Genomic DNA, 122779 nt, shown 5'->3' with positions numbered 1-122779 from the left:
TCCAATTACAGACCGAACATCAGTATCCTGGGCCATTCAGCTATTAAACAAAATTCGTTTTAACATCTGAACATATTTTGCCACAGAGACATTCACTATGAAAAAAGATCTTTCACCAGCACAAGCTTTGCAACCCCTTTACCGCAGCCTGGTGCGCGCCCAATATAAGTAACCAGGGCTTGGCCTTTTGACTATTTAGAATAACTCATTTGAAGGGAAAATTTGACATCAGACCGATACCATGGTATATAGATCACAAAACAGTGAAAGTCATTTGAATGTAGTTTCTTTAAGGAGGGGAAAGCTACCTATGCGCATTAAACAAAAATGTCTCTCAAACCAAACATAACACACCACACAAGTATCAAATTATCAAACCATTGTTCCAGTGTCGTAACAAAATTACAATTCATAAGGTCTTTAATCGATATGTTTCAGTGTTTTAATGACGATATCTTTTACCAATATGTCTTCTGATTTTCTGTACCCGTTCCTACAGTGTATACCCTGCATGGTTTTGATATAATTAAGCCAGTGTATATCTGGTATGGAGTGATGACGTTTTATACTTCTCTTGGGCATGTTATCATTACAAGTAAATTACCACGTTCTATACTTCTCTAGAGTTGTTGTATCGCTATCATTGAACGGTCACGTTCTATACTTCTCTGGAATCATAGTTTCTCTTCAGCTGAATGACGGTGTTTTATACTTCTCTAGGGTCATTTTATCCATATGATTGAATGACCATGTTCTGTTATATCTGGAGTCATTGTATCATGTCGGACTGCCTTCCAGAAACAGTTCAAGCCAAATATCGTGAATTTAGTCTATTGATCAGAACTCTTTTGAAGCTTTTTACAATAAATTGAATCCTTTCTACCTATATTTCCTTTCACAAACATTGTCAGACTTCATCACATGAAACTTCCTGCCAAATATCTTGATTCTATGTCTTTTGGCGAATCAGAAGCCGTTTGAGTGTTTCAACATATTTAACCTCTTTCGCAAACCATGACAAGCTCCATCCACACAACCTGCCAGTCAAATATCACGAGTCATGGCTCCAGACTGTTTGGTTAATCAAGAGTTGTTGGAATTACTATCGAATTTGAATCATGACCTTAAATATTGTTCAAGGTCATTCCTTTTCGCCTTTTATTTGGCTTCATTCCAGGAAACCGTCTGTTGTCTATCAGAAGCCCCGGTTGTTCAAAGATTGATAATCAATGGTTACTGAAAATTTCAAATAGGAAGCAAACGAAAATGGGAAATTTGTTAGCCTTCGGATCGAAAGATCGGTGAGGGGCATATTGTTTGTGTGCTGCCTGTCTGTTGTCAACTTCAATCTTGCCCATAACTTTTCACCGTAAGAGGTAGGGCTTTCATATTTGCCATGTGTACCTTGTGACAAGACTTTTCTAGTGATATCAAAATTTTTGACCATTTGACCTTGACAATGACCTTTGACCTATACTTGAAAGTTAGAAAAAAAAAAAAGAAAAAAACATTACCACAATGAAGACATATGTCTCACAAAGTGTGCATGCAGTTAGCACATGCCTTACACAGTACAGTCTTAATACCTTCAGAATTTGGTTGCGATCTGTGGCATAGTGTTCCATAAAAAAACCTAAACAACAATGTTATATGTAATTTGTTGAAACCCGTCAGACTGATATAGGCCTTTCAGTATTTCAGAGTATGTCGTTCAGCTTTAGATATTTGACACCTGTAACCTTGTATGTAGGTCAGTGTCAATTTCGCATACTTCATTTGATTTCTCGAAAGCAAGATTTCAGCCCCAATATCATATCTCTAAGTTTTTGTGTAAATGGTAAGGTTTTGAGATATTTGATCATTGTGACATTGAAAGGAACAATTCAGTTTTGACCAACTCCACTGCAGGAAGCTACCAGCCATGACTATATGCCTTTCTTTTCTCAGAGATTGTTTAAAAGTAAAGTTGATTGCGCCTCGGCACCTGGTCATCTGCCCGAAATCCGGCTGTCCTTTAGGTGAGTGGTTTAAATACCACCTTTATAGTCTAGTTTCCAATACAGCATTTGTTTGATCCTCTTTATTGAACTTCAAAAAGGACAAATAACAGTATGTATATAATATACAAAATAGAATCTAACATCGTCTTGTAAATTGAACTGAGTAAAAATAGAGATGAATACAATAATATTTCTTATGATCCAAGATCAAAGTATTGACAACCGCTTCAAAAAACGGCCTGGTCAATACGTAGATATTGACGTGTAAACTGTACGATTTTCACCTGTCTTATTGCTAATAGGTCTAAAGGTGACTCACGCTGAATGGAACCCTATATGACGTCACAAGTTCAACGACTAGTAGCAACCGATTGGGAGGGAATAAGCGAAATCGAGGACAGCGAATGTGTTCAATTATTTATTGAAAAAAACCAAAGGCCGCACGGCCTGTAGGTTCACATACATAATCATATACAATATACAAGTGGCAGAATGGAGGGTGGATACAATAACATACATAATTAAATTGACAATTTAGTGTTAACAATATTATCTACTGGAAACATTCACCATTTTGATCATCTAATACATCTACTATTTACGTATTTGTATCATTTCTTAAATCCATTGCTGACTTCAGAAATCTACATATATTGAGTTGTTGTTTATAGTTTTCCTCTGTTAGTAACTTAATAAGTTTGTACACCGATGGGTGATAATAAAAATATCTTTTTACATATTTTTCCTTAGATTAGAATATAAAGGACAGATTAACATGAAATGGTACTCATCTTCAATTTCTTGTAATTGTCAATACCTTGAACAAGAAATGGGGCACCAATTATAAACATTTATATTCGGAACAATAGTTATGATAGACATACGCATACAATATATGTCTACAAGAATTATTGTTATCAAAATCAAAATCTGTCTCTAGACTTAATGAAGGCCTGCACATATATGAAAATATTGGAATTAGGGTCTACGGTAAGATGGAGGTTTCCGAATAAAACATTCAAAGTACTGAAATTTTAGATGAAAATTTACCTTTAAGTGGTATAAAGATGACACTTTAAAAAGTAGTGTAAAAAAATTAGCAAGGATTACTACAAGTACCCGTAGCATAATTTTAAGTTACAAGTGAGTTTAGTGTGAGAGACGCGGGCATATTACGGACTAAGATGAAATATTTTCGTAATTATAGTTTCCATGAAAATATAAATGAATCGTGAGGTTTCGTTTTTTCTTCATATACATGCAATATATCCCAGTTATGATTTAGCATCTTGGTTTTAATTAAATCATCTCGGCCCACTTCCTAAGTCTACTGAGGTTTGAAATAGGTATATAGGTTAGTAATACTAAACACGCTTGTGTCACGTCACGTGCTGTCACGGCATTAGGCCCAATACATACACCTTGTGGTAGGTAAGGGGTAACCTGGCTTTGAAATTAGCCAGTGGAACGGTGTAAGTTATGCGTCTTTCGATTTTCCATTTACCAACAATGTCCGCATTCATCAATGTATCAGGACCAAGTTGAAGAAAAATATCAATGAATATAAAGCGCAAGTTTTTGTAGAGCTGATATACTTCCGGTACGCATGCTCCACATGTCAACATTACATGGTAGGTGCGTATACATGGGCTGTAGCACAGGCACTCGAGGCCAGGATATTATTTTTTAAACATTGATTTTTGTTTTAGCACTCATGACTGACGTTATTTAAACGAAATATCAGCAGAATTCAAGCCTTGTGTATTTTTAATGACCGTGGACCTCGGATTTGTCAACCGACACATAAACTTGAATTCTGCTGATATTTCGTTTAAATAACGTCAGTCATGAGTGCTAAAACAAAAATCAATGTTTAAAAAATAATATCCTGGCCTCGAGTGCCTGTGGGCTGTAGGTGTCAGCGAGTCCACGACTACCGAACTATCTTAATATGTTCCTTTCCCTATCAATCTTTCTTTCTCTTTCTCTCTTTGTTATTCCTGCTCTATGAAAACATGTTCTTTCACTTTAATTGAATTAAGATTTACATCATTGGCTAGTCATCTGTCTGTCGACACTCACACTTTTCTCTCCTTTCACTTTCACCCCCAACCCCCCTCCCCTATTTCTAGGTGCTACAGGACTGGCAGGGTGCCTTATTTTCACTTGTTGTTTATGTATAAATATCATGGAAGAAATTAAGATACTAACAGCTAACTGTCAGGGTTCGAGACAAGAGTAAACGTAGCGATGTTTTTTCGTATCTTAGAAATAAAAATTATAACATATACTGTATCCAGGATACTCATTTTACTGTGGAAATGCAAAATATCATACGGGCTGAATGGGGATATTCTTGTCATTTTAGTTCATTTAGATCAAATCCAACAGGGGTCGCAATTCTTATTAATAATAACTTTGAAATGAAGGTGAGGAATGAAAAGAAAGATACAGAAGGGAACTTTCTTGCATTAGACATGTTGATAGACGAAAAAGAGGTAACTTTAGTAACAATATATGGTCCTAATACAGATAGGCCACATTTTTATGATAATGTAGTAGATGTTATTAATGAGTTTAATAATGAATATTTTATTGTATGTGGTGATTTTAATTTGGTGTTGAATCCTGACCTAGACTATGATCAAAATTATAGACAGATAAATAATCCAAGGGCTAGGGATAAGATAATTGAATTAATGGAAGAACTTAACTTAGTAGACATTTATAGAGAACAACACCCAGAGAAAAGAAGATACACATGGAGAAGAACTAATCCTACAAAACAAGCTCGTCTTGATTTCATTTTAATATCATACTTTGGTGAGAAATATACAAAAATGTAGTATAGAAACTGGCTATCGTTCAGATCACTCCTCACCTTCAATATCTTTTAAGTTTAATGAGTTCAAAAAGGGAAAAGGTCTTTGGAAATTCAATAACTCATTACTGCATGACTCAGAGTATCTAGATTTAATTAATAAACTTATTTATAAAGTCAAATTACAGTATGCTCTTCCTGTCTACAATCCTGATTATCTTACTATAATTCCTGACAATGAAATTCAATTTCAAATTAATGATCAACTTTTTTTAGAAACATTATTATTGGAAATTAGGGGAAAAACAATTTCGTACTCATCTTATAAGAAAAAGCAACAAAACGTACATGAGAAGAATCTTATTGAAGAAATTAATTCTTTAGGGGCCTGTGACAATGTAGATATAAATCTAGTTGGAGAAAAAAAGAAAACATTAGAAACAATTAGGCAACATAAAATGAAGGGAAATATTATTCGTTCAAAAGCTAGATGGGTTGAAGAGGGGGAAAAACCTTCAAAATATTTTTTTAATTTAGAAAACAGAAATTTTACATCAAAAATTATTCCAATGATAGAAAAAGAAAATGGGGAAATTATTAGAAAACAGGAAGATATCTTAAATGAAGTAAAATATTTTAATGAAAATTTGTATTCCAGTAATAGTAATATCGAAGATGTTGATTTAGATGCATATGTAGATATCTATAACAATAATATTCCTAAACTAGATAGGGCAGAATCATTATCACTGGAGGGTAAAATTACTTTAGAAGAAGCCTCAAGTACTTTAAGAAATATGAAAAATAATAAAAGGCCTGGGTCAGATGGATTTACAGCAGAATTTTTAAAATGTTTTTGGGGGAAAGTATGTAATTTTGTAGTTAGATCTATTAATTATGGCTATTTGACTGGTAAATTATCTATAACTCAAAGACAGGGTATAATTACATGTCTACCAAAGGGAGATAAACCCAGGCAGTTTTTAAAGAATTGGAGGCCAATCTCCTTACTCAATATGATATACAAAAAAGCATTAGGTTCAATAGCAGGTAGAGTAAAAAGGGTTTTAGACAAATTAATTAATATGGATCAGACTGGTTTTATTGCTGGGAGGTATATAGGGGAAAATACAAGGATAATTTATGATATCATGCAGTATGCAGATGAAAATGAATTCCTGGTATGCTTTTAATTATTGATTTTGAAAACGCTTTTGATTCTGTTAGTTGGGACTTTATAAACACAGTGTTGCTTTTTTTTAATTTTGGAAATGATTTACGAAGGTGGATAAAGACTTTACATACTGATGCTATATCTTCTATTAATCAGGGAGGAAATCTCTCAAAGTTTTTCGAAATAAAGCGGGGTTGCCGTCAGGGTGACCCAATCGCGCCTTATATATTTATTCTATGTGTAGAGATACTTGCTATAAGATTTGGGATTAATAACAATATAAAAGGCATAAGTGTAGACAATGTTCCTATTTTACTATCTCAGTATGCAGATGATACTGCTATTATCTTAGATGGTACAAAAAGATCGATGAAAGAGTCTTTTTCGGAATTACATAGTTTTGCAAAAATTTCTGGATTAAAAGTAAATAAAACTAAAACACAAGTTATTTGGATTGGCAGTAAAAAGTACAGTAATGACACTTACTTTCCAGAGTGGAACTTGCAATGGGGAATTACAAAGTTTACAGTTTTGGGCATTGATTTTAACGTGGACCTGCACCAAATTCCAAAATTAAACTATGATAAAAAACTAGTAAAGTTTAAGGCATTAATTAGAATATGGAATAAAAGGATTTTAACACCAATAGGAAAAATACATATAATTAAGTCTCTTTTGATAACACAGCTTAATCATCTTTTTATCTCTTTACCAAACCCCGAGGACTGTTTTATCAGAAAACTTAATACTGAACTTCATAATTTTTTATGGAATGGTAAAACAGATAAAATAAAAAGAGACATTATTATCAAAAACTATTTTGAAGAGGGGCTCAAAATGTTACATTTACAATCTTTCATAGAATCCTTAAAACTAACTTGGATTCGAAGGTTATATACAACAGAAGGAAAATGGCAGATTTTTGTAAAAACATACGGAAATAGCTACACTATGGCTAACTGTGGTACTGACTATTTATCAAAATGTCAGAGAAACTGTAAAAACTTATTCTGGAAAGATGTGCTACTAAGTTGGGGCAAGCTAATTGAAAAGGATGTAAACTTTGGAAGCCAAAGTGGAACAAATATTCTTAAATCCCCAATTTGGTATAACATATCAATAAAAATACAAAACAAGAGTGTTTTTTTCAGGGAATGGTATAGAAAGGGGGTAATAATAGTTAATGACATAATAAAAGAAAAAAGAAATAAATTTTTCTACAATCATCAAGAGTTCATACAAAAATTTGGCATCCAAACAACTTTTCTTACATATCAAGGTATCATTAATCCTGTAAAAAAAAACTCATTTTACCTGAAGATATTACTAATTTGAATGTTGACTATCCATACATCCCGATGAATTTGGAAATTTTTCTAAGACATAAAAAAGGAACTAAAGATTTCTACCATGTTCTATGTCAGAATAATACAGTATCTACGGGTAGAAAGAAGTGGGAGCAAATGTTTGACTTTGATAATGATATATGGAAAAAAATCTATACCATTCCCTTTAAAATTAGTAAAAATACCAAACTACAATGGCTCCAATTTAGACTCAATCAGCATATTTTAACCACAAATTCTTATCTTTATAAAATTGGTCTTGTTGACAGCCCTTATTGTTATCACTGTAAAACTGATATTGAGACTATAATTCATGCGATATGGGAATGTCAAGAGGTACAAGCATTTTTAACTGACTTTGAAGCAGTGTTAGATCTATTATTAATTCCATTTGCTTTTAATAAAGAATCCTTCATATTTGGTTCCTTTGATAGGAAAACTATTGTTGACAATTTAGTCCTACTTATTATAAAACTTTACATCTATCAGGCAAGATGTCTGCAAACTGGTCTGTCACTTTCAGCTTTGAAGAATTTAATTAAAGATACATATAACACTCAAAAATACATTGCTACAAGATTATCTCACCAATTCTAAACAGGAATAGAGAAAATGGGAAAGACTACTTCAGACTCTGTAGTGAAATTTGAAATCATTTTTGGATTATTTTCTTTTTTAACTTTGTTAGCTGAATGTATCAAAAATGAAATAAAATAATAAAGCCCCGGTCAGATCCTACCGGCACCATACTCATCCTCTCCCTCCCTCTCCTTCTTCATCTCTCTTACTGCTACTTTGCTCATTTTTTCCCTTTTCTCTAAAAACGGTACACTATAACATAGCACTTACTTAAGTATCAATCTTAGCGTCAGGCTTTCATTTTTTACTCTATTTACATTCCTTTGTACCTAAATGAAAATGGCCATGTGTGAGCGGAATGTTTGATGTGTTATGTTTCATGTTCTTCGAAAAATAAAAAATCATAAAAAAAAAAAATGAAATGCGCAAGTGATCAGATGGGTTCATTGGAGCATTACATACATATGCGAGACTTCAACGGACAAAATTCCACAGTTTAGCTAATACATTAAACGTGTTAATTTCCTAAAACCACTGGAATGAGTAAGCATAAAAATAAAATTATCTTTCCATACTTCTAATTAATAAAACTATTGAAGACTCCTGTCGCATTCACAATGTTTCTGACTTTCATAATTGCAGATTAAAATTCACATGTTGCAGCTCATTTTGAATAGAATGCTGATGAATTTGATCCAATATATGTCTGTATTTGTAAAGAACTAAGGGGTTGGTGAACTTTTGTTTATTCAATGAATGTTTAATAGGTTGTCGGTTTGTGTTGTTTAAATTTCGGATTTGTCATAATTTGACCGAAGATCAATTGAATAATAAAAAAAAAAGTATATTAGTAGTCACTAGAATTGTGATCTTGGCATGTGTGTTCAGACACCTGCATACAGTACATCATTTGTCTAATCAAAAAGAGAAAACAAGAGGCCCAGAGGGCCTGTATCACTCACCTGGATCTTTATGACCAGCAGTACTATATCTGTGCATATGTTCCACAGTAAATGCTTAAAGCAATATGACAAATTACTCCACATGGGTTCTGTCCCTTAGTAAGCAGTCCCCTCATCTGTGCGATGTTGAATTGAGACTTTCTTATGATGTTTCCAGTTAAATATAATTGATAGCTTTCTTTTAAATCAAGGAAAGAAGATGGTCAAACAATATAGCAGAAAAACTCTTAGTTATAACTGGACGGATGACCAAAGACAGCAGAAGCTTACTTGCCCTTTAGATCATTGTTTACAAACACATATATAATATATTTGAGACTTGCACAATTAAATATAAAGACAGGGATAATTAAGGTATATGTAATTATAAACCATAATCCTAACTCCAAAACAATAATAAAACGTTTCATGCATATCATTTGTGATGTCACCATGGTCAGTTAAGCCCCGGTTACTGGAGATGTACTGATAACCGGTTACTGTAGGCCTATAAACACTGCATAGCAAATGGGATCAACTTAGAATTTCTTATCTATTTATGCTGTTATTATGAAGAATCTTAAATCTCTTGCTCTTGCAATTCTCTTTCCGATCATGTTTTAATGCTGTGAATAGAACATAAGTAATTGGCCAACATGTAGTTTTTCACATTACTTAGCTCAAGCCTCTCTGACCTCCAGGGGGCTTGGCCTAATCTATTTTTTGGAACAGTTTGACATCACTGTGAAAAGTCTTTATAATTTATTCCAAATTATGCCAAGAAAATTCCTAGCCAAATATATTCCTTTAATAAGTCATTGGGAGGTTCTACATATTTGTATATAAGCCTTTGTGAAACTTTTACTGGCACATATGATAGCCTTTGATCAATCAGAAGTTGTTAATGATTTTACCAAATTTAACCCCAGTGAATATTTTTATGGGTCAAGCTATTTTTTCACACACTATGTGGGCACTATAAAGGGAACCTTTTCGCCAAATAGTATGATTTTACGCATTTTGGTTAAGCAGAAGTTGTTTAAAGGTTTAGTGCATTAGACTGCTGTGACCTTGAGTATGGGTCAAGGTCATTTCTTGTCTTAAATATTATTGGGCATCATTGAGTACCCAGTTTGGCATAATATCACTATCCTAGATATTTGGTTGGTCAGAAAAAGTTGTTGAAAGGTTTTAGCACATTTGACATCTGTGACCTTGAATCTGTGTCAAAGTGATTTCTTTTTGCAAACTTTCTTGGGCTTGATAAAAGGAACATACTGGCCAAATATAATCATTCTAGGCTTTTCGGTATTTCAGAAGTAGTCGTATAAAGGTTTAAACACATTTGACCCCTGTGACCTTTAAGGTTGGTCAAGGTCATTTCTTTTTGCAAATGTTGTAGGAAAACATAAGAGGAACATAGTAGCCTAATATAATGATTCCAGGCCTTCCAGTATTTGGGGAGAAGTCCTTTAAAGGTTTTAACACATTTGACCTCTGTGACCTTGAATATGGGTCAAGGTCATTTCTTTTTGTAACTTTGTTGGGCTTCATCAAAGGAACCTTCCAGTCAAATATAATGATTCTAAGCCTTCCAGAATTTTGGAAGAAGTCTTTTAAAGGCTTTACCAATTTGACCTATGACCTGGAATATGGGACAAGGTCATTTCCATATGCAAACTTTGTAGGGCTTCATCAAAGGAACCTGTAAGCCAAATATAATTATTCTAGGCCTTCCGGTTTTTTGGAAGGCGTTTAAAGGTTTTAAGACATTTGACCTCTATGACCTTGAATATGGGTCAAGGTCACTTCTTTTCAAAAGCTTTGTCGGGCTTCATCAAAGGAACCTTCCAGTCAAATATGATAACTCTACGCCTTCCAGAATTTTGGAAGAAGTCTTTTAAAGGCTTTACCAATTTGACCTATGACCTGGAATATGGGACAAGGTCATTTCCATATGCAAACTTTGTAGGGCTTCATCAAAGGAACCTGTAAGCCAAATATAATTATTCTAGGCCTTCCGGTTTTTTGGAAGGCGTTTAAAGGTTTTAAGACATTTGACCTCTATGACCTTGAATATGGGTAAAGGTCATTTCTTTTCAAAAGCTTTGTCGGGCTTCATCAAAGGAACCTTCCAGTCAAATATGATAACTCTACGCCTTCCAGAATTTTGGAAGAAGTCTTTTAAAGGCTTTACCAATTTGGCCTGTGACCTGGAATATGGGACAAGGTCATTTCCATATGCAAACTTTGTAGGGCTTCATCAAAGGAACCTGTAAGCCAAATATAATGATTCTAGGCCTTCCGGTTTTTTGGAAGAAGGCGTTTAAAGGTTTTAAGACATTTGACCTCTATGACCTTGAATATGGGTCAAGGTCATTTCTTTTCAAAAGCTTTGTTGGGCTTCATCAAAGGAACATTTCACCCAAATATGATAACTCTACGCCTTTTGGTATTTCAGAAGTTGTTTAAATGAAAAGTTGACGGACGGACGACAGACGCCGCACTATGGCATAAAATCACTTGGCCCTTTGGGCCAGGTGAGCTAAAAAATATAATTGACACTGTAAAAAGTCATTTTTGTACATATGTAGCCCTTCAAATATAACCTACGGAAGTAAGTGTCAACTGAATATGTCACATAAGTAACTAAAAAGCTCACATATCAGATACACAATGGAAGCGTCCTGTTGTATTTCTATAGGGCCGTTTTGGCAGCGTTGAACTTGTGACGACACAGATGTGGCTATCCATATCAGATAGTCGCCGTCGAGTCAATTGTGTGAATTTCAGATAAATCACAATATTTCTGAAACAGACCTAGCTCCGACATTCGGACTTTTCTTGTATAATATTAAGTATCTTGTAGCTAAATAAAGCAAAATACTCAGTTTACACTCAAGTCTACCGAACTCTTCCTCTTCTGTAATTCTCTTCTGGATATTTCACCAGAAAGGAAACATTCTTGACCTTGCAGTAGATCATGGATCTAAATAAGTCTTGACGGTGGGAGGAGATATATACTAACCCATCACACAGGCTCACAGTCACTTAGTACAAAGTCTCCCAAAATATAATGCACATTTGTATTTGCAACATACAAAAGTTTCTCTGCAAAATGCTTTGTTCAGTATAAAACCTTCTGAAATACACATTCAGCAGACATTAATTCAGAGTTTATAATGGAATTTATCTATACTATATAAAGACAACCAGGAAAAGATATTCCGACAAAACATTTATTTTCAATGCACTGGGTTACCGTCAGGTGTTGATAAAGAGAAGAAAAAAAGGGAGTGTTAAGCCAAGAACATAAACAATTGAAGGACTAAATATGTGATGGTTACTATTTCTTTAAACCTTACTTACACTCAAATCGTCGTTCATACAATGTGTATGGCTTTTACAAGTTTAACAATTTTGAAAAGAAACAAGATTCTGTTCTCCATTTTGTATTTTGGATTCTTTTTTTTAACAGCAGTGTCCTATTTTTTTCTTTCTTTCAACTTATTTCTTTTTTCTTTTCCAGCTAGGCCAAAGAGAGGTGGAAAATGATCATGAAAACATAAAAAATCAAGGTGTAAATATTGTTGGTACAAGAGCATGCACAAATCCAGATAGCTGGATCTGAACAGGTACACACACATGGATATTTATAAACTGTCATATTTATGTGTGTAAAACACATATATTTTCACATGTAATATACGAAACATCAAAACATGGGGGATGATTTGTTTTTTCAAAAGCACATTAAAACAAAAATAATTAAAATCATTACACTATTACATTACGTTACAGCACTAGACCTCTAAATGTCTGCAATAGGCTTATGTTCTCAATGTCTCTTATGGAACCTGTTCTTGAAGCAGTTAAACCTCAATTGACCACTTCTTAAAAGATGGAGGAACAGCGGAATAAAGCACAACAGAAGAACATCAATATGTAAGGCCACAAATATTCAGATTTGATGGAGGAATATATTGGCATGGTAACTCCTATGTTAAGCACAAAATTAGGATTTTTTTGACTTCCTGTTTGTAAGCACTACTTAATTAACGTTAAAATTTTACATGAATTTATTTCTACCATCCTGTTACTGAACAGCTTGAAAAATGGAGCACTCAAGGAGCGTGGACTGGTTGTATGTACCTGTGTTACTAGATTACTGCTCGTCAACGCCAACTGATTTATGAACTTCAAATAACATTGGAGTATGTTACTCTTCTACTTCATCAAAGACTTGCTCTTGCCCGCGTAAATGTGTATTGTGGAAGAAAAATAGTAATATAAGAAGCATTCATCACACAGTGATAATGTAACATGTATTAGAAGTCCTAGCCCACTTGTGCAGTTTTCCAATAACATGATTACAATGTTCTGTCCAGTTTTTACATTAGGTCAGCGGGACGTAAGCAAGTGCAGACTGTCTGCAATATGCACATTTATGCCAAAGTGCATACACAACAGTTCAATGCTGATGTATTCCTACTGGGATAGGATTGGGTGAAATAAATACATTGTGTGGGATAAATAACATCCATCACTTGCGCAACACTTTGGGTTTGAAATACAATTGGACATCTGATGTTTTAAAATGTGATGAAAGAACAGAGCGATTAAGTCAAAATATAAATGTCCGAAAGAAATTGTGCATTAGAACCAGTATCTCGTACAGCACAAGAAACACTTTAAACGGTTGTCCAGATTGAGGCATAGAGGCAACAAGTCACATACCAATAAACATACAAATGAACCCGTTCAAATTTTGCAATGCTCTTTTAGTTTTATTTTACGGTGGTTTGATAGGACAGCTGACTAGAAACTGGGTCTGAAGCACTGACCTTACAAAACTGGCAAAAACTCGTGGTGCATACAGATTTGATGCAAATACCATCAATGCCACCAACATCATTTTCTCCTTGAAAGATCATCATATTCTCACAGAAAGTATCCTCCAAATCTGGAATTTCTATGTCTTGAAATGCAGGACAAAGTTTTGATCTGCTAAGAATGAGATAGGTATAGGATTTTTTAAAACATTTATACAATATCAAGCTACTTTTTTCAATTGTAATAACAAATTGAAACACTAACCAGAAATAACATTAGAATTACTTTTCAAAACTGTATGCACCCATATGTGATTATACAACGCTACAGCAATAGTATACATATAAATAGCCAATTTGATATACTTGAGATACATTCAACTAATTAATTATAAATCTGAGAGGTTGATAAGGAAATTACTACAGACAAAAAAATAAATCAATGCTATGGCAGAAATCCAGTGACTGGGTGTTCTGTAAAGTCAATCCTAAAACAGGAACATCTTAAGGTGTTGTTCATAAACCTGTTCACAGGTACTTCACCATTTTAGTTTGTACCATTGTTATGTATGTCACAGATTTTGCACAAGAAACCGCTTACATATTGAAGAGCTTCTGTTTTCCTATATTCGAATTGCTAAGTAGACCGTTTCAACAATAAAATTTTGATAATTATTCTTTCCTAAATCATTTCATTTCTGTCCAAAAACTTGCCAAATTGCTGATTCTTGTTTCATTTGATCATCAAAATATAAAATTACTGCTACCAAGATCTTGTAAACAAAAACTAAACACCAAGAACATCAATCAACCTAGATTACTGCCTTTATGTTGTTTTACGTAAGGAATAACACTTACATACACAAATAGAACAGTGCGAAAGGGGTTGTCATGACAATCCATGTGGTAGCATGGCAACAATGAAAAACGAAATAAGCGCCACACATACAGATCACATATATACTACATCCACTTGCACAGGTACATGGTACACGGTCCAAGAATGATATGGCTGCACATGCACTTTTATGTTGAGAGCCGCCCACTGGTTATGTATTAGCAACACTGATCTCGTGTCTGCTCTATTATATAGTATTTATCAACTAACATAGAAATAGCAGTATTTCATAATAATAATAACATGGTATTAAAACGAGGCAGTTATTCTTTGTTTTGTTTCAAGAAATCTTCCACAAGTCACATGCAAATCAAAAAAGTTGATGAATTTGATGTAAATATTGGCCATCCTTCCTTCATACTATGATGGCCGCATGTGAAATCCTGGCACAGCCTTTCCTCCAGATAACATATATCTAGTCTTTCATTCATACTAATGAATGACTGTCAGTTCACACAGGGATGACCAATCACTCGAGTCTTTGGCCTAAGCCACTCCATCAGTTGGCCGATTCCTCCACGTCTTGCTGATTGTCAGATGTCCACAACTGCAAGGAACACATTTTTAAAATGAATAATTCAGTGATGCTGAAAAAAGTTTCTCTATTCCATCAGGGCCGCAGAGCAGTCGAAACATGTCGACGAATTTGTCGAATAATAAAACTACAACAAGTGTTCCTGGATGTTGAGAACCCTTTATTTTTGACTTAAGTTGACCACATTGTAAGGAACTCTACAGAATACCTGTGGTATCCATTCAGGAACCTAGTCGCAATATGAGACAATGTGTTGGTTCTTCAATATTGTTTTCTCTATTCCTTATAGTATTGGAATGGGTGTATCACTGATTTATATCAGAGCACCTATAAATATAATCTATTACCAAAATTTTAATTCCCAGTTGGTTTAGACTGCAATAAGTTAACAACTTGCAAAAATAGCAAAATTATGTCAACACAATGTAAATCAACAAAATGCAATGACTTCGAATGTACTTGATCTGCTGATCAAGAATGCAAACTCAAATTTAAAATACTTCAGGTTTTTTCCATGAAATTTGGCAACCTTCAATTGTTCCCATTAACTGTTGACATCAAGAACACAAACAAATCTGGTAACAGTCAAGTTAAAATTACATGTCTGCTTGTATAAAATTACATTCAGCATATCTATCGTTAATAATGATTGGTTTGGCTGGTCACTGACCCTTGTAGACCTTGAACATGAGAGACCTCGAGGTGGAGGGCTAGTGAAAAAAGACAGACATCTCAACCACTCTGCCACTGTGGCTAGATTATTATTAATAAGCAGATACTTACTGTGAGATTATCTCGCAATAACTGCATTATCAATGTACTGTCTTTATAGGAATCCTCACTTAATGTGTCCAATTCAGCAATAGCTTCATCAAATGCCTGAAAAAAAATCAACAAATCAACAAATTTTTATGAAATGGAACTTTTTCAACTTCTAGAAATAAAGCAGAAAAGAAGTGGATCAACTTCTGAAACCAGTTTTCAAATCATATTCAAGACATTCAAGACCGATTCCACCATTTCACAAATGTGCTCCTTGACAGGCAATTTGGGAATTTAGGAATATGAGAGGAACTCATACTTCCACATTTCATTACAGCTTCAGGTAATTATGAGGTAACTATCATTACTTTTCTCAAAATGATCAGTTTGAAATAAAACTGGTAAGTGGAAGTAACTGAAAGGATAATCCAAACAAATGGCAAATTTCTTGTTGTTCTGTTGATCATTAAAGAAATGTTCTTAAATTCTAAAATATTGTTGCATCAAAAGATCTTTCCTGTGCCAGTTTAAATAAACAAAAAGATGGAAATGCCAGGTAAAAATCAGACCACCTTAATATATCACATTTTTGTGAAAACAACATAATTTAGAAGCACCATGTTCAATTAAAACCGTAGACACTGTGAGTAAACTGGAAAAAAGCCATTTGTTCCCATCTTAATTGATTTACAAAACATATAGATCTACATACTACATTAAATAGGTATTGAAATCACACAATATCACTTGATGCTAAATAAGGATTAAATCCAATAAGTCACCATTGCTATTTGCAGTTTATTGGTGTCGTGCAAACATGTGATGCAATCAATACCAATCATAAAAAATCTAAAGAGAATTTCTACAGGTTCAATATCATATAAATGGATCTGATGTCAAATTGAGGTAAAAATGCAAAAAAAACACCAAAAAAACCCAGACTTACTGGAAATATCCCTGCAAATCAATGTCATTTGTAGATTTATTTTAACATTTTCTACAACAGTTGCAATATATCTGATCATTCTTACCTTCTTAGCTGTTTTGCATGCCTCCTCTGGGTTACTATCAATTTCATAAAAAAACACTGAGTAATTCAGTGAGAGTCCTAGTCGAATTGGATGTGTTGGCTGCATGTAACCACACGCACTCTCAAAGGCCTTTTGATAGGCCAGTTTTGAATTTGTAACGATGTTTTCTGAAAACATTGTACAAAACATACACATATTAAAGATTTTTGAGTTTTATTTTAAACATATCTGTGACATTTAGTTTGTGATGCAGATAACAAAGTCCGACAGTGACCGAGCTTTTAGGTATCGATTACAATGTAATGTTCCAGATAAATTTACATAAGTATTTGTAATTATGATAAGGTCTTCATCTCATATGGGGAGCAAAACATGTACAACCAGTCAAATGAAATAGTTGGGAAAAAAAAGGAAACTTTGTGTGACAAGCAGTTTTATCATAAAACACAGCCTAACTGACAATTCTAACCAATTGTGGCACAAGAATCAAATTAACTAATGGTAAAGATTTATGATTCAAAATCCAATTTCTGTGAAAGAGTTTTCTTTCCTTACCTGTACAAAACTACTTATGGACCAGTTATTTTAGCAAATATTTTTTTTTTTTTGTTGATATATGTACTAATTCTGACCACTTTTCACTAGTCGCTCACCTTTTGTCGCTACACATCCTTGCTCATGAACCTCTGCTAGGTACCGGTAATAGTCTCCCTCCATTTTCAGGTAGAAAACATAACTTTCTGTCTTTTCGTCATCTTCTTTCTTATCCCTTTTACAGTCCTCTGATAGTGCAACCTTTTTTTCGCCATTTCCCTTTGAAGGTTCAACGTTAGGTATAAGTGTATCGTGGAGCAATTTCTAAGGAAGAGAAACAAAGAACACGGTGAACACATTTTAGTTCTGCACAGCAAAAGACTTCAAATTAGTAGTTTCTCAGTAGCAAAATTTGAAGAATACAGAGGGACAAGAGACTCCAGAGGGACCTTAGCTCCATCATGGTACAATGTTGTTCCTTTTATCAGTCTTGCCCATCCATCTGAAAGCCTAATGTAAAGGCCAACAGGAACCTGCACATTTTGAAAATTAGCAATCCTGATCTTTTCAAGATGCACTTGTGTTTTGCATATCATACTTTCAAAATCAAATATGGTTGTCCATTTTTCATTTTAGTTTTATCTGTCTGTTCCAAAGTCAAACAAAATTTCTGCTATAAGCGTGCGAACAGATTCCGGAACTCACCCTCACCCGACGAGCCCTTAATTTCCTCATATAATAAAAACACATATGCTAATTATATAATTACATTATTTATTCACTGTTGTAACAACAATACATCAAACATAACACAGTATATGGTAAAAGAGTTTATAAACATGGTTTAAAACAGGCCTTCTGCATCTCGACAGTTTGCTGTTGTGTTGCCAAAGCAGCAGAGTGAGAGTTCTCATCTGTAAAATTGAAAATAAAATTTAGAATAGAATTGGACATTTGCAGAGAGATACAGGATTACATTGAACCTTATTTTACACCATCAAAGTATTATACTTATTACAGTAACTTCCTAAGTAATATATCTCTTAAAAACACTTCAGAGATAATAAAGACATAATCGTTAAACTAAAAGATTGAGTTTCTAATTCATGTGCTAAGCAGGCTATAATGAGTAACTACATTGTACCATCCTCTAGGCATTTCTGAATTACTTAGTCTAAATTTACATAATTTTCTGTTCATAAATGATGAATAGTTGTATATACTGATCCTTTCTCATGCTTAACCAAGCACTCTTTCTTCATGATACTGCAGCCATCAGTGAAACTATTTCTAACTAATGCCTTAATACATATGTCACAAAACATGAGCTTTTGCTCTGGGTCATATTTTAGCCATGGCCTGCCAATTTTCCAACTATCTAGAAACTTTCTTGAACTACTGCCCCTGTTAGTAACCTGATCAGGACTATCATTTTCCTTTTCAATAGATGGTTTCTTAAAACCAAATGATGACAATCTGGGTACTTTCCCATCCCTCTCACTAAATGGGAGTTTACGTTTTCCCATTTCATCTAACGATCTATCTCAGTGAAGGGCCAAATCTGATGTGACCAAAATATGTACAAAAATATAAAACAAAATCGGCAACATAGTGTAAAAACAACGAAATTATATCTTGTGTTTCTTGCTATTTTGATTGTCGATCAAAAAGGTTAAGAAGCCCATTTCGGGCCCTTTCAAATACACTAGTTTACTAAGTTATGTCTGCAGAAATCACAAACTCGTGCCCAATTAACGACATTGACACACCTAATGATCAACCTATCGTAAGCCAATTCCCGATAAAACAACATCTTTCCTTCAGCTAACTTACCTTATTGTTCACGGCAGAGGCTATCTCGGACTGAGACAATGGAGACATCATTGGATAATTGACGATTTTCATTTCAGGCATGTTGCTGTTTAGACAGGTAAACGTTTCTGTCAAAACACAAAAGAGTTCTAATAGCTGACCTTGCCCCAGCTGCGCGAGTCAGTCAACCGTGACCGTGTAGTACACAACGATGTCGGAGCAAAATTTACCTGTGTCACTCGTTACAAATAAGTTAAACCCTGGTGATTTTTCTCTATACAGTCATCGGTGACTGGAAATGTCTGTAATCGGCATTTTCGACAATAGAAATTTGAAATCGCCAATCTCATTTCACTTTCGCCAATGGCGCCATTGGCGATCGCCAGCGCGAGCCCTGACCAATTACTCAAATAACTGGTATTTAGTTGAGTATATGTACATAATTGTCAGTGTTACCTTTGAATACATTAAATATTAAAATCTGATTCCTTTCAGTTCTCAAGTAAACCATTAAAAATGTCATGCTGATAGTGAACTCTGTGCTTTCAACACATCTACAATTACTGAAGGTAAATGATCTGAAATGTAATTAAATATATCAATAGAATATGAAAGTTGTTATCATGACTTTATCCAACGTAATCATGTTACTTGTTTACTAATTGATTTGTATGAAAAAAAATAGGAATATCTTTCTGTTGTTACATTAGTGTATTCTTTACATAGATTTGAATAAGCTAGTACAAAAGGATCACTACCAATGTTTAGCATACTGGAGGCAGTTAGGTCAAACTGACAAACAGACAACGGACACATCATGAAGAATGTAATAAAAACAAAATGTGTGATTAAGGTCACATTATGTAAAAATAATTACATTCGAGATATACATGTAGCCCAGCTAATATCTCCAGGGTGAATATGAACACACCCATTTTTTTTTGAGGAATGCATAATCAGCTGAAAGGTGTCAGTTCAATAAATGCAACATCACTGATCACTAATCGATTTTCAGTACTCTAAAACACATACAAATATGAAAGTGTGTGCAAAGTTAGCTTTTAACTGCTTCAATTATTACATTTATTCGTAAATATCATCATTTCACATCAACTCGTCGAAAATAAATCATACAAATATCCCTACACGGCGTGTCGTCACTGGTATACATCCGCGTGTACAACACGTCCGCGATCATCGAATAACTTACCAATACTTCATTGCAAATATCTATCAGCTCCTTGGTAATTCTCCCCTTATATTCCGAAACAATACAACTCTTGTCTGAACCATCTTTTTTCTTTTCGATACTACAGATAACCCTCCAACTGGATCGTCGACAACCCACGACATTTTTGTAGGCGACAGAAAGTAGATTCCTTTCCTCGTTCGAGAGGGGTATCTCTAATTCTACCCTCCTCTTCATCTCCGCCGCCATATCATCATACCGTTCAGACTGTTCTGCAAGCTTCGCTTTTGCAATGATTTCCTCTATTTCCGCACGGTGGACACCTGTTTCTGACGCAGACATTTTCGATATTTCTTCAGTGACCCTTCCTTCTGTTCATAAGCGGAAGCCTGTAATTCTGTTCTTCGGTGACATCATTTTCTCCATCCGCAGTGTAAAAACAGAATTTTCTTTTAAATCAACATATATACAAATTAGTAGGTTCCTAATATGTTATGTGTTATTTAGAAAAGCCAGTTGAAGCTATTTTATTACTGTGAGCGAAATTATTATTTTTTTACTCGAGAACTATATTTTTCCCGATATGCTCGCATACTGGAAGCGAGTTATTCGCCCTTGCTTTCCAGAATTTCGGGGATTCAATCTTCGAAACCAAGGAAGGCGTTTGACGTCACTGTTACCTAGCAACTGCACTGGCGCGATTGATTATTGAGAACAATGCAGAAATCATCTCGTTTGGTTTTTCAATAGTTAGTTATTGGAATATTGTGGGAATTTCACTAGAGTTTTATGACATTTTGTTATGACGAAAAAATAAACACAACTACCCATAACTCCTTGTCTTTCATAACTTCCGTTTAGGGGAACACACGTGTGGACTACATCACAGACGAAATGCCGAAGTCAAAGAGAGATAAAAAGAGTATGAGATATTTTGCAATCTTTCGAAAATCTAATTGACCCTAATTGTTTTCTAGATCTTTTCTTTCCTAATGTCATAAAATCTAACAGAACATTAGTCTCGCCTGTCCATGTAAATGCATTCTATAATATATAGAGATGAGAAGGATAGGGGATAAGAGAGATAGCTGTCTACAAAGTGTATAATGACGGACGAGGTTGGTAACGTTAGATGTACTGAATCCCCAATTACAGAGGATTTGCTCATCTGAATGACATTCTCTCACTGAGCTAAATTGCAAACGAAGTGATGTTGATGTATCTACTTTGACAGTCTAGCGTATGATTCTTTGAATTGTAAACAGATTTGACAACATGTATTTGTTTGCACGCAAATGTAGTTTATTACGCACATGTCACTTATTTTCAGTATGCAATTTTGTGTGGTTTGATTTGAAAAGCACCTTAATTATAGCTGTATGCCCCATTCCTTATATAGGACACTTCTGAGTTTCAGTGCATCCTGTTAAATCCAGGATGTTTCCACCATAGGTCTCATTTGATGCTGTTCACAGTGTTTTTTAGTCATTGGCAAGCTAACATTTACTGGATCCTCCACTTCTTATTCATAACGATACTTCATAAAGTGACATAAAATTATGAATTAATATGAGACAGGCCATACATGAAAAGATTCATCTGCCTGCTTTGATGTATTTCTTTTCTGTCCATTTCTTTTAAGCTAGCAATCATCACATGGTAGGCTTTTAAATTTGCTGTATGTGTTATTGCTTTTTCTTGAGAAGTACTAAATGGATCTTTCTCTCTATATATATATAGCTTTCCCTAAGATATATTTAGATATATATATAAGACAAGGACTAGTATGATTTGCATAAAAATCTTCAGGTCGTGTAACACTATATTGTACTGGCTTGGAAGTTGTTACTTCTTTATAATCTTCAAAGGAGCACATCAGTCTGTGGTTTGTGAATTTTTAGCTCACCTGGTCTTAAGGACTGGTAAGTTTACAGGGCTCTCACATCCCATTTTGGGACTGGGGCCCAAGGCCCTTAGAATTGGGAAAAATAACAGTGTTTTCCTAAGAATTGGGAAAACTTGGGGTCTAAATTGGGGAAAAAAGATACTATTCTGCATTGGGAATCGGCCCCAAATCTGGCAGATCGAGAGCCTTGGCTTATGCCATACTGCAACATCCATCGTCTGTCCTTCAATTTTTCTCCTTAAAATTGACACTAGTCATAAACAGCTTGAAGGATTTCAACCAAATTTGGTCAGAAGCATCTTGAGGGAAGGAAAACACATTTTGTATGAACAGTGTGTCTCAGCCCTGAGGGGCAAGGCCCAAGAAGGGAAAAAATTTGAAATCCTTCTTTTCCTGTTGTAATGATGTGGTCTGAAGCATTCTTAGATGAAGGGGAATATTGGAAATAAAGCAAGATGTTTAAAGTACTACTCCTCATGTAGGAATGATTGGGGAATCAATTTTGAATAAACTAAGGGTCTTGCCCCCAGGGGCGAATGGGGTCGGGCCTAATAGGGGAATAGAATGAATTGTGTAAAATCCTACTCCTGCGAAGGAATGGAAATCTGAAAAATTCTTGAGTGAATGACAATCAGTTTTGTATAAACAGTTAGTCTTGGACTCCTTGGGCAAGAGGGATGGGGCCTAATAGGGGAAATAATGCAAATTTTTCAAAATCTTACACTTTCTGCAGGAATGGTTGGATTTGCCCAAGTTCGTCTGAAGCATTCTTTGGTGAAGGGGAATCAATTTTCATAAATTGGGTCTTGACCATGGAATGGATGGGGCTCAATAGAGGAAACAGTGCAAATTCTATAAAATTTAACTCATTCTGTAGGAATGAATGAATTTTGCCCAAATATGGTCTGATGCATCCTTGAGTAAATTAAAGTCGTTTTTGTATAAATGTTGGGTCTAAGCCTCTTGGATTGGGAGGGGCAGGGCCCATTCTAGGCAAAATAGAGAAAAATCTTTAATGACAGGATTCATTATTGTCCCAATTAGGTTTGAAGCATGAATTGTTTGGTTGACCCTTTAAAGACTGAGGGATAGGGCCAAATGGTGAAATAGATATAGTGTGTAATGTTTGTTGTTGGGAATTTAGAATTCCTCTTCTTTTAGTTTGGATGAAGCAATTTCAGCTAAACACAGCCATGTGAGCAATATAGGCCCTATAGGCCTCTTGTTTTTGAGAAGCATTCAATAGGTCTTTCTCAAATTTTATATGTAGGTTTGCTGTGGTCTCTGGTTGTGCCTGTATTCATGGGACTGATGAGTAAAACAAATTATATACAGGCAGCTACCTTGGATTTGGCAACAAAAGATTGTTATCTCTATTTCTTAAGAAGTACCGCATAGATTGTTCTCCAATTTCCTGTGTAGGTTCCCCTGAGTTCCTAATTGTGCCCTTCTGATTTTGGGACTGAATAGAGAAACAAGGTGGATGACAGGTTATCATCTTGAATTTAGCTGTTACTTAATATTTTGGTTATTTCTTCTAAAGAATTTTCATCTTGATTTCTTCCAGTTTCTTTGACCCAGACAAGAAAGAAAGGATTAGAATTGAAACAGAAATTGATTGAAGAGGTGAGCAAAGTTATGTTGAAATATGTTTATTGTTCCATATGTTAAAAAGTCTATCCATATTTTTACATTTTTAACTTTTACAGATTATATTTTACAAACTTTACACAATTACTCCATGTTACTTCACAACAAACAATGTCTTCAACAGAACTGTAAAGACTGGTAGGTCTATTGTAGAAAGTTGCTCTATAAGCTAATTTTATTGGATTCAATTGTTTTTTAGGTCATCTGAGAGGAAGTCTCAAGTGACCTCTTGTGATCGCCTTTTGTCTGGCAGCGTCTGCCTTGCCTTGCAAACAATTCACATTTATAACGTCTGCTTAATAAGCAAAAGGCCCAGAGTGCTGATATTACCATGCTGGGATGAGGGGAAACTAAGTTTGTATAAAATAATGACCTTGACCCAAGGCCAGAGGGACCAAATGTATTGAAATCTTTAAACCACTTCTCTTCCATAACAAAAAGGTCGAAAGTGCTGATATTGGGTCTTTTTTATACTGGTTAGAAAGGCTACCAAGTTTTTTCATATTGTTGACCTTGAACCACTTTCAAGGTCACATGTATCAAATATGTCAAAATCTCTAAACAACTTCTCAATAATCAAAAGGCCCAGGATTATGATATTGTGCCAGAAGCATGCTGGGATGAAGGGCTATCATGGTAGTTTAAATGAATGACCTTGACCTTCATTCAAGGTCACATGGGTCAAATATACATATGCTAACCTACAACAACAGAGAGTGTTATCAGTGCTCTTAATTGAAAATTAAGCATTCAAACTTGGAAACAATAAATATGCATATATCAATTCTGTCCCAATGCATATATATCAGTTCTGTCCCAATGCATATATATCAGTTCTGTCCCAATGCATATATATCAGTTCTGTCCCAATGCATATATATCAGTTCTGTCCCAATGGTGGGACTGATGGACAGGTTCTAAAACTGTCCAAAAGTCTGAAGACCTCAGGTAACCATTAAGGCCAATGGACCTGTTTTTATTTTTTTTCTCTTCACAGATAAGAAGTTGTGCTGAAAAATATGCCAGAATTTTCACGTTTTCAGTGCATAATATGAGAAATGTACAGCTGAAAGAAGTTCGCAATGATTGGCAAAGTAGCAGGTAAGTCTGACTAGGCATGTATTTAAAGATAATAACAATGTGTTTAACATGTAGCAGAGACAGTAAAACAAATATTTGTGAAAAAAGATCACATTTTACCACCGCAAATTTCAAAACATAGTAGTTATCAATGTTGTGATTGATATAGATTTTAAAAAGCAAAAGCACAATAATTCAGCACCATTTTTAGATCTACTAAGAATAGATTTTAGTAATCTAATGCGAAACCCTTTTGTCTAGCATCATTTTGCATTTGTTGTGCGTCTGTAAACTTGTTTAGATGCTGCGAACCAGTATCTATAGGACAGACTGACAAATCAAACTGACTTTTCCTCCCAAAAAAAAAGCTACAATACCCATCTTCCGCCTATGTGAATAAACATGTTTTAACATTATATGATTTATACTATGAAATTTTTCATGCTGTCATATAAAATTACAATGAGATAAATGCAGGCTGTCAACTGATTCCTATATTCCTGTATTTTGGTTCAAAAACCTACATTTTGAAACACCTCCTATATTTTCCTTTTTTTATGCCCCCGCCATTTATGGCCAGGGGCATATAGCGTTGCCCATGTCCGTCCGTCCGTCGCGTCGCGTTGCGTCCCAAATCAGTATATACCACCTAACAACTTCATTCGGACCTTTCACTATTATTTCACATGGGGGGCGGGGGGGGGGGGGGGGGGGGGGGGGGGGGGGGGGGGGCGGGGGCATTGATGTCTTACAGACATTTTCTACTTTCATTTGAAAAAGATTTCTACATTTTTCAGGAAATTTGTCACCGATAAATGTAGAGATTGTAAATATTTCTATGATATGGCTTTTGTCTTCTTTATTTTACAAGTTAGAGAATTCTTAAGTCTGTATGGGCACCTTGCAAGGCAGTATAACAATATATTGGCCTTTTAGGTGCCCATTCAGATGATGATGATGAGCTATGCAGCAGCTCTCTGCCTGGATTGTGATGCTGTTGAAGTGAATGGTTACTTTAAGGTAGATTTTAACCATTAATTAATACAGAAACAGTAAGTGAAGGTAAGAATTTATAAGTATAATTGCCTTTGAATGAAATGATTTTTGGTTGGAAAACTCCTTTATTTTGCCTCCATACTAGTAAAAAAACTACTATATTCCTCCTATATTTTGAAGAAGACTTGGTTGACAGCCTGTAAATGAATAAAACGAGAAGTGTATAATCAGCCATGACAATGTTTTCTATCTACAAGTATTTCAGACTTTGTACGGTTTATAAGACTACATTTCTTTACCTATACTTCCTGTGGTGTAATAAACTTGAGTTTTCGTGTAATGATTGACAAGGAGAGGCTACTCGAAAAAAAATGAAATAATTTCAATGTTCATCCGCTTCTTGACATTTATGCGAAAATATCTTCATACATAAGTTATTAAATGCTCTCATTTGTTGGCAGTAAACTCAACATCCACCCTTTAATAAAACCGGTTTTTACTCTACCTCTCTGTTTACACTTTTCTTCTCTGTTAATTTTTTACTGTCACATGTTGACCTCAGGTACTGAAATAGACTAACCAAACCAGGGCTGAGTTGGGAAGAGTGCTTGAACACTTATTTTACTTTTGGTTCCCATTCCACAAAGCAACTGACTTGTCCACTCGTGATGCTTGATAACTGAGGGATGTGGGTACTTTTCTACCTCTGATAATAAAATCTCTTAAACAAATTGGTGGTAATCTGAATTCAAGCAGTCAACTGTGCAGCCAACTCTGCTGTGCAAGACAGTGTCAAAATAAATGTTGGTTCCTGAAAGGGTTTGCATGCTTCAATTTTTGCTCACCTTGCCAAGTGAGCTCATGGTATACCAAGGCGTTTGTCGTCCTTTCGTCCATCCCTCAACATTTTCATACAAATCACTGCTTGTCATAAACGACTTACAGGATTTTAACCAAATTTGGTCAGAAGCATCTCTAGGAAAAGTGGGAAAAAAATTGTATAAATGGTTGGTCTCAGCCCCAAGGAGCCTGCAGGGCGGTGCTCAAAAGGGGAAATTTTAAAATTCTACTCCTGTAGGAATGACTAGATTTTGCCCAATTTTGGTTTGAAACATTGTTGTGCAAGGGGGAATCAATTTTGTAGAATTGGTGGGTCTGGTCCATGTAGGATGGGAGAGGCAGGGTCCAATAGGGGAAATAGAGCAAATTCTTTAAAATCATACTTCTCCATTAGGAACGATTAGATATCACCTAAATTTGGTCACAAGTATTTTTAGGTGAAGGGGAACAAAATTTGTGTAAGGATTAGTTCTTACAGGGCTAGAAAAAAATATTTTCAGCTACTCGTCTGTCGGGCAAGTGAAACTTGAAATTCACTTGCCCAAATCCAATATTTATTTACCTGAAGAAAAATGGTAACAAAACAATTTAAGGAACACAAATTTTATTATCAATTTCTATATTAAATGTTTAAATTCAACACTTGCTTTTATTGTTTTACTCATGAGTTTACTTAAATCCAGTAAGCTTATGATATCTGCACTTCCAGCCTGTCGCATATTTAACTTGTTACAATGTTATTTTCACTAAAAGCTGTCAATAGACTGGTGGATCAATCAACACCTGGGCCAATTAATCAGTTCAGTTATCACTTGAAGGACCTAGAACTTCATCAATATCAATGGGATCTTTAGAGCTTCCTGCTACACTAACAACTAGTTCATCTACTCTTTTGATGACACTCTCATTCTCTTGGTGGGACACAACATGTCTAGTTGTTTTAGTAGTGCTGAGCCAGTTATCAATGCATGGATCTGGGTTGAAATCTTTCACTGACTGATCCATGTTTGTTACTGTCATTAAGTCAGTGAGATGATCTTGTGAGAGCTGTGATCTCGGCCTGGATTTTATGTTCTTCATGCTAGAAAACTTCTTTCATATTTGGCAGTGGAAGGTGACAAGGCAAACATGATATTTACAAGAAGAAGCACATTAGTGATTTCACTAGACTGAGATTCAAGGAGTCCAGAATACACTTCTACAGGCCTGTATGACTTCATTTTGGAGACTTTCAATTTCAAAGCCATCAACTCCCCTGGGATCTTAATTCTCTCCTCCTCTGCCAGACAGAATGAGAAATACTCCACTAAGTCCTGAATTTCTGAGTCACCCAAAGTAAACAGGAGATTCCTGTTGTTAGGTCATGCTCTGAAGGCAAACACTGACAAATAACTAAGAGGAGGTTCACCTAAGCATTTTAATCTTTCACCTATATAATCAATACATTTGTTAAAAAATTAAGAAAATGTTGCCTTAAAGTTCATTGGGCTTGTAGTGAGTGAAATTTCTTGTCTACTTGCTGACCCAGTTGTGAAGACATGCCTTTCATCATCAAAGTTTGAGGAGAATTTTAGAGTAAAATTTACCAGAAGATCTCTTCATCACTTTAAATTTTGCCAACTGCACCTCAAGTTTTTCACTCACTTGACTGACAAGAAGATCCTCAGCCTGAAACTGGACACTCACCTCTGAGAGCACCTCAGTCACATCCAGCATGAAGTACAAGAACCTAAGAAACTTATCAGACACAAATTCTTTTCCGACTCCCTTCACCTTTGTGACGTCATCTCCTTTACCCAGCCCTGCATGTTCCATGTGAAGTGAAATACTTGCCAAAGATTTCTCAATAGCCAAAAAAGCCCTGAACCTACTTCCTACCCACCTTGTCTTTTGTAAACCTGCTTGCGATATGGTTGCTTCATCTAAAATGTCTGAGATATCTTTCAAATCGTGCTGGCGCTTGGGGGAGTAATAATATAACTTAAAAATTTGTTGAACAGTGTCTAGAAATTGTGAAATATACTTCTTTGTTTTTGTAACATTCAATACCCCAAGTTCTAAGTTGTGGGTCACACAATAAATAGCTACGAGGGGATGATCAACAAATTCTTTTAGTTTTACTACAACTCCTCCTTTTCTACCTAACATCACAGATCACACACCCCATTTTGGGACTGGGGCCCAGGGCCCTTAGAAATGGGAAAAATAGTGGCGTTTTCCTTAGAATTGGGATAACTTCGGGTCTAAATTCGGAATAAAGATACTATTTTGCACTGGGAATGGGGCCGAATATCGGCCCCAAATCTGGCAGATCAAGAGCCCTGCAGATGCCCCATCAAAGTTACAACAAATCAACTTCTCTTTCAATTCCTCTTCAGTCATTCCAAGAGTATCAAATGCTGTCAAAATACCATGGAAAACACCTTCAGCTGTAGCAGATTTCAGAGACGCTATGTCAGTGAAAGCAGTCTCAGGATTGCCTTTCTCATTAACAAATCTCAAAAATACAGTCTCTTGTTCAGTCACTGAGGAGTCTGTGGAACCATCCGCAAAATCAAACAAAAACCTAGCATTTCTAACTTTCTCTTTCACTACATCTTTCTCTACTTCAGCAATAGCAGACACGAAATCTTTGGCACCTTTATCATTTCTATACTTTGCCCTACATCAACTCCTACCTTTTCTAGTAAGTCTGTCAACCCACAAAATTTTGTGAATGATAAATTTTCTTTGGCCAAATAAAATGATGATTGAACAAACTATGCAATCCGTTTCTTGACGTCTGGTCCAGTTTTTTCGTCAGTTTTGAAAATAATGTCGGTAAGGGGGCAGAACTTTCCTTATCTTTCTCTTTGTCCAATAGGAAATGGTCTTCACAAAATTTCTGTCTGTCAGATTTTTGATGATAATGAAGTATATCCTCCCTAAACTTACCACCAGACCCGGTCCCTATGAACTATTTTGAAGTATTGTCAGCAAGGTTTGGATATTTCCTCCAGTAGCTACAAAACATGACATCGTTTTCAGCATCATGAACAACCCAAGGATAAGATTTCAGTCATGAAGCATGAAATTTCCTAACACGCTTTCCTTCGTACTCAGCTTTGCATTTTTTTTATTGGATTTGTTTCAGAACTACTTGAATCTGATTGAGTTGTGTCTGCCTTGTCACCTTTTGCTGATTTTGGCGAAAAAAAGCTCTTCAAATTAGCCTGTTTTGACATATTTAATTCACTGTTAACGTGAGCGAGAACATCGACTTTTTGACAGTAACTACGTACACAAAACAACCTTGTTTACAACATTTGTGGTGACGTAATAGGTTTTTGCATAGTCTGGATCAGCCCGAGTCTTGACACGTGATGTGAACAAGGATGCTACATCTAGACGGGCGGACGAGTGGATTTCTCTAACCCTGTTCTCAGTTCCCAGGGGCCTTTAGGATTAGGGCCTGGATGGGGAACTTTTACAAGCTCTTTAAAATCTTACTCTTACTCCTCCTATATGAATAAATGGATAACGTCCAAATTTGGTCGGAAGTATTCTTGCTTGGATGTAGGGGAACAAAATTTGTGTAAGGATTGATTCTCAGTTCCCAGGGACCTTAGGGATGGAGCCCAAATGGGAAATTTTGCAAGTTCTTTATAAGCTTACTCTTCCATTAATGATAAATGGATATTGTCCAAATTTGGTCTGAAGTGTTCTTGGATGGAGTGAACTGGGTCCAGTCAGGGAAAGGTAAGTTTTGAAAAAGTCCTTCCATACAATGATATTGTCCAACTTTTGTTTGAAGCAATTTTGATGAAAAGTGAACCTGACCACAAGGGTAAGACCTAATAGGGAAATTATATTAGAAATTGTTTGTTATATCAAATTCTTCATTTTCTTCATGGCTGAATAGCTAAATTAGCAAAGTGATCGATGCAGGCCCCTAGGACCTCTTGTTTTATATTCTGAACACAATCAAGCCAAATATCTTACTTAAAAGAAAAGTATTGCATCAAAAGCAGATTTGATATATTTTAACTGTACAAACCGAAATATTTGTCCATATTTTCCTCCATAGGTATGCATGCTGATTCCAGATCAGTGCAAAAATAATAATTCATTTATCAACCGTAATATTGTGTTAGTAATTTTGTGGAATTTGTGTAAAAGAGGTTCAAATATCAATTCATAAACTACATCACAACACCATTGTATATATTTGATACTTCAGTGTGGTGTTCGAGCATTCAATTTGTACCATCACACTGGTGGCGTTTAACCACGGACTTAGAATAGGACTTGTCATAAATTGCCTTTGGATAAGATATATATTGTTACAATTTAGGTTGGTAAGTCCCAACAGTGAAAAAAAAACAGATGTGAGAAGTCCATGATGGAGGCAATACAACCTGTACTACTTTCAGCTGTTTCTGTTTCGTTATTATATTGTCCATCATATCTTCAAATCAGCTGCAACTCTTTGAGAAGTTTTGAATTGTTTGGAATTCTTACATTTCAGATGTCTGTCCCTGGTTGTACATTATGTATTTTGAGACTAAGTAAAAGATCATTTTGATATGGAATGCACTATTTTGTAAATACTGGCTAACAGACAGCATTTGCTATGATTTGTTTTACCCAGTATTTCTTTTAAATTTCTTGCATTGAGAATTACTGGATATATAATGATCAAGTTTCTGTGTGTTACACATTTTCCTTTGATCCCAAGATGTGTGTATTTGATTTTGAGACCTCTTTTGAAGAAAAGAAAAATTGCACAATTGTTGCAAATATCTGTTAATGATCTATTGTTTAGCTCACCTGGCATTGGCATAACACATCATCTGTCTCTGAACTTGTTCATCTTGAACATACCCTAGTCACTGTGATTTTTTGTGATAGCTTAAATCAACCAATGTTTCAACATTTTAATTACTTTTATATTTTCATTTAGACCTACCTACCTTCCTGAGCAAGCAAGAGCATCATAGGTTTAAGCTCAAGGCCTATTTCTGAAATTTTAGTCTCACACAAATTTTGTCATAAATGCAAGTTTACAGTGTCATCTGTCATGATGATACATGTGATATATAGAAAATACCTTTTCCTGGTAATTTCCACTTGGAGGATGGACTATTTTTACACTTCACAAATTTATATTCTAATAATTACTTGATTTACGCCTTTATTTCACTACACCATGCAAAACATCTATAAGAGCTCCCAGTACAATAACTTTATTTTCGACTTCTTCTGAAAAACCCTAAAAACCAATTTCAGTGAAACAATTGAGAAACCTTCCATGGGAAAGTGTAAACTAGAACTATAACGATAATGTCCCATTCACCAGGGGCCAAAAAGGGTCAGATTGACCCAAATTTCAAAAATCTTCTTCTCAATACCCAGAATATAGTAGAATCAAATACTCTTCATGGATTAAGTGTCTTTAAGTAAAACTCTTCTGTCCCTGTACAAATATAATTTCTCCCTTTCTCTTCTCTAAACTTAAATTTATGAAAATCTATAATTATGATACAATGCCTTTTACCATCATTTGGTCAGTAGTGAGTTCTCTTTTACTTGACATGCTTTATTTTCAGGTTTTTCTTTGGCAAAAACAAAGTTATGTCCCTTGCCCTGGGTAGGACCCCGGAAGATGAATGTAAAGATAACTTACACAAGCTTAGCAGTCAGCTACATGGACAGACAGGCTTACTCTTTACAAACAAGCCCAAAGATGAAGTCTTAGAGTAAGTCTTGGTTTATTCGTTTGGGACAATTTTTTTTTTCAAGTTTTAAATTTGGAGTCACATTAAAACATACAAAACAAATTAATTCACAGTATCTACCATTTTGTGATTTTACACATTTATAGTGATTCACATGTAAACATACCACACACATTTGATACATACATACACACATAAATATATGTATACACACAATAAACACATTCAGTATAGTAAATTATGCAAAAATATACATCATTTACATACTTGTATATCACAGAATCTAATATGTAGAGAAATGATAGTGAAGACAAAATAATAGAAAAATACTAGACATTGCTACCCTAGAGGAAAGGGGAGACGACTAGGGTAACGAGAAGAAGAGGATTGAAGATGCTGCTTTACCTGAGGAATGTCTAGGACAACTAGGTGAAAATGCTTAGATATCAAGTTAAATAGGTTTTTCCATCTACTCCACGAATTTCTAAATTTTTATTTCAAAAATTCAATTTTACTATTTATTATATACTTGTGTAAGTTTGGTTTTTTGTCACTTCATCATCAAAGTGGCACAAAATTACTTATTTTGATGTTGGCTTCCATAACAAAGTTTATAAGAAACCATGTTTAGCTCCATTTATTTTAGAAGTTATGACCTGAATTTGAGGTGAAAACTTGAATTTTTGGCAGATTTTTAGAAAAACTGTTTCAAAAGTAATCAAAGTGACTTTAAACTTAACTAGTTAAAGACCATTTATTTGACTTTTTTTAATAAGGGGTGCGGGGCTCTAAATACTGTACAAGCGCCAAACATAGGTTATAGCACCTTCTCAGTAAACTGTGAACATGTAAAGGAATCGTCAGTGTCAGATGTCTAGTTTGTATTTCTTTGAATGCTGAGAAACGGACAAGTCTTTGCTGACATTGTTGTGTCCTTTGGGCACTTTAATCTATTTGTTCTAGATGATTCCTCTCTTGTATGTTGTTCAGTGAGGTAGCCACTAGCTGCAACGAGGGGATCACTCCCCAAGATGACCCTGGCTGTTCTTGGATAAGTTGGGCGGGGTTCAAAAAAAGGTTCCAGGTTTAATCTGTTTCAGTGTTGCTGTTCTTCATCAACTAGCCCTTGGAATGAAAAATGACAACTCCTACTACATGGCTGTCAACATGCTGAAATCATGTCAATATTATGTTGTCACATTTAAGCATAAATCCAAGGGTAAATTGTACCTACCTGTCAGTGTTATTTAACCAATGTATTCATGTTGTATGCTGTTTTATTGGTTGTTGTTACCTTTCCTACATTTAGTACCAACTCTTCATTTCTCTCTAATTCCACAGTTATTTTGACAATTACCGACAAGCAGACTACGCTAGATCAGGAAATGTTGCGACACAGACTGTGTTCCTAGAACAGGGACCAATGCCAGAGTTTTCCCACTCTATGGAGCCTCAGTTACGGCAGCTGGGTCTGCCAACAAGTCTTCAGAGAGGTACCGTATTTATCAGTCAATTATGCCTGGTATTACTGTACAGTTTGTTAATTTTCAAGGGTTTGAATTGTTCACTGTAATAGAGTATAGAATCATATTGTAAAAAATTAATAACTTTAGAACAAAAATTAGGGGTAAAACCATTGATCGTTTGAAGAATTTGGGTAAAAAATTATGTGGTTTGCATTTGATACTGCAAAACTATAGTTTGTTTGTAAAATTTTGGTTGGAAAGAAATACATATATCTGCATTTGACGTTTGGTGAGACCATATTTCATTTGTAAAATTTCGATGAAAAAAATGTTGTTTGCATTTTAAGTTTGATAAAAGCATTGTTCGTTTGAAAAATTCTGTTGGAAAAATACAATATTTGCATGTGACTTTTGTTAAAAATGCAAAAATGAAAACCTCTAGTATGCCCATCTTGTCAACTGGTTTGTAAAATTCCAACTAAATCTATTCCATTGTCCTGTTAAGAAACCCAGCACTTGCCTTGGAGTCAGTTGTAATGAGCTGACTTCTGTTTGTAATACAGGACATATGTAGGGTAGTAAAGCCTTCGTACTGAACTTGACTTGATGGACTATGTAATCGGACTCAATAAAAATCAAGATTAAATGATAACTTGGACGGTGGAAACACACTTTCCCAAATGTGAATTTTACTTCTCTGGTCTCTTGTTTATTTAGAGAGGTATCATTATTTTATATCCAGAAATGTCTTAATTTCCAAGTAATTCATCGATATTTTGTGTTCCAATATTAAGACATGACAAAAAAACTTGTCATCAAATTTTACAAAAATACACATTTGAGGAATTCTGAACTTTAATGCGACCCATTACACAGTGTGATTTTCACAAAAATATATCGTCAAGAAATAAAATTTAGTATTGCAGTCTGTTCTGTTTTATATCAGTTGTACTGTAGCTTGGCTGTTTTTTGACAGGTACTGTCACACTTCTGCGTGAACACAAAGTCTGTGATAAAGACGATGTATTGACACCAGAACAAGCTAGAATATTGGTAAGTTCACCAGATTAGTTCAATTCTCAATAAGTTAAAAAAATTCACTACATTTGTCACACAATCCTGATAGTGTTCCTTTCATCCCTTCACACTTGTGATATTCTTGTGATCAATTTAGCTTGTGTATGTGCTCTTTTAGTACGAGACAGCTTTCTCAGTGTTTTTTAGCTGACTGTTGAAAAGTAAAGCTCATTTTAGAAATACAGTAAGACTCGTTTGTGTCGAACACGCTTGAATCAAAGACATCGGATAAGTTGAACGATTTTTCTGTTAAAATTTTTTCTCTTCTTTATCTTTTTAAATGAAACCTGGATAATTGGAACACTGTTGAGTCGAATAAAATTTTGTAGTCCATCCCTTAATAATACTAATAATAATATACAACATTTATATAGTGCCCTATATAATTTCACAAATTACTCTAAAGCACTTTACAGTGCATGTAAAATTTAGTCATGGTATCAATAATACATTATACATCTACATATATGTATGATATGCTGATCATTGTGTCCACATGATCACCAGAAAAACACCACATGTATGTACCTGTAGCAAAAATTACTAGTCTAAGAAAAAGCACACCTGAACAGATGGGTCTTAATACCCTTTTTGAAAGTGGCGAGTGTTGTTGATTTCCTGGTTTGTGATGTTTGGTTATTCCACATTGTGGCAGCAACCTTTCCAAAACATCGGTCACCATAAGTCACAGTACGCGACTCAGGCACACATAACAGGGACTCAGCCTCTAATCGTAATGAACGTGAAGGCTGGTGGGGAGTGACGATTTCCAGGAGCTGTTCCATCGAGTGCTTTGTAGGTGTGAATCAGAATCTTGTACTGTGATCTATGATGCACAGGTAACCAATGTAGGGAATGTAGCATGGGTGTAATGTGCTCACGTTTTCTAGTACTGGAAAACAGACGCGCAGCAGTGTTCTGGACTTTCTGCAGACGCCTAGTTGCCGAGTCAGAGATTCCATATAAAAGGGCGTTCCCATAGTCCAGGTTAGAAGTCACAAGTTAATGTAACAGTGTCTTGTATGCATCCATAGTGATGAACTGCCGAATACGTCCAATATTCCGAAGTTGGTAGTTACAGCTTTTTGCAATAGCATTCACCTGCTTTTCCGTGGTCATTGAACTGTCATAGTGTACGCCCATGTTTTTAACAACAGGAGCTGCCTTAATGGTTTTTGTACCAACTCTTAAGCTGGATATCATGTGTGTGTTGATGCTTTGGTGCAATAACAATGAGTTTCATCTTATCCTGGTTAAGCTTAAGCGTATTGGTGTTTATCCAGGCACTGATGTCTACCAGGCAGGCCTCCATGTTATGAGTGATGGTATCCCAGGTATGTTGGGGTCTGATAACCATATAGATCTTGTGTCGTCTACATAACAATGGTAAAGCAGGTTATGGTGACGACTGATCTCACCAATTGGTTTCAAGTATAGACAGTACTTGCAACATCCAAGCACTGACCCTTGTGGAACACCCAATCCAAAGATTTTATCATCAGATGTGGCTGATCCTATGGCCACACACTGTCATCTGTCACTCAGATAGGACTGGATCCAGGGTAAAGCATCCACAGTGACTCCAAAAGAGTAGGCCCAGCATGACAAGGACTGCTCTGCACTTGTTATCTAAGGCTGCAACAATGTCGTTGTGTACGCGAAGGATTGCTGTTTCACTGGAGTGTCATGTGAGGTAGGCTGACTGCAGGTTGTTGTGCAGACTGTTTGCCTGCAGATGCAGCTCTAAACGCTTGGAAACAATCTCCTCTAGTATCTTAGATAAGAATGGAAGATTTGATACGGAACGGTGGTTATTTAATTCCTCCTTGTTCAGCCTAGACCTCTTAATTAATGGTTTGACATTAGCCTTCTTGTTCCACAATGGTACCTTTGACTCGGCCAATGATTTGTTTATTATCGACGTAATCAACGGAAGCAATGCTTCAAGACATTGCTTCAGTAGACATGTGGGAAGCGGATCCAGCTCACAGGACTTAGATGGCGAGTTGGTAATAATCTTGCGCACCTCGTCCTCAGTTGTTGGTGTGAGCTGTGTCAATGCTTCGCCATCAGATGGTATATCAGCTGTCATTACAAGGTTATCACTGTTTACTAGACTGTTCACAGTACCAGTGTTCGTTCTGATAGTCATGATTTTCAAGAAATAATTACTGAACTTGTTAGATAAGATATTTTCAGATGAACAGTTTGGTAGGATTGTATCGCCATTCTGGCCCATAAGGTTTTTGGTGAGCCTGAAAAGTTGCTTATGGTCGGTACCACATTCTGCTATCTTATCTGGATAGTATTTCTTCTTTGCTTGAACAAGCAGCAACCTGACTAACCGACATTGATCCTTGTAGATCTGTTGGTGGATTCAGTTTCGTTCTGCGCCATTGTCTGTCTGCTTTTCCTCGCTTCTGTTTTGCCTTGCGCAATTCCTCTGTATACCAGGGAGCATTTGGTCTTTCAGTAATCACCTTGGTCTGCAGCGGTGCTAGTTTGTCTGTCAGGTCATTTATACCAAAATTGAATGCTTCGACAAGATCGTCTACCCCACCAGCAGTTGACTGTAGTGTGTGAGAGGATTCAATGTCTCTAATGAAATCTGGTACAGAAATTTCACGATATCTTCAGAAACTGACCTCCTTTCTAATACGACCTGGTTTACCACAACTGAGTGTGATCACCAGATGGGTTCCCCTAAGGCACAGGTCTAAGACAGATGGTTCTCCATAAATGATCAAGCTATTTTCTCTTGTGATGACCACATCGAGTGTATGGCCATGGACATGTGTAGCTTTAGTCACATGTTGCACTAAACCACGAGCGTCTTGTAGCTCAGAGAACTGATGAGAATCAGCGTTCATTGGGTCGTCTAGATGGAATTGAGATCACCTGTTATAATGATCTATTGTGGTAATACAACCTAATGGTCCTGTCCCCTCTTGTATAAAACATCTCAACTTGAGATTTCCTCAAGTCGAGATTTTCCTCAGCTGATATCTCCTCAAAAACGGCTTGTATAAAATTTTCTCAAGGAACAGGAGGAAGTCATTGGCTAGGATGTCCTGAAATTCCTTGAGGAATTTTCATATAAGATATTTTCAAGGAGATATCAGCTGAGGAAAATCTCGACTTGAGGAAATGTCAAGTTGAGATGTTTTATACAAGTGGGGCCTGATTGTTTTACCACTCTTCCAAAAACACAGCATTTCTGAAACGTTTCGTTTAGATGGAGGGAGCCTGGATATTATACACAATCTGATTTGTACATCACCAGCACGAATTTGAGCAACTGAGGTGCTCAAAGTGGGTGAAGACATCATCATGACTAGAAGCAAGTTGTCTAACATTCAGATTTTTCTTAATTAGCGCCCCCACACCACCCCCACGTTTCTCCTGGCGGGAATTTTGTATGTCATATCCTGGTGGAACAAGCTCCGCTAACACCTGGCTATCAATGTTTGTTCCAGGTCTCCATTAATGCCAAATATCAATGTCCTGAGAAATCACTGATAGAGAGTGCCTGATTCTTTACTGCGCGACAGTTCAGGGACATTAGATTCAGTGGAACAACCGATTTTGAATGGGTGACCGTCATTGGCCTAATGATGCCATGCAGGTTCGTGTGCAATACAGGTGGTTTTGTATTGCACACTGATGTATCATTTCTAGACTGTACCAGTGTTTCAATGGCTGATACATAAGCTGGTGCAGCATGTCCAAGCGAAAGTGTCTGTGAGGCAGACAGGCCAATTGTGGTGATCAGCTGGATGAGATTATCGGCATTTGAAACCATTGTGGTCTGCGGCCTTGGTTTCGTCAGACGTAAAGCGGTGGCCTGTAACACACGATATTTGTCTGACAGCCCCTCTGCCTGCCTTAGTCCCTCGCCTTGTGCGACGTATTTTGGGCCAATTAATCCTCTGCAGAGCCTTCAAACAATCTTGATCAATAGCAGGACTCACTGGTCGAATTACCAGGAGAACAGATCTGCTCTATCTAAACATGCTGCACTGTGGTATCCAATTGCATAGATCTTAAACTCTTTCAGGTATTTACACCCACCAATAACTTTCTCATTTCTAATAGAATTATTAAAACAAACTAAAATACTTCAAAAACAATAAAATATAATCTTGTAATACCCGGTAATTATGATGAGCAAGGTTTACATGTCCAAAATATGCAATCTCAGTATTGGACAATTCACCCAGTTCAAAAATTTAGAAGATACTGAAAAATTTCAATAATATTTGTTGTGGATTAATAGTAATGATGTAGAACATTCAAGCGTCACCCTATCTTGGGTGTAAATTTTCTGGCTTCGTTCCAAATGACTGAGTGTGCTCGGTCAGCTGTATCTGTGTTGATGTACCCTTTTGTAATTTCGATCGAACATTAATACCTGCGTCTAGACAGGAGCACAGGGGAAAGTTAGAATTTATACAGAATTAGGCAATTAAACTTAAAATACACTGTTGCAGATTGATAAACAATACTAGTTTGTCATTGACACATCTGTTCATGATTTTAAATACATTTACTAGATATACATGTACTAAAACAAAGTGATTTTATTTTATTTTTTGGTTTAACTCTTTTGGTGCTGTGAGTGTAAATTTTTAGTTATACAACAGTGGTGTTGCCACTGCCTTCACGTTTTTGTAATCCACCTCAGTGCTATCGATGTTATATCAATGTAGAATGTTCATGAGTATGTATTTATTGATTTTTATTTTCTTTAGTTATTGAATTCACTAAGTAATGTGTAAATAGCCGGGTCAATCTTCAATGCAAAATGTCTCCATTCATGGATAAGGTGAACCAATCTGATAAGTCAGATATTTCATTTGGTCCAGTCAACTTTGATTTATCTGTGTTTTGCTGTAGTGAAACATATTTTCAGTAAAGTCTGTGTAAAATAGAAAAATTTTCAGCACTGATTTACTGTTGATATAGCTGTAATATGATCCTAAGTCTGAGGTATAGACCGAGTACATCAAACAGTGGGAGAATGTATTTATCTACTATAATTAGATAAGGGAGATAATCCTTACTATGTTCCATTCATTTATTACCTCCCCTGTACATCACTCTTACTCATTGAAGATAATTTTGTTCACAAATAGAAGTGTGTGTTTGTCACAGTGCTATAAGTGCATTAACAGAATGAAGCCTCAAATGACTCCTCATTTTCTTATCTAATACAGATAACAATAAAATTCAAGTGATTACAAGTAAGTTGGCTTCATAGTCTGGCACCTATTTACCATGAAGTATCAAAGGAATTTTAATCAGAGTCCTCTCTGAAGTTTGGATATTCACAAATCTTACTCCAAGAATTGAGAATTCTTTGTTACGCTCTTCTTTATTACCTCACATCGTTGGATAAGGCAGAAAATTCAAACACTCGGTAGCATGTGAGATTTACCTGCTCTAACTACATGCAGGAACACAAGTCCTTTATGATTATTACAAAGTCCTTTGGTATTGTAAGTACCCTAGTGGTGAAACCTAGGGAAGGGGACCACAGTATTCCCCTCGTTCTATCTGTCCATCCCCTGTACCTGTGAAAGTTCGTCAGTGCTTCAGCAGCTTTATTCCTTTAATCACACAATTATTAAGCAGCAATTTACCTTTGAAATGTTCAAGTTTTTAAGGTGGTTGGGACAAGGTCAAGGTTACTATTTTTAAAAAATTCATATTTTGAATATTTATTTATATGTGCTTCCACAATACTTCATATGCATGTTTTCTTTGATTTGTTTTTCTAGAAATTATTTGGTCACATGATGGCAGAGTTTCACATCACTTTAGAAGGGATGTGGGAAAAAGACAAGTGGAAAGTGTTAGCAGACCGACCTGTACCAGTAATACCCCCTAAAGTCACTGTCAGACGTAAGTACTCCGGTTACCTCCTCGCTTTATATGCAACATCAGAGATATTTAAAATTCAAAAACAAGTAAACTAATCAATATGAATTGAGTTTGTGACTTGTACATATTTCTGGGTCACTTGATCGGCATTTGTTAACATTTTCACATCATTGACATCTTGGAAACTGCTACAGTGATTTCTATAAGATTGGGCAGAAATGTTCCAATGTCAACGAGAAACTAAAATTGTAAATTGTATTATTACAATCAACCCCAACCGTGGATTAAGATACCATTGAGACAGAATAGAAAACTGGAAACTGTCCAGCTTGGTCCACAATGTTGGATGATGAGAATTCTTCATTTCGCATTATATGTTTACCTGATAGAGAGGACCTCTGTTAAATACCATAAGGAATCTATTCCAGAAGATAACACTATATTAAACGATTAAAGTTTGAGTTCTCCTATGTTTTCCAAGGATGTGATAAAATAGAAAAAAGAAAAGAAAAAAAAATTAAAGTGATAACAAAGAAAATTGTACTCCATTTCATGGTTTCAGTGAAAAATTAGGATGGTAAAACTATGAAAACTTCATCCCTAGAATACAATTTTTACAGGATTTGTTCATTGGTTCTTTTTCATTTGTGTCAATACTGACAAATACAACATAGAATTTATAATCCTCACTAGGTCAGGGGTAGAAATAAGAAAATTACTTTGGGCCACCTCTTCAGAAGATTTACTGGCCCTTCTGTCATTGCAGTGGCCCTGGGTTTTCTGCGAAATAGGGGGTCCCGGGCTGTCTCTCCTCTTGTAACCTAGAAGCTCTCTGGTGCATTCTAGACAGTTTTCAGCTTGAATAACCAGCTTTTGAAATTGATAATTTTGATGTATATATATATTTTTTTCAGAAAAAATTGAGGAAATTTTATATGATTACATAGATAGGACAATGAAACGATGAAAAAGTAATTTTAAAATTATTCAGATGAAGGTAAAACATATTTCATGTACTATGTTTGTATATTTTCAGCCAAGAAAAAGACTGATGATGAGGATGATGAAGCAGAGATGGAAGCTTTAGTGGGCGACGATCTGATTGATAGTGATGATGAAGAGACATAGAACTTTTACTGTTTGTGTATTAAAACTGTCAATTCTGCTTCTGTCTATTGTCCCAGGAATTATATCAACCATGGCTGGTAAAGACAACAAATATCATTCCTTTCTGTCTGTTGTCTCAGGAATTATATCAGCCATGGCTGGTAAAGACAACAAATATCATTCCTTTCTGTCTGTTGTCTCAGGAATTATATCAGCCATGGCTGGTAAAGACAACAAATATCATTCCTTTCTGTCTGTTGTCTCAGGAATGATCCTAACAAGGGCTGGTAAAGACAACAAATATCATTCCTTTCTGACTGTTGTCTCAGAAATTATTCTAACAAGGGCTAGTAAAGGCAAAAAATAGCATTCCCGTATACCTGCCCAATAATATGACATTAGCTTCCCATCAATGTTCCTTGGCAGAATTTAATATCTCATGGAAAAAGCACCTGTTTAAATGTTAGATCTTAGTACCAAAATCATTTCTACAAAATCACCATAATCAAACCCATTAAAATCTTCATTGGCAAGTCTAAGGAAGCCAAAACATAAAAGTACAGGAAGCAGACAACTGTTCTCTCTAGCTACCCATGAGATGTGGCCAGTCTTGTCAAGGCATTGCAAGCCTTTAGAACCAGTGTTGATTCATATGGCTTTATAGGTTGGTGTTAAAGGCTTGCATGTCAATGGGAGAATAAGCAACGGCTCTTTCACATTTACCAACCGGGAAACATTCAAGGACTCGGTGAATTTGTCAGTAGTGATTTTCTTAAGAGTTGTCCAAAGATGGGGATGTTCAATTGGTCATCCGATAGCCACTTAAGGGACTGAAGTAAACAGGAGATTCTGTTTGTAAAAAGCCTGTTTACGAAGTCACCATACTTACCTACATGAACCTACTCTCTTTCTCCACAGTTCGAGGATGTCGAGTGCTCTAAATTTTCAAACGTTTTGCAGGTGGGTGGGTATTCTGATTTCGTAAACAAGTTTTAAACCCCCACCCCACATAAAATGTCCACTACCCAGCAAACACTTGATGGATCACTCATACATGTCGTAAGTCAAATCCGAAATTCAAAACTCCCCACCGATACATGTATTTAAAACATTATTGTTCTTATGCATATAACTGCTGTATATATATATCGCGAAACATATTCTCCAGGCTGGTTAAGCATAAATGAAATAAAAGTTGTTATACAACTCGACCATAAAAGAAGCTATCCTGGACGTTTCTGTGAAGTCCTGTCACCTTCATCAGACGATTGACTTGTGTGAGTCATTTCAATTTTAATGTATGCAGTGATCAAGAACTATCGAATCTTTCCAATTTTACCGTACACTCTTGTGGAAATGGCGATAAGATTCTAGCAAAAAAAACACATTGATGATCCTCCACTTGTACACTGATCTACATCAAATGGTAGCATTATTCACTTCACAATGGACTTTAGTCTGATGAAATACACACAATACATTTCCTATGAGACTTGTGATGTTACGCACACTTCCATCACATCATGAGAATCTCGACAGATTTTAATGTTTTTATGCCCCATGGTATCATGACTCAAGTTTCTACACCTTTTCATGTTAAGATAGTCATCAGTCAAGGTTAAGGAATCAAAGCACATATTCAACAATGTCTACCAATTTATAACTCAATATTTATATGCTTGGGAGTGGGGACATTCATATCTGACGGCTTTCTTCAAGTTGTTACCTTTGTCACTTTTAGTTTTTTCTCATGTTAGCTTACTCTGATGGGAGCTTTACTTGTCTCAGAAAAGAAATGTTGAAGGATTTTTATTTCCAAATACACCGTTTCCCTTTTTAGGTCATCTGACCTGAAGGGCCCATAGCATGCTGGCATGGAGCCCTACAAAGTTTGTTCAAATTAATGACCTTGACCCACTTTCAAGGTCACAGGGATCAAACATGTTAAAATATACAAAAGTGCTGATATTGGGCCTGTAGGATGCCTGGAGGAAAGACTACCAATTTTGTTCAAATGAATGACCTCGACCCACTTTCAAGGTCACAGGGGTCAAATATGTTGAAATTTTTAAACAACTTCTCAAAAACCAAAAGGCTCAGATTGCTGATATTGGGTCTAGCATGCTGGGATGAAGGGCTACCAAGTTTGTTCAAGTGAATTACCTTGACCCACTTTCAAGGTCACAGGGGTCAAATATGTTAAAATATACAAACGACTTCTCAATAAGCAAAAGTCCAAGAGTGCTGATATTGGGCCTGTAGGATGCTTGGAGGAAGGGCTACCAAGTTTGTTCAAATGAATGACCTCGACCCACTTTCAAGGTCACAGGGGTCAAATTTGTTGTAATTTTTAAACATCATCTCAACAACCAAAAGGCTCAGAATGCTGATATTGGGTCTGTAGGATGCTGGGATGAAGGGCTACCAAGTTTGTTCAAATGAATGACCTCGACCCACTTTCTTGGTCACAGGGGTCAAATATGTTAAAATATACAAACAATTTCTCTTCAATAAGCAAAAGTCCAAGAGTGCTGATAATGGACCTGTAGGATGCTGGGATGACATGCTACCAAATTTGTTCAAATGAATGACCTTGACCCACTTTCAAGGTCACAGGGGTTGAATATGTTAAAATATGCAAATGACTTCTCAATAACCAAAATTATTAGAGTGCTGATATTGGGCCTGTAGGATGTTTTGAGGAAGTGTTACCAAATGCGTTCAAGTAAATGACCTTGACCCACTTTCAAGATCACAGGGTTCAAATATGTTAAAATCTGTAAACGACTTCTTCTCAGTAACCAAAAGGCTCAGAATGCTGTTATTGGGCCTGTAGGATGCTGGAAGGAAGGGCTACCAAGTTTATTCAAATGAATGAAGCCCACTGTTTTAACAGTAGACTCACTGTTGTTAGAGTTTGGCTTGCTTTTTGTCAGATGACCGTTAAGGCCCATGGGCCTCTTGTTAAGTTTTGAACGCTGTATGTCGGTTTTCTTTCGCCCTTGTACCATTATACATGAATTCGCCTTGGGTTTATTTCGCCCTTTGATGATTGTATAAAAGAGTTATATAAGCGTAATAACTAATTACACAGTCGTAAACTCATGTCGATAACCTTGATCACTTCCGGAGCATGTTGATAACCTTGATCACTTCCAAATTATGTTGATGATCTTGATTACTTCCGGATCATGTCGATAACCTTTGGTCACTCCCGGAGCATGTCGTATGGTCGTTGTTTTCAATAGAATGTCTTCTCTACTGTCTGTTTTAGCCAAGAAACACATTTTAACAAATTGTTTTGAAACTAACCATTTATTGACCATTGTTTTAACCTCTGACTCGCTGTATGAAATTGTTACATCCTACAGTTGATTGAAGTAACGGACTGCCGGCGGTCTGTTATCTTTTCAGGGGGAATCAATGCAAACATTTCCTTCGGTAAGATCAGTTCATCAATGAAGAGGAAATATAAGAGAAATGGTCTTAAATAATTGAATAAAAGTACGAAAAAAGTATTCGCTGTACCACAGAAAATAGAAATAGCTGGAACGTGGTAGAGTTAAAAATATTTTTTGTCATGAAGAGTCGACCTGTCTTTTTTTCTTCTTTTTTTTTTAAGAATACCAGCAAGTCTACAAAATCATAATCAAAACCTCAAATTCAAGGTATACAAAAACCGAAACCAACAGACAAACTAACGAGCATCATATTGTACAAAGAAATTGAATATTTCTCAATGGGATCGCAATGACTTCCCCATAATTTTTTTCAACCTGCATCTTTGGACACCATGTGTTGCGAGTTTGGCCGTAAGTTCACGACTTCTTGCACGGAAATCGTGATACTGGGAAAGGCCCTTGGATATCAAATCAACTATGACATGAACGCACAATAGATTGTGAGTGCAGACTGCTGCTATCCAGAAGTGGAAAAGTTACTATAGGGAAATTTAAATCATCACGTTTATCATAATATCCAAGTTAACACACTTTTGTTTTGAGATCAAATTTATTATGAAAGCAAGTAATTGATCCTTTATTGTAAAATGTGTCACTTCAATAATTTTTTGTTTCTGAAGTAGCTTTATCTGTGCAATGGTAATTTCACATTTATAAAACGTCCACGCTTTCTCCACCAGTCATTTCCAGAGTTGAAATGACTTGAAAATGTTCAGCATTCAACAGTTTGGCTTAGCATATATGAATCAGATAACTCAAATTCTGTCCATAGTCCACACGTGACCCGATCTGACTAAACACTCCTGAACTTGTCCTCATTTGCCGCGCAATAGAGATTTTTAAAAGCACACCAATATATCATAGACAATATTCATTTCTCCGGACCGGAAGATGAGTATTATAGAACCGGAAGTACTTTTCTGAGCAATGCTATTTGTCAAATATTTTACGATATCACATAAAATGGCGTTGTCTACATTGGTTTGGCTAGTCAGTCTGACGGAAATCCAATTGATCAAGCGTGTGTATTGTTGAAACTGTATTCAATGGTATATATCATCTTTGAATTATCCTTACACACAGTCAGACCAGAAAGTAACACATGGTACTCGTCATAGCATTGGTGTCGTAACGATAGATAGTCTTTACTGTCACGTGATTTCTGGTTAATAATAAATAAAACTTGTTTGTACATACGATTATCTAAGACTGAAATATATCATTTGTGGAACTCAAATTTCGTGATTTTTTCGTTGGCACTTGATTTCTTTAATAAACAGTAATTACGAAATTCACTTGTACTGAAAATTAATTTCCTCCACATTTTTTATTTGTAGATTATTACTACCCCCGAAATCAATGAAAATAAAAAAGAATCTCTGAATATATTTTTCACAGAAATTCAGTTACATATTTCAAATAAATTAATTCTTTTTATCGCACTCTATCTCCAAATTCTCATCATATACTTCTGAGTATTTCTATATGCTGTATATATCCATCCGGTTTTAATTTATATTCGATGATACCCTGGTCGTCCATTAAAGTCTTTGAGTGATGACATCTCGGTTAATCACATCTTATAAACGCTGATAGTAGAACCAGTGAAACAACATCAAGCAAAAAGGAAAGGAAGCTACATTCCTTTATAGTTTTGCTGAGAAACTCTTGTCAACTTTTCCTTTTACGGGACTCAGATATGTGTGAAAGGAGTCCAGCACCTGCCAAACAATAAAAAATAATATATCGCTGAGATTGTACAAAAGCCACACAAGTGAATAATATCTTTTAATATAAATTTAGAATTGGATACAGAAAGGTCAAATAACCTGCCCGAAACTTTGATAGGTAGGAGAAGCTTACAGATGTGTAGAGTGATCAAAGGAAATGTCAAAATTGAGACACGGACTTACTTTTGAATTGATTACTGTTAAGATTTATTTAACGCGAAAAAATGCTGTAAATGTAATTATTTTCGAGGATAGAACAAAACCACGGAAATAGAAATTGGTATTTCGTTCCATATTTCCTCCGCAAAATACACCTCTTTGCGTCAAAGATGTGGCTCACTAGCGATAATTCAGCAGCGCGACCGGAATTGGAATACCTGGCCCCACTTGTATAAAACATCTCAACTTAAGATTTCCTCAAGTCGAGATTTTCCTCAGCTAATATCTCCTTGAAAATATCTTGTATGAAAATTCCTCAAGGAATTTCAGGACATTCTAACCGATGCCTTCCTCCTGTTCCTTGAGAAAATTTTATACAAGCCGTTTTTGAGGAGATATCAGCTCAGGAAAATCTCGACTTGAGGAAATCTCAAGTTGAGATGTTTTATACAAGTGGGGCCTGATCAGATGTGAAAAGTGATTTGGTCATCTGCTAGACAACACGGAGTTTCGTCCGAGTAATATATTTATTTCAATTTAAGAGCCTAATTGCTTACATCTTTCTTATTAAGTGGCGACGCTTTTGCATAATCATATAGCGCCTGGTACACGTCACCATCGTAACGTCCTAGGCAGGAGTCCAAAGCCTTGTCAGGGTAATCGAAGGCATCCACCAAGGCAACAGCGTTAGGTCGTATTTCGTCCAATAGGTACGTCAGCTTTCTGGTTACGGTGTCCACCTGCCCACTGCTCAAGAAGCCGTCCTGAAATACACAAACTCTGGCATGCAGCATTTTATAAATTCTGGAACATATCCTTACAATATGCTTTTGTCGATGTTAAAATATATTTCAAATTACATTTTTTTTCCCGGGAATTTTGTTTAAAGTTTCCTTATTTTAAAGTAATCTTCCTAAGCATTGACAAAAAAGTTTAGAACCAACACTTAAATTCATATAATATGAGTCCATGATTCGTGATAAACAACTAAACTAACTTGTAGTGTCTAATGCTACATAATTAAGCTTCTGTTGCTATTTGCAAATTGCCACCGACACCGGAAGTAGAACACAATCTAATCATCACATCGGGATTCCAATATTGTCAAACGAACAATCCACCTCTCTCGGGTACATTTCCAATCTTCGAGAAAGCAAACTCTAACTAGAGGAGTTTGGGACCAAAATGTTTACCTGGATAAAATCCCCAAGGTTCTCCAAAATGCCATTGACAGCGTACAACTTGCACACGGCGACCATCACCTTTCTTGTCTCGTCATCAAGGTTACTAGTAATTACCTTTGTGGAAAATGTTTTTACCACATATGCATGGCAATGTGCCTGTAAGAACACACATACGTATTTTGATAAGAGTTTATTGAAACAGATTGGAAAATCGTCATATACGTACATCGCTGTTCATTATGCTATTTCGTATCAGAAATAATAACTAATGACAATGTTTTATATATTGTACTTCTCATAACCTCCCGAAAAAGACACTTTTATGAAAAGCAAAGGGAGATAACATGGTTTTGTAAAACATGTAGCTTCTCGTAGTGATATTCACTGCCTATGACGATGTTGATATTTATAACATGTATGAAAAAAATTGTATTCTAATATTTCATCTATTTGATTTATTTCTATCTTACAAAAGCTGCAGAAAGGATTATCAAGAGTGTGTATGATGTTTTTGTTTTTTAATGTAAAACCGAGGTTTCTTATGTAAATGTTACATGATCACGATATAATGACACGGGGAAAACATCCGGCCAGGGATTATTTTCATCATTCCATAAAAAATATCTTATTATTTCTTTTCACCTAACTGACAAACTGGCGAAATAGACGAAACTTAAACTGCTGTTATTTCAGTTGTATTAAATCAATTTTAATATTAATCTTGTCAAACTGATACAGTTTATCTGCCACGTCAGATTGAACAATTAATTTATATCGATAAAACATATTGGATGGTGATATAGATAAGACACTTAAACGTTGAGGCGGTGTACTTTACTGAACTAAGTGAAATAAAGTTGAAAATAAAAGATGATATATATGAGAGACGGGGTGGGTATATAAGATTCAGAGTAGCGATATAGGGAATTAAACAGCACTATACATTGTTCATCTATCCTGAAAAATGCCACTAATGCTTATTTCAAAACGGAGGTGATCGTGAACACAGAAAAATAATCTTGATTAAAATCAGAGGACCATAGAGGAAAGAAAAACTACAAGTTTCATAACAATATTGGAAAGGAGTACTGCATGGTCGCCACTAATACTACTGGGAAATCACATACCATAGTTGCCCACACGAATTGCTGTGTGGTTTTGTTCCAAGCTTGCTGCTGTGATAATCCTTCCTTGACAAGACTTTGGATATTTGTAGCGGCTGCTTTCACCATTCTTGGATTAGAGAGAAAAGTGTGAGCTACATCATTTATGCACACTGCCTGACGTAAGAGACGCAACGTACCTTGTACGAGGTCTTGTTATCTCCCGCTTTCACCGAAATGGGGGATAATAATTTGAGTTCGTCCGTCCGTCCGTCCGTCTGTCACACTTTCGTTTCCGTGTTCTAACTTCCCCCAAATATCATCCAATTTGGGTTAAACTTGGTCAGCAAATACATCTTGGGGTCATTAAGACTGAGTTTGACTATCAGTGTCATCTGTTAATAATTATGCATACTAATGTGGTATCCTTTGATTTCATTGGTCGGTTCATTTCCGTGCTCCAACTTCCCTAAATATAATCCGATTTAGATGAAACTTGGTCAGCAGATATATATTAGGGCACATAAGACTGAGTTCAGCAATCAGCATCATCTGTTAATATCTATGCCTGCTTAGCACCATTATAGTTACTAGTATGCAAGTTTTCTTCAATTAGTTTACTTTATTGGTTAATATTTGATATGTCCAATAAAACATCTACTCTCTATAATCTTTACATCTTTCTTTGGCTTTAAAGCAATACATCATGGCTCAAGAGAATATATCATTCTACATAGCATTATGACATGTTTACTCCTAACCTCTAAAATATTTACATATAGCATGTTTGGAAAGCGGGGGATATAAATTCAATGAATTTGCTTGTTCCAGTTTCTTTTTGCAAGTCTCCGTAAAATAAGTAAGCATTTAAACTGTTTATATAGCAATTATGAAATATCAATTTGAAAATTTACCTCGCCGCACGATGTTCGTAGGCCAGGACAAGACTTTCAAGGGATACGTCCGATTTCAAGGTTGACTTGACGGTCAAGTCAGTTCCCAAGTAAGACACAAATCCAGGTAGTTTCTCTCCCATCTGGACTTTCGTGAAACATTTCAGTAGGTATCTATCAAATGATACGGACAATGAATGGGTTAAATCCACGTGTTGCCAGGTTTCTACCAAGCGGTATATTGGGTACAATGAGCGATTTCTTCACTCAGTTTCAAGTGACAAGATATAAAAATTACTGTGAGAATGATACTTATAACACCGGACATCAACACTAGCGTAATGAATACACTCTCAACACGAGATCCAAAATGAATAACTATTTTTTTGCAAATGATATCACCCAATCGTATTTTATTTAATTGTCTTTTGTATCACACATATATACATTAATTTTTGAGGAATGAAAAATGATGATGATGATGATGATGATGATGATGATGATGATGATGATAATGATGAACTTTCTTGTAACTATTTAAATGAATATAATTTGGTACGGAACTCTGTTAAAAATTACTGTAAACAATTTCCTTTCCAATACCATGAATGACACCGAAAACTACTATATACCTTGCCGTCTGTAGATACAGTACTGTGTTCTCTCCCTCGTATGTACTGTTTGGGATCGCATCCACGTAGATTTTCGGTATACCGCTGGCGTGAGAGTAGCCATGCCCCCCACATGCTAGTCGGCACACTTCTATACTGGTGCAACAGTTGGAACTGGAGAATGCTTTCAGACCGGCCGTCAGTCCGTGTAGCTGGACACGGGAAATCGGGAATATTACAAAATATTCTTCAATATACTAATTTATTAACAAGATATCTTGGCGCCCACCATCGTTATATCTCAAAAGCTCTTTGTCATTTAAATATTTTCCATTCTTTTATTTTTTTCTGGTCCATCTACAATCAAACAAGCAAAACTAGGGGCAATCAAGAATCTTCATATCGAAATTAAGAAACGCTCAAGCTAACTTTCAAAAATCTTTTCAAATATTCTTGCCAATTCAATGTTGCTTGTTAGTTTTTTTGTTTGTTTTTTTTCTCGGTCAATCCAAAATTTACCAAGAAAAACATGGCCGCCTGTCGGCCATTTTTTTCCGATCAGTCCCATAACTGAATCCGTACGAAGTGCACAACGAGGAGCAGCAAACTGAACTTCCCACAATCTGGTGATGGTGGCTGAAAACTGTTGCGCAAAATATTATTTACTTTGTGTAGTATTCAGGATTTCCCAGAGAAAGAATTTGTAAGCCTTAGTTTGGCTTGATTGAGTTCATCTTTGGGCTTAAGAGTAAGAGCATAAACAACGTACCTAGCCAAATATTTCGGGTTCGTCCTATATGAGGACCAAAAAATATCTCAGCCTTGCTAAACAAGCTTTGCCGTTGACGGCTTCCTTCCTGTAGGAAGGGGATATGTCATCCTCGGAAATCACTAGAGGGTTCCCGTCTTCTTAGATAGGACATTTTTCTTTAGCACATAAGGTAGCGTGTAAGTCTGAGATATTAAGACTCCCTCAAACATGCATTGGTGTAAACATCGAAAAGCTTGAGGAAGGAGTCTTTCTTTTGGGAGAAGAGTCTTTCTGGTAAATAAGAAACTCACCCTAGAATGTTGGTCTGATGTTCTACGGATCTAGGGTTCGAGTTTCAGCGATTTTCACATGATGCACCCTTCAAAGCACGCCAAAAATCACGTGAACACTTTCCGTGATGTAAACACCACACAAGATGTAAGACTGAGAACACCACCAACATAAAATAACACACTTTCAGCATGAATCATGTACTGGAGATTCTACATACATTGCCTTGTTAATAAACAAAACTCCTGTAGACGTATAATAGTGTTAACTCCTCATCATAACCATGTCCAGTAGATTGATCAAGAGCATTGTTACTACAAAATCACTCGGTGAAAATCACCCCATTGGAGTATTTAAACATTACATTTTCCTCAGCACGTGAAATCAACGAAAATGATTGATGTTACAGCATTGGACAATACTTACGTCACCAATCTGGTCGAGTTTGCCTTGTTCCACGTTACTGTTAATTCTGTTGTAGATCCTATATATTTCTGATCCCGTGAAGTAGAACGCGTACGCCATGGCGACCGCGGGAAATAACTTGTGTTGTTGTGTTTGGTAGTCAATAATCTGTGCCTCTGGTCCTCTGTTAAAAGGACAAAAACTTACACTGATGTACAAGTCAATGAAAAAAAAACTTTGTTTAAAAATAACCTAAACTAATCACTCTTGTAGAACCGTTGGAAGCGTAAGGTTAAAGGTCGCGCGTTAAAGATCCCACGTGGTCGGGCAGCTGACCCCTAACCTTCTCACGTCCGTTCGGGTGATAGAACCCCGGATGTCTAGATGAAAAGCGAGTGGGTACCACTGAGTCAGTAAAATATCAAAGTGACTCATATATTAAGATACTAGTGCAATTAAAAAATCATGCGTTGCCACACTTATCCTGATAGCTATTGAAGTTGTAACTTAAATTATCTTCAATGGGTGGGATCGGAGAATGAGGAATCTTACCCGGGGGATACTTCTGTCTGTCTCCGGACAGCGCTATATCTGACTGCGATGACGCATGCCTGAGCGAGACAACGGGATACATTAGCCACTATTCTCACTCGGATGAGTGTCATTGTTCCATACGATATCTTGGCGTTTGGCGGTTTCACGTATGTCCCATCCTCAAGCACCTAGGTAGGGAAATATCACTTAAAAATAGGTAGCTGGTCAACAAATATATGATATATATTTTGTGGTGATAAGTGTTTCACAATTAGCTGTTAACAAGCATATATGCTTATTATCAATCCAAATACTTGTTACAAATGAAAGCTGGTGCAAATTTCAGTCAAACATTCCATGATTGTTTCAGAACAAAATTAAATATATATCTGTACAATTATCTTTTATATTTTGATATTTCTGATTTTTTCATCGTTTAATAAATTTCTCCGAAAGTACTGTGATGACACATTGTATAAGAAAATTGGTCAATGTCAGAGATGCTTGGTTCGAGACTTGCAACCCACTCTCAGAAACGGACCGGTCAGTATTGAAGTAATTGCGTTTAAATTCTTGAACAAGACACTCAACTCTGACTGGTATGGATAACATGCAACGGACCTCTCGTATGCTGTTCAGTGAGTGGCTACTACTAGGACAACAAGGCGATAAACTCAGCTCTCCACTGATTTTTGATAACTCTCATATGATACTATCTTCAGTTTGGAAGATTGTAAAAAAATATGTGAATATCACCATTCAATACCAAAATGAGAATTGGATATACTAGTCAAGAGCCAAATTCTGAATTATACTGTATACTACAGCTGTTTCAATACCAAACAAAACAAGGGGTCAAATGTTTGCAAAAGTACCGACATGTCAACAGAATCTGAATTCAAACTCAGATTCGTTGAAACTTGGGTAAAATATGAACAAAAGATATATTTATACGGCCTCTGAAAACGTAAACGATAAAAATACCTCGTGTTCCGGAAGGGTTGTAAATCTTGGTCAATTCAAGAAGGTAATGTCATGTTCCCAAATAACATAAACAGAACCAGCAAACATACTAACGAGCTTCATTGATGTCTGTTGGAATATTTCGCTCTATAGGTGTAAATCACATGTAGCATCTACCTTGGAGTATCTCATCAGCATGTTTTCCCTTGGTATCCTGACATTGTTGAGGATGAGATATCCGTTATCATTAGAACCATACCCAAACTTTGGACCAATATCACCAAGTTCGACTCCTGTATAAAGATAAAAAAAATGACAGACATTTTAGAAAGTTCTGTCCTCTATACAACAAGGACACTCGTTAGAATGAAATATAGATTCAGTGTAAGCATTTTAGTATTATATGAGGTAATTTGGTACAGATAAGAAACCATACAGATGCTACGCTGTTTATACTCAACTCTTGTATTTGGTATTAATCAGTCGTTAGAACCGACGAGTGTTGACCTAGAATCAATTAATGTTTCTATATTTTTTCTTATATAGGAATATTTTTTCTATTTTCCCTCGAGTAAATAAAAATCACACGACTACTATTGTGCTCTTTTATATTGATTGAAATAGTACATTATTTTTTAGTAAAACTTGTAAAAACACTTACTATAAACTAATTATTTTAATTAAAATTGTACACTTTGCATTTTAACAAAAAAAAATGTAAAAGAATATCTTATACACATCTGTCTCATTTTTTCACGGACAAAATTCTCGCGATGATTTAATGTACCGCGAAAATACTATCTTCGCGAAAATACTGACTGTACATTTTTTTAACCTGGATTTAACAGATTGTCACATGATGTGCTCGGCAAGGCGTTCATCCTGATCATGTGACTATGCCTCCGTTATTTCCCTCAGTGTCCTGTTGCCTGATTTTCGTTCAGCTGTCATTTCGATGGATGTTGAATGTTGTCGTCAATGGCATCTGCTTTTGTCGTTGTAGATATATCTAGGTTTTCATTGTCATCTATCACATATATACAAATAGATAAGAATTTTTACACTTCAAGATGTCTTACCTGGTAAGCTCTGGTGCGTGTTAAGATCCCGGAGAGGTACCAAAAACGTATGCATTCCATAACATTTGCCGCTTGTATAAAGCTGTGCCATTAGGATGCAGAAGTTGACGGTTTTACCCACTAAAATTAATGGCAATGCCTAATAATTTAATCCTGTATGAATCAAGCATTTTCATTGGCCAATTTATTTACGTTATCACTCACAACATTAAAAATCGAAGTCAGTTTGTAACAACACATAGGACTGACTAAGGCTGTGGTGTAAGACAATACCAAAGAAAAGAATCAAATATGAATATAAAAAAAAAAACATTGCAACTGAATTATTGTATTACATACACAGCTAAGCGGTTTATATAATGTACACTTCGTTTTTACGTTCCCCGAAGGCAGAGCATACAGTCACCGCTTCGTCCGTCCGTCTCGCCGTCCTTATTATTTCCGGAGCATATCACAAAAATAGGAGTGTATCATCATAAAACTTCATAGGTAGATAGATCTCGACAAGAAGTGAAGTGTACAAGAACCATAACTCTCTTTTGCATAATGTAGTTACTGTCCTATGATACTTTTTTGCTACTTCAATTTTGTCAAAATCCGGGGAGTGACCATCAGTTCTACCGATTATCTCGTTCGTTCTATGTTTCAATAACATTAAACAATAACTAAAGTTAAAATATCATTTTAAATCGGTCTTCATTTTGTTTTAAGATAAAAGTTAGTTTATATATACATGAAGTTCTTTTGAAGTTATCATTTAAATAAAAATTACGAATTACGGGGCTGGGGAATTTTGACATTTTGAATCTTTTCTCCATCCTTGACAATAGTACCTTTCGCCATATTGTCATCGGAATTGATTACCATTTCTGATCTATTCTACTCATACAATATATTTCAAATGATTTTGTCGTGTCATGATAATGTTTTTGAACAAAGCAATAACTAAAGTGTTTGAATACTATTTTTGATTATTGTCAATTGACTCGCATGATAGATGTAATATTATACGTACAGTGGCCTGGCCAATACTTCATCGACGTCAGAGTTGGAGACTGAAGAACAAACTCTCGCGACTTGGGGTCATAGGTCGCAGTTGTTTCTAATCCCCGGATGAAAGTCCCTAGATATCAACATAACAATGAAAATTATTTTACATTTTCCCCTATCCATTGTTTGGAAATATTTTGTGTTTTCAAAATATGTAATTTAGGCACTGTTCAGGAATTTCGTCTTTACACTACGATAATAATTTTTTCATAATTTTACTGATTATCATGGATTCCATGATCGCATGTTAGCTGGTGCGTAAATATACCCAGGATGTGCTGGTGTGGAATATTAAGACTTGTTCGTTCAGAAATTTGAGCTAATCTTTGTACTTGTTTGGTGTGTTTATGTCTCTTAGACAGAAAATAATATTTAATTGAAATACGTTGTAAATCATTTTCGTTTCGCTGCGATTATCCCTCAGCAAATTTCGCAATCAAAACAATTTTTTAAATATTAGGAAAGACTACAAATTTCATAACTTCCTGAATCATTACATCGCCAGTTAGTATGCCTGGTGATTCCGTTGTTGTTTACTTTTTTCTCGTTTGGGAACATGACATAGCGGGCGTCGTCGGAAAAGCAGAATTACCCTTCCGGAACACCTGGTCTGTTTCTCCATGTAATTTTTTTTGAGTTTCCAGTTCATCTTTCTCTTGTTTATTTTGCCCCAGTTTTATCGACTTCGAGTTTGAACTTTAAACTTTGAACTTGCCGTGGCACAAAAATCGCGGAAGTTGGTTTCCGCAAAAGGAGGAGGGTTAATGTTTACTCGTCGTTTCAAAACACAACGACAAATTTCTGTCTATACGTACGTACCGAGGCAAAGTTCTGTCTGTGCGTTCGTACCATGACCAAGTTCTGTCTGTGTGTACGTTCCAGAGCAAAATCATGGTTATGTTTGCAAACTATGACCAATTTCTGTCTGTGTGTACATACCAAGACTAAGTTCTGTCTGTGCGTACGTACCATGGCCAAGTTCTGTCTGTGCGTATGTCCCAATAATCTCCAGTTTTTCGGCAAGAGGAAGATATCGCCTTTTCTGGTCCTCTGTGCCCTGTTTCCGGAGGGTAGGTAGGAACATACTGGAATGTACTCCTATAGGACTGTTTTCGTGGTTAGCACCAGTTCTACATCACAGAAGAAAAACAAAACCTAGTTCCACCATTCATCTGTGGAAATTTCACTTCGGAAACGTCGTGAAATGGAAAGCTTTGTAGATACTTAACTTTAAGTCTGAATGAAAAATTTATCTACGTTAAATTTTTTTTTCGTTTCCCCCAACGAAAGGATTCGATAAAGAAGACTGATTCTGTACAGTTCTCAAACACAAATCTATATTATTTTACAGATATATACCTCTTTCAGTTTAGACCAATAATTAAACCCAACGTTCTTAACCCAAGCTTTTCTGTTTCCCAGTTGAAAGTAAACACGATAGAGGTTGAAAAAAGGAAAGGATACAAACTCTGTGTAATAGAACATATCCCGTTCTTCTGTTAGTTTCATCTCCTCAATACGCTTCGCCATGTGTAAGTGTTTCCTCAGCGCTGTTTCATATTGTTCCTCTCTAGACATACACGCCCAGGCTTTGTTGTTCTCCAGTACCGGATCATTGATGGCCACGTCCTCTGCAACACAGAGAAATATCGCTATAGGGAACCATTAGACAATATGTCATTTTACGACAAGGCCAATGAAAAAAAAAAAAAAAACATCGCACCGAAATAAATTTATTTACAATGCAAGTGTATATGACTAGACCAATGGCGATGTAAATTAAGGCAGGTGAACTGAAAAGACCGTTAGACCATTCTCGAGGTAAATATCGGCGGATGGAATAATTTCAGATTTATTTACGACGATAAGAAAATCCTACAGATGTAAAATGTAAGATTGATATGAAACGTACTAACAAGTAAACGTAAATACAGTCGGATGGAATAAATTAAGTAAAAAAAAATACCTAGATTAAAGGAAGCAAAACTATTACTAGTAACTAGTAAATATACATGACGATATTTTTGTTCTCTCAATTGACATCACCCACCAAGGAAATTTGCGTTGCTTGTCTGTATTATCATATTTGCTTCCGAAACCTCTGAGGCATTTTGATTCGGCAAAATGTTCAAAACAGATTTAACTTCAGATAAGTATTTGTGATTTGAACTGACTATGCGAATAACACTATCGTGAAAAGTACACCGGGTTGTGTAATAACTAAACCTAGTCGATATAAGGGAGTATGACCCTTCATAAATTACCTTTGTAACACTGTTGGATTCACGTGCAGATTACGGACTGTTTATTCTTCTGTTTTTGTTGTTGTATTTTTATGTTTTTGTCGGATTAAGATTTGACAAGCGGGTTATAAAATTATTGCGTATCTGACTGCGTATGTATTAAGATATGAGATTTGGTAACCGAGATTTTCTGTCTTATGTCCATCTGTAGAATATATACAGTCTTTCTTATTGGAATAAATATGGGAACCTAATGCATATACACAGTAGTCTATCTATTATCAAAAGCCTTAGTTTTTGACCCCGTTAAGTTTAATACAAGTCCGTGTTGTATGAATGTTTGATTTGAAAAATAAACAATTAACACTTACGCAGATATCGCCTCCTTTCGGTCGCTGCAACCCCTCCATAGATAAAGTTTGTCAACGTTTCGACGTCGAAGTTGGCATTTTTCCTTTCTTTTGCCAGGTCGGCGTTCACTGTTACTCTCCCTCTCGCCGCCATGTTGGATGGACTGTACAGAGATAAAGTTTAGGGGCCGTCTCAAACTGTTTTATAGTCCAAATGATTTTATCTATCACGTCTGTCGGCTTGCAAATCCGCACGTATCGCTATCATTATCAATGTTTGCTTAATAAAATTTTACATGAAGCGGATTTTTTTTCGAGTTCGGCATTTGAGATGCAATAATGTTACAGTGGCATGTCTGTAGCTGATAGTTCAGTAATATATCTGTCCTTATATGGTATTTGAATCAACACATGACGATATTAAAGTTTACAAACTTATCAATATATATTTCACCTTTTAACATATCGTGAGGTCATACAAGTATTCACGCGTGCTATATATTGACCTATTGAAATACTTTAAAGGTGATTTTGTTTCAAGCAGGTTTTATGTTTCTCAAACATCCTTCTCTTTATGTTGAAATCTTACATAGATAATTGTAGTATACAGACTGTGCTAAAATATAGTGTGTACGGGGTAAGGGTATGTTCCTTTCACCGTATGTCTGGTTTATTGCTATGTATATATCATAGTCTGTCTACATTACTGGTATGTTGATATCATAGTCTGTGTGGGTTACTGGTATGTTTATATCATAGTCTGTCTGGGTTACTGGTATGTTTATATCATAGTCTGTCTGGGTTACTGGTATGTTTATATCATAGTCTGTCTGGGTTACTGGTATGTTTATATCATAGTCTGTGTGGGTTACTGGTATGTTTATATCATAGTCTGTCTGGGTTACTGGTATGTTGATATTATAGTATGTGTGGGTTATTGCTATGTATATATCATAGTCTGTCTACATTACTGGTATGTTGATATCATAGTCTGTGTGGGTTACTGGTATGTTTATATCATAATCTGTCTGGGTTTCTGGTATGTTTAAATCATAGTCTGTTTGGGTTAATGGTTTGTTGATATCATAGTCTGTCTGGGTTACTGGTATGTTTATATCACATTTTTTTTTCAAATTCGGCATTAGAGAGGCAATAATGTTACAGTGTCACGTCTGTAGCTGATAGTTCAGTAATAAGACTGTTCTTATTACGTAGTAACTCTCGGTGTATTTGAATCAACACATGACGATATTAAAGTTTACAAACTTATCAATATGTATTTCACCTTTTAACATATCGTGGGGTCATACAAGTATTCACGCGTGCTGTATATTGACCCATTGAAATAATTATGAAGGTGATTTTGTTTAAAGCAGGTTTTGTTTCTTAAACATCCTTCTCTTTATGTTGAAATCTTACATAGATAATTGTAGCATACAAACTGTGCTAAAATATCGTGTGTCCAGAGTATGAGCATGTTCCAATCACCGTATGTCTGGGTTATTACAATGTATATATCATAGTTTGTCTACATTACCGGTATGTTGATATCATAGTCTGTGTGGGTTACTGGTATGTTTATATCATAGTCTGTCTGGGTTACTGGTATGTTTTATATCATAGTCTGTCTGGGTTACTGGTATGTTTATATCATAGTCTGTCTGGGTTACTGGTATGTTTATATCATAGAGTGTCTGGGTTACTGGTATGTTTATGTCATAGTCTGTCTAGGTTACTGGTATGTTTATATCATGTCTGTCTAGGTTACTGGTATGTTTATATCATTGTCGATCTGGGTTACTGGTATGTTTATATCATTGTCGATCTGGGTTACTGGTATGTTTATGTCATAGTGTTTCTGGGTTACTGGTATGTTTATATCATAGTTTATCTGGGTTACTGCTATGTTTATATCATAGTCTGTCTGAGTTACTAGTATGTTTATATCATAGTCTGTCTGGGTTACTGGTATGTTTATATCATAGTCTGTCTGGGTTACTGGTATGTTTATATCATAGTTTATCTGCGTTACTGGTATGTTTATATCAAAGTCTGTCTGGGTTACTGGTATGCTTATGTCATAGTCTGTCTGGGTTACTGGTATGTTTATATCATAGAGTGTCTGGGTTACTGGTATGTTTATATCATAGTTTATCTGGGTTACTGGTATGTTTTATATCTTAGACTTTCTGGGTTACTGGTATGTTTTATATCTTAGACTTTCTGGGTTACTGGTATGCTTATTTCATTGTTTTTCAGGGTTACTGGTATGTATATATCATAGTCTGTGTGGGTTACTGGTATGTTTATATCAGAGTCTGTCTTGGTTACTGATATGTTTATATCATAGTCTGTCTGGGTTACTGGTATGTTTTATATCATGTCTGTCTGGGTTACTGGTATGTTGATATCATAGTCTGTGTGGGTTACTGGTATGTTTATATCATGTCTGTCTTGGTTACTGGTATGTTTATATCATAGTCTAGGTTTTTGGTATGTTTATATTATAGTTTATCTGCGTTACTGGTATGTTTTATATCATAGCCTGGGTTACTGGTATGTTTATATCATAGTGTGTCTGGGTAACTGGTATGTTTATATCATAGTGTGTCTGGGTTACTGGTATGTTTTATATCATGTCTGTCTGGGTTACTGGTATGTTTATATCATAGTTTATCTGCGTTACTGGTATGTTTTATATCATCGTCTGGGTTACTGGTATGTTTATATCATAGTGTGTCTGGGTGACTGGTATGTTTATATCATAGAGTGTCTGGGTTACTGGTATGCTTATTTCATTGTTTGTCAGGGTTACTGGTATGTTTATATCATGTCTGTCTGGGTTACTGGTATGTTAATAACATAGTCTGTCTGGGTTACTGAAATGTTTTATATCATGTCTGTCTGGGTTACTGGTATGTTTACATCACAGTTTGACTGGGTTACTGGTATGTTGATATCATAGTCTGTCTGGGTTACTGGTATGTTTATATCATAGTCTGTATGTGTTACTGGTATGTTAATATCATAGTTTGTCTGGGTTAGTGGTATGCTAATTTATTAATAACACGCGGAGGTGGTGGCAACTTATGCTTAAATTTGATTACACACTCTAAAAACAAGACGGATTCCGGATGAAGATTCCGGATTTTTTTTTTATAGTAAATATTTGTTTTGTTTTATTTTACTTCACTTGGAGTTGACCTCTTGAATATGACGACTAGAGTTATCTTTCTTTGACAAAAGAAACGCCTTGAGTGATAGTACTCAGTAGCTGGGAATGTTTTTATGGAAACACTTTCTATCAAAGAGGTAAAACTAATTCATTACCATATTTACATACTAAACAGGTGTGGTGGAAAAGACTTTTAAAATCCCGAAAATCTAGCATGATGAAACTTTAAGTGTCGCCTACAATGCACGACCAAATGGACCCGACAACAAGCATGATGGAAATCTCGTGAATTGTAATGTAAATGTCGAGATTTGTGATGCAAATCGTGTGATTATAATGTCTTGTGATTATTAAACTGATTACGTTGTAGCAAAATTGTCACTTCAATTGTTACTCTTAAGATATCTATATTTTCAATCACATGAATTGTGATATACAATGTAACATGTTCTGAAAGTAAAGATAATCCAACCTCTACCCTGTTATTTAAATGTTAACTGTAATGTTCACCATTAGATTTAAAACTCATTCTAACCTAACTGGAATTGTTTAATTGACAAGAAACATTCTGAATAAAAAACAGATGATCAAGTCTAAGAACAACCTTGACTATCATAAAATAGTTTTGCAAACAAAAACAAAAAACAAAACAAAAAAAATAAAAATGTTCACATGTCTAAGCTGAAGAAGGTAGGTTAAGACCATACAGACGGCAAATAACAATGGCAGTCTTATAATATTTTACAGTGTAAATCTAACGACACAATATATGTTTTCATTTTTTTTTAAATATTCAATGTTTTTTCTTTTGATTTTTCGCGATAGTTAGTCTTGGAATGCTATTTATATCAGCACTGATCGTGGAAGAATAGGATATGACGACTGATACCTGATCTTGATATACCACGTGCATTTTGGTGTTTACGGTTCCATAACGTCATAATATAAAGAACGTAATGACGTGCATACTTGGGACTTAATCTACCTCAAACGTCGTGTTTTTGTTTAATCTAACGGACACCTTCCCATGGGAAATTATCAAGCACCTCTTCCAGTTAAAAAGTAAAACAAAAACAAAAAACAAAAAGTGACGCCATTTTGTTTGTTGAAGTAATGTAAAACTTACCAAAATAGGAATGATTGTTTCTCAAACAGAATTGGATTTTAAACTGTTGACAGTTCCATAATTACCCTTTCCAATGTCTCCATACCAAGGTTTACCAATGTTTAACTACCCAGTCTGAAATATTTTCTGTAAATTAAAGACTTTGGTATTCGTAATATGTTTTTGCCTTAGTATCACGATGTTCCTAGTATTTGAGTACGTTAATGACGCAATTTTGTTACTTTTACTTTGATTTCATTGTTAGACTTGCAGACCAATATTTTATTGTTACCTTTCTAAATCAATCGACTTTCCATATCTTAATCTGGTTGTTTAGTTTCTTTGTAACTATGGTTCTTAGACGGTAATCTTTCAGTGTTGTCGTTTGCCGATCTTGGATGGTTTTCTTCCCCTCCATGAAGAAATGGTAATTAAAGCACCTTAAGACGTTTCCATCCAAAAATGAGCATATAATTTTACCATACCTAGTAGTTGAGAAGAATAATTATGAAATTCAAGTCAGTTTGACCCCATTTGTCCCTGCCTAGCAGTCCCAGGAGTCAGCCAGGATAAATCTGTTCATACAATCTCGCCGTCATCCTTCATTCATAATTCTAACCAAGTTTGAAATATTTTCAATGGAAATTAAAAAAAAACCAATTATACTAAAAAATCTATTTTTCCTATATAAACTATAGTTAGATTTACCCCCTCTTCACAGGGAAATGTGATACCATGGGGTCATGAAATTCACAATTTTGGTAAACCATCTTAAGACGCTTCTATCTATAAAAAACATTTAATTCTATCATATCTGGGTTTTGAGAAGAATATTTTTGAAATCTGAGTCAATTTGACCCCTTTTGGCCCTGCCTATCAGTCCCTGGGGGCAACCAGGATCAATGTGAGGATGCCACTAAGCTGTTATCCTATATGTTAACATATGTTTTTCTATTTTATATGTTCATTGGTTTTTCTGATGAATCCGTTGAGTGTATCTCGATAATTAGTCTTAGATTGTAATTAATACCAGCATTGATTGTGGAAGAATAAGATATACGACTGATGCCTAATCTTAATATACCACATGCATTTTGGTGTTTATAGGTTTAACTACGTGCATACTTAGGACTTAATCTACCTGAAACGTAGTGTTTTTTGTTTAATCTAACGGACACCTTCCCGAGGGAAATTATCAAGAACCTCTCTTTTCCAGTCAAAAAGTAAGAAACAATGACGTCATTTTGTATGTTGAGATAATATACAACTTTAACCAAAATAGGAAATTTAATTGTCGAAACAGTTCCATAATTAACCTTCCCAATGTCTCCATGCCAAGGCTTTACCAATGTTTCACTACCCAGTCTGAAACATTTTCTGTAAATCAGAGACTTTGGTATTCGTAAGATGTTTTCGCTTACTATCATGATGTTTCTAGTATTTGAGAACGTTAATGTCACAATTCTGTTACTTTTACTTTGATTTCATAGTTTGAGTTTTAGACTAGAATTTTATTTTTATTGATCAATCGACTTTCCACATCTTAAACTTAGTGATTGTTTTCTTTGTATTTATGGTTCTTTGACGGTAATCTTTCAGTATTATCGTCTGCCGACTTCGAACGGTTTTTATTGTCATGATCTTGGTAGGTTAAGACATTACAGATGGCAAATTACAATTTTAATATTTTACAGTGCAAATCTAACGACACAATATGTTTTTCATTTTTTTTAGATATTTAATATTTTTTCTTTTGATTTATCTCGATAATTAGTCTTGGAATGTTATCAATATCAACATTGATCGTGGAAGAACACAATATTCCACTAATACCTAATCTTAATATACCACGTGCATTTTGGTGTTTACGGTTCCATAACGTCATAATATAAAGAACGTAATGACGTGCATACTCAGGACTTAATCTACCTAAAACGTCGTGTTTTTTGTTTAATCTAATAGACACCATCCCGAGGGAAATTATCAAGCACCTTTTTATCCAGTCAAAAAGTAAAAAAAACAATGACGTCATTTTGTATGTTAAGATAATATAAAACGTTTACCAAAATAGGAATGGTTGTTTCCTCAAACGGAATTAATATACCCATGCTTACGTAGATTAAGAAAACCAAGATAATCAACATAAACAAATCCTGAAGTAAACAAACGATTTTACAATGTTCTTACTCTCCTTGCACCTTTTTTCAATATTTAAGTCTTCTGTGTATATTCTGCCATCGACTTTGAGTTTTAATTGAGATATATGTAAACATGTCGATATGACTTACTTTCCATCAGACGAAAAAAACAACAAAAAAACCGTAGTGTTGTAATATTCACTAATTTTATTTTTTACACAAAAGTTTAAACAGTTCTCGATGAGCAAAGATACATTGAATGGTTAGAACAACATAAAGAAATCTGTGAATTATTGGTACACGTAGTGGATAGGGGTTCAGATCATTACGTGTAAATCTTGTATAAAATACCTACAAAAAAAGGACAGAAAATCACACACCTGTGTATCGCCCTCCCTGTACGAATAAGCATGGTGAACATGTGAATGAATTATTGGTACATTGTCATAATTGGTGTAGAGGGCAATTACAGTAGGGTTTGTATTTTTAAAAATGAATTATGGTGGAACATAATAAACATGGTCAAGTGAATTGAATAAATTCATGTTAAATTAATCTTCCCTGTTGAATAATCGCCAGTAGATGGCGCTGAATTGTTAATGTCGCATTATAGTTTTCCAAGAGCTTGACATATTATAACACGTAACTAATCGACGAACATCAACACTCGTCACTACAAACTATCTATGGTCAGTGTTTACAGGTAAATTGTAGTCTATCACCTCAAGTGACTCTCTGATTACAATGGATTGGTCATATTATAAAGACAATTAATGGTTTTTGATATCAATCTGGTATTCCAAAGACATGAAAATATATTCATCTGTTCTTCAAGAGTATAGAGACTGGTGAATGTAAACAAGTTATCATTCCGATCTTCTGTTGGGGTATTACTCACGTCCAAAGATAATTAAATCTACACATCATCCTCATACGAGGTCAGTACCTACGTTTTCAACACTAACAATTATCCCCACACGAGGTTATTACTTAAATACTCAGTGTTCAGAAAGTTACAGATCATTCTCATTCCAGGTAAGTACCTACATTTTCAGAACTAACGACCATCCTTATACGAGGTAAGTGCCTACATTTTTAATATTGATAATCATCCTCTTAGGGAGTTATACAGATCATCCTCATACAAGGTTACTTCAAAAACTTGTTCAGTTAAAGGACGGTTTTGATAGAGAGAAATCTGATCACTTCAGTGCAAGTGCACCGCTATAAAGTATCATTATGTGTTAAAATGCATCGTTATCTGTTTAGGAACTAGTGTGTTTACTTTATTTACAGATACGTTTTGTATCAAAATATTTATTTAATGTCATTAGGTGTTTGTGTAAATGTATTAACCACGATAGCAGTGTCTTTCCTCAACACTTTGGCTATGAATATTAATGTGTTATTTTGTGAGTATCTATATACAAAACTGAAATACCATGTATAGATCTATTGTGAAATTAACCCCATATGTTGAATGTGTGTCTATTTCAGAGATTATCTTAACAAAATCGTACCTAACAAAAGATTCCCTAATAATAATACAGATCACGCAACAACAAAGAAAGAATGTGCAGCTATATACTTAAAAGATCCATGGCGACCTTCAAAGGTTTTTGGCGAGAAAGCTTACTTTAGTTACCTACTCATCCATTTAAACGAAATTACTTTAAAAATAACAAAAAATGAATAAAACATCAGAATGAATGATATATGGACAGAAATATTTAAACACCCCATGCCCAATAGTCTCATATATAAAATCAAAACGGTTGCTTCACATCATCTAAAATTTTAATCAACACGGATATATATAATCACTCTGCGAGTTGGACTGTAAAAAAAATCTGTTTTCATAAGATGGACAATCGGAATTAAGTTCGGACTAACAAGTTCGTCAATACTGGACACAGTACGATTTCCACAGCAGTGTTTTTTCGTGTTATTTCGCGGTTTTATTTCGTCCATGAAATTGTTATAACTGCTTTGTTATCTTCGTGGTATGTATTATTTTCGCGGTAAATCTAAACTCTTGTTCGTTTGACAGTATTTCAATATTTCGTGCTGTTTTAACTGTATGGTAAATTTGATGGGTATTCTTTTGTCATCCGAATCCTATATTTAGGATAGTCTAATTTGTTTGGTCGTTCTGAGCTAAACAATTTTCATTGAAGTAGTATTTATATCTATCATAGGTAAATGTGATAATCAACAGCACAGTGAAAACTTCGGCTTAAACTACGTATCCTTCTTCATCTAATCGCGAATTCAAAACAGTACGAGTAATTTGAAGTAACGCGAAAATAACTAGGTGCGAAATCTGTAATCAGTACGTATATTTTGTCATTTATAAATAAATCTACAAGATACTAGTGTTTGATTTTCATCAACAAAAACATAATTTAAATCTAAGAAGAGAAGCATTTGGCCATTGACTAAATTACCAAGTTAAGCTTATTTCGTAGTTGTAACGCAACATGGTTTGTTAACAGTATAATCAAAGACATGACAAAATAATTAAACAATATCGAAAAAAGAACAAGCTTGATTGTCTAATAAAAGTTACGTTGTGAGCTGACACGCTTAGCAGGACTTAATTTACACAAGAAGAATTTTAATTTTATTTACTAAGATGGTCAAATGTATTGTCTTTATTAAGGATAATAAATATACTTAAACAAAAATAAAAAAAGTATGTTGGACGAAGATATCTGGACAGTGACACATGTATAGGTTTCAATATAAATATTCATAATTATATTGAAATATAGAAGAACATCTCATGTTAATAAATTAATTCTCATTAAACAGTATAACCTCTGAACCGGACATTTAAACACACTGAAACATAGAATCCGGAATATGTATTTTGATAAACCAGTCCATTTGTAAACAAACTGTAATACGTTTCTTTGATACCAGCCGACTCTACTAAATCTGCTAAAAGCGAAAAATTAAAGGTACTGATAATGAATTCATTGACAATTCAATTCACACTTTTTTCTCTCATGAAATATCCACAAAAAATCCCGGGACCTGATATTAAAAATGACGTACCAGATTCGAATGAGGCACACAGACTTACTTCAAATCTAATTATCGTGAAGTTTCTGAAGTAAATAAATATGTGAGAGTGAAAAACAAAATTAATTTTTACTGTATTATCTGCTCACCATGTATTTAGTACCAGGCCCCTCATATTACACTTGATAGTATTATACTGATATACTATGTATATATATATACAGGAATGAGAGAAGTGTGTCTCTGGTAGATAAATGCTCCATCAATACATATATATCGTGTGTTTCAATACCACACGCGCAATGCATGCACGTGCATTGTTTTACATATCTAACGGTATATTTATTTGAATGTAGCATCATAATCTTAATAGGACTTGTATGCCAATAATAAAATGTAAAGATAACTATGCACAATGTGCCAAACACAATTTCATTAATATATATATTAAAATGTTAAACTACACTTAACGATTGCTAGTGTGGTTAGAAATGTCTCAGACACAAAGTAAAGTGCACATAATATCCATCACAGAATAGCAGAAAAAATATCTGTGAAAGTGGTTCCACTATATAAGGACAGGGGTATACATTCGCTCTTAAATCAATATCTTAAATAAGTGTTCCCTTTGAGTAACGAAATATACAAATTCATATGTATCTAAACTGAAATTTTATTGCAAAGTATGCCATTATTTTAAAGGAATTACTACCATATGGTGCTACTGATACAGGATGACGTAACGGCATAATCGATCACATTACAGGTTTGCGTCACAATGACGTCACTGATATGACGTCATCTACCACCATTCTATATTACATAATACATGCTTACTCAACCGCAACGAGAATGATCATTTAATTTATTTACAAACATGAAATTCAGAATAGAAATTCAAAAAACGGATGTGTAATATAATATGTAAAATTAAAAATATCGATGTATTTCTATGTTGAGTGGAGGTGAAATTTCTTACACTTGTGCAATGATAACAAAAAAAAATGCATTCGATTAAATGCTATTTTTCAATGAAATGGCAAATAAGTTTTTAAAACACTTCAAGTAAACATTCCCACTACTGCTTTCTTAAATTTGTTTTATAACGTCATATTGTTTATGTGCTGGCTTGAAATCTAAGTATTGTTTAATATCAACAATTCATATGACGCATATAATACGTTTGGTTTGCTTGTCAAAACTTTTGTACTTCCGCGCAAAATACATATATTAATAAGTATGAGAGAATATCTTTATATTTTCATTGCTAAGAAATATTCATTCCATTCTCATTTCGAATCTGTGACCTTTCTCGATTAGTCGTATGTGCAAATAAGCCTGTCTAACAACCTACCTTGAACATTGTTCAACATAATTTCTTACAAGCACATTTACACTGAACAAAGCGTGCCAAAGGACGTTCCAACATGAACAAATGCCTAACATAAGGCTTTCCAACGTTAAGACTTATATGTTGGACGAGTCACAAGTCTTTCAAACAGATATTCTTTGAAGATAGTGTCTAACATTTTTATTTCCTACCAAAGAGACCCAATAAATAATAGCTGTGTTCCTAGTCTAGGTTTTTTAATGTGCTTGAGTTCAGTCATAGTACTTCGGCAATACTTCAATTAAAAAATGTCAAATTTGATCAAACTAGCGCAGATCCACATTTCAGCTGACTTAAAGCCAGGTTTCATGTACATACTTAAATGATGTTTTTTCCAACTGTATATTTGAATCATTTGCAAACAAAACTGGAATGTCACTATAGGTTGAGTATAACTTAGGAAAGTTTATCAAGTATTATCGTTAACTTATAGTATCAAAAAGCGAATAATCGTCACATTTTCGCGTACACAAACACGTGTATTTTGGTATATAGTAAGTGTATTTTGGTATATAGTAACTAAAAGAAACCTCATCCTCAGCCGGTGTCTGTCGTTTACACAGTGTTCTTACAGGTTAATTACACACAAAATCAAAAGAATAACTTCGTTGACAAGTTTTCACAAGATGCCAAAGGGGGGAATTTTATGCAACATCTTTTCTACGTTGAAAATGTTCAATGAATGTCCACGGCTGTATAATGTTAGATGCTAATAAACTATTTCCATTTAGATGAAATATTAATCAACTTGTACCCCACGTTTCAATTTTTATTTCCCTTAGTCGTCTCCGCGGTTTCAAAATGCAGCATCACTGACGAGTCCTAGAAGGACGAAACAGCTGTATGATACAAATTTATTTATAATTTCGTTCTACTATATCTAATTCTGAATTAGTATTGAAATTCCATAGTGTGGCTTTTGTTCAACCTTTGCAACATTATTCAGTCCTGAATGCAGAAATGATTGTGTACAGAGAAGCTTACCGATAACAATGTTTCCAGTTTTCCAATTGTTAAAACATAACAAATAATTAATGCATGGCAGATTAGTAATATATAAAACGAAATGTGGTATTACAAACTGTAAGAACATAGCAAGTGAATTTCACACGAACAGTAGTAGATGAATCTATTCGTTCGTCTACATTTCATAGTTACATTTGGCTTATAACTGGTAAATTTCCTCTTGTTTGCTATTTAAAAGTATCGGGAGTTTTCTTTTATCAATAGGGTACACATTTTCAGTTATATATATTCAACTATCAGCTTTAAACTTTATGTACAAAAATCACCACAAATATAACTTTCAGTAAAAAGGCTACATCAAAGTAATGCTTTTAACACGTGTTTCATTGTTAAAAGGTGTATTTGGTTAACAACGAGTAAAGCTGACATGTTAAAATTGATTCCATCATATATCTCTATAAACCAAAACAGTCGGAATCAACTTGAAAACTTAACAGATTTCATAACTAACTCACAGAGTAGCCAATCATCTGGCTGTAACAAGGTTTAAACAAACAAGTATTGCTTAACGTGTCAACTAATAAACTAAACACCCCTATACAATCTTTACAAAGAAAATATCAAAAAGCAGTGTTTCCCACAAGCCTCCTGACGCTTAGAATAGTTTCTTCATGGCAGATTCCGGAGTTACTTAAAAGGTGGATATTTTTAATGGGATTTATTTTCTCTGTTTTCGGAGAAGAATAAAATCGCAACAAAAATAACACATATCGTGAAAACTAAAGTCCGTTTTTTAATTTCGGATGAAAAATATCTCCTTTTTTCATTTTGACCTTTATGGCAATGACACAAAAATTTTAACAATCCGAAAAAACGACCTTTACAGGATATTCCTACGTTTGAACACCGCATTCAGTAAACATATTCATTTTGAAATCAGAAATATTAATAAAAGCCCTTGGTTTCTTACCTCACACCGACGTTCATACAAAATGTTCATCCCACTCGTATAACATATCGCCAGCAATTGGTGGTTACTCAAATTTGAAATGAATCTAGATTGACCTTCGCTTTAGATTTCGTTGAAAGTGATAATACATATGGGGAAAACTCCGCTTTAAATTCAAATTTTGCAAACAATATGTTTTATTTCAGTGTTGACAGAAAAGAGTAAACCTTCGATAAATTAAGTCAAACACCCATTTAGTTCTACATGTCTTGTTTCTAGTGAAAAAATAGAAGCTAACTGGCGCGAAACCTTAAATTCTATGTTCTTATCTTTTTGGGTAAAAAGAAATGATTTTGAAATAAGTTTATAACCTTTCATATCAGTGCCTACAGATCTGCAGACGAACCACCAGGTAACAATCTTAATGGTCTATATATTTTGAATTATTCTAACGGAAAATTTGATACTTTTATACCGTAAAATTTCTTGAACAATCAGTTAAAAGTATTGATATTTTTTTCTTTTGTAAAATTGGCGCATCGAGAAATTAACTGTTAAAACAAAAATCATATATACTGTTTTTTGATAAAATAAGAAGTTATTAATATGAAAATCATATTTATAGAATGACACTATGAGTTTGTAAAAAGCTGGTTTTCAAAAATTAACTTCAATCCTGCATGGATTTTTATGAATAAAATATCTCATTATTTATCTATATAGGTTTACTCCTGTTTGGATTTTATTGATCATATTGAAATTCGAAAACTAATCACATTGTTGACTAAAAATATTTTTGAAAATGAAAAGGCTTTAACTTTTTTTAATTCTCATACTGGCCATGAAAAAGATAACTTCGACAATTAAATGAGTTTTTTAAAAGCAGTCGTTGTTCAACAGATACAAAATAATGTCATTCAGGTCTCCGAAATTAAATCTTTAAACATCGTTGTCACTTTCAATCCCAGTCTAAACTACTAAACCCTCAATGTAACACACTGATGCGATTGTTTACATCTAAAGTTTATGTATATAATGGAAGGTAATCCTCACGCTGGATGTTATACAATGTTAACTGTTCAAGAAATATGAAAAGGAAATTAAATAAGGCATATTTTTCCTGTTTTATCAGAATGTGGCAAAGAGACAGATATCAAGTCATAAATATATGATATGAAAGTATAAGTTTCGGATACTGTAAATGGTGTTATATTTCAGGGTGACAATTTTCGCTATATTTGCAAAATTATAATATCATAAGAAAGATATGGCGAAAATAAAATCTAGAGAGAAAATTATTGTTCACTTCATGATTTCCGCTGTAAGTGTTTGGTAATACCGTGACAATCTGAAATCCTTTACCTTAATTTTATCCAAACAATTTTGATACAGATTTTCGACGTAATAAAGCATACCTAATGAGTAATTTTAACAACATTTTGCAGATACTTAAACAAACGGTTTTGCAGAGACTGGTTTTTTACCTTGCGGAAGTATGGGTAAAAATGACGGTCACACATACTCGGGCCATACCCGGCCATACTCGGCCACTCTCGGCTACACCCGGGCAAAAAAATGATGCTACAATACATCAATTAACATAAACTCAGAAAACAGGAAACTAAAAGTCAAATATTAAATCTAATAAATCACACATAAATTACACCACGTCATGTAAAAAGTCAAGGGGCTGAGCAGATATTGAGTATTATAAATATATCATGTGAGTTTGAACATAATATCATCCATAATGATTTCCAGAATTATACTCAATCAAAAAAATAATATAAGTAATTTTCTCTATATGTTTCCGAAACCTGAAGTGATATTTCTGAACGACTACGTTTATAAACAATAACATGTGTTTAATACAGACTCAGACATTCATTTCGCCACTGGTGTTCAAATGGTAGTAATACATCACAGTCAGGTTTAAATGGGAATGACTATTATACTGGGTCTGCCATACTAATATTTTGTCTTTTAATACGATTCACTAAGGTTCCACATACCATCGTCAAAACTGAGAAAAACGTTTCAGGTAAATTTTGTCCGTTTCTTTTGTTTCTGATTTCGTTCTTCGGCATGGAAATTTGGCACGACTTGCCTGTTTTGTCAACAAACTAACTGATCCCGGATGCACGCAAGGAAGATTTTTCTAGTTCAGTGTCAATCTGTTGATGATAGTGTTTAAGAATATCAGAATAATGGACAATCCATGAAGAGTTTTTAATTTTCCAGGCGTTGACATGGTTAGTGACGTCAGTGACGTAGTCATTAAATTACATCATGTTAATATATATATCGGGGACGTTGTCACAGCAACGGAATGATTGACAGTAAGAGATAACCACAGTTTAACAGTATGCCGTTCAGAAATGATTGACAGAAGAGGTTTCCATGTAGTATAATTGTATATCATTCGGAAATGATTGACTGAAGGAGTTACCATGTAGTATAATGGTATGTCATTCGGAAATGGTTGACTGAAGGAGTAACCATGTAGTATAATGGTATGTCATTCGGAAATGATTGACTGAAGGAGTAACCATGTAGTATAATGGTATGTCATTCGGAAATGATTGACTGAAGGAGTTACCATGTAGTATAATGGTATGTCATTTGGAAACGATTGACTGAAGAATTACCATTTTGTAAAATGGTATGTCATTCGGAAACGATTAACTGAAGAGTTACCATGTAGTATAATGGTATGCCATTTGGAAACGACTGACAGAAACTTACTTTACGTTGTAACATTATGTCATTCGGATGTGCTTGACAGAAGGATTTACGGTTCAGTATACGGGTATGTCGTTCGGATAAGACCGTTGAAGATGTGAATGGTATTTAAATATGCATATTGGCAAAACGATGTCTGTGGTACAGTTTCAATGACGTAATGACATAACGGGTGACAAACCTATACAACACTGCTATACTGAGCTGTGAATGAGTGACTTAGTCATAAAAAAGGAAATAACCATGTTCAAAACGACCCTGTAGATTCTGTCGTTTGCTAGACCGAGCATACATTTCTCAGAAGGAAACAACCAATCACATAGGCCACACTAAACGGTCAGTAGCAGCACGTGCTAGCTACAGAGTGTCTGGTCGCCAGTACAGGCTTTTTCATTAGTAACATGTTTCCAGACTCGTTGCTTTCTCTGTGTTGTTCATTGAAACTCTGCCATCACGAACAACGGACTTTATTTGTTTCGGTTCTATACTCGTTTAATTCCAATCGAACAACATTCAAAATATTCCACCGCGGGTCACTTTTGTCTGGTTCACAGTCAAGGACACTGAGTCGTGGATTTATCGTTACTGCAGTGTGCATCCCTACCGCATATCACTTCAACGTTTACACTTCCGTGCAGTCGAATCCTATCAATGATCAAACTGATCATTTATCATTTACATGCACATTGGTGATACGTTTCACTATCTGGCTTTTCAGATAATGACTTATATGCCTCTTTGTGCTGATCCACATTCTAAAAAGTACACTGCCAAAGGACATGCGCACTGCTAAAGGTTCATCGGCGTTAATTACAGACATACACGTGCTCTTCCGTATCATACAACCCTTATTTGTCTGCTTGTAGGAATAATCACTGCAATAGTTAGTCTATACAGTCTATACTATCACTATCGCTTCCTTTACGCAAGCGCACTGCTGTATTCCGCCCAGTTGCCGCTACTCGTGCTGGTCCACAGTGGTTACGTGTTTACGGCTACCAGGTTGTTTGAGGTGGGAGGAGAGGAGGAGGGAGAGTGGTTGGCTGATCGTTGTTCAATGCTTGTATTGTTTGCTGTCGTTCCGCCAGGGGGCGCCTTACCCACATCAGCGCCGTCTCCTCGTATACTTTTGGGTAAGTCTGAAAAAACGCATATGATAATATAAAACATACTATATATTTTTTTTTGCACTAAACAAGTAAAAAACAAAACAAAAATAGCAAAAGGCTTCAGCGATCCCACATTGATCTTTGTGCCCAGCATCTGTAACAGTCCTATGATGCAACTTTTCGTTACATTTTCCCTCATCAAGTTTATTACAGAAAAGGTAACATTTAACCTCCGACCTTTAACATTTTTTCGATAGAACGTTCGTGGTCATCTCACACCATACTCTCAGCAAATTTACTAAATATGACCTTCATTCCTTCGTACTACACAGCCTTGACACTAAGCATAAATTTAATGAGAAACAGCATTACAAATATTTTGACATTCAAGACAGAATGAGAGTAGGGGCAGTCATGAAAATAATGACTGTAGGGTCCATTTCGAAAACACAATGACTGAAAGAACAATTTCGAACACACAATGACTGAAGGGGTCATCTTGGATGCACAATGACTGAGAGGGCTATCTAGTATACAAAATAACTGAAGGGTCCACCTCGAACAGACATGACTGGAGAGGCCATCTCAAACACGTAATAACTGAATGGGCTAATTTGAATACACAATGAACAAAGGGACAATCTCGAATACAAAATGGCAAAAATGCAACCTTGAAGATGCAAAAGCTGATGGATTCAACTCGAAAACACAACGGCTGGAGGCGACGTCAAGAAAATACAAGGAACGGTGGGGCTATCTATTTCGAACACATTATCACTTAGAAATCTATCTCAGACATTTCATGAAACTCAAAATATGGTTTGCGTGTTTCACATAAAGATAAATTATGACAATTATGCCAATAAATGGTCATGTGCAAGTTTGAGCAGATCTTGAAAAACAGCTGTAAAAAACTTCAAATTTCAAATGAATCGCAACTCATACTTGTATCACCATTTGACTTATTTGGTTTCAGAAACGTCTCAATCCTTTGAGACAACGGACAGCTCATTGCGCGAGGAAGCGCAAATATAGTTCCATCCTACGTGCAGTCGTATTCGGATTGAAACCATGACGACAAAGCAGTCATGCACAAACGTGTCGTGAACAAAGTTTACATTTTCCATAGTTAAAGTCTCACAAGAGCAGTTGAAAATTACGTCTTGTATATTTATGAATTGACTGTGCATAATAAGTATGTCTATGGTTACAAGCTACAGTGACATATCTACAATATATTAAGACCGTGCTGATGACAGAGATATTGTCAGGAAAAGTGCGAGTTATTTAGAATAAACACCTGGTGCAATGGATGAACCAAATGGTGATGGTCAGTCTTCCTATGGCTTCTGTAGGTCACAGCTATTGTTGATCAAAATGGCTTATTCTGATACCCTAACAATTTTGAATTTCGTTTCTTATAATATCCAAAAGCAAAGAGAGCAGTTTTATGGTTTCAACGCAGTAAAAACTATTCCCAATTAAACTGGATTATCTCTTTAAAAGATACTCATCACAGGTCTTGTTTCAGGAAACTCTGGAAGGGAGATTTCTATGTAAAACCATTTCCTGAATTCTTCACTTGACTGCTTTATACATGCAAGTATATTTTATTTATTTTCGAACCTGAACGTTAGCGTATGTTAAAGATATACTCACTTTTTTTCTCTGTAGTAGGTGAAATTGAGGGTATTGTCGTTGGAACTGAATTTGGTAAAGCGTTGCTATTGGTTACAGCATTAGAATTTGCATTTAGATTAGCACTTGGTGCCATTATAAGACTGGACAAAGCAGTCGTTGCTCCTCCGGCATCTGTCAACGAAAAATGGGCCAATCAAGATTGAGTGTGAACCAGGAAGTGACGCACAGTGCAAGGTTTATATATATACAGTAGCATTATATAGCAAAAATATATATCAACGTCAAATTTGTATTTTAACGGGAGGAGATAATAACGTTTTTCATCACGAAGATGAACAAAAATCCAACTGTGAGGAAGGTCGATAAATGCTCAATGTTTTTTATACAGGAATATAAATGTATATATTGGTTGCTATATAATGTTGACATAAAAGTTCCTAACACTTCGATAATACTATTCCAGTATGCCTGTTCTTATTTCTGTACTGCTTCAAGAGCGGTTGTCGTACTATCATACTTACGGTCAGGAATCATATAGCTATAACAATGTTACTATATCCACTGAAATTGAAATTATTTTGAATCAAACACCCTAATCAGAACCCCATAATTACCGGATTTTCCAAATGAAGCAAGCATTTTCAAATTCAAAATTGTATACCAGATATTCATGTGTACCCCTTATGTCTTTATGACATATTACGGGTTAGCTCAAACTTTCCTCGCGGAAATTAATCATAATCTAAAATACAAACGTTTCGGTTCGCTTCATATGGAAATTCCCTAAGACACAACAAACCAGAACACTGATAAAGGAGTCTAGGTATCAAAGAACAGTTTATACAGATAGATAAAGGAGTTTAATACACAACTAGCTATTTCTACGCAAACATTGGGATAATCTAAGTGTTTGTAAACTGTATGAATTCAATTTTAGAATAAATAGACCAAATATTGAAACATAGCACATTTTTTTTCATTTCATTTAATTGAAATTCATATTCCACGTTTTTAAATATCTCAGAAATTGCTGTATAGTGGTTAGAGTGAATCTTTTATAACATATTTCTAATATTTACTTCACTAACCACAAAAATCTACGAATTATTCTCATAATCCGTTTTGCTGTTATTCAACCACAATGAGTTACAACTTACACCAGCCTAACAGAATATTCGTTCTTAAAATCAAATAAATTTAGGATTTTATACATGTAAATTGTGTTATAATGATAAACTAGATATAAAACCTAGATATTAAAGCAAATACAGATTTGTGAAATAAACATTGTGGTTGAACAACAAAACCAGTAAAATATAAACAGTGTCAGAAATGTATGCATATTAACAAACAAGTTCTGTTAAACTAGTATCAAATTCAAAATTCATATAAGGATGAGAAGTACAAAAAGAGTAAATCATTATCTTTAACCAAGCCATCGATTCCAAAACATCCACGTACAAAGGATGTACAAACAAGTTCACGGAAATGTTTACAGCAAAATGCATTGACAAATCAAACAAACAACACGTGACTTCCTGACACCGTTCATAAGCATAAACTTCCGGTCTTATATTTTAGATATTAGTACATAATATATATATTACGAGTAGAAATAAACTAAATGCAGGAAAAATACCACAATGCACAAGGTTTCATTAATGCCAACAAAAGTTAAAATCATGCAAGGTTAAAAATACCCTGAAAAAGGCCAGTTCTATATTGTGTATACTAGCTCAACTACACTCAACACACAACGAATCAGCCATCCTAAAAGACATAGATACCAAATCGACGATCAGACAATGGAACCAATCCTAATGTAAAGTAACAGCACGGGATTAATGAGTATTATCCCTGGAAATGTAAATAGGTTTTCGAGAAATGGATATATAATAAGTTTTGAAAGCAATTTCAGGATACTGTAAAATCATAAATTTTCGTGGGTCACAAATTTCGTGGTGTTTCCAAAAATGTACATTTTCGTTGGAACTGGATTTCGCGGATAAATGTTTCTCACAAAATCCACACATACTATAACCCATCTTAACTTTTATATCTGTGTTTTAATCATTTCGTGCTAACATAAATTCGACCACTTTGAGTAGGCACGGATTAAACGTAAATAAATTCCCTTAAAAAAATAACGATTTTACAGTAGGCAATCTGGTCAAATTGAAATTCAGTTACAAATTATATTTACATAACACTTAACTCCAGTTACAAAAATGAAAGATAACCTCTTATATTTAAAAATTATATTTACGCTATGCCCGTCTAAGTTACCGAAACTTATATGTAGTTCATCTTTCAATACAAAAATGCTGAAAAGTCATTACCTGCTCATTATTGAAAAACAGGAAACCACCAATCAAAATAACACTGATATATTATCAATTATGATTCACTACAATAAAAGGGGACTTAACTAAAGTATAAAATGAGATAATGAAGCATAAAAAAGAAGAAGAAATACATTCAAAAGACAACTCCAAGTACCAAAGAGAAGCTTAAAGCATTTTATGCAGTTAGGCAGTGCTACTACGAATGATGGGCCCAATTTAATGTTGGTGCATTCTATTGTGTGAAGTAGTTTCTAGAAATGACAATAAATGTGAATGTGTCTATTCTATAATATGACTTTGTATTCTTAAATTCTTTCGTTTGCAAAATAAACAGTTAAATGTTTTGAAAAAATAGAAGCATTGAAGACTAAGCAAAATCATTGATAATTTTACAAAGACTGTTTACAAATATATTATTAGTGTGAGCTTGTGTGTATGTGTGTAATGGAAAGTGAGGAACGCTTTAGACTAAAACAATAAATTTTTTATCGTTGTCAAATAATATTACTAAAGTTTATGACGTAAGAATTCGAAGATGTAAACACGTGACATGTTCAGGATATAATTAACTCTGGTGGTACAAAAAGGCTTCCTAACGACCTTGCAAGAAGTCTTCCAAATGATCATTCGCTTGCTCGCTTTGGTATACCATGGATGAAGCTGAAACGAAAGCTAAAACGTAGAGGGTTAGCCGAAAGTAACATAAAGGGTCACATAGATAAGATATAGTAATAAAAGACTCGTAGAAATGGTTGGTTCCGGAAAGGCACGGACAGCATAAATATAGTAACAAGTAAAGCTAGTTAAACTACTGAAGGGAGGGAACTCGAATCACAAAACACGGTGTCCAAACAAAAGCAAAAAGCCCACACGTTGTACAACAGAAAGAGAGTGATGAAGAGAATATCTCTCGCCTTGGGTGACCCCATTTGCCGCCAGGTGGCGTCAGGGAATCACCCAGTGCCACACAGTGGCATTTTGTAAAACAAACAACGGGCAGGTCTTTAACGTTTTTCGTTTGTTTTGTGAAGAAAATGCTTGTTATACTGACCAGAAACCTTAATTTCAGTAACTTTTAGTGGAGTGCCGGGATTGGAACTTATTTCCACGAGTCGGGGCGGAGACTTTTCCACAGTGTTTAGTGGACGAGTGCGGGGCATAGAGTCCAGCTCCCTGTCCGACGTATGGTTTAGCATCAACATTGGGATACTCTCTTCGCCATTGCGGCCTGAACAACAAAACAAAAAACAACAGTGTTAGCGCACAAAGCACGGTCACCATGCACGGGCAAACTGACCAATCACAACGAGTACAACAGATTTATCTGACCAATCAAAATGCTTGGCATTTTTATATATTCTATACGTTATTTTCTGTCTTGAAAACTGATTAACAGACCATCAACAATGAAGACCACAGTTATATTTTGCAAAGATATTGAACGAATTAGTTTAAAATATTCTGATTGAATTATGAATGTTATCTTTGTAGCGAAATGACACTGCAGATGTTTTTTATTATTTGTTTTAATCATCTTCTTCCACCCTCTCAAATCACATTTTTCATCTTCTCATTTCAGCCGCGAAAATATTCAAGTAGAGAACATATTATACTAATTTTTCCTTGTATTATTTTCAGATTTACTATCCTGTTTCTTTCTTCTTTTTTCTGGTTTTCCAAGTCATCTGCATTCTTTGTATATCAGAGATAAATTTATTTATATCTTTTGTTTTCTTAACTTACCCAAATTCAGCTAAAGCAATATAATCTTTGTTCACGCTTTCACGTTATCACGTGGTCCTTGAATTATGTAGAGTTATGTAGACCCAGAATATATTATTTTTTTTCTATATCGAGCTTCAAATATTTATTTTTACTGTAATGTGTGTAAATGTTATGTTTATCATGGTAAAACGATAAGGGATAATGATTATAATACATTTTTAATACATTGTTTGATTCAAGCACAAGTTCTGATTGGTCTTCTTCATTACTTTAACCCTGATACGCGAGGTCTGCTGACTGGTCAGAATGCTCATTGGGCGTTATATAAGAAACAGGGGTTATTATCACGTTGTAGATGATCAATGGGTCTGATCGTGGTTAATAAACAAATACAATGTGAATACATACGTTATATAGGTCTTAGAAAAACACCAAAATGCATTTACGTTCAAACACTGTTAGAGCAAGTCAGGAGATGAAAAAGACAATGATGATGATGTTTTCCTCTCACATAAAGTACTCCAGACTATAAACTTTTGTGATAAAATTCCTACCCTACAGTCAGAGAGATTATTCATGTCGAGTTTCACAAATTGTATATACTCTATTGTTACTATGAATAAGATTGTACAAAAGAGCACACATTTCATCTTATACAGTATATTCTAAGTTATATATCAAGTTGCAGCATACAGCTGATTTGTTCTTCTATGATTCGTCAGTGATGCTAGGGGCCAGAAGTATCGGAATCTAGATGTTGAGATATGGATGGAAAGGTGCCTTCACCCCTTGAATCAACTCATCCGGCAAAGTAATTCACGATTTCAATAATTTGAAGCTTGTTCCAAACATTTACATTTGGAAAATATCATCCTATATCTATGTTTGGAATTACGATCAAGAAAGATGTCTAAAACACACGGCATTGCACAATACAAACAAGGTTAGCAACAACGGTAGACTCCCTTTTTGTTATTTTAGTCAATAAAACGAAAACATTGCATTTATTTTATCAATTAGAATAATAAAAAATAAAACAGCTACATAAAATGATTCCGTATGTATTCTGCAATTCTTGAGAGTGAATAATCATGTTATCATCAGTTGCACTTAACATTATCATGCTATCTAAACTCTTATCAATTTTATTATTTCTAATGATATATTTGTTAAATCAATAGAATACCTCAAAAACAGTAGTAAGACTTTATTTCATGTAAATTGATCACCAATCTGAAAACGTTGCTATGGTTTTCAAAAGGAAACATGAAAACACATGAAAAACGCACTATGTGAAGTGAAAGTGAAAGTAGCGAAGCCTAGTATACAATCGTGTGTAATTAGAAATAGTGATAGTGACACTGCTAAAGGCTGCGGAAGGTTTAGCCAAGAATTAAGTATGAAGAAACATTTGCGATACAAAGAAAACGCTTTTTTAGATCAAGTATGTCGATGAGTCTTATGGCAAAGTCAAAAAAGTAAAAACAGTAGAAACAATTGATACAATGTCAAAAGGTAGGGAAACCCACAATAAAACGACCTCTAGAAGATTGTATTTGCTGACATTCCGTTCCCGTTCAAATATGGTAACGTGAACCGATACTAGTATCAAGATATTACTGATGACGAGACTTAGGTATCCTCAACATAATAATGCTAATTACATAGAATTGAATTAATAATGATGATATTGCATTGTTTATGCCAAACTGTATAACCTATTGTAACACATTTTTATAATCAAATGCTTCGAAGTTTGTTTTATATCAGGTCTGAAAGGTTATATACCACGTATAAATAACTTGATGGTTAAAACATTAAACGATTAACTAACAAAATCTTAACTTCACATATGTCACTGAAACCGAAAAAGTCAGCTAAAGATTAATTATTAATTATGTTATATATGTCACTTAATGTTAAATAGTTAACTGACGTCTTACTCTTTCTTTACTTCACATACACTAATTCATATATGGAAGTTAAAAAGAGCTTTTTAAATCATACTCAACTCCATATACTTCACTGCACGTTAAAAAGTAATCTAAGGAGAATGAACTTAACATTCTTCATTGCAAAGTTGATGAACTGACTACCTTAACACAATGCCAGTAAAACAGATCAATAACATTTTAACAAACACATAAATGAACATATTTCATTGTTACTAAGGAAACTACCTTGATATATTTCACGAAAGTTGAAAAAATGACTAACTTCTGGCAGTTTATATATAACCTACTTATACGGAAGTTAACTGCATATACTTCATAAAAGTTAAACAGTTAACTACCGGAAGTTACTTATTTAACAACGTTTACCTACTGTAATTCCATGCAGATACATTTTAGTATTGGCTCTGGAATATATAGGTCAGGTTTTCCTAATGACAATTTAGAGTCAAAATTACCTAAAACCTTTAAAATACGTTATTTAAACATGAATCTAAAGTATTATCAATCCTATCGTTTCCTATCCTTTTTCTGGTGTAAGGACTTGTTCGTCATATCAGAGTTTACCTTGCCATGCTGCATATGAGACGAACACATATCGAGATGAGAAATAGAAGATGAAAAAGTTATGAGGGAAAGTCGATGGAAATAATCTTCAGACCAGAAAATCCATTCAAAGAACTCGATGCATAGATGAGCAGAGTCATCATCTAGAAAATCCATCAATGCTTTCCCCAGACGAACACGATACCCCACAAGACATGCCCAAGTCAAGTTATAAAAGAACAAGAATTCCGAGTAAATATATTATAGGGAAACTTGAGATATAAACAAACAAAGAATCGTATTTCTAGTACAGAATCGAATGTTATTGTCTTAAAAGATCACTGCTGAGGCCAATGGCGACGAGACTTGACGCAATGTAGACAGCCCAATAAATACCATAGATCTGTACATCGTTAAATGTACTTAAGGCCGATCTTTATCAAATAAATACGACACGGCCACTTCAAATAACAAGATGGCGGTGAAGCTCTTTTGATATGATTATCGATTTTCTGTAATTCAGAAATGTATTTCATATGGTTAAATCAATATTTGGGAAGTTACAAGGCAATGGTTTGTAGCGTGCCATGACAAGCAACACCGCCTCGCCAAATCTCGGGCCATCGTTACTCTGCGTGATTTGCCTCGTAATGAATGTTCCTGCATTACAAAATGGAGAACATTACCCATCATACTATACCTAATAAGTATCCATAATGATACGGGCCTGTAGAAAAGACGGAAGCATGAATAATAGCGGAACGCACACATTTCGTTTCCAGTTATAATAGTGAAACGCACGAATTGTTTTGAATACATTTGATAAGAGCAATGGAATTTGTTAGCTGGCCGTACTGACTGAGGACGATAGACATACCAAACCAACATTACATGTCTAGTGTTTCCTAAGTTGAGAATGTCAATCAGGAGAAACGTTATCTTTAATTCAATAGGTATAATTATTATCGATATACTTGTGTATTTAAAACGCAACCAGGAAAAAATACTGACACAAAAAGATTTAGATATTTTCAGACATTAAAAATACATATTTGTACTTACACATGTGACTTAGACGTATTGATCAAGACCGTAACACATAAAAAGATTTCGACATTTCATACATTTAATATCATCATACATTTAAACCGATCATAACGATTTCAAAAGTAATAGAAACGAATGGCGAAGAGGAAAAACATAGTAAAATCGTTCATACGTTTTAATGCGCATTTCAGGTTTATTACAGAACTTTATCAAAACAACAGGTCCACAGGGCCATTATCGCTCAAAAGTTCTTTATGATACATATATATAAATATATATTACAATGACTTAAAACAGCACGTCGAATTAAGTATTAGCGCTTTCATTCCTGAATCTTCATGATGCTTAATCAATTTATTAATTAAGAATTAGTTATTCTCATATAGTTCACCGGACACTGAGAATTCGACTTTTATATTTGAACATATATATAATATAACAATTTGCAATGTTTCCTTTAAGTTTGAATTGAGTACAGGAGAGAACAACAAAGACTGACCGGGTCGAAATTGAGAAGCAGTTAGAGGCAAATATAATAACGACAATAAACGATCGCCATTTATGAGATAATAATTTGTCTACGGGAACTGAACTTTTTTCCTTCCTTCGTTCATAAAACTAAGAATCCCTGTTCTCTTGAGACATTCTTTACTTAGTGAGGATAGAATTGTATCATCTGAACTGAAGACATAGTTGTTTTTAGCGATGTAATCCTTAGTTTATTACTCTTCCATACTGTATTATGTTATAACCAGCAGAAAATTCATCCAATTAGTTTTAAAAGGCATTAAGTTAGGACAGAAGCTTTCTATATTAACTTTAAACATTATTTTGTGATGAATTCCTTGGGAACATGACCTGGATAAACTGTCTTGTTTAAAATGTTGTGGGGCGGCATAAAACGACTTCTAGACAGCAGAAGTTGCGTCAGGCCAAAGACTTGAACTTTCATGACAGCTAAAATTGTTAACCTTCACCAATTCGATGTAGCCATTCCAGTAATTCAAGAAATAACCTTTTGCCATTTTAAATCAAACATGCTGAAAAGTTTTAGTTCTTCCAGAAAAACAAAATGAAAATGAGAACAATTTATTATCGCGTGCTTTCAACTGAGATATACCTATAACCTTTATTTCACAAAAATTACGAAAGAAACTACTGGTTAATATAAATAACTATTGTTGGCCTGGATGTAAGCGCACGAGGTGTCTTACTGTGGGAGGGCACCAGACCCCATACCTTTCCATGTCCAATCGAGGTATCGAACTGTGCTTGCCTTGGCGAAAGAGAAGTGTGTTACCACTTCGCCACTTAGCCACGTTAATGATATGATATTTCAGACATTTAACACCCTTTGTAATAGAACTCCGTGGTATTTTGATACTAAGCCGGATCCTTTGATATCTAATATTCACTACATAACAAAAACGATCTGTATATGTGATACGTGTTTTCTATTTAGGTTCATTTGCAACATGCCATTTTATTGATCAATCTAACTATTTTGAGTCAATATAACATTTACACCAAACATATCAATGATATACGAAGTAAAAGTTAAAATTGCTGACAAAGTCATCGACCTCGACTAGCCCTAATAGCCCTCGATTGGCCCTCATAGTCCTCGACCAGCCCTCATAGCCCTCGACTAGCCCTAAGCCCTTGACTAGCCCTCATAGCCCTCGACTGGACCTTATAGTCCTCGATTTGCCCTCATAGCCCTCGACTGTTCCTCATAGCCCTCGACTAGCCTCATTGCACTTGACTGAACCTTATAGCCCTGGACTAGCCCTCACAGCCCTCGACTAGCCCTAAGCCCTTGATTAGCCCTCATATTCCTCGAATGGCCCTCATAGCTCTCGACTAGACCTCATAGCCCTCGGCTAGCCCTAAGCCCTTGCCTAGCCCTCATATCCCTCGACTGGCCCTCATTGCTCTCGACTAGCCCTCATTGCCCTCGACTGGCCATTATAGTCCTCGATTGGCCCTCATAGCCCTCGACTGGCCCTCTTAGCTCTCGACTAGCCTCATAGCCCTCGACCAGCCCTCATAGCCCTCGACTAGCCCTCAGCCCTTCAGTAGCCATCATATCCCTCGACTGACCCTCATAGCTCTCGACTAGCCCTCATTGCCCTCGACTGGCCCTTATAGTCCTCGATTGGCCCTTATAGCCCTCGACTGGCCCTAATAGCCCTCGACTAGCCTCATTGCCCTCGACTGGCCCTTATAGCCCTCGACTAGCCCTCATTGCCCTCGACTGGCCATTATAGTCCTCGATTGGCCCTCATAGCTCTCGACTGGCCCTCAGAGTCCTCGACTAGCCTAATTACCCTCGACCAGCCCTCATAGACCTCGACTAGCCCTCATTGCCTTCGACTGAATGACCTGACTTACTCACCTCGACATGCCATGGGAACTATTACATGGTTATAATAACTGCGCCTCGTTTTCAATGGGCACTATGTCAAATTACTTGCTTATGAATGCAAACTCATCGATGACTATTAGGTAATAGAATTCATGATGGAAAATACACCGCAGTGGGGTTTTTTTATCATGCTAATACTGCCGCAAATGGCAATTTTTATTGATCTGTCGACAAGGTTAAAACACGTCAATTTGTTTATAAACTACCAATAAAAATAATTTGAATTTTTTCACGGCAAAAAGAAAATAATTTTCTTTTAGTTGTCATTGTCATAAACGCTGTAACCAATACGTAAAATGTTCATTATGCAGAAACATCAGTAAAGAAATTGATCAGTTTTAGAAATTCACATTTCTTCACTTTGCCTGTCAATGTATCTGTTACATTAACGATACAATGAACCTCAAGTAAAAAGGTTAGCGGTGTGATGAACTTCTAGACTGATTTCTGTAACATTTCACCAGTATTATCCAGCATCTGATAATTAATAAATGGTGTGTCTCTTGTTATGGAAATAAGAACGAGACAGCGACAATCACGTGGCCATCCTGTGTTAATGAAGATGATATGTCTATATAATTGATGTGGTGTATCCATCGCGTAAATGGATGTTTTGAACCGATTCCAACAGCCTAGTCCAATCTTCATATATAACACTTTGACGGACACATCAACATACCGCTTGGTGTATATTTCTATAACTTATCTATAAATATTAGATAGAAAACTATCACTTTTTTTAATTTCAGCTCGTAATCCTGATGAAATCATCAAGACATTTTTGTTATTTATGTTCTAAAACAAAATGAACGTAATGACTTTATTTGCCATACATAAATGATTCGGACACAAACCTTTCCAGTCATTTATCGGACCTCACGTATCCTATTTTGTACCGTCATCCTACCAACCTAGCCCTTTATCATTGCTTCCTAATACTTCAGTTTACATCTGTATACCTTTATCCTTAATCTTTATAATATCAGTACACTCGTCTGTCATACCCTTGTTTTCCTTAATCACATCAACCCAATCCTTTATTACATCTATTTTATTTATTACCTGCCTAATCCTAACTTTCATCCACACACAAAACTTTATCATACTTCCTTTTTTATCATATCTACATGTACCTTTTCGTTATCTTACATAATTAGCCTTAAATTCCACCTACCTGTTTATTTAGCATTCCATCTAATCCTTTATCACACCTACTTGTTAATTTGTAATGCCACCTATTCCTTTATCAAACCTTCCTTTTTATTTTTCATGCCACCTATTCCTTTATCACACCTACCTATCTATTTATCATGCCACTTAATCCTTTATCAAACCTTCCTATTTATTTATCATGCCACTTAATCCTTTATCAAACCTTCCTATTTATTTATCATGCCACTTAATCCTTTATCAAACCTTCCTATTTATTTATCATGCCACTTAATCCTTTATCAAACCTTCCTATTCATTTATCATGCCACTTAATCCTTTGTCTCACCAACCTGTTTATTTTCATGCCACCGTATCCTTTATCACACCTACCTGTATATTTAATTAATCATGCTGTTGTAACTCTAACCTGTTCATTTATCATATCAGAACTAATATGTCTATCTAATTCTCCATTATATCAACCTTATCCGATATTATACCTACTCCTCTGTATCTACCTATCATCGTGTATCCTGTATAGTGTCACTTCCGGTCATCCCCTCCCCCTGCACCTGTTTAGTGTCACTTCCGGTCATCCTCTCCCCCTGCACCTGTTAAGTGTCACTTCCTGTCCCCCCATCCCCCCCCCCCCCCCCGAACACGTCTGTCAATAGTAATCATTAATACTCAAAAACGGCATAACTTTGATGTTACGAAAAAAATGTACCTATTTTAGTATACAAAAAGATACATGGTTGACATTGACTGCGCATGCTCCACTGGGAGGTCCGCGAACTTTGCCGATGTACCATAGTTTGGCCCTTACCATTCCCGATCATCACGATTTTGGCCGCTTAACAAACCTGAAGCACGCCATGTTTGACGCCCAGCCCACAATCGATACCTCTGTCGCAGGGTATTGATAGCGCGCGTTTGATTGCTCAAAATAATTAACATAAAACTACCTTTACAGGGGTATTGATCCCTGTAGCTGGCGTGTTGCTGGGTTACGTTACACTTGCAGTATTCGTGTCTAGATATAGATAGTTGGAGAAAACAACTACTTATCAATCTGTGTAAGCTTGATATAAACACATCATTGATTTCTAAGTCATTGCATTCCCTTTTTTTCTGATAATGTGTACGTTTTTTTCCAACAACGGTTACGAAATAAATTTACAAAATTATTATAACAGATTAAGAAATTATCTAATTATTTCTTTCATTGTGAGCACAAGATAAACGTTAGAGGTTTAATCCTGGATTTACATAAGGGATTTCAGTCAGGAATTGTGAATGGACAAATACATAACTGATACAATAAACATTAAAAATAACTTTGTTGCTTCTCTGTCATCGTTTTGAATAATTAAGAAAAGCTTCATAGCAAGATCAAACAGGTCGTCAGCAAATTCTCTTCAGTTGATACAATAGAGCTCAACAAGAAAATGATTAAATCTGCATGGTCTGATTACAGAAACTACTTTGTATGGAATTTACACCATAAAGAGTATCCCGTCTTCTTTCAGTCCGCTCTATATGCATTCTACAAGCTGCCTTTGTGAGGAGCATATGACGTAATGGTGACGTCATGAAGCGATGAGAAGGTGAAGATGAGACACTGTTATATGAGACAAAACAAGATGGATAATGTGACTATATAAGAATGATGATGCATAGGCGATAAAGGTGAGGAAATCTACTCTCCAGTTCTACAGAAAAGGTATACACACAATCAGGGCAAAGTGACGTTATTTCATGCCAGCTCCTTTCTTTCGACAAACACAAGGCGAGATTACAGGAGCATGCGCGGTAACTAGAATGTGAGGTACATTTGTACGTTCATCTACTATTTTGTCCTCACTACTGCGGAAACGAACATAGCACATGCGCCAACGGAAGCGTATAACTGGTCATAAGGCGTATCTATCAGTACTATATATTATAAGATACAAGATTGGGAAGTGCACGGATTCCGTGGTGAGGGTGGTGTTAAATACAAAACGTGTTTCCATGGCAACCTGCCTCCATCACATCTAATATACACATGTACCCATGAACATACATAGCATGTTGCCTTTGACTACCTCTAGTGCACATGCGCTACACATAAAGATAACTTACTACGGAAAGGAAACATTTCCTGGATAGCACCCCCTTGGGCTTAAGGGAAAAAGTAAGAGTGATTTACATTATCCAACAACATGTATTTGCAACAAAACGTCGCCTGGCAGAGTTTTCTGTATTGACAATCAATTTTTATATCCTTACATACAAATGACCGGAAGTGAAAATATGCTTATTGTATCAGTGTAAAATTATCCTTATTTAATTAATTAATTAAATTAACAATAAACTGATAACGTCCAGCAGGACATAACAATAGTTACTAACCATCACACCCTATCTACACACTAACAAATGGCGTGACAGGTTTAATCAGTATTGACCAAAACAAAAACAATTTACTCGTCTGCAGAAAATCTTGAATTTTCTCGAAGGATAATTTTCTGAGCTTTATTTTCCATAACATGAATTATACTATATCTTTATAATTCAATAAAGTTATACACCATAGATATACTTTTTGGATAAACATTCTTGAACGAATTTGTATCTTAAACCTTGCTCCAATCACAACGTGTATGTGTTTAATACCAAGCAAACGTTTAAGAATCCTCTGATATTTTGACATTTGAAATAATTTGATAAATCAGAAAAAAAAATATTTCAAATGTCAAAAGTTGATTTAGAAAGCCCAAATTTTCATTGCAAATAAATAATAAATGTCACAGATAAATTTACAAATTTAATACAGAAAACTCGCCTGACTCTGCTAAATAAACAGGAACGTATAGCAATAAAGATAAAAATTTGCTCTATATCTACATCAACATCAAGGGTTCTGAGGATGCGCACTGAATACCGGAAGTAATGTAAATTTCAAGCACATGAATGTTTGAAGTGATTCCTCGGTCTGTACTGAACAGATGAGCTTCGACGCGCCGCTTGTTACCAACATATGAACACGTCATATGTTTTGATGTTGTTTTCACATGATAAAATATAAGATATGAATCCTATAAAAATGTTGTGAAAAGACTGATCTCTTATGCTGGTATGACAATTCAAGATGGATGTGATGAACAAAAGAGCAATGAAATGGTCGCAAATGTGATTTTATGATTTCTGAAAAAAAATACAATTTCGTGTAAATTTCTACATGCAATCGGTGGAAATGCTATATATTTACATAATATATTCGTATACATAATATATCTATATATATATATATACATAAATCAAACCAAATACGGCGTTCACAACGGCCGAGCTATAGACGGATATATAGAAATAAGACAATCTGTGCTTAAGATGCTGGATTCTGTGCCGTCAAACATATTGCTACAGTGTAGATATACTTTGCAGTGATTAACACTACCTATCACAGACTAAGATAACAGATATTTTCATTAACAAACATACTACGTATCATTTTGTAAATATTTTGTTTACAAAGTAAATAATCTAATTTACAATACTGTATATATATGTGTATATGACATAAACATTGTTTTCTACAACAGATGCTCAGCGCACTGACGCAGATCATCAATCTCAAGATATTTACTGACTTAGATGTTTAACTTACTTGCAAATAAGCACATACATACTGTTAGTGCTCAGCAATGATTACAAGTCTGACTTACCATATCAACAACACATGGCGATAAGTTAATATTAACATCATTCAATATAATATATGCAAACAAACGGAACGCAATAGTCAATTCCTTCGAAGAGCAAGCTTTCATTTTCTGTATAAATATTCTTCTATATTGAAATGCATAATTTTCCTAATATAAAATATTTTTTCTACCATAACAAAATAAATCAAATATCAACTATGAATAATTTCAAATTTTTATCAAACGCTTTGCATCTAAGTATACTTACCTATTCTGCTAATTTTTGTGTTAAGCGCCCCTGGGTGGTTCTGTTTAATGGCGTTCATGCGCCTATTGGTTGGTCCCTGCCCCCCGGGCATCCCCGCTGCCTTGGGACCTTTTGGCCGCGGCGCTTCCACTGGTAACACTCGTCTTCGCTTTTTCGGCAATTTAGAGCGCGCTTGCGTATGGGAATAGAAGAGTGCAAAGTTACTGACAATGACGGGTACAGGTAGAGCAATTGTCAATACGCCCATGAGGGCGCAAAGCGCTCCAACAAACATGCCGACATACGTTTTAGGCACCATGTCTCCGTACCCTACAGTTGTCATGGTGACAATGGCCCACCAAAGCCCAACGGGGATACTGGTGAAGTCGTTTTCAGGATTGTATTGGATTCTCTCAGCGTAGAATATAAGAGCCGCAAAGATCACGATTCCCAATACAAGAAAGAAAATCAAAAGTATCAATTCCTTGGCACTAGCCTTGAACGTGTGGATAAGAATTTTCAAGCCAGCCGAGTGTCTAGTCAATTTACACAATCGCATTATACGGATAATACTAAAAAATTCCAGAATGTCGCTTTCCTGTTTTAGACTTGTTAATAAAAAGTCGAGATAAAATGAAAGCGTGGCTATTATGTCTATTATATTCACCGGTGCTTTGAGGAAATCCAGTTTATTCGGAGCAACTATTAGACGAATGATAATTTCAAACGTGAACCATGCATTACTAGCACACTCTATGTAGAAGAACGCTTCGTGTGGCTCTGTTTTCCGTTTTTCCAGGCGCCATGTTAAGCTGCCGTCTGACGCATTTGAGGTTGTGTTGCGCAAGACTGGAACTCGCATTTCCGGATGTGTTTTTAGACAGAAGGACAGAATAGAAACCACGATGAAGAAAACTGACACCACGGCAATCACCTGCAATGGAGAAAAAACGGGCATTACTTGAGGTGCAACGAAATGGTGACACAAAATTAACGCTTTCGAACAAGAACAAAATCAAGTCAAACATCAACAGAGGAATTAACTACATCCTACTATATCTGCAAGAAACATTACTCTCATTTCTTATTTTAAGGATGTTTACGTGAAGTGTTAGTTGAAATTATTTGGCGCATTTTGCGCAAAATACATACAAAGCAATTTCACCAACTATGCCTCATGTAAAGAACATGGCGTTGATAGGCACACAATATTACTTTCATTACCATTAACAAAATTGACAGAGGTATCCTTTGGGAACGAGCTTAGGTTAAAGCTATTTGATGTAAATACCTTCGCGTTGTCTGATCTATGTATAGAAACATCCTTTAGCCCCTAATGTTGCCTGGTTTAACCTGGTATATAAAGTCAATGTTGTCTTGTAGTGTTGAATTTACCTGCATTGATTGTACCACCCACTGGTTTCTTGATGAAGACGATTTTATTTTAAGTTACATTGTCATGAGAAACAACAAAGTAAACACCAACATGATAACATAATTTAATTCAAACTCAAATAAAATGAAACTAGAGAAAATTGTGAACACAAGAAAGATTTATACAGAGATGCCCTAAAAGTATAAGGAAAATAACACATGGTATTCTGAAAGGACAAGCGCCTTCTGCTTCACGATAACTCCGGCAATGTAAATCTTGGTCAATCCAGGTTGGTAAGTGCGATGTGCTAAACATAAAAAAGGAAAGTGTACCTTTTTGGTGAAGCGGTTCAATTTGCAGGTCAGGTCGTAAATAAAACTCACAATTTAAGTAACCTAATCTGAACACGCGAATGTTTTTCGTTCGTTAACGGATCATTTCGTTTTAAAAATTGTTATGCAGCTCAATAAGCCAATCAAAAGCACTGGAACAAACCCAAAAATGGCGATTTTTTTTATGTCTCAACCAATAAAAAAGCGTGTTACAAATAAAAATAATCAATGATAAAACAAAAAGACAAAACAATACTGCTGCTTAATTTATATACCGTTTAGCAGGTTATTTTCAAGGGTCAAAATTTTCGCGGTTTTCTTTCAAAATGACCAAATACCATTTCACAAATCAAAACATTGTGATATGAATGTAAAAGGACATTATATTTTCACTATTTCACGTTAATGTACCGCGAAACTGAAGATATCACCCCCGAGAAAATAACTGGCTATATTGTAAATAGATATACAATATATATTTTGAATGAATTTTGTATCTCACATCTAGAATATCACAATTACAAAATCCCCGCGCAGTTTAAATGGTGTCATTAGGTAGTTTTAGGATGGGGACATTTCCCCTAATATATTATACAAATAAAATTTGAATGAAACTACATTTTAACAGAGTGTTACTATTCTTTCTTGTTTGTAACAAAAAACATGTTCAGATTAATATAGACACTTTGCTGAATGATATGGGAAATAATTTTGATGACGTACTATTTGTGAATTTTGTCAAATATCACCAGAAAAAAATTATTGCATGTGATTTGAACAAGTAAAATATTCAGACACAAAGAGGATTTAAGCAAGTATATTCATACCGTAAACGAGAAGTACTTTGTAATGCCAAAACGTTATCGCTTCGTCTTTTAACATAAGTTTTATTTTACCATTAGTTTATCAATATTGACTTATCAGCGTACCAGCAATATATGTTATCTAATAAAACAGACCCCGTTAAGTAAGACTCGTTTTGCAATGATACTCCACGGCTAGGGGCTCCGGGTAACTTTCAATTGACCATACATCTATACAGAATAGAATAATTAGATAAAAGAAATAAAGTTTATAACCCATGTAAACAGACGTCCATAGCAACCCTCAAACATTCTCCTTATCCGGAATCCCTTTTTTTCTGTTTTATGTAATAACCATTTACAATTCATTTGTTCTACCCAATTTCCGGTGGCCGTTTATTGCCGTCTGTTTGTGTGCTGAGCTTCCACTCACTCCGTTAAGTGTTTCACTAGCGTATAGCTGTTTTACGACGACGTTTTAATCGTGTAATAAAGCAACATATTGATTCTTATTCTTCATGCGTCCACGATCTCTGATTTAAAGTCACCACTAGCCAGTCGGCGAGGGAAGAGTCGGTGAACTCTAGATTTCCGTATGAATGGTGGGGTATATACATCGATTTGGTTTGGAGTTAAGGACAAAGAACAGACTGAAAGCTAGCAGGAAGAAAGGCCTTCTCCCGAAACAGATACAAGGCTGACTTGAAGCAGGCAGGATGAAAATGGAGTCTGGAAAGGTGAAGGTCAATACAAAGAGAAAGTTGTAAGAGAAGTGAAAGAAACTTCTTTCTCGAATACAGAAGTAAATTGCAAATGAAAAACTGCCAATGAACAATGAAAGATGATTCGACCATAAAATCACGATCGGGAAAGTAAAAAGTTGTATAAGATTAAAGAGGGTGAAGTGTAATATTACCTAATACCAGATCACCGATATTTAAACAAAATCCTTTTAAACTCGAAATCGATAAAACGAGTGCAGAAATTAGAGATTAACACAATGATACGCTAAAAAGTAGAGGGAGAATTACACGTATTTTGATTTATAAGTAAATCATGACCCATTCAAGTAATGTCACGTTCCATAAATGAGAACGGGGTCATTACCAACGATAAAACTGTCCACCATGAGCGAATCGTGAATATCTCACAACAAGCTACGTACATGGTGTTCAGACTATAACGATATAAAAGAACAAGCACGTCATATTTTTTTAAGATGGCATATAATCTATTCGTACTCAAAATTATTATTTCGCTTGTGTGACTCAAGCAAAAGTCGTGTCACTCCCCTTAGCTGTGTTGTTTCCTTCTCCAGGAACAGAAGTTATTATCCTTTGCTACTCCGAAAGCAGAAGTGTACTTGTTCGTCCGAGAGCGTCAGTTAATATTTCTGTCAGCCTTTTGCGATACCTGGTATTATTATTAGCGGTTCTATGTAACGGAGTGACCAATAATAGTACTACACTTCTCACTTGACAATATCAAAGAGAAAGCACTCTTCCCAAATCAGTAGTTAACCAATTTGATTTTTTTTTTCAATTCTGAAATAAGAACCACAAACGTGAAAACTTACTTATCGAGTTGTCTGAATCAAATCTGTTGCGAGGGAAACATGGCTGTAAAACTGCTCTAGAGGAGCGAATTTCCCAAATAAGATACATGTTTAAACTTAAAGCTTAAACGCGTTTGTCTGGAACACGTTTAGCCGCATACCTGGGTGAATACAACACGCTTAGCAAAAGACAACCCCTGTGCTGAAAACACACACGTTTAGAAGAACATCACTGAACACGAGCATACTAAACTACAAAAGTACATATATTGCTGCACACAAGCACACTGAACTGAATACGAGCACTGAACTACAAATGAACACATATTGCTGCACACAAGCACACTGAACTGAATACGAGCACTGAACTACAAATGAACATATATTGCTGCACACAAGCACACTGAACTGAATACGAGCACTGAACTACAAATGAACACATATTGCTGTACACAAGCACACTGAACTGAATACGAGCACTGAACTACAAATGAACACAAATTGCTGCACACAAGCACACTGAACTGAATAAGAAAAAAACTAAACTAAAAACTAACACTTATTGCTGCACACAAACACACTGAAAATGAATAGAACACACTGGGCTATACACGAACATATACGAGGCAGACAACAAACACATATGCTAAAACACTTGTGTGAATTTTCCATGACAAATGTAGGCTGTTTCTAACCTAGTAGTTCATCACTCTAGAATGCATTTCCTGTGGCACGTCGATCTAGTGTGGCTTTGTTACGATGGAAGTAGTGCTGACGACAAGTACTACTGAAAAACTACCATTGCTTTCTTCACTACAAAAACTTTTCAATATTATATTTACGGCAATGCTTTGCCCTATAATTCTAAATGACTCGCAGTTAGATTCTCCATTCATGAGTTCTTGTATGCTTAAAAAAGAAAAAATACCCACATGTCAAAATCATATATCAAATGATCTGATCTACATACAAAAAAGTTTCTATCATGACATGACTTCAAGGGTCATTGCATTTGCGAACGTGTATCCAGTCTTGATATTTTCTATGACTTGAAGGTACCATGTTGTAAGATTTGGTCACTTATAGAGTGAGACTATTTATCCCTCTGTGATGTTCCTCTATATCAGTAACTAGTTTTTTTACATGCTGACTTGTCAATATCTTTTTTTATTTGACTTCTTTCCCATGATCTTCCATTTTCTTGGCTGTTTTTCGTCATGGGTTACAGTAATACCTTCTGTAAACAATACCGAGTAATTATTTCAACTTTTATTTTTGAGTCAAATATATTAAACTACTTTCTAACTTTATTATCTACTTCCTTTGCCACGTTTCTTGTATTCAAGTTAATAATAATGGAAACGAAACATAGGAGTACTAGTCCTTGTACTTTACGGACAGGAGAGTAGGCCAACCTTGTCTCTGTCCGACCAACTGACAAAACATAACAGAAAATTCAAAAGAAATAAAGTCATACTATCAATTGCCATGACAACTGGTAGGTAAACACAATTATGGCAACATAATCAAAAATTTTAACTCAAAATTGATGAAAGCAAGGTGAAATATGGAAGAAAAGATATAAAAAGATCTTTGAAAAGTACAAAACGATAAGACCAAATGTTCCGGAAAGGACGAAAATCATAGCATTCTGTAAAATTATTTGTTTTCCTTAGGTTTAAATTTCGTGGTCTTTCACACAACACTATTTCGTAGACACTTACTTTTTGAAGGAAATTAGCACTCAGTTAGCCGATTTATACTTATGTACACCTACTCAACTTGCTTTGAAAATTTATGCAGTCGCACGCATAGCTCAGGTAGCTAACGACCAAGGCGAACAATCTAGCATCCGTAAACATATCTCAAGTGCTGTGCGGCCAAAGTGAAAAACACGAGTCCTAAACATATCTAGAGTGACAAACGACCAAAGCCAAAAATACATAAATCTTAAAAAATATCTTAAGTGACCAACGACCAAAGCCAAAAATACATAAATCTTAAATATATCTTAAGTGACCAACGGCCAAGGCGAAAAATCTAAGAGTCGTTTACATATATGAAGAGGCCTACGGCCAAGGCCAAAATACATAAATCGTAAACATATCTCAAATGACCAACGACCAAGGGGAAAAATATATAATTCGTAAACATAACTTCAGTGGCCAACGGCCAAGGCGAAAAATCTAGGAGTCGTAAACATATGCAAAATTAACACCAACTGCACTGGGGCACCGTAGTGAAATGACAATCGATCGCAACATCCGTATGTGTTTCGCTCAATGTGTGTCTTCTAAGCCTGATGATAGTACAACAAGCACAGCGAGCGGGCTTGGTCTACGGTAGAGTGACGGTCCATCTTACCACAAGAAAGCTTACGTTTAAATGTGACTCTTGTATGAAGCCGTTTTAATATGTGTGCTCTCCGTTAAACGACGGTGGGTTATGCAGCAGGTTTCAATGACCCAGTTCCAAACTGCTCAGTAATGACAACCTTGACTTCTAAATAGTCATATATTTCCATGTTTTAATTCCATGTCTTATATGTCCGACAGAAGGTCCTACCATATGGTCAGTGAAGTACTTCTATGAATATAGTGACCTACAGCATTTTAATTTATATGTACTTAACCACATTTTATTGGATTCAAAGCGATACGAGCTGAATGTAGACCTTAATTACTACTGAAACCTTCTCAGCAATGCAGACTTTTCACGTTGTGCTTCTCTGCGGAAAGCATGCACACTGTTTATTTACGTTGTGTCCTTTCTCCGTGAAAGGCGTGCATACACTTCTGTTCGGTAGTGTCCCTTCTCTGATGAAGTCGTGTATACTGTTCCATTCAGTAGTGTCTAGTCTCTGGGGAAAGCGTGTATAATGTTCCATTCAGTAGTGTTTCATTTCTGGGGAAAGCGTGCATACTGTTCCATTCAGTAGTGTCTCGTCTCTTGACAAAGCGTGCATACTGTTCCATTCAGCAGTGTCTAGTCTCTTGACAAAGTGTGCGTACTGTACCATTCAGCAGTGTCTAGTCTCTTGACAAAGTGTGCGTACTGTACCATTCAGTAGTGCCTCGTCTCTTGACAAAGCGTGCATACTGTTCCATTCAGCAGTGTCTAGTCTCTTGACAAAGTGTGCGTACTGTACCATTCAGTAGTGCCTCATCTTCGGGGAAAACGTGCATACTGTTCCATTCAGTAGTGTCTCGTCTCTGGGGAAAGCGTGCATACTGTTCCATTTAGTAGCGTCTAGTCTCTGGGGAAAGCGTGCATAATGTTCCATTCAGTAGTGTCTCGTCTCTGGGGAAAGCGTGCATACTGGTCCATTCAGTAGTGTCTCGTCTCTGAGGAAAGCGTGTATACTGTTCCATTCAGTAGTGTCTAGTCTCTGGGAAAAGCGTGCATACTGTTCCATTTAGTAGTGTCTCGTCTTCGGGGAAAGCGTGCATACTGTTCCATTCAGTAGTGTCTCGTCTCTGGGGAAAGCGTGCATACTGTTCCATTTAGTAGCGTCTAGTCTCTGGGGAAAGCGTGCATAATGTTCCATTCAGTAGTGTCTCGTCTCTGGGGAAAGCGTGCATACTGGTCCATTCAGTAGTGTCTCGTCTCTGTTGAAAGCGTGTATACTGTTCCATTCAGTAGTGTCTAGTCTCTGGGAAAAGCGTGCATACTGTTCCATTCAGTAGTGTCTCGTCTTCGGGGAAAGCGTGCATACTGTTCCATTCAGTAGTGTCTCGTCTCTGGGGAAAGCGTGCATAATGTTCCGTTCAGTAGTGTCTAGTCTCTGGGGAAAGCGTGCATAATGTTCCATTCAGTAGTGTCTAGTCTCTGGGGAAAGCGTGCATAATGTTCCATTCAGTAGTGTCTAGTCTCTGGGGAAAGCGTGTATACTGTTCCATTCAGTAGTGTCTAGTCTCTGGGGAAAGCGTGTATACTGTTCCATTCAGTAGTGTCTAGTCTCTGGGGAAAGCGTGTATACTGTTCCATTCAGTATGTCTCGTCTCTGGGGAAAGCGTGCATAATGTTCCGTTCAGTAGTGTCTAGTCTCTGGGGAAAGCGTGCATAATGTTCCATTCAGTAGTGTCTAGTCTCTGGGGAAAGCGTGCATAATGTTCCATTCAGTAGTGTCTAATCTCTGGGGAAAGCGTGTATACTGTTCCATTCAGTAGTGTCTAATCTCTGGGGAAAGCGTGTATACTGTTCCATTCAGTAGTGTCTAGTCTCTTGACAAAGCGTGCATACTGTTCCATTCAGTAGTGCCTCGTCTCTAGGGAAAGCGTGCATATTGTTCCATTCAGTAGTGTCTCGTCTATTGGGAAAGCTACAAACTGTTCTGTTATGTAGTCTCATCTCCTCTGAAGGCGTAAACATTGCAATTATATGGTGCCCCTTCCTTTCTGAAGAAGGCGTGGCCACCGTTCTATCAATACTCTCCTACTGAGTAAGTAAATGTAGTAACGGTGTAATATATGTCTTACATTTAGACGAGGGAAGAAAATAAAGACATGCGTCACTGAAGATTGCCACCAATATCTTTTGACAGTTAACATTTAACTTCATCCATCTTTAGTTGTAGTCTTTAACAAGAATATCAAAGCAATGTTAAATGTATACACATGAATATGTGTGTGAAATAAATATTAGACAAAATGTCATTGCTTGTGTCTTTTGAGACGGTCCCCGCCGCCGCACAGAAATAATCATATTGATTTTGCGATCAGGGGAGATGTTACATTAACGGCACAAACATCAGTTATGGAAGCCGTGAAGGATCGTTTGGATGTGATAAATTAACGACACAAACATCACCTACGGTAGCTGTGACAGATCATACGAATGCACTTATTAACACAAAAACACCTACTGTAGCCGCGAAGAATCATGCAAATGTATTATTAACAACGCAAAAGCACTTACGGTAGCCGCGAGGGATCATACAAATATATTATTAACAACACAAAACACCTACGGTATGAGCAAGGGATCATACAAACGTGTTATAAACGACCGAAAAAATCGCCTATGCTAGCCGCGAGGGATCATAGAAATGTATTATTAACTACAGAAAAATATCCTACGGTAGCCGAGAAAGATCCTGTAAAATACATCACTCGCAACACAAACACTACTTATTGAATCCTGAAGTTTTTTTTTAAATGCATGATAAGCATACAAATACCACCTACGGTAACCATGAAAAGACTCTGAGAATGTATTATCAATAACACAAAGGAAACCGCAAAGTAACGATGAAGGATCGTTCAAATGTGTTAACACAAACACCATCTACAGCAGCCGCGAGGGATCATACAAATTTATATTTAACGACACATATGCTATCTACGATGAACGCGAAATAACCGTCTGGATAAATCATTAAGAACACACCAGCTATGGTAGACAAGAAGGATAGTGAAATTGTAATAACGCCATTTTATTGTAGCCTTGAGGGATGATCAAAATGTATTATTGACAGAACAGACATCCTCTGGTAGCCGTGTAGTGTCGTACATCAATACATTACATACAGATAGATAGTAATCGCATATGTGTAAGTTTAAGGGCAATACTTTCACCTGCAATAGTCTAGTATGATCAGTAAAGATGGGATTTTAAGGACAAACACTCCTATAGTAGCCTTATAACACCGTACAACTGGGATTTCAAGGGTAATATCACCTACGGTGTCCTTTCGGAATCGTATAGATATAGCATAGATAACACAAATAGAAGCCATGGAGGTGTCACACAACCACACGAATCTGAACAAGAATATCTCTACCTCTCCTTATCATAATGAATTTTAAAAAACCAGGTCATATTAATGAAAGAATATAACATAGATATCATTCCATCGATGTATGTCTTAGTTTCATGCAAGCAGATCCGTTCGCATTGAATACAACAACATGCTAGTTTCTTTGTTATGTTATCTACATATACTGTTTAGAAAGCAATAAAGAATAAATCCAGTCCACAGTTTATACCCAAAATAACTGAGAATTAAAGACTGGACAGGCAATTACATCAGCTGCTTATCTCGATCTTTTCCTACAATGAAACCATCATGGACAGCTTTCCACCAAGTTATACGATAATCGTAATACTTTCAATTTCGCCATTGTGAATTTTCTGGATAGCAACACTCCCGCATCCAAAACTTCAACTGTTTACATGTCGCAGTTGTTTCGATATTCAGATGCCTATTCTCATTATCAATATTTTCGAGCAAGAGGTCGTCGACTGACGGACAAACTCGTATCATACGGTTTCAAATGATGCAGGTTGATGAAAATTATGGGAAATTTTATGGTCGCCATAGTGATCTTCTTGAGAAATATCCGAAAATTTCTTTGTGTGATATGAAGCTTGACGTGCGTGACGCTGGTTACTTTACCAGTTGGTAAATTGTTGTAAACCTTGTTATTATTTGAGAACGTGACATTACTTACTTGAATTGACCAAGGTTTACATGTGGATGAAGCAGAAGCTTTATCGCCCGAAACACCTGGTCTTATTCTCCTTATACTTTTAAGGATTTTCCGTGTAAATCTTTTCTTTTGTTAATATTTTGCCCTAGTTTGATTGAATTTGAGTGTTTGATCATGTTGACATGGTATTGTCTGGGGCTATTTAATTGTACTATTCAGTCTAAACCGTAAATGTAAAGGTTGTTTACATTCCTCATTAGAGAAGGCTATCTTCACACATTCCACACATTGATGGGATGATGGTCAAAGCTTTAGGCTTGGAATTTGATATTGAGATGACACCTAATGATAAAATATCAGTTTAATACGAAGTTAATTGCCAATTTCCGCAATAAACCGAAAAGTGCATTTGACTTTCGATGGGAAACCGTTAACAACGCGCGAAATGTTATATTTGAGGAAAACCCCATAAAAACAATAACAAAACATAAAAAAGTAGAAAAAAAGGAAAAAAAGACGTATCAACTATCACATTTCATTTTAAATGGATAAAAATACATGTTTTGCTATTTTTAATGATACTCATTAACTATAAAGTAGCATATATTTTAAACATCCTTCAAACGTTGATTTGCAACAGTGCTTCTTGTAAGGCAATGCCGAAGAACTCGATGAATGAATTTAATAAGCCATATGACAGTTTGGATGTCGGGTACACATGGCAGTTTGGATTAGATAAACACAACAGTTTGGGTAAGATCAAACTTGACAAATTGATATAGACTGCAGAAATATTATACAGTGACAAACCAAAGAATATATCATATAGTTTGTGAAAAAATCAGTTTACATATGATAAATAATAGAATATCGATCTTTACAACATATTTCTAAATATAATTTACATATATGTATCAGATTTGAATACGATATTATGTAATCACTAGCCAATACATTATACAATAAGTAAACATTATCGGGTACAACGTACCGGCATCGTGCAATTTCAAGAATTTTTAAAGAAAAAAATAACAAAGTCAATCAATACATGGGTTAAACCGCACAATAAACGCTTAGACACAACAACCAATAACAGGACATATGATTGTAAATATGGAATAAAGATGTAACTAAAACTACACAAAGTTGTTCAAGAGAACGAAATATCTACCAAAAACTTGCTTACAGATTGTGATAAATTTTCTACTGTTGCTGATAATTATATATATTTTTCACAGATGCGTTGTTTACCTTTGTTATTAACTTAACACAATAGAGTTCACGCTCTGTATCAACATTGGTATTTAGACAAACACTTTCTATGGTATTCCTGTTCTGTAAAGCAGGTAAATTTGGTGAGATTGAAATTTAAAAAACTTTCTTTAAGGAAGAAAATCAACATATTGCTCACTCATGAACATTAATCGCTAGTCATTATTTGAAAAGAAACTTGTTGTTTTCTTCAAATTTCATACTGTGTGATAAAGTTGACCGATATTTGTGATCATGCTATTCCGAAACGGATTATTCAGCGGTAATGGTACATTACCTTGGTTACATAAACATAAAATGATTGCTTGGTTACCAACAGAAACGATAGCTTGGTTACCTAAACCGATAGCTTGGTTACCTTAACATAAAATGATAGCTTGGTTACCTTAACATAAAACGATAGCTTGGTTACCTTAACATAAAACATTAGTTTGGACACCTAAACATAAAACGATAGCTTGGTTACCTTAACATAAAACGATAGCTTGGTTACCAACAGAAACGATAGCTTGGTTACCTTAACATAAAACGACAGCTTGATTATTTAACTATAAAACGATAGCTTGGTTACCTTAACATAAATCGATAGCTTGGTTACCTTAACATAAAACGATAGCTTGGTTACCTTAACATAAACCATTAGTTTGGACACCTAAACATAAAACGAAAGCTTGGTTACCTTAACATAAAATGATTGCTTGGTTACCAACAGAAACGATAGCTTGGTTACCTTAACATAAAACGATAGCTTGGTTACCTAAACATAAATCGATAGCTTGGTTACCTTAACATAAAACGAAAGCTTGGTTACCTTAACATAAAACGATAGCTTGGTTACCTAAACATAAATCGATAGCTTGGTTACCTTAACATAAAACGAAAGCTTGGTTACCAGGAGAAACGATAGCTTGGTTACCTTATCATTAAACGATAGCTTGGTAACCTTAACATAAAACGAAAGCTTGGTTACCTTAACATAAAATGATAGCTTGGTTACCAACAAAAACGATAGCTTGGTTACCTAAACATAAATCGATAGCTTGGTTACCTTAACATAAAACGAAAGCTTGGTTACCAGGAGAAACGATAGCTTGGTTACCTTATCATTAAACGATAGCTTGGTAACCTTAACATAAAACGAAAGCTTGGTTACCTTATCATTAAACGATAGCTTGGTTACCTTATCATTAAACGATAGCTTGGTAACCTTAACATAAAACGAAAGCTTGGTTACCTAAACATAAAACGATAGCTTGGTTACCTTAACATAAAACGATAGATTGGTTACCTTAACATAAAACGATAGCTTGGTTACCTTTACATAAAACGATAGCTGGGTTACCTTAACATAAAACGATAGCTTGATTACCTTAACATAAAACGATATCTTGGTTACCTTAACATAAAACGATAGCTGGGTTACCTTAACATAAAACGAAAGTTTGGTTACCAGGAGAAACGATAGCTTGGTTACCTTATCATTAAACGATAGCTTGGTAACCTTAACATAAAACGATAGTTTGGTTACCTTTACATAAAACATTAGTTTGGACACCTAAACATAAAACGATAGCTTGGTTACCTTAACATAAAACGATAGCTTGGTTACCAACAGAAACGATAGCTTGGTTACCTAAACATAAAACGATAGCTTGGTTATTTAACTATAAAACGATAGCTTCGTTTCCTAAACATATAACGATAGCTTGGTTATTTAACTATAAAACGAGAGCTTCGTTACCGACATAGTGAGTCTGGTTACCTTACTTAACCTTGACTGTGCCTGGATTTGAGATATCATCTACAGCTTACTTGTTAACAAAAACAGATAAAGATATGAGGAATGACCGTACCAATGATCTTTATGAAGTTGGAACAAGTCCAAATAACAAGCATAAATGTTATTGTTTGACACGTTGACCTACTAGGACTCGTGTAAAGATAATTACTGAGATTTGAGACAAAAGCGTTCCGTTTTCACAAATATGTACTGTATGTTTGGTAATATTCCGGGCAGACTTAATTTCATTATATTCGCGGTCTTTAAAGATGGCGCGAAATTAGCTCACTAGTAAATGTTCAACTGAGAACTAAATTCTCAGATAATCCGCATTGTTAGTCGACACCGACGTAAAGACACGTTCTCCTGTTTACAGGTAAAAGTGAAGTATCGCGATACCTTATTTTCATGAACCGCAACTACCAGAACGCGAAATAATGTCCCCGCGAAATCAAACAAGTCTACAGCATATCCCAATAAAAAATGTTTATATACTTTGTAAAACTGTAATGGATAACAGTTTAACACCCTAACTTCATCGAGCACGCACTCCATTGTGACTAGGTAGCTCTCCTAGACGTTAGAGTAGCCATCGAATGCTGGATACTAGCGCCCTCTAGCTACAGGCGAGCCGGAAGTCTATACGGAAATATGTAACAATACGTACAATATCAGCGACCAGAAATTCTAGAAAGGAATAACACTATTATGAGTTATAGCTAGACTAAACATCGATTTATCTAAATTGTTATCTCGACGCTAAATATTTGCAGAAGTTTATGATATATTTTGTTCACCAGACTAAAGATAGGCATCGAATTATCATATATTTTGTTCACCAGACTAAACAATGGCAGTGATTTATTATAGTTTTTGTTCACCAGACTAAACAATGGCATCGAATTATCATATATTTTGTTCACCAGACTAAACAATGACAGTGATTTATTATAGTTTTTGTTCATCAGACTAAACAATGACAGTGATTTATTAGTTTTTGTTCATCAGACTAAACAATGACATCGAATTATTATATATTTTGTTCACCAGACTAAACAATGACAGTGATTTATTATATATTTTGTTCACCAGACTAAACAATTGCACTGATGTGTTTTATTGTAGATTTTGATCAGCTGACTAAATAAAGGTGTGATTTATTATATATTTTGATCAGCTGACTAAATAAAGGTGTGATTTATTATATATTTTGATCAGCTGACTAAATAAAGGTGTGATTTATTATATATTTTGATCACCAGACTAAACAAAGGTTGTGATTTATAGATTTTGATCACTTCACTTATTGTTTTATATATTTTGATCACTGGTGTGATTATTATATATTTTGTTCACTTGTAGTTTTTGATCACCTGACTTCACAATCGTGTGATTTATTATATATTTTGATCACCTGACTTCACAATCGTGTGATTTATTATATATTTTGATCACCTGACTTCACAATCGTGTGATTTATTATATATTTTGATCACCTGACTTCACAATCGTGTGATTTATCATATATTTTGTTCACCAGACTAAATAATGGCAATGGTGTGATTAATTATAGATTTTGATCAGCTGACTAAATAAAGGTGTGATTAATTATAGATTTTGATCAGCTGACTAAATAAAGGTGTGATTAATTATAGATTTTGATTAACTGACTAAATAAAGGTGTGATTAATTATAGATTTTGATCAACTGACTAAATAAAGGTGTGATTAATTATAGATTTTGATCAGCTGACTAAATAAAGGTGTGATTAATTATAGATTTTGATTAACTGACTAAATGAAGGTGTGATTAATTATAGATTTTGATTAACTGACTAAATAAAGGTGTGATTAATTATAGATTTTGATCAGCTGACTAAATAAAGGTGTGATTAATTATAGATTTTGATTAACTGACTAAATAAAGGTGTGATTAATTATAGATTTTGATCAACTGACTAAATAAAGGTGTAATTAATTATAGATTTTGATTAACTGACTAAATAAAGGTGTGATTAATTATAGATTTTGATCAGCTGACTAAATAAAGGTGTGATTAATTATAGATTTTGATCAGCTGACTAAATAAAGGTGTGATTAATTATAGATTTTGATCACCTGACTTCACAATCGTGTGATTAATTATAGATTTTGATTAACAGACTAAATACAGGTGTGATTAATTATAGATTTTGATCAGCTGACTAAATAAAGGTGTGATTAATTATAGATTTTGATCAGCTGACTAAATAAAGGTGTGATTAATTATAGATTTTGATCAGCTGACTAAATAAAGGTGTGATTAATTATAGGTTTTGATCAGCTGACTAAATAAAGGTGTGATTAATTATAGATTTTGATCAGCTGACTAAATAAAGGTGTGATTAATTATAGATTTTGATCACCAGACTAAACAAAGGTTGTGATTTATAGATTTTGATCACTTCACTTAACACTGGTGTGATTTATTGTAGTTTATGATCACCTGACTTCACAATCGTGTGATTTATTATATATTTTGATCACCTGACTTCACAATCGTGTGATTTATCATATATTTTGTTCACCAGACTAAATAATGGCAATGGTGTGATTAATTATAGATTTTGATCAACTGACTAAATAAAGGTGTGATTAATTATAGATTTTGATTAACTGACTAAATAAAGGTGTGATTAATTATAGATTTTGATTAACTGACTAAATAAAGGTGTGATTAATTATAGATTTTGATCAACTGACTAAATAAAGGTGTGATTAATTATAGATTTTGATCAACTGACTAAATAAAGGTGTGATTAATTATAGATTTTGATTAACTGACTAAATAAAGGTGTGATTAATTATAGATTTTGATTAACTGACTAAATAAAGGTGTGATTAATTATAGATTTTGATCAGTTGACTAAATAAAGGTGTGATTAATTATAGATTTTGATTAACTGACTAAATAACGGTGTGATTAATTATAGATTTTGATCAACTGACTAAATAAAGGTGTGATTAATTATAGATTTTGATCAGCTGACTAAATAAAGGTGTGATTAATTATAGATTTTGATCAGCTGACTAAATAAAGGTGTGATTAATTATAGATTTTGATTAACTGACTAAATAAAGGTGTGATTAATTATAGATTTTGATCAGCTGACTAAATAAAGGTGTGATTAATTATAGGTTTTGATCAGCTGACTAAATAAAGGTGTGATTAATTATAGATTTTGATCACCTGACTTCACAATCGTGTGATTAATTATAGATTTTGATCAGCTGACTAAATAAAGGTGTAATTAATTATATATTTTGATCACCAGACTAAACAAAGGTTGTGATTTATAGATTTTGATCACTTCACTTAACACTGGTGTGATTTATTGTAGTTTATGATCACCTGACTTCACAATCGTGTGATTTATTATATATTTTGATCACCTGACTTCACAATCGTGTGATTTATTATATATTTTGATCACCAGACTAAATAATGGCAATGGTGTGATTTATTATAGATTTTGATCACTGACTAAATAAAGGTGTGATTAATTATAGATTTTGATCAACTGACTAAATAAAGGTGTGATTAATTATAGATTTTGATTAACTGACTAAATAAAGGTGTGATTAATTATAGATTTTGATCAGCTGACTAAATAAAGGTGTGATTAATTATAGATTTTGATCAACTGACTAAATAAAGGTGTGATTAATTATAGATTCTGATTAACTGACTAAATAAAGGTGTGATTAATTATAGATTTTGATCAGCTGACTAAATAAAGGTGTGATTAATTATAGATTTTGATTAACTGACTAAATAAAGGTGTGATTAATTATAGATTTTGATCGACAGACTAAATAAAGGTGTGATTTATTGCAGATTTTGGCTACCAGACTAAACAAAGGCTTTGATTTATTATAGATTTTGATCACCAGACTAAATAAAGGTTGTAATTGATTAGATTTCGGTCCCCTGATTAAACATTGGCAATGGCTTTTTACAGATTTGGTCAGCAACGTAAAGGCGATGATTGCTTTGAAAAAAAACCACAAGAACTATGAACTAACACTGAACATAGTAAAACGATTTTAACATTTTACATTTTTTAACAATTTAAAATTCAAATATTCAGACTAAACATGGATAGTGACTTAGTAACCATGTTTTAGTTTCCTAACTGAAATATTATGTGTGCACGATATCATCTATGTACATGTTGCATGATCACAGTTATCGGTCAATTTCTTACAAGAAATCAAAATATACAAATAAAAAAAAATTGAGAATAATTTGAAATCTGAACTAGTCCTAATCCACGCTGTGCTATAACTTTAAATTTGATATAGCCTTTATCCGAATTGAGGTATGAATTCAATCCAATATCATTTTTATTCAATCAAATGGTGATGTAAATTAAACAAAAGTAATTCAGTATCGCAAATCATCACATTTTAAAATACAGATTTATTTTTTTCATATTAAAAAATGACTTACCATATCAGGCGAAGGCTTTCATCATGCTTGGCAGAACAGGAATTTCCTACAATTTCTATCTACAGAACATGGTGTTCTAGGTATAAGATAACCCATCGAACATGTCACTTTAATTCTCATTATCACTTTTCTTAGTATTGTTCACTTTACAACTGGTAAACAAACCATTGTATTGTTTAATATTAGATGTCTGAATTATAGTCAGTAGTCCAAGAAGGTTGTGTATACATAACAATATTATAATTATAACTATATGAATTATCATAGATATGAATAAAGAAATTATAAGTATTGTTATTTGTAATAGAATAACTGAATATATAGTCATGAAAAAATGAAAATAAATATAACCATATTTGATCTCAACACTACGTCCTTAACCTGGTTAACAACGTCACCTGTATATGTTGTTATGGTTTGATATTATTTATAGTTCCCTCACGCATGACCTAGATCATATATATATTTTACAACATATATTCTAATCTACAATACTTATGGGTAGCAGTGCATTTATCAATACATATATAGTATATAGTTAAATTTATAGACTAACAATACTAATCTACTAATTAGGAATTTCAATGTAAATACATATTATTATTATTGTTTTAATGGTAGCTAACAACAGCAATGGCGTAATATCTATGGAGGGTGAATTTGGGTTCTAACTAAAGGAGAGTCGCGGGGAAGCGATAAACAAAAACAAACAAAACACAAACAAATAAGGAAGAAACAGGTAAAACAACACTCTACCTATCCTAATCAGGAGCTATGGGTGTTTACCCAGCTATCACAACGTCATACAGCGCGCATCCTCACAAACGGTTACTTCACATGGGACACTCAATGATTTTAAAGCTGTTGTAATGATGATATTCGACGCGTAAAACACCAAAACAATCTCGCTGTCTGGAAGCGGTGCAGAAATAGTTCTTCATTAAAAAGCTGGTGTAGGAACTAGTTTTGCAGTTATTAAAGCGTAGTTTTTTTTGTTTTTATTCTTCGTTTCCTTCTTTTTCACTTTGACATTTGCTAAGAATATATTCCATTATTTGTAAGACAGTTCAACTGACCCTATTTTCTGTGTAAGGGTAAATGACCAGTTAAGTATATATGCCAAGCCATTATAGGTAATGTATAGTATTAATGAATATTGATTTCGCTCTGGATGATTGACAGGAAAGTGCACGTTACATTGTAACACTGGATAATTCTTATCACAAACACATTAAATTGTCTCTGCAAACAAAAACAGACATAAGTGTATGGGTAAGGTAGCATATATACTTATAGGTGCTACCCGAACACAAATCACAAGTTTAAAGTGGAATGTAGCGTAAAACTCCTAATTCCGTGTGATATAGTATCGTAGTGGAATACTGTATAAAATTAATACGCCAATGTAGTATATAACATTTCTACACCAAGCAGCGAGTTTTTGGACTATGTCAAAATTAACATGACTCGATTCAGAAGCATCGAAACCAGGCAATACCAACGTGCCAATAAAATACGGAGTAGTACCCATGTGAAGCGATTCTGTCGCGTATGTAAATCGACTGACGGTGAAAAAAAATTGTAACGAGAAAATGTCCATGTAAACAAAGACTGCTGAAAGTGCAAAAGCAAAGCAAGCACCTGTCAACACATATCATATGGACTTTGAACACAACACAAATCCTGATTGCCTAAGTTCGTGAGGTTGCGGGTAGTATACGTATTTTCACTCGACATTGTAAAATGTGGTTTAAATATATATAAAAGTTATGACGATTTGTGGAGAAAAATATCGAAAAACTACAGACGAAACACGCTGAATTTAAGATGAATGTTAACTTACCTTCTATTGGAGCGAATGTAATAGCAAGACATACATCGAGCATTATCTACATGGCCACTAGTTATAAACCACGCCAACATCACGAAACCACGCCCATAAGCACGCCTACCTAACACGACCACGCCCATGGCCACGCCCACATCAATACAAGTATGTCTTTCCATACTTGTTACAATGACCAGAAATGAATAAGTACAAACTTTGCCGAAATTTAAAAGAAGATATCTTTTTATATATATACATATATTTTAGAAATTAATCAATTTTTTATGATATTATCATTGGATGAAAAAAATTAAGAATATTAAAATGATATTAATATATAATTGTAAATGAGAAAAAACAAGCAATAAGGTTGATATTATTGGCAAATTAATAGACTTCAAATGAAATAAAAACAAATAAATAATAACAAATGTTTAACAAACTGAAAGAAAACATACCGAGATGAAGAGCTTCGTGATTACGTTAAGGGATAAAAAGTCGATCATGGAGTAAGCAATGGGATGTTTTCACTGAGAGAGTTAAAATATGCAATTAAAGCCATAAACTGGAAATACGAGTTCAAGCAAACACTGTATTTGAACTGATTTAGAAAACACAGACAGAAGCCAACACAATTTCCAAAATTGCAATATTATACAAAAACTCAGTACGTTTGCATCGGTTTAAGCAATGGCGCTAAAAGCTCATGGAACGATTATATACAAGTACAGATTATACTACATTAAGCTTAACGCTAGCACAACATACGTAATATAATCACGTGATCAATGTACGCATACTCATTAAGATTCATGACCTGATTCAGCCAATACGGAACATTGAAATAATTATCTGGACTTCAAATAGGACGTGTAGATCAATACCTAGAGTGAAAATTCTAGAACACAGCATCCGAAAGGGTGGTTTATTAATTTGATATAAGCCAAGGTCTGGTGGAACAATAGAGACACAATGATAGAATAAAGACTTTTGTAATAGATCAACGGGTTTTCTTTATATCTCCAATAAGGAAAATTCAATTACGGCTTCTAAAAATACCATTACTCTCAATATCTCTTCATAACAATAATAGTCACATCAAAATAATATTCCAATAATGGTTTACCCACTAATTATGTTCCTGAAAGCGGCAACCGAAATACGATATCCGCCTTATAATGATAATCCAAACGAAACCACAAATAGTACCTACAGTCCATATAGTGATTCTCCATAAATACACAAAATCTAAATTAATGAACAATGAAATGATCTGTTGCTATGTCAATTATGGAAAAGCCTGACCTTGCTCTGTAGCACTATAACCTACTAACAGCCAAACATATATTGAACAATTACAATTTCTACTTTATCGTAAGAATGGATTAGTTTTAAAGACATTCTGTCACCGTCTCATCTATCGTCACAAACTGTTATTTCAAGGAAACTTTACAAAAACAACTTGTCCTGACATCTTGTCTTATGACACAAATTATTGCAAATGATATGCTACGAACCTAACTCCGCTAGCCTACACAAAACTATTTCAAGGAAATACTATATAAACCTAATGCAACCTGCCCTATTGTACAACACAAACTGTTTTAAGGATATGCTATACAAACCTAACTCAACCCGCCCGATTGTCTTACATTACAAAATATTTCAAGGCAATGTTTTACAAACTTAACCCCACCAACCTATTGCCTAACGCCACAAAATGTTTCAAGGCAATGTTTTACAAACTTAACCCCACAAACCTATTGCCTTACATCACAAAATGTTTCAAGGAAATGCTATACAAATCTAACTCAACCTGCCCAATTGCCTTACGTCACAAACTGTTTCATGGAAATGCTTTACAAAACCAACCCCACAAGCCCTATTGCCTGTCCCACGTCAGTTGAAAAAACAACTATGCCCGTCGCCTTGTCTTGTGACAAAAGCCTTAACTGTGAGAGTCATGAAACCTATTCTGTCCGTGCTGATATCTTACGTCACAAATTTTAGTACAAGTATTACAAAACAAACCATATCCATCCTACATTCAGATAAATGAAAACTACCCTCATCTTGTTAAAGATCCGTAGCATCTACTTCCTTATACCATACACAAGTACTCAACCACTATGACAAGAACGAATAAGAGCAAACAAAATATGTAGCATTTTCAAGTGACAAAACCACAGTCCGCCATTACACGTAAAAGAAGAGTAAAAGAGTTATACTATTAAAATATCACATTTGACATACGATTTATTTAAATAATTGCTGTATTGGCTAGTGTTACATTCGATATTCAAGGCGAACGACCTAACACAACGCAAGGGTATCAGAGTTCAGGTCACTGTTTACAGAGAATATATCTTCGTTAACTTTTAACATATTTATCCTTAATCATACTGCTTACGGAGGGATTATCACGGCTATTAATCAACATACATTACTTTCCATTTCATATTTCCATTATGAAATTAGATATGAATAATGCAAAACTATATTTACCGGAGTCGGCTACTAAATCCAAAACAATAGTAGAGTTTGAAATTAATTTAGATAATTATTGAAAAATTCGGGATATAAAATTTAATTACTTAGTCAGTTATAAATCAGTCACCGGAGGTATAACCTAATATACTATGTATTTTATACGGTATACCAGTAATGGTATGGATGTAGAGGCAATTAAATGCCTGCGTCCATATCATATCCTATTGTATCTTATTGTATATTCAACGATGTTGATAGCCCGTCGTTAAATAATTAATGACACACAACAATAAAAGCGGTTTTTTATTGTTTCTCTTGTTAATATTTTGCCTTTTATTTCATAGAATTTGAGTTAGAATAAATGAAGATTTATTACTGACATGACGGTACTTCTTTATTGTATTTATATTCTTTCAAACATGAATATAAGTATTCAAAGTTCTTTTCCTTCCAAAGAATCGTGAAAGAAAACAATCGTTAAAGTTCATTATTGACAAGAACACAAATACCCATTAAAAAAACCCAACTAAAGATGGAAAGGAAAGTGAACCATATTATAATAAAATATTCTTTTATGGAATATCAGGACTTGACAAAATATTCAGCTGAAATTCTTTCACTTTACAAACGTTTTCTTACACCTACCTGATGTTCTTGAAAAGGAGCGATAAAATCAAAGTCGTTAAGATTCATTTTTAACCATTATCATAATAAACTAATTACACAACAAATGGTTTGTGTGCTCAAGTAATTGTCACGAATGCCTATCTCATCTAATAAACATTGAAACAGAAATGTTTTGAAAAAGATATCAGATTGGTGAAAACGGGGTGATGTGATGTAAAGATATGTCTCTTTAATGAATTCTAGATCACTGAAAATTTGTTATAGACACGAAAGCACATCATATAATAAAATGACGTGAAATAGCATTCTCTACATTTCAATAAATCACACATACAATACACTATATGACTTACAATCTACAATGTAGAGCTAGATTTCAGTAGGGTTCACTATACAAATAAACTATTCAACTGCCACTCCGTAAGACATTACTAAACACTTACTGGTATGATGTTTACTAGGTAATAACCTATTAAGCTAGTTCCTTATGTAATATTCTATGCTATTCTTGTTACTGAAGTTAAAAATTGCATTAAACTTAGCCTAGACAATAATTGTTCAATATCACTGATCAATCAATGACTAAGAGACCATAAAGAGATCGATATTTAGAGTCACTCATCCATATCGATTGTGTACTGAATGAAATGGAGGACCCAGCGAAGAATTTGACACCGATTTACACTTTATGATCATTTTATTATTATTATTTTCTATTAACAGATCCATTATAAACTGTAATTGTTAGAATCATCATTGAACCTTAACAAATGAGATATTATGAAAGGCATGAAATGAATATGTTGTATAAATACTTAAGTTGTTGGACCTACATTGTTGAGATCGACAACACTGGTATAGAAACGACATCTAGATTATATCCAGATATCTGCCGTTATAAAGAGTATCCCTATGTAAGCCAAATGGATGTTAGTAGCTAGGCCTAATTCACTTGCATTCACTTGCAAAACGTGACCATCAGTTGTAGAACTATAGTACGGAGGACTGTCCTTAAAAGAGCAGTAAAACGTCACATATTTGCTGCATTCCAGAATTCTGGAACACGGTAGTGACGAAGGGTGATGATAAGCTGACCAACACATCACGCCCTTGATGGATGACGAGGGATAGAAGAGAAGAAACTGCTCTCCTGTGTTGACTTCAGTACTTTGTTAGGTTAATGGGAATCTTAGGGTAAAACGTGTGTTAATCTTGAGCAGATGACGTCACTTTTGATATTTTGATTTCCAATCACGTGACGAAATCTAGAGATATTTATGCGAATATCATGAAGAGATACTGCCATTTCGGATATCTATGAAATCATGGAAAAGTGATGTAACTCACGAGGTCTATCTAAGTAAATTCCAGAAAGATGATGTCGTTCACAAGATCTACCTGAGTAAATCCCCGAAAAGTGATGTAACTCACGAGGTCTATCCGAGTAAATCCCCCAATAATGATGTCGTTCACTAAGATCTACCTGCGTAAATCCCTGAAAGATGACATCACGATATAGAAATCTTGGAGTACATTTGACCAATGACATCACTTGAGAAACATATGAAAGAAACGGCAAGTTTACAATTTATATAGGAATTAAATGATACGAAATATTTAGAATACCAGAGATGGAAATACGAGGAAAAGTAGAATTAATAACGAAAACGATATATATAGCGGCCTTAAAACAGACAGTAAGACATGCCAATTTGGTCTTTCAAGAGCACGTCGTCAGGTCATTATTGACCATTTGTGAAATTAGTCAATCCACAACTACCTTGTAAGCGGTACCTGTGACTGTCAGTATCTGCTATCATAACACTACAAACACCAGTCGTTTGATTAAGCCCTCGATCGCATCCCATTTTCAACAGCAATTCTAATCATTTGATCCCATCGTAACATTGAAATAATGGATTGTCAGCCATTATCAGTACATGGACAAGAAAAAGGTGCCAGGACTATCGTCAAACCGATGGTACAGTAGTCAGGACCGTTGTCATCGATCAAAGTCAGTTCCTGTTCAAATTAAATTACTCGCGAAGCAGTCAAACCCACAGGGCAATCGGAAGTCCCTCGGTGTGTTTGGTATATTTATAGGCCATGATCAACACAAGATAGCAAACATGACCGAACAACGGAATTGTACTTGATGCAAACACTAGCCAACATTTAGGGTTAGAGACGTAGTAATTACGCTGATGTATGCCTGTTCGTGCGAGTTGTTTGAACATTAGGAAAGTTACTAAACGCTTTCAAACTTAATTTTACATATTTCTGTGAATGACATTTTTGAAAAAAAAAGCGAAAAATATTAACATAAGAGCATTAAGTCATTATTACTAAGGCGTATAGTGAAGAGAATTACTTCCTGGTCAACCATGTACTATGCATTTAGGATAATATGCAAACGATTAAAGTCCTGGTCAACCATGTACTATGCATTTAGGATAATATGCAAACGATTAAAGTCCTGGTCAACCATGTACTATGTATTTAGGATAATATGCAAACGATTAAAGTATTATTTTGTGTTTTGCTCTCACTCCTGATATCGTGTATAAGACAAAAATGTCAATTTCAAATAATATTCTGACGTGAAATACTGAGGTGAAGCGTTTTCCTGGAAATTGTTATATAAAAGCAATATAATTTAACCTTCGTGTGCATGTTGGTCCGATATATATACTCATGGAAGGTAACACTACAAACTGGTACTAAAACTGCTTCATCTTTGATATATATAAATTTCCCCATGTATACGGTGATAAATCAATCAGCGGACAGCTGATATATCAAATAAAAATTCAAAAATAAAAATAAAAAAATATATAAAAAATAAAAAGAATCAAATAAACAAAATTGTATACGAGGATTCATTTATTTAACGGTTGTGGGAGAAAGATTTGATTTGATAGAATTGGTCTTTTCTACACCAAGTACTCGTTATTCTAACATCGTCTAGATTTTAGTACATTAAGTTAAATTGTCATATGATTGTTTTAATGCGCTTTTTCAATGCTACCAAAATAAAGCAAAATTTTATAACAAGCTTGCTTTTTCTTTATCATAATACGTCTTAGTATTTGAATGTTTTATTTAAAAAGTCCATTCAATATTAAACTGATTTTGTGACATTAACTGTCATAGTACATTTAGTAAACTATCGGTTGGTTGTTTTAGTCTGCTGATTATCAAAAGATACGATCAACTTCATTTTATAACAACACTATAAACAAATCCGTTATGCAAACAGTAGCAGAATTTCTAAATTCATAAAAAGCATATTTCATAATGTCAAATTAGTATCATTTATTATGATTTTTAGTTCAGAACAAATCTGTTGTTGATACTTAAATTACACAATTATCAAGTATAATGCATCGTTTGAAATCACATGGTTTCTAGTATAAAACACTGTTAATAAGCCATGACAACATAAGGGCTTTAGTAAACATCATCGCTAGGGACATGAAAGACGTACAATAACCAATAAAAAGGGGACACAACTGATAGGCGATCTGGACTTAATAGGCGGAATATGTCATTTATTGACTTGTTTGTACCTCCATGCCAATTTGTCCATCATCGACATATTCTATTACAATCCAAACTAACTGAAAACTTTAAACATTGACGTAAGTGGGCTTCTAACTACCGGAATAGAAATGATAATCAATTTATTGAGATTGATAAGAATATAATCTCCTTGTCTAAGGAATATTGATGCATATACATGTAATTATTCGCGAAACATATGTTAATGTATGTAACCTGCGATGACACATCATGCATATTCATATATTTACATATCTATATATACATAATAAAACTGGTAAGCCTGAAATACTATTTTTCACTGTGGAAACAAACGAAAACATATTCATATAAGATATCAACAAATTGTGATAGGCGTTGAAAAAGAAACATGAAAATCAATTTTCTTTTTCATTTTATTTCTTAAAAGAAGAAATGCTTATAAGAAGAAGTTTTTTTAACTTCGTATTATTGGGTTGGCTTCACAAAAACTTTAAAAATCATTTTTTTTTAAGAAAAGGAGGTGCACCCGTATTTTACTGGTTGTAAAGATGGTGTAGAGGAAAAGACTTAACAAAAGACCGGAATTTGAAATGCGCTTTTAAAATAGAACTTGGAGATTGACACCAGCTGATGTCCAATATTGAATGCGACAACACCATACATATTTGTTCTCTGCTCAGTCGCCTTCTAGGTTTCAACAATTTAGGTCTTTCCCGTCACTAATGAGCCTAAGAAAGACAAAACAGCTCTATATATACAGTTAATACATTCTAATTTTAACTGAAAGGTGCTAATTACCTTGTGTGTCTTTTGTACAATTCTTCTAGGAGAAGAAGTCGGCGATATTTGACGACGAGAAGGGAATCAAGAAAACAGATATACACACTCGAGACTACAGAAGGTAGCGAGTACTTACCAAAATAAGTTAAATCTAAGCCGAGTTTGTGTGCGTTTTGGTTTTGGTTTGTTTTTTGGATAAAAAGTTTGTAAAGATGCGAAAAGGTAAATACATTCTTAGCCAGTGCCAATATACTTCTTGTATAAAGTAGACAGCCTGCGAAATACCCTAGAATATCAGTAAAACATACAAATTTATCTCAGATAATTCATATTTAAACAAATATGTAAATATGAATTATGCATAAAACCCCTTCATACAGGTGTTTCGTCCTTTTAGGAATGTTTTCAGTGTGTTACAGCTTATAGACGTATGTAATATGGATATTATAAGCAAAAATCAGCACATTCAACCAGGGTTCTGTTTTCATACAAAGAGAATAAAAGAAAAAAACTTGTAACTTTGACTAGAAATGCTATAAACGGAACATTACAAGAAAATGAAGATGGATGTTATACCGTTTTCAAGAATAACCAACACCAGTGATGTCCCTGCTTAAACTTAAATTTCATTTTTGGTCAACATTTTCGTTTTTGTAAAATTTCACTATTACGCCTACATCAATACCATGGTCAAGGGACACTCAGATAGGTCGCAATAGCCGTTTAAATCAATATTCCAAAGAAATCACTTTGCACGATACAGAAAATCAGAATAAAACCATTTTAGAAAGTATTAAATTGATTTAAGAAGAGATTGTCTAGAAAGAATAGATTTGATACAGATTGTCAAAACAGCCCCAAGCCAGTAAGTAACGTAGATTATTTTTTGTTAAGAAAGTTGATATTACTCTATAACAGGGATATATATAGCTCACAATGATTCCCCAATCAATCGCACCGTCGGATATAAGAATCTTCATTCCCAAGGTAGATACAACTCAATACAACGAGAAACATATAGATTTGTTCTTGTCAAAAACCAATTACATTGTCAACATTTGGCTTCAATTCCCAGAATAAAAGAGTGAAATACAAGGAGTGTTTAGCTTCGGGTAAGGAGTATCGTCAGAACTATATACAGGTTGGCAGAAGTTTACATACACAATCCCCCAATAACATGTCGAAAGTAGTTTCAATACAAACGTTCAGCACACAAAGGGTTTATCCATAAATGAAGAAATATTGGACGAGGAAAAATGTTGAAACAATAGAAACACAAAAGATTTAAATACAAACACACGATAGACAAGCCTAATTGTATCTTTGGTGTAGCATCTTGCACATCTTTCTATATCTTACATACATTTTCACATTTTCCAGTGATTTTAGGGGAAAACAGCGTGAAACCAAACCAACAATTTTAAGTTTAGAACATGGGTCAAACAATTTCAAGAATTTCAAATATTTTTCGTTACAGAGAATTCAACGACACCTTGATACTAGAAGCTTAACGATAGGATATTTTAGGCAAGTGTTTTACATGTTTAATGACGTTTCAAAATTAGCCTAAATGGATATTATCTTAGTTCAGTCTTTCAAACTGTTAATACGTTATAGTTTGATCAAATTTTAGCAAATTATCTACAGAAAAGAATTTATGTAAATGACAGCTACTGACATCTTTGCGATGCCAGAAAGAGAGGATCTACCCCTAAACATTGTATACATGGGTGACAACAGTGGGCATTACCGGAGACGTAAGAAAAGCTACTTCCAAGGAAGACTAATATATGTTAAAACTGAATAGTAAAGCTCATTGTTGTTAAGACTGAAACGATAGAACATATATATTACCTTTGCTGAAGATGAAGAGTAAGGTTCGTCAAAGAGTGCCCAAATCTTTGGCTGGATCCGTTGCCAACAATTGAGTTCACCAGCTCGATATTCTTCTTCCCATCCGAACTTCTTCATTATATCTTCTTCTGTAGGCTTATCCGTATCGAGATCGAGTCTGTCCAATATCCCTAACACATCTTGTGTGTCTCTATGTGAAGTATATGTCATCCAGCAACATGGCTCCACCTGATTCGAATCCAGACCCCAGAATTCCAACTCTTCCTCAAACAGGGGACCACATACGTCGGTAGGGTAATGTAGCTTCCCAGACCGATAGTAGTTCAGAATTTGAGCAAACACCCCTGGATGTCTGTCAAAGAAATATTCGTTCAACACAGGGTCGTAATTTGCCAATGCCTCAGTCAATCTGGACAGACGTGTGGCCGGAATTTTCTTAAGTGTTGCCTTGTACGTTTCGTGCCGTATACCACCGACATTGAGAATAACGCGGTTGTCCGCATCAAGTGTGTTCATCGTCATTTTCAATTTTTTAAAGAATTAAAATCTCCAGTTAAATTTGCCAAAGTTTCTTTTTTTACATTAAACTCACTATACACATAAATATCCTTTAGTATCACCGAAAGGAATCATCAAGTTCATATTGGTTCTTTAACTGTATCACAGAACTATGCATTTATCTAGAACGTCCATGCGCTTTTAAGTATAGGGAAACCGGAAGTGATGATCGCACCCAGGAAGCCTTAATATCATACTGACACATTTGTGTTGCTATCACAGAGGTGTGTACTCATCCGCAAAAAAAAGCCACGGAACACTGGCTGCTTCTTTCTTTCGTTTTCCCATTGTGGTTGTGTAACTCCATACGTTTTTCTTAGTTAAAGCATGACCTGGAAAAAATCCAAACAAAATTTCATTAGAGTGAAATCAAGAAAATAATTTAAGATTAATGCATTTTAAATAAATTGTTTTATACCAAGAAAAATGAAATACTGCTTTCATCACTTTAACAAAAAAAAAAACAGTTTTCCGAGAAAATCCGTTGTAGACTTTGATTAAGATAACAGAAGATACACCCATAAAAAGGCACACCAATATAAGCAAAAAATCTCAACAACATATATATTCAAATAATATCAAAGTGTATCACTATGATTGGCAGTAATCACATCCGCAGTAGATATACATCCATACCAAATATCTAGGCTGCACATACGAGTGTAGTGCAGGTCCATCTAGTCACTACAGAAAGTTACCAGCAA

At 35.0% G+C, this 122779-nt stretch overlaps 4 protein-coding genes across 4 annotated transcripts; 1 reads left to right on the top strand and 3 right to left on the bottom strand.

Moving 5' to 3' along the window:
* Window positions 1-12086: 12086 nt before the first annotated feature.
* On the bottom strand, window positions 12087-20857 carry LOC132548306 (14-3-3-like protein). Its single transcript, XM_060212160.1, has 5 exons — window positions 20476-20857; window positions 17573-17777; window positions 16920-17086; window positions 15910-16005; window positions 12087-15138 (listed from the first exon to the last, which is right to left on the bottom strand). The coding sequence occupies exons 1-5, from the start codon at window positions 20794-20796 to the stop codon at window positions 15091-15093; spliced, it is 837 nt and encodes a 278-aa protein (XP_060068143.1). The 5' UTR covers window positions 20797-20857; the 3' UTR covers window positions 12087-15090.
* A 464-nt stretch (window positions 20858-21321) lies between these two features.
* Window positions 21322-42234, top strand: LOC132548307 (mRNA turnover protein 4 homolog). Its single transcript, XM_060212161.1, has 8 exons — window positions 21322-21376; window positions 23928-23986; window positions 25008-25111; window positions 32515-32664; window positions 33985-34136; window positions 35086-35162; window positions 40967-41090; window positions 42106-42234. The coding sequence occupies exons 1-8, from the start codon at window positions 21349-21351 to the stop codon at window positions 42195-42197; spliced, it is 786 nt and encodes a 261-aa protein (XP_060068144.1). The 5' UTR covers window positions 21322-21348; the 3' UTR covers window positions 42198-42234.
* A 5049-nt stretch (window positions 42235-47283) lies between these two features.
* On the bottom strand, window positions 47284-59137 carry LOC132548308 (peroxisomal acyl-coenzyme A oxidase 1-like). Its single transcript, XM_060212162.1, has 14 exons — window positions 59005-59137; window positions 57859-58021; window positions 57360-57520; window positions 56356-56463; window positions 55341-55460; window positions 54439-54554; window positions 53317-53486; window positions 52786-52948; window positions 51339-51529; window positions 50728-50880; window positions 49838-49943; window positions 48720-48866; window positions 48084-48290; window positions 47284-47358 (listed from the first exon to the last, which is right to left on the bottom strand). The coding sequence occupies exons 1-14, from the start codon at window positions 59135-59137 to the stop codon at window positions 47284-47286; spliced, it is 2013 nt and encodes a 670-aa protein (XP_060068145.1).
* A 16319-nt stretch (window positions 59138-75456) lies between these two features.
* Window positions 75457-122039, bottom strand: LOC132548345 (potassium voltage-gated channel protein Shaw-like). Its single transcript, XM_060212201.1, has 6 exons — window positions 121518-122039; window positions 112239-112241; window positions 92378-93290; window positions 80622-80798; window positions 77244-77396; window positions 75457-75614 (listed from the first exon to the last, which is right to left on the bottom strand). Exons 1-6 carry the CDS (start codon window positions 122037-122039, stop codon window positions 75457-75459), a joined length of 1926 nt encoding a protein of 641 aa, XP_060068184.1.
* Between the last annotated feature and the right edge of the window lie 740 nt (window positions 122040-122779).

The sequence above is a fragment of the Ylistrum balloti genome, unplaced genomic scaffold, assembly GCF_031769215.1.
Source record: "Ylistrum balloti isolate Yb309-2 unplaced genomic scaffold, AGI_CSIRO_Ybal_v1 Utg370008, whole genome shotgun sequence".
NCBI classification, from domain to species: Eukaryota; Metazoa; Mollusca; class Bivalvia; order Pectinida; family Pectinidae; genus Ylistrum; species Ylistrum balloti.
The sequence above is the reverse complement of the archived record's forward strand: the minus strand, read 5'-3'. Positions and strand labels throughout refer to the sequence as shown.

Coding starts and splice junctions, on each gene's coding strand:
- LOC132548306 (XM_060212160.1), bottom strand. CDS start 20,796: ATGTCTGCGTCAGAAACAGGTGTCCACCGTGCGGAAATAGAGGAAATC. Junction 17,087..17,572: donor AGGATGTGTAGCGACAAAAG/GTGAGCGACTAG, acceptor CAATGTTTTCAG/AAAACATCGTTACAAATTCA. Junction 16,006..16,919: donor CATGCAAAACAGCTAAGAAG/GTAAGAATGATC, acceptor ATTTTTTTTCAG/GCATTTGATGAAGCTATTGC.
- LOC132548307 (XM_060212161.1), top strand. CDS start 21,349: ATGCCGAAGTCAAAGAGAGATAAAAAGA. Junction 25,112..32,514: donor AATGATTGGCAAAGTAGCAG/GTAAGTCTGACT, acceptor CTTTATTTTCAG/GTTTTTCTTTGGCAAAAACA. Junction 41,091..42,105: donor CCCTAAAGTCACTGTCAGAC/GTAAGTACTCCG, acceptor GTATATTTTCAG/CCAAGAAAAAGACTGATGAT.
- LOC132548308 (XM_060212162.1), bottom strand. CDS start 59,137: ATGGCGGCGAGAGGGAGAGTAACAGTGAACGCCGACCTGGCAAAAGAA. Junction 55,461..56,355: donor GAAGTATTGGCCAGGCCACT/GTACGTATAATA, acceptor CATTAATTTTAG/TGGGTAAAACCGTCAACTTC. Junction 48,291..48,719: donor ACCTTGGGGATTTTATCCAG/GTAAACATTTTG, acceptor TGTGTATTTCAG/GACGGCTTCTTGAGCAGTGG.
- LOC132548345 (XM_060212201.1), bottom strand. CDS start 122,039: ATGACGATGAACACACTTGATGCGGACAACCGCGTTATTCTCAATGTC. Junction 77,397..80,621: donor TACTGAAATTAAGGTTTCTG/GTCAGTATAACA, acceptor TTTCGTTGACAG/ATGCCGGAGGAGCAACGACT. Junction 75,615..77,243: donor ACCTACTACAGAGAAAAAAA/GTGAGTATATCT, acceptor GCGTTTTTTCAG/ACTTACCCAAAAGTATACGA.